This window comes from Mus musculus, chromosome 8 (genome assembly GCF_000001635.26).
Source record: "Mus musculus strain C57BL/6J chromosome 8, GRCm38.p6 C57BL/6J".
Taxonomy (NCBI): Eukaryota; Metazoa; Chordata; class Mammalia; order Rodentia; family Muridae; genus Mus; species Mus musculus.
Window position 1 is genome coordinate 66836601 of NC_000074.6, and position 144179 is coordinate 66980779.

General features: G+C 39.8%; 1 protein-coding gene, 1 long non-coding RNA gene, 1 other non-coding gene and 1 pseudogene across 5 annotated transcripts; 3 read left to right on the forward strand and 1 right to left on the reverse strand.

The window, feature by feature from the left end:
* Positions 9228-10910, forward strand: LOC665443 (RNA binding motif protein 7 pseudogene; annotated as a pseudogene).
* Positions 23343-53964, forward strand: Naf1 (nuclear assembly factor 1 ribonucleoprotein). 2 transcript variants are annotated; one of them, XR_003947254.1, is made up of 9 exons: positions 23343-24446; positions 27938-28100; positions 35555-35658; positions 41067-41160; positions 42999-43081; positions 46843-47003; positions 49165-49216; positions 51173-51275; positions 52461-53961. XR_003947254.1 is itself a non-coding variant. In NM_001163564.1 (8 exons), exons 1-8 carry the CDS (start codon positions 23767-23769, stop codon positions 52916-52918), a joined length of 1794 nt encoding a protein of 597 aa, NP_001157036.1. In that variant the 5' UTR covers positions 23617-23766; the 3' UTR covers positions 52919-53964. The 2 variants fall into 2 exon arrangements, 1 of the variants encoding a protein (NP_001157036.1); NM_001163564.1 differs by lacking the exon at positions 35555-35658 and having other exon boundaries at positions 23617-24446; positions 52461-53964.
* Positions 53965-69545: 15581 nt separating this feature from the next.
* On the forward strand, positions 69546-102208 carry Gm39185. 2 transcript variants are annotated; one of them, XR_870476.2, is made up of 4 exons: positions 69546-69755; positions 98101-98194; positions 101136-101219; positions 102109-102208. It is a non-coding gene; the product is annotated as a predicted gene, 39185 (long non-coding RNA). The 2 variants fall into 2 exon arrangements; XR_870475.2 differs by having other exon boundaries at positions 101140-101219.
* Gm25275 lies at positions 82050-82178 on the reverse strand. Its single transcript, XR_003947703.1, has one exon. It is a non-coding gene; the product is annotated as a small nucleolar RNA SNORA17 (small nucleolar RNA).
* Positions 102209-144179: the final 41971 nt, after the last annotated feature.

Sequence of the window (144179 nt, forward strand, 5' to 3'; positions counted from 1 at the left end):
ACTGAGCCATCTCTCCAGCCCCTGGATTTAGCCTTCAGAGAGCAGACAATGGCTTCTTACCTTCTACAGGTAGATTTCATTCTATTCTGTGACTGCTGGGCTAGAACTCACTACGTGGCCTAGGCCGACCTTAATTTTGTAGAAATCTTCCTGTCTCAGCCTCCAACTGCTGAGATTCCAGGCAGGGTTAGCTTGACTAAATGTTTGTTTGTTTGTTTGTTTGTTTTAAAGACAAAGAAACGATGCGGTCAATAAGAGTAAAACAGCTTCTGTGCCATTAATTTAAGTTTTTACATTTAATTTTTGAATTGTTTTAATAGCATACTATGTATCAGCCAGAGCTGCATCTAAATTTTCGGTTTGATTTATTCTTTTTTGTTTTAAATTTTAACTCAACATAATAGTAATGTAGTATATTTTTATAATTAAGCAATTGAGCCTATCACAGGAGTATATGTTTCCAGTGTGCTTTCTGATGAGGTACATGTGTATTTAAACAAACGACAACAACACACACACACAGAGACCAATGCTCTAGGAGTTATCAAGCTTCCGTCAAGACCAAGGCTCTTTAACACTCTCTCAGCTCCCACTGAATCAGACTCTAAAACTGCATGCCATCTTACCCTAGGAAGGATGTCAGTCAGTGTCATTCATTAAACAAGCAAATAAACAAACAAAAAACCATGGTGAGGGTGCGGACCACAATATTTACTCACTACTGATGGGAATGCAATCTAGACTCACCTGGATGGATTTCAGTATGGAAGCTTCCAAGAAAACTAAAAATGAAACTACCTTATAACTCAACAACCACAATAATGGTCAGGGAACTCACCTGCAGGGCTCCACATCAGCCTGTCTCAGAGATCCCTGCACATCAATGTTTATTACAGCAATATTCTCAACAGCTAAGTTATAGAACCAAGCTAGGTATCCAACAACAGAGGAGTATAGAAAGAAAACATGGAAAATATACACAGAGAATGCTTTTCAACTTTAAACAATAAAGCCATATTGTTTGTAGAAAAAAAAATGGATGTGACTTGAGAAAACAAATCAAGCAATTTTAAGGCAGTCTCACAAGGACAAATACACGTTTTCTCAGATTTGGGACTCTTAGATTTCACACTATCTCATAGAAAGCATGCATCTATATTTCGAAGGAGCCAAAAGTAAAACTGTCTAGGGGACAAACAATAAGGTGGAGACATCCACTTATGAAATATCCCTGCATAAAAAGGAATAACAGTCTAGTGAGTTTTGCTTTGCTTGCTTTTGGCTTTGACAGGGTCTTGCTATTACTTGGAACTGGCCTTGAACTTATGGTCCTTCTTCTTCAGCCTCTTAAGTCGCTGAAATTGTAAGCATGTGCCACCAAGCTCAGGTCTTAAAAAGGTTTCAAGCCGACCACTTTATGAGAAAGTTGAGTATATAGTTGGAATGGAGTGCATGCAATTAGCAAAGGAGTATTTCTTAACTTGGAACTTCACCGGTAAACAGTAGAAGTGGTTATTGGTGGGAGAGATTCTGACTTTGTATGAAGGCAAGATTCAGGAAAACGGCTCCGTGGGAGGGAAGCCTCACGAGGATCTGGTTTGATGTTTGGAGCCCACGTTGGGGGATGGGAGAACTCTTCTGACTTCCACACAGGATCCATGGCATGGGCACATGACAAGCACGCACAGGCACACACCAGGCAGGCACACAATAAATTCAAGTAAAAGAATTTTAAAAGTCCTAAGAAGTGGGTTAGTCACAGGATTTCAGAAGGAAAAAAAGCCTGTAGCAATGTCATTGTCTGATTTCATCAGAACACAAGATTGCATGTGGCAATAAAACTTCACGGTTAATTAGGCCAAAGTATCTCTTTTCTGTGTCATTCAAGTTTTATATTTCCTGAGATACCTGCATTAACTAATCTACCGATTGGCATTATAATTTAATTCTGAGAATAAGGGATAAATGCCATTGTCACATTTGATTTTTGAAACAAGAGAAAAATACAATATTTCCTGTAAGCACCTTCACTCCCCCATGAGCAATCTCAATGAAGCAGGGTGAAAACAATTTTCTCCCATCCAGCACACAAACTACAAAATATCTGTTTTGATGGCATCTTTTCCAGATTGAAAATGGTGACAGCTGCTACATTTGCTATTTTGTGAAACCATTCAACTATTGATTGACCTCTGTTTAACTTTCATGTGGCTTTATATTGTGCTTGGAAAAGAAAAATCAATTTTAGTAGCTCCAAGACTGAATTACAGGTAACACACAGAAACACTTGGACTACTTGAAAACTGCTATTTAGGAAAAGGGGATTAACCCCAGATGTCTGAATATGAACAAAAGTCAAACACAGCAGAGTTTCTGCATGAATTATCATGTGTCCACCTTGTGAGGGCTAAGTCCAGATGAACTCTGCCTCCTACTACTGCCATGTTTAGTTCTCAGGTGGGTGGTAGCCAGGCTCACAGCAGCAAGTCCAGCTAAAGGATGCTATAGTGTCTGTAAACCAGAATTTATGAAGCAGGATTAGCCAAGATAGCGACAGGGGACAGGAGCAAGGCAGCCCAGCTTTGTAGGTAGTTGAGGGTTACAGAGCCAAAGACAACAAGACATCTATAAAACTCCCAAGGGACCCGTATTCTGCTCAGGTTTTACGATGAATTCATAAATGTGGTCTGAGGTTAAAAAAGAAACAAACAAACAAAAAACTACAATCCAATTCTTTTTACTACCTCATTCTTCTTGCCCCCTTGGAGAATTTCAATGGGCTCTCCCTCCTTTGCTTACATGATTTCTAATCTGTGGGTCCCATGGAATAATCTAAATCCCTGCCAAAAGCATTCAATTTTACTGACCACATTCACCTCAGTTGAGTGTATAATGTACACTTTTATATTCTGTTCCAGAATATAAAAGAATATTTGTATTAGATTTCCATGCTACCTTTCTTTATATATATATTTTTTTTTAATTAGGTATTTTCCTCATTTACATTTCCAATGCTATCCCAAAAGTCCCCCATACACCCCCCCCACTCTCCTACCCACCCACTTCCACTTTTTGTCCCTAGCGTTCCCCTGTACTGGGGCATATAAAGTTTGCAAGTCCAATGGGCCTCTCTTTCCAGTGATGGCCGACTAGGCCATCTTTTGATACATATGCAGCTAAAGACAAGAGCTCCCGGTACTGGTTAATTCATATTGTTGTTCCACCTATAGGGTTGCAGATCCCTTTAGCTCCTTGGGTACTTTCTCTAGCTTCTCCATTGGGGGCCTTGTGATATATCCAATAGCTGACTGTGAGCTTCCACTTCTGTGTTTGCTAGGCCCCGGCATAGTCTCACAAAAGACAGCTCTAGCTGGGTCTTTTCAGCAAAATCTTTCTAGTGTATGCAATGGTGTCAGCGTTTGGAAGCTGATTATGGGATGGATCACCGGATATGGCAGTCTCTAGATGGTCCATCCTTTTGACACAGCTCTAAACTTTGTCTCTGTAACTCCTTCCATGGGTATTTTGTTCCCAATTCTAAGAAGGGCCAAAGTGTCCACACTTTGGTCTTCGTTCTTCTTGAGTTTCATGCGTTTAGCAAATTGTATCTTATATCTTGGGTATCCTAAGTTTCTGGGCTAATATCCAGTTATCAGTGAGTACATATTGTGTGAGTTCTTTTGTGATTGGGTTACCTCACTCAGGATGATGCCCTCCAGGTCCATCCATTTGCCTAGGAATTTCATAAATTCATTCTTTTTAATAGCTGAGTAGTACTCCATTGTGTAAATGTACCACATTTTCTGTATCCATTCGTCTGTTGAGGGGCATCTGGGTTCTTTCCAGCTTCTGGCTATTATAAATAAGACTGCTAAGAACATAGTGGAGTATGTGTCCTTCTTACCGGTTGGGACATCTTCTGGATATATGCCCAGGAGAGGTATTGCTGGATCCTCCGGTAGTACTATGTCCAATTTTCTGAGGAACCGCCAGACTGATTTCCATAGTGGTTGTACAAGCTTGCAATCCCACCAACAATGGAGGAGTGTTCCTCTTTCTCCACATCCTCGCCAGCATCTGCTGTCACCTGAATTTTTGATCTTAGCCATTCTGACTGGTGTGACGTGGAATCTCAGGGTTGTTTTGATTTGCATTTCCCAGATGACTAAGGATGTTGAACATTTTTTCAGGTGCTTCTCTGCCATTCAGTATTCCTCAGGTTAGAATTCTTTGTTCAGCTCTGAGCCCCATTTTTAATGGGGTTATTTGATTTTCTGGAGTCCCCCTTCTTGAGTTCTTTATATATATTGGATATTAGTCCCCTACCTGATTTAGGATAGGTAAAGATCCTTTCCCAATCTGTTGGTGGTCTTTTTGTCTTATTGACGGTGTCTTTTCCCTTGCAGAAGCTTTGCAATTTTATGAGGTCCCATTTGTCGATTCTCGATCTTACAGCATAAGCCATTGCTGTTCTATTCAGGAATTTTTCCCCTGTACCCATATCTTGGAGGCTTTTTCCTACTTTCTCCTCTATAAGTTTCAGTGTCTTTATTTTTACGTGTAGTTCCTTAATCCACTTAGATTTGACCTTAGTACAAGGAGATAGGAATGGATCAATTCGCACCATTTGTTGAAAATGCTGTTCCACTGGATGGTTTTAGCTCCCTTGTCAAAAATCAAGTGACCATAGGTGTGTGGGTTCATCTCTGGGTCTTCAATTCTATTCCATTGGTCTACTTGTCTGGTCGCTATACCAGTACCATGCAGTTTTTATTACAATTGTTCTGTAGTACAGCTTTAGGTCAGGCATGGTGATTCCACCAGAGGTTCTTTTATCCTTGAGAAGAGTTTTTGCTATCCTAGGTTTTTTGTTATTCCAGATGAATCTGCAGATTGCCCTTTCTAATTTGTTGAAGAATTGAGATGGAATTTTGATGGGGATTGCATTGAATCTGTAGATTGCTTTTGGCAAGATAGCCATTTTTACTATATTGATCCTGCCAATCCATGAGCATGGGAGATCTTTCCATCTTCTGAGATCTTCTTTAATTTCTTTCTTCAGACACTTGAAGTTCTTATCATACAGATCTTTCTCTTCCTTAGAGTCACGCCAAGGTATTTTATATTATTTGTGACTATTGAGAAGGGTGCCATGCTACCTTTCAAATGGCCCTTAATTTCAGCCATCTCTACACATACTCCCTCCCTTGTTCATCCCCCTCCCCCATCCCCATCTGATCTGCCTGTTCCAGTCCCTGCCATATCCCTCTATAACTATCTATTCTAATGCCCTTTCCTAACAAGATCTGTACTCTATAACCCAACCTCTGTGGGTCTACGGATGGAATCATGGTTGTTCTTGACTACACAGCTAAAATCTGTATGCAAGTGATTATGTACCATACTTGTCTTTCTGGGTCAGGGATACCTCACTCAGAACAATTTTTGTCTAGGTACATACATTTACCCCCCGAATTTCATTATTTTTATGCTGAGTTATTAATATTGCATTGTGTAAATGCAGCATATTTTCTTTATCCATTCATGTGTTGAGGGATATCAAGGTTGTTTCCAGTTTCTAGCTATTAGGAATAGAGCTGCAAGAAACATGGGTGAGCAAGTGTCTCTGGGGTGGGAGGAGGCATAGCTTCCCTTGCGTATATGCCCAAGAGTGGTATAGCTGGGTTTTGAGGTAGATGGATTCCCATCTTCCTGAGAAACTGACATATTGATTTCCATAGTTGATATACAAGTTTGCACTCCCACAAGCAATGGAGGAGTGTTCCCCTTATGCCACATTCTCATCAGTATGAGCTGTCACTTGTGTTATGAATCTCAGCCATTCTAACAGGTGTAAGATGAAAACTCAAAATTTATTTTGAGTCGCATTTCCCTGATGGCTAAGGATGTTGAACATTTTTAAAGTGTCTTTCAGCCATTTGAGGTCTTCTGAGAATTCTGTTTAGATCTGTACATAATTTTTTAACCTGGGTTCTTTGTTTTGTTAATATCTAGTTTAGTGAAATCTTTATATATTTTGTATATTAGCTCTCTATCCAATGTGCAGCTTGTAAAAATCTTTTTCTGCTTTCTAATATATATCCAAATGAAATTGCCAAATGAAGGGGGAGGCAGGGTCCCAACTGGTCATCTCTTGTCACCAATAAAGCTATCAGTACAGAGACTGGGGTACATTGGGGTACATAAATGAGTTGTTAGCCTGGAAAACAGCAACAACAACACCCAAACAATCCAGACTGTTGCCAAAACTATAGATTAATCTCCATAAACTGAGATCAAGGTCCTATTGTTCAAGAGAACACCTATACAACCCATTGAACATGGAAAAGTTGAGCTGATGCCTACATAGAGATTTAACCTCTATGTGCTTGTGGTTTTGGTACACGAAATTATTTTTCAGGATACCAAAAACCAACAACAACAACAATAAAAAAAAAAAAAAAACATAAACACCAAGCCAGGAAAGAAACCCTGACGTAGAATGGTGTCCTGATATGCTACAAGATATGCTAGGTCAGTGCCGGCACAAAGCTTTTGGGAGTAACCAACCAGTATCTGATTTGACTTAAGACTCACTCCATTAGATAGAACCCATTCCCAACACCGCTTGGATGACGAAAGACTAGATAGCCTGGGAAACTTGAGTAAAACCAAATGCTACTGGTGAAAGAAAAAAGAAAGGCAAAAAATGAGTCCTGATAACATCCTGCTATACTCATAGATCAGTGCCTTGCTCAGCCATCTTCAGAGAAGCTTCCTCCTGCAGCAGATGGGAACAAATGCAGAGACCCACAGCCAGATGTTACACAAAAAGTGAAAGACCTCGGAACACTCAGCCCTAAATGAGATGTCTCTATCAAATCACTCCCCTGAGGGCTCAGGGAACCTTGTAGAGGAGGTAGGGTGGTGGAGTAGCTAGATGGGCTGGAAGATACCATGAAAACAAGGTCCTGTAAATCAAAGTTCCTTTGAACTCATAGAGTCTGATGCAGCATGCACAGGGCCCACAAGAGTCTGCATTAGGTCCTTTGTGTATTTATTATGACTTCCAGTTTAGTGTTTTTATGAGATTCTTGAGTGAACAAGTGGGTCTGTGATTCTTGTGATTTCTTCTGGATTCTTTTCCTTCTTTTTGTTTGTTTTTTCCAATTTGGAAGGGTTCCTTTTTGTTTTATATTCTATTTTATTATATATATTATTATATTATTTATTTATATTATATATCTTATATAGAATATAATATTATTTAATTATATTATTATTTCATTATTCATTTATGTTATTATATTATTATATACTTACATTATATTATTATGTTGCATATTATATTACATCATATTATTTGAAAATTGAAAGTAAAAATGACATCTAATCTTAATCATATTTTGCAGTTCACTTTTGGATCCTTCCTGGAAGTAGCTAGCTGTTTGTTTGTTTCTCAATATACTCTGCAGAATTTTGCTCTTCTGTCCTCCCAGTGATGAGATTACTAGTTCTGGGAAGGAAACTCTCAATAATAATTCTGAGATCTATAGATGATAAAGGAGCAACTTTGATATAGTGTCTTGTCTGGATAATTAGATGTCAACTTGACACAAGCTGGACTCACTATGAGGAGGGACCCACAACTGAGAAAATGCCTTAATAATACTGGGCTGTAGGCAGGCCTGTAGAGCATTTTATTTAATTGTTTCTTTTTCATTTTTCAATAGTGGGTTTCTCTGTGTAGCCCTGGTTGTCCTGGAACTCACTTTATAGACCAGTCTGGCCTTGAACTCACAGAGATTGGCTTGCCTCTGGTTCCCGAGGACTGGGATTAAAGGTGTGCACCACCACTAACCAGCAGGGCATTTTCTTAATTAGTGATTGATGTGGGAGAGCCCTGCCCATTGTGTGTGTGTGTGGGGGGGGGGGGGTTACCGTGAGGCAAGTGATCCTGGGTTCTGTATTTGTTATAAAAATAAAAATAGTTGGCCGAATAAGTTGTGGGAAGCAAACCAGAAAGCAGCACTCCTCAATGGCCTCTGTATCAGTTCCTGCCTCCAGGTTCCCACCAAGTTTAAGTTCCTACCCTGACTTCCTTCAGTGATAGTCCTGAATGTGGTACTGTAAGCCAAATGAATACTTTTCTCTCGAACTTGCTTTTGGTCATGGTGTTTCATCACAGCTATAGGAACCCTAACTAAGACAGTGTTCAAAGGACAAACAGACTCAAAACACGAATTCAAGTATAAGATGACAGTGAGGGAAATTTTACAAAGGGGTTCCAAGAAGAATAAAAAGTGAAAAAATATAATCGCGATACTTGGTAAATGGAGCCAAGAGGATCAAGAGTTTAAGGTCAGCCTGGCCTGCAGAGAAAGTCTATAGAGGCTACAAAGCAGTATTTGGGTCCAACATGTCACAGAACCCTTTAACTTGGAACCCTACTGATTTGCCAGGAAGAGCTTGATCATCCTTCCCTCCCTCCTGTGTTCCCTACATAGTAGCAAGTCTAGGATAGATTTTAGGCAGTGTGTTGGTTTGATTAAGAATGGCCTCCATATCTTATATCTTATATGGACACTATGCCCCTCCTTAGAAGTGGGAACAAAACACCCTTGGAAGGAGTTACAGAGACAAAGTTTGGAGCTGAGATGAAAGGATGGACCATGTAGAGACTGCCATATCCAGGGATCCACCCCATAATCAGCATCCAAACACTGACACCATTGCATACACTAGCAAGATTTTATCGAAAGGACCAAGATGTAGCTGTCTCTTGTGAGACTATGCCGGGGCCTAGCAAACACAGAAGTGGATGCTCACAGTCAGCTAATGGATGGATCACAGGGCTCCCAATGGAGGAGCTAGAGAAAGTACCCAAGGAGCTAAAGGGATCTGCAACCCTATAGATAGAACAACATTATGAACTAACCAGTACCCCGGAGCTCTTGACTCTAGCTGCATATGTATCAAAAGATGGCCTAGTCGGCCATCACTGGGAAGAGAGGCCCATTGGACTTACAAACTTTATATGCCCCAGTACAGGGGAACGCCAGGGCCAAAAAGGGGGAGTGGGTGGGTAGGAGAGTGGGGGTGGGTGGGTATGGGGGACTTTTGGTATAGCATTGGAAATGTAAATGAGCTAAATACCTAATAAAAAATTGAAAAGGAAAAAAAAAAAAAAAAGAATGGCCTCCATAGCAGAGATGAGGGCAGTGGTTGCACTCTGTTCGTGAGTAACCTGGAGACAAAGGTGACAGAGGAGCTCCTCTTTGAGCTGTTCCACCAGGCTGGGCCAGTAATAAAGGTGAAAATCCCAAAAGATAAAAATAGCATACTGAAACAGTTTGCATTCATGAATTTCAAACACAAAGTGTCTGTTCCCTACGCCATGAATCTTCTCAATGGAATCAAACTTTTCGGGAGGCCTATCACAATTCCGTTTAGATCAGGAAGTAGTCATGCCTCTCAGGATGCCAGTATGTTATATCCCCAGCATCATGTTAGAAGTTTAAGCCCTACCTCCACATCTCCTAACAGCTATGAAAGGACAGTGAGTGACGTGACTCCGACAGCACAGATGGTCCAGAGGTCCTTTTCTTCTCCAGAAGCTCATCAGCGGCAAGCAGTGGTAGATGAACAACGTTTTCAGACAGATGTCATAGGCTGGGAAATTTGGTTCTCTACATGCAGATCAGTTGGGATTTTCACCATCAGCTCAACCACATGGCCATACCTTTAACCAGTCTTCCAGCTCTCAGTGGTGCCAAGATGCACTGTCATCACAGCGTAAAAGACAGAATTCTCACCCCTACCTAGCAGATAGACACTATAGCCGTGAGCAGCGCTACTCTGACCATGGGTCTGATTATCATTACAGAGGAGGCCGGGAGGATTTCTACTATGACGACAGGAATCATGATGGCTGGAGCCATGACTACGATAACAGAAGGGACAGTAGTAGAGGTGGGAAGTGGCCCTCATCAAGCATTCCAAGGACACTGTTCTCAGGGCCATTTTAGGTCCTTTTAATTAAGTTGTTGCAGAAATATTTCTAAATCTGTACAGAGTAATCCCACAATTTTCCACTTGTCTTTGAAAAAAATTAAACCTAGTAACAATTTGACAGAGAACTGAGAACTGTGGCTCTTTGTGTGCTACTGTAATTAGCTAACCTCAGGGGTTCTGATAGAGGAAGGTTCATACAAAAGAATATGTCAACATTCTGGTCATTTCAGACAGAAAGATGAACTGTATAGATTGGTTGTATTTTAAAGCAAATATTTTAATTATCTCATAATTGGTGTAGCAAGAAATTTCTTGGTAATAAATCAATTTGGTGTATATAAAAGGAAACATCTAAGTTGGTAGTCTGAAATGTCTGTCTGCATTTTGTTAATAAATGAGAAAGACAGAACTTCTCTGTTTATTAATAGTTTATTTAAAACAGTGTATTGGCTTTATTTGGAGATAAATCATATTTTCTAACTCAGAATTTAAGAATAAATTCTGTGGTATGCTCTTGAATTTTATCACAATTGAACATACATTATAAATCTTTACTAGTTCGTTCTAAGCACTTTAAAATTCTTTCATTATATTTGATGTATGAGTAGTCATTCAGGAAGTTAAATATCTACAATGTATATTTTTACATAAAATGACAGTGTTGGTGAAAATTCTTTTTAGAATGATGTTAATACATAGAGAAAATGGCAAAGTGTTTCACTGCAAGAATTGTAATTTTGAAATTTTGTTTAACAAAACTTCCATGTTTCAAGATCCTGTTGCTCTTTCACTGCAAAATCGTTTCCAAGAATTCATTCCATGAAAAATGTGGATCCTCTTTATATCACAGCACTTATACTATTTTCTTTTTAATATATTAAATACACAAAAAGAGAGAGAGAGAAAGAAAAAAGAATGTTCCCCATAGGTTTATATATTTGTTTTTTTGGGTTTTTTTGTTTTGTTTTGTTTTTTGTTTTTCGAGACAGGGTTTCTCTGTATAGCCCTGAATGCTTAGTCACCAAGAAACAGCACTCTTTAAAAGGATTAGAAGGATTAGGAGGTGTGGCCTTGTTGGAGGAAGTATGTCATTAGGGGTGGGCTTTGAGGTTTCAACAGTCCATGCCATGTTCAGTTTCCCTTTGTGTCTGTGGTTCAGAATGTCCCTAACAGCTACTTGTCTAGCACCATGCCTGGTATTCTTGTTGCCATGTTCCCCACCATGATGATAATTGGCTAAACCTCTAAAGCTTTAAGCAAAGCTCCAAACATGTGCTTTCTTTTTTAGAAGTTGGCTTTGTTATGGTATCTCTTCATGCAATAGGATGGTGACCAGGCAGCAAGTAGACTCCTGGTGGGCTCATTAGGATCATACCCTAGTGAGACATTGGAGTTGGGCATTAGGACTGGCTTTGGGTAAAATATATTTTGCCATGTACTAAACAGACCAAAAATAAACTAATGAACACTAGACACTGGTGTGGGTCACTTTGCAACCATTTGTGCCTTTGCTTGAATTGCCTTCCGCACCCCGGAAAGCGTGCTGCTGGTGAGCCTTGTGGATTCTCAGCTGTGGCTATAAGAGTATACCATGGCAGGAAGTTTCCTTGATTAGTAGCTGATAGGTCTGAGGACTATGCCTATGTACTAATGCCTGGTATTTGGAATGTGGAGGGCTGATGTCATATAAAAAGCAGATTTCTATAAATATATGAACACAACCTGTGAGATATCTGCATATAACAATAATAAGCAAAGGAAAAGAGACTATCTACTAGAGAAGAGGGGCGTAGGAGGGGTTGGAGGGAAGGTTGCTGGGATGCAGGAAGAAAAGGGAAGAGGTAGAAAGTGATGAAATTTTCTTTTAATTAAAATATATTTTTTAAATGCAATACTGAATTAAAAAATGGAAAAATCAGCTTTACAATTTTTTTCTTGCACCATCCTATTAAACGTACCTAGTGGGGAGTAATGCCTCCCTCTTCCTTTGTGAGTGCATATGCACATGCATGTGCATATGTATATGCATGTGCATATGTATAGCTGATCATATTTGCAAGTGTGTATGGAGGCTGGTTCAATGTTGAGTGTTTTCCTCAACAGTTCTCCCCTTTATTTTTTGAACCAGAGTCTCTCTCTATATCTGGAGCTTACAGATCTAGCCAAGCTGGCTAGCCTTGGAGGTCCACAGATCTGTCTGCCTCTGATTTTCCAGGGCTGTAGTTACAGGTACGTGCCTTTGCACCTGGCTTTCACATAGGTGCTGGGTTCTTGTGCTTGCATGGCATGAACTTTACTGATGCGATCTCATTTCCAGTCTCTCTTACTTTCACAGTCTCTTTTTTGTTGTTCTTAGTAGGCAAAACATATTTAATGGATTTTGAGAAAATAAAAGGAATGATAAGTAAAATTTAAAGGAAGAAAATTAAGTTGGTGACTTGACTATTGGATTTCCAACGAGATAACATTTTGAAAACTGCCTTGCTTCCATGAAACATCAGTTCCAAACAAAATAAATGTGAAGTGTCCTCAGCATGGGCTACTTTTGGGAATCAGAGATAGCTAGGGTCACAATGGAATGACAAGTGTGGTAACGGTTGACCATGGGAGTGTCTACTGGTACGGGAAGTATTTCCATAATAAATGAAACCCTAGAAACCATACAAGTGTCCACTGGGAACTAAAGCACTTCCACCATAAGAGAAACACTAGAAGCCAGGTGTGGTGGCGCACGCCTTTAATCCCAGCACTTGGGAGGCAGAGGCAGGCGGATTTCTGAGTTCGAGGCCAGCCTGGTCTACAAAGTGAGCTCCAAGACAGCCAGGGCTATACAGAGAAACCCTGTCTCAAAAAACAAAAACAAAAACAAAAAAACAAAAAAAAAACCAAAAAAAAAAAAAAAAAAAGAGAAACACTAGAAAGTGTCTGAGCAGGATTATAAACATTTGAAATGCCATTATCCAACATGGCCTCAGCAATATATGACTTTGGGTGTAGATAGGTATATCCCTTGAATTTAGTCTCACTGGTCTCTTCATACCCTACCTGGAGGAACATGTGAAATGAAACTAAGTAATAGTAAATAGAAGTACATATTTTTGGTTTCAGCCACCTATCTACATTTCAAGTTCTCAGTAATTAAGTGTGGCTGCTGGGTTCTGCCTTCATCAGTAACAGGTATATGTCTTTCCCATAAGCGAAGAGATTTTAACAGGAAATGCTAGCTTGAAATACCCTCCTTGGAGAATGTTACATTCTATTTGTTTCCTAGCATTTGTTCCTAAAGGGAAGAGGTGTTCTTATTTAGCCCTGAAAAATTCATTTTGTAGGGAGTTTTCGCTTCATGACCTCTGGTCACGACCTCTGGTCATCAGAGCTTCTGGAGTTTCCAATAAACTCCGTGTATTTATTTTCCACCAGAGTATAGAGCAACCTAGAAATGGAACTCAGGAGTGCTTGGTGGGAAATTATCTGAATTATTGATAAAATTACTTAGAACTAGAACACATTCTCATAATTCAGGATGCTGAAGCAGGAAGATGTCAAGTTTGATGCCAACCTGAGCAATTTACTGGGACCCTGTTTTAAATAACAAGGTAGACAGTGCCTAAAGTTGTCCTCTTGCCTCCTAATGCATTCATTCTGAACACACAGATACAAGAAGACATGTATAAGAAAAGGAGGAGGAGGTGGAAGAGAAGGAGGAGGACGAGGAAGAAGACAATCACAATGATTTGATTGGGAAACCTGATTTTGGACCTGAAGCAAAAATAGCCTTTTTGAGATCAGACAGATCTCTATCTAGGCACTTTACCAGTAAGAATTTTCAATGTTTCTTTGTAGTAATAGTCAGAATCTTTCCTAGCTATATAATCTTGTGGTGCTAATTAAATCTCCTTAAGTTTTGGTTTCCTTATTCATAAAATAGAGATAATAATTCGATCTATCTAATATTTATGGAGAAAGATCAATTTAATATAATGCTTAGAACAGTACCTGATACATAGAACAGCACTAGCACGTATGTGCACTTGTTCATATTATATTACAATATGGAGGGTAATTCAAAATGCAGTCTCTGTAAGGACACAGAACTTCCAGAGTTTCCAGATGTACGCAGCCAACGTGTGCAGTTGTTACTCCAAGCTCACCAGTCAGCTGAGCCATTTGCTTCTCTATCAGTGTTAGAGGAGAGTAGGTAGTTAGTGAGGTACCATTTTTTGCAAAGTTCAGTTTGTGTGTGTGTGTGTGTAGTCTCTCTCTCTCTCTCTCTCTCTCTCTCTCTCTCTCTCTCTCTCTCTCTCTCTCTCTCTCTCCCTCTCTCTCTCTCTCTCTCTCCCTCTGTGTGTGTGTGTGTGTGTGTGTGTGTGTGTGTGTGTCTGTGTGTGTATGTGTATACTTGCTTGGAGGTGCTCTTGGAGGCCAGAAGAGGGCATCAGATCCCCTGAAGCTGGAGTCACAGGTAGTTAACTGTGAGCTGCCTGGTGTTGTTGCTAGAAACTGAGCTCTGGTCCTCTGAAAAGTCAGCAAGGGTCCTTAATCGATGAGTCTTTACTTAGTTATTGTTCAGTTTTACAGAATGGCAACCTTTCTGTGAAAATATGACATGAAGACTACTGGAGCTTGTTGAGAGCCAGCAGGGCTTTCCAGAGGCCCAGATCACAAAAGGAAGCTAGTTCTGTGTTCTTGTCCAGGGCAGACTTGGTAAGGCCAGTCTGGGGCTGGGGCCTATAACTGAAAGGAGTTAAGGTTTCAGTTCCTGGGAACTTGACATTTCCCTCTGAGGACACAGGAGTTATCAGTTCCAAGACTGCTTGCTATGTGTCCAGGTCATAATGCTCTTGGGAGCCCTGTGTTCCCTTTGTGCATATTGCTCAATTAGCCTCCTGTTGACTCTGTCCAATGACTCTGTCCCATCTTTCCCCTGAAAATTGTGTACTTAATAAACTTGCTTGCTTCCACAGGTTATGTGAGAAAAACCTCCTGATCCCAAACTTGCCTATCTTCTTATCTCCTGACCATCCTAGGACCTTGTGGTTAATGAGTCTTCCCTCAGTAAAAGTAGTCGAGATTATGCCTCACAGACTTGCCCAGAGGCCCATTTCCTAGGTCATTCTAACTTCCGTTGAGTTGAGAATTAGCACTAACAATCATATCCAGTAAAATGATTGGGGGAAACATCAAGACTTGTGCCCCACTTTCCCTATTTTATTCTTCAACTATTAGAAAACCTCTCATTGTCATTAAAGATAGTATAGGTTTCAATCTGAACTGTACACATGTCTACTCATGTTCTTATACACACTGAAATGAACTTGAAACAATCATTGTCATGGCCAAATGTTTCTGACTTCAAAAAAGTTAGAAATTAAAGCCACATGACATGAAAATTTTAGACAATCAGATATCGACTCTTTAGTGCTCTTGTACTTCTTTGATTAAATGCTTACTTCAGCTGAACTCTTCCGAGAATCCCATGATATACAGGTATTCTAAGATGCCAGCTTCAGCCTTTTTCTGATCTTCTCCTTGAGGGCTGCCTAAAAAGTTCCAATACATGCGTTCATCCTTGCCCTTGTGGCTGTATGTTGAAAGCCCAAGGGTGTAAGGGCACAGACATAAATACTGGGTATGAATCAGCACAAAATGGCTGACAGCGGATGTCTAAGGACACCAAAGGTAATTAGTGATGGAATCTGTCGTAGAACTGTTTTGTGCAGAGTAACATTTTTGTGTGTTTCTGTATAATTTGTCTGTGGCAGTTTGCATGAAAATGGCCCCATAGGTTCATAGAGATGAGCACTGTTGGCAGGTGTGGCCTTGTTGAAGTAGGTGTTGCCTTATTGGAGGAGTTGTGTCACTAGGGGTTGACTTTGGGTTCTCAAGATGCTCAAGCCAGGCCCCTTTTCTTTTAGTTATCTCTTCCTGCTGCCTTCCAAACCAGATGTAGAACTCTAATCTCCTTGTCTAGCACCATGTTTGCCTAAACATTACTATGCTTCCTGCCATGAAGATAATGAACTATACCTCTGAACTGTAAGCCAGCCCTAATTAAATGTTTTCCTTTATAAGAGTTGTCATGGTCATGATATCTCTCCACAGCAATAAAACCCTGACAGTGACAATGATCTTGATGTCAGAAACCTTTACTTTTGCCAGGCTGCCTGTGTACGATTTTTTCTGAAGGTCTAGGTGTCTACTTCTTTGAAGTTTGTGAGCCAGTCTATGTGTGGCTGTGCCTGCCTGTGTGAGGCCTGTGTGTTAACACGTGCCTGGGTTCCTTCAAGAGGCTGTCTGTTGGTGAATAAAATGTTTTATTTGTCCAAGGCTCCTGTCTTAGTTAGAGTTTTATTGCTGTGAAGAGATGCCATGACCAAATTGGGGCTGGCTTACAGTTACAGAGGTTCAGTCCATTCTCATCATGGTGAGAAACATAGCAGTGTTCAGAAGTTTCAGAGGTTCAGTCCATTCTCATCATGGTGAGAAACATGGCAGTGTTTAGGTAGTTATGGTGATAGAAAAAAACAAAAAAACCTGAGAGTTCTAAATCTTGATCCAAAGGCATCAGCAAGATACTGACGTCTGCAGGCATTTAGGAGGCTCTCTTCCCTACTTGTCTAGGTCTGAGCACAGGAGTCCTCTAAGCTCATCTACAAAGCCTCGACACTTCCTCCAACAAGGCCACACCTTCTCAAATAAGGCCAAACCTCCTAATGGTACCACTTCCTGGGGGTGGGCTGGTTAAGCATATTCAATCCACCATAGCTTGTCTCAATTTCTTCAACCTCCCAGCCTCCCGAGACTCTAGTGCTTTCCTGGCATCTATAGATGGGTCTTACATCTCTCCTGTAAAACAGAAAATGTAAATTAAGAGTTCCATAAGCTCATGAGCTTTTTAATTTACTTTATCACTTTCTTCACAATAGCTAGAGTTATACTTAACACAAACTTATTGGTTTGCTGACTGAATGAATAAATAGCAGACAGAGAAAACTAAGTGATTCAGACCAAAATTGCTCAGCATTTTTGCAAGGCTGGGACTTTGTACATAGTGAGTGACTAGCAGACAGTCGAACTGTTATCAGAATGGAGACCAAAGGAGAAGTATGAGGAAGAGATGCTGAGCATTTGGGAGTTTGAGGAACTTGTCGCTAACCTAAGTACATGGGTTGGCCTACAATAAGTATACTGGCTGGTTTTGTGTGTCAACTGGACACAAGCTGGAGTTATCACAGAGTAAGTAGCCTCCCTTGGGGAAATGCCTCCATGAGATCCAAATGTAAGGTACTTTCTCAATTAGTGACCAAGGGTGGGAGGGCTCACTGTGGGTGGTGCCATCCCTGGGCTGGTAGTCCTGGGTTCTATAAGAAAGAAAGCTGAGCAAGCCAAGGGAAGCAAGGCAGTAAGCAGCTCCTGTCTATGGCCTCTGCATCAGTGCCTGCTTCCAGGTTCCTGTCCTGTGTGAGTTCCTGTCCTGACTTCCTTTGGTGATGAACAGCAATGTGGAAGTGTAAGCTGAATAAACCCTTTCCTTCCCAACTTGCTTTTTGGTGATGATGTTTTGTACAGGAATACAAACCCTGACTAAGACAATAAGATATTCAATTCAATACCTGGATTGTACTCACTGCCTGCACATCCACCATAATTTTTGAGACAAGTATTTTCAAGAGCCTAGAACTTACTATGTAGAATAAGGCTTACTGGCAAGTGAGCCTCCAAGATCTGCCCTTAGCCTTATTTTTCCTCCTCAGAGAAAGCATTGCTATACATGACACTAAATGTGGTGATTTGAATAGGTATGGCCCTCATAGATTCATGTGTTTGAATGCCCGGCCACAAGGAATGGTAGTATTTGGAGGAGTAGCCTTATTGGATGAGGTGTGGCATTGTTGGAGGAACAACTGTTAGGGTGGACTTTGATGTTATATATGCTTGGGGACACTTGGTGAGATGATAGTCCCCATCTGCTGCCCGTGGATCATGATGTAGAACTCTCAGCTCCTTCTCTTGTACCATGTCTGCTTGCACATTGCCATGGATCCCATGATGATGATAATGAGACTGTAAGCCAACCCCAATTACATGCTTTCTGTAGCTGCTTGTATTCTAATGCTAATTGGGTCCACCAACACTATTTGCACAAGGGGGTCTGCAGATAGCTTCTGAGAACCTGCCATCAGTTAATTCTGATTGGTAAATAAAGATGCCAGCAGCCAATAGCTGGGGAAGAAAGGCATAGGTGGGTTTTAGGTTTCCAGGGCTTGGACCTTGAAGAAGTAGGAGGAAAGAGATGCCATGCTTTAGGCCTGTGATGGAGAGAGATTGTAGAGAAGCACGGAATGCACCCTGGGCTCTGGGCAAAGAAAATGTGGCCTAGAGGGCTGACTAACTGGACTTAAGAACAGCTAAGATGGAACATAGAAATGTGTACGTAGTAACTTGGAGTTATTGGTGGGAGGTGGGGGTCTAACACCATGCAAGGTAGGCAGTTGCCCAGCCACTGTGCTGCTTAAGGAATATTAAAATATAAAGGCTATGTGTGTCCTTCATTTGGGAACATAAACCATAGAGGCGGGTAGTAACCCCACGACCGGATTTATTATAATATTTATACTACAGTTTTGCTTTATAAGAGTTACCATGGTCATGGTGTCTCTTGACAGCAATAAAACCTGAGCTAAGAGAGCCCCAATATTATGTGTCTGTCTGACATTTCTTTTTTTCTTTCTCTTTTTTCTTCCTTCCTTCCTTCCTTCCTTCCTTCCTTCCTTCCTTCCTTCCTCCCTCCCTCCCTCCCTCCCTCCCTCCCTCCCTCCCTTCCTTCCTTCCTCCCTTCCTTCCTTCCTTCTGTTCTTTATTTTACATATAGGTTTATTTGTTTTCTTTTTTCAGTAGGTTCCAGGGATGGCACTCAGCCCTTCACGACTGTATAAGCAAGCACAGCAGTGACGGAACTATTTCTCTAGCCCTGGTTTTTGTTTTTGAAATAGGGTCTCACTAAGGCTACAAGCCTTAAATAACGTTAAACTCCCTAAGGTGCTCCTGCTTCAGTCCCCCAAGTGAATGCTGGGATTATAGACAGGAGCCCCCACTCTCAATTAAAATGTGGATTGTGATGCAGATGGTCTGGGGCAGGGCCAGAGATTCTACCCTGTGCCCTGTGACAAGTGTCAACCTTCTTCACATTTGAACAGGAGACAGGCAGTACAGAGCAGCAGCCTGATGAACTGGTTAGGATTAGTTTTCCTTTGTCTTCTTTGTAATATAATTTTTTCAGTCTTAACAGTGTACAGAATATTGTAATTTGTTAAATTGTTTTCCTAAATTTTATTTTCACATATGAAATAATGTATCATTCTGAAGATTTGGCCTTTAATTGGGAATTAATTCAACACGAGGCAAATTCTCCTCTCGAAATTTTACTGGTGATTCTGTCAGGTATTCAGATGACAAAAAGTTAGAGTTAGCCTTGGGCTAAACACTTCAGGCTAAGTTTAGCAGCTATTAGAAGTAATGCAGTAGGAAGGAAAGTTCTGGAAGTACTGGAGGTAAATTCAGGACATTTTGAAACATTCAAGCACTTAGAAAAAGAACCAATTGTGAAAGAGTGACCTATTTCAAAGTCAGGCACAGGTACAGCTATTATTATCCTAAAACTCAGGCTGTCCCCATCTCAGAAAGAAGAGATTTTTACCAGCAACAGCGGCTTCCTTAGATATCACTGAAGTAATATACAGAGAATGAACAACTACAGTGTCATCTTCAGTGCTATCTAAAATATAAAAAATAAAATATACGTTCTATATTTTTTTGTTTTCCTTTCATTCTTCTATTCAAATATCTCTTCAGGGGCTGATAAATGGCACAGTGGGGCAACACCCTTGCTGTTAAGCCCAATGAACTGAGGTCAATCCCTAGAATCCACATGGAGGAAGACAACGAGAACTGGCTCTTTTAAGTTTTCCTATGGCCCCCATATGTACCTGCCCATACACATGCACACACACAAAATAGATGTTTCAAAAAGTCTTCATAATATTTGTTATAGGGGCATGGTGGCACACGCCTTTAATCCCAGCATTTGGGAGGCAGAGGCAGGCGGATTTCTGAGTTCAAGGCCAGCCTGGTCTACAAAGTGAGTTCCAGGACAGGCAGGGCTATACAGAGAAACCCTGTCTTGAAAAACAAAACAAAACAAAACAAAACAAAACAAAACAAAACAAAACAAAACAAAACAATATTTGTTATAATCTGGACAAGAAAGAAATATCTATAATAGTTAGACAAAGTTCTTAGGTCCATAAGACTTCATTTTTCAGGAGAAAAAGAAACAATAAGGGATAATAAATATAGTAGCTAGTACCTAATTTCATAGGTATAACTTGAAGATATTGGTCAGAGAAAAATAAGCATTAATTTAGGCAGTGACTACTGCTTAAGTACCAAGGTTGAGTGCGGAGGGTCTCTTCTGGAGTGTTACAGTTACCTGGGAACAATGAGCAAATAGTCCCTGCTCTTATACCAGCAAAGGGAAAAGGTCAGATATGGAGAATAAGTCTGCTAGGCTGAAGGACTTCTCAACCAGAATCCATGGGTCACAAGAGAGGGGGAGAGAGCAGAAGACAAAAATAAGAGAGTAAATTGCATCCAGTTCAAGATCAAATGGAGCTTGAAACCTAAGCTGGGCATTAAGGTTGGTTATTTTTGTTTGCTTGTTATTCAGTTCTTCCTTGTGCACTTTTCCTGTTTTCTCAGATTAACATATTCATGGATCTCTTTAAAGGCCTAGCTCATCACCCTAATGTAAAAGCCTGCTATAGTGCTGGGCGGGTATGGGGTGGTATGGGGTGGTCCTGGGGCTCCCTATCTATCTTGGGGGCCACTTTGTTTCCATTTCTGTTAAAGATGATCTTAGACATGGCTGGAATGCACCTGTTTTCTTCTGGTCTGACAAGATATAAACCAGACAGTGTAAGGCTAGGGTGTGGCTCAGTGGTAGAGTTCATCAATAACCTATTAGGTCCTACCTTCACTCTCCAAAGTGGCAAGGAAAGACATGGGTGACCCAGCCCATGGGACAGATATAGTCAGATATGGTAGCTTGATAATCCTTTTCCCTCTTATTGTTGTGGGGCAGTTACAAAATATCAGCTTCACTGAGAAAAGTCTGAGCTTTCCTTAGAAGGATTAGCTTTGTTTTAAGGTTCAAAAAAGTTGCATCTGTGTGGGAGAAGTCTTGTTTTCTGGAAATCTCTGAGGCCAGCAGCCTCACACTGCTAAATGGTCTGTAGCGAGGACCTTTGAAATATGCTTGAGCCAGGTTTATGGCTACTGAGAGTATTATAGTTACGTTACTTCCCAGACTGCACACTGCAGTTTCTTACCTTCTTCTACTTCACAAATATCTCTTGTTTTCCAACTTATCTTTTTTACTGAACTATGAATTCCTTCTGAGGAGGATTGTGATTCATTAGTCTTCTTATACAAGCAAGCTATACAGCAGTGCATAGCTCAAAACAATGCTAAGTAAACAATTTTGGAATGAGCAGATGAGTTCTGGAATTCTCCTTGAGCTCTGCTTCTGATCCTAACTCTTTATTGATTGCTTGTCTTGTATCTTTAAATTTCCTTTAGCATTTTCAATTGACTACGATGTTTTTTTCTGAGTCAATTTTAAACAGTCATTAGCATTTTTTCAACTTCTCCAGTTTTACAGGTGTCTTAATCAGGGTTTCTATTCCTGCACAAACATCATGACCAGGAAGCAAGTTGGGGAGGAAAGAATGTACTCAGCTTACACTTCCATACTGCTGTTCATCACTAAAGGAAGTCAGGACTGGAACTCAAGCAGGTCAGGAAGCAGGAGCTGATGCAGAGGCCATGGAGGGATGTTAGTTACTGGCTTGCTTCCCCTGGCTTGCTCAGCTTGCTTTCTTATAGAACCTAAGATTACTACCAGCCCAGGCATGGCACCACCTACGAGGTGTCCTCCCCCCTGTATCACTAATTGAGAAAATGCCTTAAAACTGGATCCCATGAAGGCATTTCCTCCTTTCTCTGAGATAACTCCAGCTTGTGTCAAGTTGACACAAAACCAGCAAGTACAATAGATAACATCAACTTCTTTGTTCTTTCCTAGGTCACAAATTTTCTAGTACCTTGTTAAGGTCTTAAGATTTTGAATTGTCATTTATTCTACCTCATTGACTTAACCCCTAGTTTAGACTGCAATCATCTAATTTCTGAAAAAAATATAACATTTTGCTGCCCACAGAAATATTCTAAATAACATGTTGTCTCTTCTAAAATTCAGCTGTGTATCTCTACATATCAGTCATTATCAATGATACATATTATTCATAAATCCATGCTTTGGTTCACTTTGCAGGGGTATCTGTACAATGAATGCATGCTAGACAAGTCTTGCTTCTCTATACCATCTTATTTAATGTTCTATAAACTAAATGAGATAGTATTTTTGTCTGTATTCTACAGGTAAGTAAGATTTAGTTACACCCGGTTGCATATTTCAAGAAAAATGATAGAATTGGGGTTTTAGGATATGAGTATTTACTTGGGAAATATTGCCTTAGTACCTACCGTCTTGGATTTCTATTTCATCTGGAAGGGTTTCCAGGACACAGCCCACCAATTTTAACTTTCCATTGTTGTGCCTTTGAACAGTCTATTCTATACTTCAATTCTCTGCCAAGGATTCACCTTTGCTTTTAAAACTCACATTGGATTGTAAGCATTGTAATGTGCAGGAATGCCTGGATTGCTTCTTCTTTTACTTTAACTGAGAGTCTTCTATGGAGCTCCTACAATCAATTGTCAGTAAATAACATATAAAATTTTACATAGTCCTTCATGAATATGTATGCCTACTAAGTTGTTGCAATATTATTAGGTGAGACATTGATGCATCAAATTGAAGACCCAGAAAACCAGAAAAGTTTGATCTTTTCCTAAATCTTCTTTTGTAGTCTTGGCCTGTCCTGGAACTAGCTCAGTAGACCAGGCTGGCATCAAAATCACAGAGATCCACCTACCTCTGCCTCCTGAGTGCTGGGAATAAAAGCATGCACCAACACCTGGCGATAACTCCCCAAGTCTTAAGAACTTGGTGCTTGAGTGCCTTACAATCTGACGAAAAGATCTCCAGATTAAAATGCTACATTTTAGAGTCACCCCACACTTCCTATGAAGCAGCATCAACTATGATATAGCCCTGCCATAACATTATCAGTAAAATCCTTTACAACTCTTGTCTTTTCAATATACTGGAGAAAGAAAAGTATTGTTTTTTCTCTCACGGTGAGAATGTAAATGTGGTTTTATTTTCATTTAACTTTCAAGATAAATTACTAAAAGCGTCTTTTGAAGACGTTCTGACTCAAGATTCTCAAGTACAGAAACTAGTACTATAATCCTCATTCATTCCCACCACGCCTGGAAGCCCTCGCTTTAGTGAGCAGCACAGTTCACCAGAAGCAGTGAACTTGGCGGACTTAGGACCGCGCGGAAGCCAAGTTTCCTCCATAGTTGGAATCCTTCAGCCCCTGGGAACCGGCGTCTCGTTCATGACGTCACCGGCCCTCCCGGAAGTCCCGTGAATGATGCCGGGGGCGTGTCCTCAGGTCGGTCCGCGTGCGGTTACCTGAGAAACGCGCGGGCTTCAGCGTGGCCGAGTTGGCTAGCTTGGCTTCTGAGGAGACCCTCGCGCTGCTCTGCGGCCCGGGCGGCGCCATGGAGGTGGTGGAGGCCGCCGCGCAGCTGCAGACGCTCAAGTTCGGCGGCTCCGGCCAGGGGTCGGCAGCACCGCAGCCACCTGAGGATCGCCGGGAGGCCCCGCCGCCGGGGGTGCAGCCGCCGCCGCCAGCCCCGAGCTCGGATCCCGGCGGAAGACCACCGCCGCTGCCAGCCCCGAGCTCGGATCCCGGCGGAAGACCACCGCCGCTGCCAGCCCCGAACTCGGATCCCGGCGGAAGACCACCGCCGCTGCCAGCCCCGAGCTCGGATCCCGGCGGAAGACCACCGCCGCTGCCAGCCCCGAACTCGGATCCCGGCGGAAGACCACCGCCGCTGCCAGCCCCGAGCTCGGATCCCGGCGGAAGACCACCGCCGCTGCCAGCCCCGAACTCGGATCCCGGCGGAAGACCACCGCCGCCGCCAGCCCCGAGCTCGGATCCCGGCGGAAGACCACCGCCGCCGCCAGCCCCGAACTGGGATGCGGGCGGAAGACCACCACCGCCGCCAGCCCCGAACTCGGATCCCGGCGGAAGACCGACTCCGCCGCTGCCAGCCCTGAACTGGGATGCGGGCGGAAGACCACCGCCGCCGGGCGGGGCCTGGGTCACCGGCCGGAACGCCGCGGAGCCGCCGCCAGTGCTGCAGGCCTCGGACTCCTCGGACTCGGATTCGGACAGGTCGAGTGCACGAGAGGCCGGAGGGGGGCCGGGGACACGGGGCCTGGGGAGCGGGGCGCGCGGGCGTGCTCTGCGGGGCGGCGCAGCCGAGCTCCGTGCCACGTGCTCTCTGGGAGCTGGGACCCCGGGCTCGCCGGAGTGCTTCCCATGGTCCCAGCTACTTCTAGGAGTTCCCGCTTCCTTTCCAAACGTGATAGTCCCCAAAGTTACACGTGAAGTTAGTCACATGTTTGCAGTGTAGAAGCCTCGACGTTGGTAGATTATTTGTAAAATTACTCTGCTATGTTATTACCATAGGAACTCAGTTTAACATGTGCATTGGGGTTAGAAATTCTGACTCTTGTTTCAGTTCAGAATTGCTACGTTTTTCGTCGAGACTACTTTTTTGAGACCTCAGGAGTTAAGGGTCAGGAACAGGATTACCTTATGTTTCAAACTTCATTGCCCCCCTTTCCAGCGAGGATCTGGTGTAGCCCAGACTGGTCTGTAGCCTGGGAGGCTGACGTTGAACTCCTTGGTCCTCCTGTCTCCACCCTCCCAAGTGCAGGGTTGTACAACCATCCACTACTGTTCTCTACAAGTTGCTTCTTGACAGTTAATGGTATTCTGTAGACTCTTCATAGGGAGCTGGGTTCTATGAAATTTGCAAACCAGTTTCTTGGTATTTGGGGCTCTGTGCTTTACACAGACATTTCCTCTGTGTGTTGTTCATTTGTGGAAGAAGGCCCAGAACATAGAAGGCTATCAAACTACAAATGTTTGAGTAAGCATGGGGTGAGGGGGTTTCGGGAGATGGAACACTTTTAGGAAACCACTGAGAGAGGCAAGGGAGAATGGTTTCTACAAAAAGGAGAAGGTGTGAAGAGATTGGTGGAGGGAGCTAAGCCAATTATGAACAGCTTGGTTTTTTGGCAGTTCTAAGATGGTAGTCATCTTGTAAGCAGAGCCTGCACTATTGGGGAACAGATACAGGGGGTCGATCAGGAGCCAGAGTTGGAAAGGAAGCATGGGATACAGTCAGTAGTATTGGGAATTGACTTGTGACCCGTGTGGCAGAGGATACTACCTGTGTGCTAGGTAGATAATGTTTTGTTAATAGAACCATTCATTTCAAGTGTTTGATAATCGCTGTGTGACTTTTTCTGGGGAGATGTGAACAGACATCTCTTCATTCCAGTTTGTGCACCCAAGCCTAGCTCCATGAGCAATGCACATATTGTGCTTCTATTCAAGAGCATGGGTGACTCAAAGGTAGCTGTATCATGGGCAAGCCCACGTAGCTTGGGTGACAGAAAAGTAGTATCAGTGGAGCTCCTTGCTGTGGTGGCAGCTCTACCAGCAGTCTGCCCAGCAGTTTACTGCTTTTAGAACTTCAGGTTAGGGCCTTGTGAGTTTCACTAGTTTCCTGATTCTTCTAGGCCCTTCTCCTCCCTCTAGGAGCCAGGGCTTCAGTTGGGAGGAAATAGTTACACAGCGGTAGCCCAAACTAGTTTTTAAGAAGTTGTGGGCAGCCTCCAGTAGCAATTTGAAAAGTGCACTGGAGAATCAGGAAGGAGAGTGATTTGTAGGCAGGGGTGACATGGCATACATATCTTCTAGGCTGAAGTACTTCAGGCAAATGACAGTATAATTGCACAATAGTGAACATACCAGGAGTTTAGAAAGTTCCGTGCACTCGGAGGCTAGAATTAGGCTTCATGTATGTAGTGGGAGGAGCAAGGTTCTCAAACGTGCCAGAAACCTGATTTTGAGGCAGTCTAAGGCTGACATACAAAGGAGCATGTGTCTTTTTTATCTTGTCCACAGTATAGCTATTTTGGAGGAGAATTAACATTTTTCTCTGAATATTTTCTTAGTTTTAAGTATAAACCCATATAGCTAGTGTCTCAGTATTTTCCTAGTTGAATGTTATTGGAACATTTAAAGCTTGTATCTGTTATAATTGAAAAATTTTTTTGTCATATAGCATATTCTGATCATGATTCAACTCCCTTGTCTCCTCCCATATCTTCCTTGCCTATCCAAGTTCACACCTTCTTTCTCCATCTCTTTAGAAAGCAAATAGGCAAATAGAGAGCATTCTCTCTCCAGGGTCTCAGTTGGCTAAGGGTGGCTGGCTTCAGACTTGGTATGTAGCCAGGGATGACCTTGAGTTTCTGATTCCCCTCTTCTGGGACAGCCAAGGTTTCAGCCATGTACCACCAGAGTCAGCTCAAAGTGAACATTCTTTTATTTGAACACAGCGCTACTACCACAATCATAAGTACTGTCTTATAAGATTATTCTTATCTCTTGTCATATTTATGTCTATTTACATCAGTTGTAAGTTTTTCCTTTAAAACACGATGGGGAGCTCTCTTGGATGAATGGTCACAAGAATGCTAAAGTGACTGTAGTGGGTGGAGAGAAGTTAGGAGAGAGGCTGTGCTTGGTATTGGTACAGCTATTACAGAAAAGGTGGGAATGATGAGGAAGCGGAATAGGGTAGGAGACTGGACTTTCTGATAGACCAAGTAAGAAGAAGCTTTTAAAATGATCCCAGGGTCTCACCTACCATGACTGGAGGAAGACTGAGTAGTGAAATAAAAAGATGTTCCAGGAAAGAAACCCATTCAATAAGAAGAATAACTTTTCCCTCCTTGCTCTTAGCTTGATGGAAATATGAGGTATGTACAGTTCATACAGCCCTGATTGGTATATGCCTAGGTCTTAAAACTCTAGATTAGTAATGTCAGGACTGAAAACGGAGGCATTTATTTGTACATGGATGAAGATTGAGATTACCGGCATGAATGTGACTATGGGTAAAACACGTAAAAATAGCACATAAAATGGACTGAAGTAAGGAGGCTAGTTGAGTCAAGCCAAAAAAGTTTTCAGGGTTGAGTGGTCACCATGGCAACTTTGAAGCATTCCAAGGTGAGAAGAAACTCATTAACTAGTCTCCTTCATAAGTGAATCAGACAGGTACTTGGCCTAGAGTTACCATTAGTTACTGATTGTCACATGCTTGATTATTATTTGTAGAGATTTATAACAAGGTACTGTTAGGCCAGAAAGGGCTTAGGTTTTGTATAACTTTAGTAGTTATATAGCCAATGTCAAAAATGGCCTCTCCCCACAATTATCCTTCATCCCAGTGTTACCCTGACTTTCTCATGGCCTTTCATCCAAATGAGTTCTGTTCTTGTTTTAAGTCAAGGATTTAAAAATAAACAAAATAATCTGGGTGCTGTGGTGTACATCTTTAATTCTAGCACTTAGGAGGCAGAGGCAGGCAGATATCTGTGAGTTGGAGGCCAGCCTGGTGTACAGAGGGACTTCCAGGACAGCTAGGGTCCAAGGAGAAACATTGTCTTGAAAAACCAGAACAAACAACAAACTAATATCCCACCAACAAAGTCAGTTTGAAATGTTAGTTTCCTACTTGGAACAAGGTTTTATTTTAATCATAATAGTACTTGACCAAGTTTTCAACTTTTCCTCTATAGTGAAACAGATTCAGATAGCTCCAGCTCCTCCTCTTCGTCGTCCTCTTCATCTTCATCCTGTGTATCATTTCCTCCTGTGTTGTCAGATGGAGATGAGGATTTTCAACTTGAGAAAGAAAATAAGAATTTTCCTCTTAAAACAAAAGATGAATTGCTTCTTAATGTAAGTACTTACATTGATTGTTCCGAAAATGTACCTCCTCTTGGCTTTTTGCATGTACCTCTGATGGGCTGCTTCTAACCCTGACACTTGATACTTAACTGTTGAAGCATTGGCTTCACTTTGGTGGCTTACTTGTTTTCAAATCTTTAGAATACTTTCTAGGCTGGATGTAGGACCACTAGCATGCATGAGAAACCTAAAGCTCTGTGTTCATTCTCTAGCACTACCAAAACAATGTGGAAAATACTGTACTGGCTTTTGTGTCATATTGTTTTGTGTCCTTTTCTGTCAACTTGACACAAGCTAGAATCATCAGAGAGGAAGGAGTCTTAGTTGAGGAAACTCCTCCATGAGACCCAGCTATAAGCATTTTTTTCAATTAATAGTCAGTTGGGGAGGACCCAGTCCATTGTGGGTGGTGCAATCCTTGGGTGTGTGATTCTGGGTTCTATAAGAAAATAGGCAGAGCCAGTCAAGGAAAGCAAGCTAGTAAGCAGCACCCCATCCATGGCTTCTGCTTCAGCTCCTTCCTCCAGGTTCCTGCCCTGTGTGAGTTCCTGTCCCGAAATGGTGTTAGGAAGTGTAAGCCCTTTCTCTCTGACTTGCTTTTGTCATGGTGATGGATGGAAGCAGTGGAAACCCTGACTAAGACAGTTCCTTTTGGAGTTCATGGCATTCCTTTTTTTTTTTTTTTTTGTTGCTGCTCTTGGCCCACAAGTCAGAAAGTTTCTTCCAAAGTAATTGAAACCTTTGAAATTCATTCCATTTAGAGAATTAGAATGCAAAATTCACTATGTTTATTAATTGTGTTGTAAGCTTTTTAGGTTACCTAGTCACTTGAAACCTTATATTCATTATTTTAAAACTCACAGTTGGGAAACAAGTAATATTGGCACCTCATTGAGATGGCTGGCATAACATTCTGTGGGATTATTTTATCTTACAGTGTGTAAATCTGTAGTTCCAGAGGATAGTCTCAGGTATTAGAGTCAGGCTAAATTGCTTGGATTTGGTCTAGTCTGTACATGAGTTATTATCAATACTTCTTAAAAGTTTGGTAATCATTACCTGTAATGAGTGTAAAAGACTAAATTGGTGACTAGTTTAAGATGAAACCTTAAGGCTGTGTATTTCTTGGCTGGATTCTACCAATATTACTTATTGTTCATAGTAAAGTATTTTGTTTTATGTAGGCTCAACATTGTAGGCTTTTGGATTAGTGTGCCATGGTTTATTTGTTATTAGTTCATGATGGGTTCTGGCAAACAAAGGCTCAGAATCAAGTATTTTCTAAAAAGTACAAGGAAACCTGGTGTTTGTTTTACCTGTATTCTGATGACCTTTCAGAAGTTCGCAGATTATAAAACCGGCAAGTAGGGAGATTTATCATATGGTTTGATTTGCCTTATTGAGTGAATTTTTAACATTGGGGGAGTCCTTTGAATTTAACACAAAGTCTTACTCTGTGTGTGTGTGGTGGAGGTTTCTAAATAGAATACTGTAGACATTGATGAGAAATGAGACCAGGTCTTTGGCCACACAGGCTTTGTTATTTGAGGACTGAGTTTATAACTGATTTTTGCATCTCCCTGGTACCATGAAGTAGTTGACCCTGATGACCCTAATGGTAGGTTCACCGGCAATGGTAGTAATGATTACAGGATGAATGTGAATAGGTGCCTTTTCTTTATTGGTTCTTTTAAGAAATTGTAACATACCTGTAACATTTGCCAGGTTCTTGATTGAAACAAAACCAACGAGTCCCTACTTTTTATCTAATGGAAAGATACTAAATAGAGCAAAGACAAATTTAATTGCTAGGAGTTCTGTGAATTTTTTTCCCTTATGAGTACATTGCTGTCCTTTAAAACTTAGAACAGTGACCAGTGTGTTCCTTTTTGTGACATTTCTAAGAGATTTTTTTTGAAAAAGATGTAAGAGGCACTGTGGTGGTTTGATTAGGAATGGCCCCATAGAGTCATGCGTTTGAATACTTGGCCCATAGGGAGTGCACTATTAGGTGTATGGACTTGTTGGAGGAAGTGTGTCACTTTGGAGGGTGTCTTTGAGGTCTCCTATATAAGCTCAAACAGCACCCAATGCAGAAAACAGGCTCCTCCTGTCTGCCTTTGGATCAAGATGTAGAATTCTCAGCTCACACTGTCATGCTGTGTGTCAGGATCGCAATCAAGTAAACCTCTGCGCCTGTGTAAGCCAGCCTAAATTAATGTTTTCTTTTATAAGAGTTGTCTTGGTCGTGTTGCCCTGCCTCAGCAATGAAACCCTAAGAGAGGCACTTACAGTTTTTAGTTAGTTTGGTGTTTTTAGTACATAATTTACGTATGTTTTATGTTCATTGGTGTTTGCCTACATGTATGTCTGTTTGGGGGAATCAGAAGCCCTGGAACTGGAGTTGCAGACAGGTGTGAGCTGCCATGTCCGTGCTGGGAATTGAATCCAGGTCCTCTGGAAGAGCACCCAGTGCTCTTAACCATCTCTTCAGCCCTTATTTACTGCCCCTATTTATTTAGGTTTTTGAGACAGGGTTTCTCTACATACCCTTGGACTGTCCTGGAATTTATTATGTAGACCAGGCTGGCCTCAAACTCATAGAGATCTGCCTGTCTCTGCTTACTGAGTTCTCAGATTAAAAGTACACTCACATCATATCCAGCAAGTTTTTAATTTTAAAATGAATGGATTTTTTATTGGATATTAACATATATTTACATGAATAGCATTAAGAAGGAAAAAATACTGCTTGCTGCTTTGTTGCTAGAGGTAGTGGAGAGAGACATTATAATTTTCTGGTTTGCCCTAAATCTCTAACTCTGTAAGGATCTATTAATGACTCTGAAAGGATTAAAAAGTTCAAGACAGGAGAGTATCTTGAGGGGGAAAAAAATTAGAGAAAATGAGTAGCTGAATTCCAAGGATGATAAGACCTCAGCATCTTTCCTGCTCTGCCTGCCTCTGTATTCTTCTGTAAGGGTGGCAGTTTGTCCACCAATATGCATTTTTTTAATGAGGGATTAAAACAGCTATGTACACCTGGTTACACAGTCTTGAACGAATAATGGAGTCAATGGAATGCATATTGAGTTTGCTTGGACATGAGTCTCATGGTCATCCCTGTTTGTGTGGGTAAGTCTGTAGGAGGTGAGAATGTAGGAAAGTGAAAACTTGAGAGGTGTGTGGGCTCCTAGTGGTCGTGGGAGTGCCTGTGAGCCGCTTGGCAGGAGGGGAGTGTGAATGTGTGTAGTGACAGTTTTGGAGTTTTGGTTTCTTTAAAAAAAAAACAACACAGAAATATTATAATAATGTGTTTTCATTCTAATCCCAGGTGTGGGATATGGTGCTGTTAAAGATTCTCCACAGCAGTTGACTGGGATTTGCCTTGTGCTCTGGCTGGGAGTTGAGGCATGATTTTGCCAGGTACAGAGGGTATATAAATGCTAGAGCCACTAGAGGTGGACTGGGTTATTCATTGTCGTGTGTTAAGAAGAAACCAGATATCCTGACAGTGAAGATCAAACTTGCCCCAAGGAACTCGAGGCCCCTAATTACCAGGAAATAGCCTAAATATAACATTGCCTCCTTTCTGACCCTTGATTTCATTCAGGGATCTTTTACCTTTTTTTTTTCCTCTCTTTTTCCATCTTTTCTAGTATTAGGGGATTGAAAGGGTGGAAGAAAAGCAATGAAGGGTAGAAGAAAAAAGAACCCACAAAGTAGCAACAGGCAGTTACACGTGTGTATTTGGAGGAGAGTGGGTATTGGGTTATTGGGATAGTTTTCTGACAAGTAAGGGATACTGAGCTCTTGGAGTGTCAGTGTTAACTGGTAGATGCAAGTACTTGGAAGTGATTGTGATGCTAAACTAAGGATGGAATTAGTGTTGTTAGACTTGACTTACCAAAGAGAACTGAAAGATTTATTGTAAACTTGAGTTGGAAAGCCACGGGAATAGCCTAAGGCAGCTATTAATTAGGCCATTATTTCTGTGCCTCTTGGATATTCTTTTATCTTCAACGGAAGGTGTGTGATTTTGTCTTTCCATATTGCCTTCCTGTGCTCACCTTTGGATTGAACGTTCATCATAGCTTTATGGATGCCTCTATCCCTGGCTCTAAATGTGGCATTTTCTTGTTAATTGGCTAATGTTTTGTTTCTTTAATTTTGGGCCAAAACATTATGTTTTTGCTTTTGTTTAATAAGTAGCAATCTATTGTTCTGGGAAGTGTTCCCTCTTTGCTCTAACTATATGCTGTAGACTGTGAACTCTTCCGCAGTGTTAGCATGTCTCAGTGTGGAGAGCTTGATATAAGCAGTTGATTAATTTCATATCTAATGAAATTGAGAAAAAAATTAGTTGTGTTTGCTAAATGCTCTAAACAGTTAATGAATGGCAGCTTTCAGTTTTGGGTGTTAGGAATGTCTGGATCATGGGCATGCCCAGTTTAGTGCAATTTTATGTCCTATTTGCTTTTAAAGTGTTCATCTTTGAGGAGTGATCTCTTCACATTTGCAGAACATCCTCTTCCCTTCAGGCTGCTTTCAAGCAAGAATGCTGTCTCTGCCTCCTTAAGTCTTTTTCCTATTGTTTGAAAACTAGAGCTCAGTTATCTGGCTATAGGTTGAGCACCCTTAATGTTAACCATAGAGGAACTGAAAAGGGAACCCTAATTGGCCCTGTTGATGATGTCATAATTACAGGCTCTGATGTGTGATTTGACTCATTGCATTTCTTCAGCATATACCTTAGAATATGGAGAGGTTGCTGCAGAACCTGCACAAATGTAAACCAGCATATGCATTGTAGCCTTATGTAGCTGCCAGCAGCTGTGGGGTGGGTTCCTGGGTTCCTGAAAGGAAAGATGGGGTTTGGATGGGAAAGGTGGCAAGAGAAATAACAAGACCAAGACAAGTTTCTGATCAAGGCCTAATGTTTACTTATGAGTCTGAGCTTATAAAGGGAGGTTACCCATCCCCCACCACACCATCTCTTTGCTTTGTCAGGATTTCTGCTTTGTCAGGACAGTGTCAGGAGAACCGGTTCAGCCTCTCACCAGGTAGTGGCCCCTTGGAAACTGCAGTTGTGGCAGGACAATAGACTTTATCTAGGTGGAAAGAGTCCACCCTAGGTGGGCTAGCAACTGTGGCAAGCCAGGTCTGAGCCAGCCTGCTGAAGGCTGGGGGGAGGAGACAGCTTTAGAGTCAGGTTAAGCCCCACAGCATTGATTGTGTGTCACTGAAATAGAAAATTAAGATTCTTTTTGAAAATTTTTTCCAGAAACTTCTACTCTTAAGTCTTCATTCAAATCAATCAAATGTAATTGAAAATGTAAATTAATAAAAACAATAGGGATGCCAATGTTTCAAGCTATGAACTAGAAATAAATTTTATACCTGGTTGCTTATTTTCTTATCTGGAAATTGTGAATTTAATGCTTATGTGCAGTATTCAGTAGGGATAATCATGTATGTTCATGCATATGGTGCAGCATGACCAGAAAATGTTAAATGTTGGTCAGCAGTTGATGAGAAATTTAACTTTCTCACCAAGATTGCCTTCATTTATTTATTTATTTATTTATTTATTTCTTCATTCATCCATTTATTTATTTAGAGATGTACTTTGTATTTAGGTTGAGGACACATATTCACCCAATTTTGCTAGATCATCATGCAGCCATGTCTAAAACATCTTCACATGAAGGAAAGAAATACCTGGGCTACTTCAGGTGGTTAGAACTATTTCACACCGGCCTGATGTCTCAACTCCTGTGAAATTGTACTGTGGTCTACACTAATCATTCTTAAGTTAATATGTGTTTTCCAGAGTCCGACTTAATTATCATTTTCTCCTAAATATAGGGAAAAGCTTCTTTAAGTTTACGATTCTGGGTAGATTTGGAATTTACTACAATCTAGCCTGGATACTAATGAAACTTGTCACAGTGCCTGATATTTAGCAGTGTCTTATAGACTCAGAGGAAGATGATATTTCATTAGTATTTGATGTTATGCAGTAGTCAGAATTTTTTAAAGGAAGAATATGTCTTTCACTGTACAGGTGGTTCCATATAGCCCATATGCAGCATGCTGGAGATGTACTGTGATAAAGCACCTGCTTCAGCACCCACAGGGTCCTGGGCTCTAGTACCACACGTAGTTATTCAAGGCAGTAAAATGAATGATTTGCTAAGCGTCCAATGAAGGTTTTTATGTACTATAGCATCCTTTCATTTCCAGTGTATGTACATGCTTATGAATATAATTATATGGAACCATTCCATGTTCTTACTTTACCTGACATGTTTGTCTAGCTAAAGTGTGAGGATACATTTAAGTTGAAAGAGTAATAGAATTAGTGACAGTTTCAGAGGGGTGCTGTGTGGTAAGCAGTAGGCCTATATAGAAAGAGAAGGCAACTTGCCTTGCTGTGTCAGGTGTCAGGGCTGAACACACTACCCAAGACAGGGTGATTCTACCCATTGCAGTTGTAGTCTCAGTCACTGGGAACTCACAAATGACCATTTGTTCCTTTCTCATCCGCACAGCTGATGTTGGTAGTTCTAAACTGAGTTGTTTTTTTAAAGACACCTTTAAACATTTTAGATACGTGATGTGAGGCAGTCATTGTACCTTTTCTCTTAGTTTTATGTAAGATCTTAAATGATATGTACAGTCTCAGGTAACCAGAGATAATGCTTAGAGTTTGTTTTAAGATTTTTTTCCATAGGTACCATCTTCCCAGCATTCACTTGGCTCACTTCCCACCTTTACATGTTACGTCATTTTCCATATAAATAAGGCGAACACCCCTTCCTCAGTCTTTCTCCCCCTCTTCTCTCTCTGCCACTACTTTGTTTGTCTCTCCTTCCAATAAAACCTCTTCCACGTGGGGAAAAAAAAGATTTTTTTTCATACTGAAATATAATTTTAATTAAGTTTTATAGTTGAGTTTTGAGTCTTTCTTTCGCAGAGTTTTTGTGTTTTTGTTTTTTGTTTTTGTTTGTTTGCTGTCTGTTTCTGAGGCAGCGGCTCATTATGTAGCTCTGACTGGCCTCTGGCCTTGAACTCTCAGATCTGCTTCTCCCTGAGATTAAAGGTGCCCACTCTTGAACTTTGATTTTGTTGACAGTCATTTTAGAGAAAAATAGAATGAAAACATAATCATTGGAAAAGGAAAAAAATACATTTCAAAGAATCATTGCCATTTTTAGGTGTAACTATTTAATGGCTGGCCTGAGACTGTTCGATATCATATAACAGTAATTAGTAAGGGTGCTAATTATGCAATCAGTACACAGATGGCTGAGTTCTACAGAAATCGGTGAAGCTTCTCCTGGAGAAGTTGAAAAATTATTAATGAAATATTAAATATGGTCATAGATGCCACAAATTATACAGACCTAATCCATTCTTTTTTTTTCAATATGTTTTACCAGATAATAGGAAAAATAAAAATTGAGTCATGGCTCTCAGTACTCCAGAGATTGGATCCTACTTTCCAAGCATATCTGATCAGTGAAGGCTCACCTAATAGTTTAAGGTAATTGGCATGCATTCTCCAGTAATAAGAGAAAAGTGGCCAGATAATTTATTCCACTTTCCCCACTTCTCTCAGTTCTGCCCAAACTAGTACCAGAAGGGAGTTCTACTTCTTTTTTCTCAGAACACTCCACTACTCTTACTCCAATTTTGTGAGTAAAAACACATGTAAGATTCTTTACATAATTTTACCTTAGATATCAAATTGACTTGTTTTTCTTTTTGTTTTTCTGTAGTAAACCTTCACAAAAGAGCTAGAGAAATCCAAGCCATTGTAGTGGATGAACATCATTTCCTAAGGGGCCTACTTGTGGTACAGTGTCTCCTTACATTTTTGTTCTGCAAGTTTTGTCTTTAGTAGGATGCATTTTGAAAGTTGTGTGTTACTCATTTGAGTATTTTGTTGGACAGAAAACCTTGTATACCTCCCAGATGTTTAAAGAGTCAGAATACAACATTCACACAACAAATGTTTCATGACTTTTTCAGAAGTATTGCTAGGGTCTTTTTGTTTGTTTGGATTGCTTTGCTATGGGCAGTTTCACTGTTTAGCTCTGGCCAGCCTGTATCTCTCAACGTAGATTGTGCTGGGCTAGGACTCATAAGAGAGCCACTTGTCTCTGCCTCCTGAGTGCTAATATTAAGGGGAGGCACCATCACTTCATTATTCCTGGGTCTTGTGATTTTATGACTTGCTTAGAAGTAATTTATCAAAAATTCACAGTAACTTCGTTTTTAATCTGTGTGTCGCTTCCATACTCATTACACTGCCTTTCTGATGGTGATTCCTCAGCATGTTGTAAATTGTGTTGTTAGACATTTGTGCTAAGAGATTGTGCTCAGCTTTCTGCATTACTAATGGAAAGAAAGAGTTTCCTGAGAACTTGTTAAGTGGGAAAGAACAAATTCAGAACTGATAAGATTAGTAGCAAAGTGCCTAGGCACATTAGAATCTGGGCTAAGTTTATTATTATTATTTAGGTTTTGAATAATAAATTATTCTTAAGGTTTTGTTTTTGTTTTTTGTTTCTTGGTTTTTTTGTTTGTTTGTTTGTTTTGTCACATTTGCCTCAGGAAGACCTTTGACTTAGCTGTGGAGTGTGTAGAAAACCAATGACTTGAATTTATTTAGTATATTGAATTTTAGTCATTCCTTTACCAGAGGTGTCTCGTGTATTTTATGTTCAGTTAGCCTTTTGGACTGCCGATTTCAATCATTACATACTGTTATCAAATATAGAAATATGGACAATCTAGGAATATTTTTTATTCTTAGATTTTAAGGTAGAGGGCATTTTATGATACTTTTTTTTAGGTAAATGACAACATAAGTATTTGTGTTTAGTTGTAGGTAATGTACATTTAAAACAAGTTTTAAATTTTATTTTAATTTTTGGAACCAAAGTATAGATTAGTTACAGATCTTCATTTTCCAAGTAGACTATTTAGGTTAGCATTAAGGTGTTTCAGTAATATGGTTATGTAATTTTAAAATTTTTACTCTGTCCCAGGCCGGAAGTAGATGAGTATTAGTGCCTGTGTATATGTCTGTGGTGGTCTCTTTTTTTGGAGACTGTACAGTGAGGTTATGCAGAGGGTTTATGTGCAGTGATGAGAATGTTTAAGGATGGTCTGACTTGAGACAGGCTCTTTAACTAAATTTAATTTAATGAGTTGCATTTAAATTTAATCAGTGTAGTTAGTCTCTTTCTATATGGATTTGTAAAAGTGAAAGGGGTTGTTTACAGTTTGATGTAGGGCTGTCCCGGCTCATTTACATTTCTAACCTACAGAGAAGTACCTTGTTTTCTCAGCGTCCTGGATTTTGTTCATTACTTAATGGTTAGGGTCTTTCCCATTTCTCTCTCATTATCTTTTCATTAGATAATTTAGAGATTTCTTCCATTCTGTAAATCGGAATCAAAATGCCCATCAGTATGTATTACAGCTCTTTTTCCCCTATTGCTGTTTGTGTGTTCCTATTTCTTGTCACATGTATACCCCTTTACCACCTACAAAAAAGTAAAACGATTGACTTCTGTTTCCTTTAATAGCCGATAATATGCCTCTGAGGAGATTTACGTATTGTCTGACCAGGGCATTTGTTGTGCTACCAGGGAAGCCAGTGTTAACCTAATTGTGGTAATGCTTGCAGCTGTGGCTAGATGTGTCTATGCATCATTCTTGGCAGTAAGTTTTCTTAGGAAGCTTTTATTTTATTTTGAGGTGGTTGGGTTCAGGTGTCTTTCCTTTCTTGAGGGTTGTATATTAAATTATATTTTCATTTTCTGATTTTTCCTCTGACTAAAGTGAACATTGACTTCTGAGATCTTTGATTAGTTTGGAGTGGTAACATGGATCAGTTTATTTAATAAGTATATAATGAATGTGCTAGTCATCGTTCTGAGTGCTCTGGTGACTAGGTCCTAGTTACTGGGTTTATCTTCTCATTAGGGATGTGGAAAAAATGAATAGAATGTTAGTGTGATTTGAAGGAGGAGAAGTGTAGAATCATCAGGTAAGAATCTGAAAACATAAAACACTAATGCCGCAGAGAGTGTGCCAGTTACATTCCTGTAAAGAATCAAAGTTGGGCAGAGTGGCACACACACACTTGGGAAGCAGAGGTAGGCAGAGTTCTGAGTTTGAGGCCAGCCTGGTCTGCATAGTGAGTTCCCACACAATCAGATCTATGTAGTGAGACCCTGCCTTAAAAGAGCATGGAGGAAGGGGAGAGAACTGAGTTTGTGGGAGTGGGGTTAAGAAGGGGTGTGGGGGCCAAATACTAGGAATTTATGTTAGCGAGTAATTAGTAAAGTAGCTTATAACAAGCCCAAGTGCTAATGTAGGTATCAAAATTACTATACTGTGATCTCAGTCAATACTAACATTACTAATAAGACAATTCTGAAGTTTATCTGGTAAAATAAACATGTAAGAACAAATAGAAAAAAATGCCACTGAGAAAAATATTGATGAAGTCTGTAGGGAGTTAGCTCTTCCTGAGTAGATGAGCACCATAGTTGTTAATATACTGACAGTGTCACAGGTCAGTGGAACCAAACTGAGATTTTGGTAGAAATGTGCAAGGATAAGTATATTTAATATGTTAAAGTCTGCTGTTCAAGTCCATCTGGAAGATTATAATCTGTGGGGATTGCCTACTAGTATTTTAGGTAAAGATAAAGCCAATTTCTGCTCTACTTTTATACAAGAATAGCATAATGAATGAACCAAATAAACAGTTTTAGCAATCCTACAACTAGAGATGTGACAACAATGCTGGTGGGTTTTTGAGCAACTCAGAAGTGTCAGATGTGTACCAGACAACACAAGGGTCAAGGGGAGCAGATTTGCTGCATATACGAAACAAGGAAAATAGCCTTGAAAGTCCATAGTTCTTAGAAAAGTCAGTAAAAGATAAATCCTCCAGAAGAAAACTGAATACATTACATGTAGTCCTGCTTATCAGTCAAGTTTAAAGCAAAGATATTTAAAAACAAGGTATACTATCTTATTCTATATCAACTGGTAGAGATTTTAGGTTTACTTCTCAGGGGCATGATGTAGGAAATGTGAATTGATATAATGTAGGATAATATAGGAGGTCTGCTTACAACAAGAGCCACACAGTCATGTAAAAACATGTACGTCAAAGATTTTTAGCGAGTAGATAAATATATTTCATGATTACTATGTTAGATTATGGCACAGCTCTATAAGACCATATAGTAGGTATAAAGTATGATTGGGTTAATATTTATGTTTTGGTCTAGTAAAATATGCAGCTGTAAAGGAGATACGTAGCGTGCAGCAAGGATATAGAGTGGAAAGTGTCATGTAGGTAAAGCTTGTATTTGCGTAGTGAATGTATTTGAAGGGAACCCAGGCTAGTGACTAACTGGTGTGGGAAGGGTGAGGTCAGAGAATTTGTTCTTTACTTTGTATCCTATACTACTAGAGGGTATTTTTGTTCTTTTAACATGAACATATATTTTATAATTAGGACTTAATTTGAAAGTCTTTTTGATGTCTGATAACCATACTAACACTTTCAAAGCAGGAGGATCTTCTGTCTTTGTTGTGTTAATGTGTAAGTGGGGGCTGGACAGATTGCTCAGCCCTTAAGAGGATCAGTTCCCATCACGCACTTGATGAACACATCTGTAACTCAAGGTCCAGGGATTCCATGCCCTCTTCGGGGCTTCTTGGGGACCAAGCATACACTTGGTGCCCCCACATACTTGTAATAAAAACATACACATAAAATAATACATTTCAAAAGTGGCAGGTGGTTGTTCTCTTCCTAAATATGGTCAGTAGAAATTTGACAGTTCAAACAAAAGTATTTCCTTTAACACTAGGCATGTTTTTAACTCTGCTGAGGCAAATTGCTGCACTGTTGGCTGAAACCCTTGTAAGTAATCTTTGATTAAAAAAAAAAGTATATCCCAGAAGGAAGTATATTTGAGACATGAATAAATAATTATTTTAAAAATGTATGTTCCCACAGGGAAAAATGACTACCCAAGATCATTTGCATTATACTTTGTATTATTTAGATTTTTCTCATCTTTCTCAACATTTCTCCACACATTATCCTACCAATAACCACTAAGGGTATTGACAGAGGCTTTGCACTTTCAGGTCTCCTTCAGAAAGGGACCCATTTAGTCAAGGGTCAAAAGTAGAAAGCTCTGTTTACTTAATATGAAAGCTAACGTCAGTTTTATTCTTAGATTTTGCTTTAATTTCATCTATTTCAGTATTTAGTTTCTATAGCAACTGAGGTATGGTTTACAGTTGGGTCAAAAAAGAAATCTGTAGGTGTTAAGAAACTTATTTTTTAACCTGGAAAGAGAAGGTAGGAGGTAACATCTTTTCAGCTTTTACAGGCTACGTCTGTTTCCAAGAAGTCTGTATTTGATTGATAGCTGTCAATGTCAGACTTTCATGCTTCACACAGTACCAGGAGAGTTTGCTGATGTTTATTCTACTATAATTAAAGTCACATTAATTAGCTAGATTAACAAAACAGCTCAAAGAAGAGAACCTCCTGCTGTGGAGGAATGGTAGGTAGTTCTTAGTAGAACTCTTCAGATGAAATCTCTCTGGATTCCTTAATACAGCTTTTCTTTACAGAGGTCAGCTCTTGTCAAATGTGATTCGTAGTGTTTAAGTCTATATTCTTTGGCTAGTGTACAAAGAGTCACCGAGCCACTTAAATGTCAGCTGCAACCAGCAGTCCAACTAGCTGCTTACTGCAAAGGAGACACTAAGGGACCGCTTTAATCCTACTGTCCATCTTCAACAGTTTGCATTGCACTTTAAATGGAAAATAGATCTCCTTTTTTAAAAAAAAATATTTTTGAAGCTGCTAGAAGATTAATGTTTTCCACTATATTATAGGAACTACCTTCTGTTGAAGAACTCACTGTAATTCTGCCTGAAGACATTGCACTAAAGCCTCTTGGGAAGGTTTCAAGCATTATTGAACAATTAGGTATGTAAGTAACTTATAGTAATAAAATTGATGTTCAGGAATGCACTTAATGTCAAGGTCAAGGACTTGATGTATTAAATTTTTTTGAAACATGTACACTTTATCTTAGTCATTAAACTTGAAAGTATATTAGTAAATATTTAGTTAAATATTTTTTCTTATTTTTGTTTTTTTGAGAATTTTTTTAATTGTGTTTACTTTATTGGCTGTAACAAGTTCAGACGAATTTTGTGACTTAAAAACAGTATAAATTTTCTATCTAATAGCTTTGTGGAGTAGTCTAATATAGGTCTGGTTCTAGAAGGCTAAGCTCAGAAGTAAGTCTAAGAATGCTACAGCCTTTCTTAGGCTCATGGGGACTCCTCTCTTTGGTTTTTGTTTGTTTGTTTGTTTGTTTGTTTCTAGGCACAGCCCACAAGTTCCTTGTCTCTTATTTCTCTTCTTCATTCTTTTGTTTGTTTACTTGCTTGCTTTTTGCTTTTTTTTTGAAACAGGGTCTCTCTGTATAGCCCTGGCTGGCCTGGAACTCTGTAGACCAGGCTAGCCTTGAACTCAGAGATCCACCTGCCTCATGCTTAAAGGTAGAATTAACCCTCTTTGACCCTTCTGCACCCATCATTGCATCTGCTGGGAACTCTGCTACATGATCAGCCAGTAGAATTAGTAGTAAGTAGTACCTTGTGTAGATGAAGGAGCCCCTTCCATCACATCTCTTCTCTTTTTTGATTACGAAAAAACCACGAGGCTCCTCCCTAAACATGTATTATGTGTAGAGAATACAGTTGCTTTCAGGAATATGAACTGCATCCTCTCTCAGTAATCCTAGATTTGGTCAGGACAGCAGTTTGCTTATTTTCTTAGAAAAAGAAACAACCAAAGGATAAAGTGATTGACTCTACAAGGCCCTGGGTGAAGAGGTTTTCCCTCTACACCCCATTAAATGTAGTTTAGAATTTCTGTCCTGCAACCAGTGTGTGGAGTCTTTGGCAGCTGGATATTACCATCTAATTATAGTAGTCAACCAAGAATAACTACTAAGTCTTACAGTGAGAGCCTACAGTTAGCTGAGACAACCATTGGATTTTTGAGAAAGCAACTCAATTATGAGTCTGCTTAATTTATAGAGCATGCAGAGCACAGAATTCAAGTCTTACTCTTCTGATCAGCTACATAAATAGCTGAGATAGAATTTTATCTTTTGACCCACTCTTAAACAATAGCTTATTTTTAATGATTAGTACTTAAAATAATTTTGTATTTTTGATTTAAATTTGGGTTAAAGTAAATATTTTTATTTTTATAAAAATAATTCTAAAACTTATTCGTTACTACATTTACTGCATTTGTATATACTCCTTGATTCATAATTCTTCATATTTTATTACTAAGTGTATATGTGTGTGGGAGCCTCCTGAATTCCCTATCATGTATTTATATTTAGAACTCAAAATTTAATTGTAGAAATAAATTGAAATACAAAAGAAAATTTTGGGTTACTTTTAATTATGAGGTTCATTTCCAGTAAACATGGTATTATCTATGTAGTATAATGCTGTTCTATGTGATTGTAACTTTTCTACAACTTGCACAGCTTGAATTTGTTCAGGACTAATGATCAGTTAATATTTTTTGTTATTCTATTTTTTCCTCTGGTAATTGTAGTTTTTTATATCAAAATAACTACAGCCAATCTCCCTTCTCTATTTGGTAATAAAGATTTTGTTTACTAAAGAGGAATAATTACTGAGTTATGTTATGCCACCTTAAATCTTAGATAATATTTAACATTCTAGTTTATCTTCTTTTTAAACCATAATTGTCTTTTGTGTATTTTTCAGTAATAATTGAGTCTGTGACTAACATACCTCCAGTTAATGAGGATACTGTCATTTTCAAAAGTGATCGACAAGCAGCAGGGAAGGTTTGTTAAAACTCATACAATTCTTGTTACTTTGTTTTCTAGTTTCTGGTGTTTGTCTGAAGAGTTTATTAAGTAGACAAGCCATCAAGTTATGATTCATCCTCATTTCTTTGTGTGTGTTATAAATTGGCTTAATATGCCTTAGAATTCTTTGGCTGCATGGACCAGTAAAGTCACATGTTCATTTTACTTTACTCAGTGTTTTGTCAGATATTCAGAGGCAGGAGTTGTAAATACTGACATTGCTTCTCTTTCCACAGGTACTCAGAGCTGACTAGCATTTCCATAGTGTAATAATAGCTACCAGTTTTCTTTTTTAAGCGAGTGGTTTTGAAACTCTTCAGATGGAAGTACAGATGGGAGTTCATTTATTTATTTTTTTATGGGAAAAGATTTCAGCAACAAATTCAATATTGTTCTACATGTATACAAGCTAGAGGGTTATCAGTATGGATATAGTAGCCATGTCCACGGGACCCTTTTTACCCTCTTAGTGGATAACTATGCTTGTCTATGCTTAATGTGAAAACCACACACTTTGCCCAGTAAGTAAAGTAATTCTGAACCTCTTAAATTCAAGAGCTTAAGTACTACGTAAGTGTTCATTTTTGATTTAAACACGCTGAGTAATGTGTTTAAATCAAAAATGTATTTAAGATATAAAGATGCTTGTAGGGGGCTCAAAGTAAATGTCTCAGTTCTTATTCTAAACTTTGCTTTTTATGCTATTCTGACACTGTAAATTTTCTTTTGTTTTAATTTCACATTAGGTGGTGTGCAATTAGAATGTTAGGTTAGGGGTACAAAGAACTCCTAGGAAACTCTGAGAAGGCAGGTGTAACTGCCCAGAGCCCAACTGTAAAGTTGTTCTGCAGTTTCACCTTCTGGTGTTACTCAACATCACATCTATATTCTGAGCATCAAGGGTTTTTTTTCATTGATTTTGTTTTGAAAGGCTACTATATCCTTTTAAATAATCTTGATTGAGTAAATTATATATTTCAGTTAACCAAGTTTTCCTGTGACTGAGGTACAGCCATGGGGTGCAGGCTAAGTCTATAATAATCTTCCCATTACTTGCTATGTGATACTTTTTAAAAGTAATTTCTTTATTCACTTTATATCCCCAGATCGCCTCTCTTCTCAAGTCCCCTCTTGAAGCTCCTCCACCATCTCCCCCTTCTGCTTCTCTGAGAAGGGGGATCCCTCCTTGAATATCTCCCCCCACACTATAGGGCTAGGCACATCCTCTCTCACTGAAGCCAGACAGGGCTGTTAGGGGAATGGGATCCTTAGGCAGGCAACAGATCCAGGGACAGCCCCTGGTTCAGTTGTTGGGAGACCCACATGAAGACTAAGCTGCACATATACATGTGTGTGGGACCTAGGTCTAGAAAGAGTATACTCTTTGATTGGTGGTTCAGTTTCTGTGAGAGACCCCAAGGGTCCAGGTTATTTGACTCTGTTGGTCTTTCTGTGAAGTCCCTATCCTGTTTGGGTCCCTCAATTCTTCCCCTGACTCGTCCACAGACTTCCCAAGCTCCATCTAATTTTGGTTGCAGGTCTTTGTATCTGTTTAGGTTAGCTGTTGGGTGGACAACAGCTCTTAGGGGACTGAGTTAAGTTATGCTAGGATTCTGTCTGCAGGCATAACAGAACACCATTAATAGTGTCCAGTTGGTTTGTCCCTATGGGATGGGTCTCAATTTAAGCCAGTCATTGTGGCCATTCCCCCCATCTCTGTGTTATCTTTGTTCCTGCACACTTTTTTTTTTTTTCCCCCGAGACAGGGTTTCTCTGTATAGCCCTGGCTGTCCTGGAACTCACTTTGTAGACCAGGCTGACCTCAAACTCAGAAATCCGCCTGCCTCTGCCTCCTGAGTGCTGGGATTAAAGGCGTGTGCCACCACGCCCAGCGTCCCTTCACATCTTATAGGCAGGCCACATTTTACATTGAAGGTTTTGTGGGTGGGTTGCTCTCCTTACTCTTTTCACTGGAAGCACTGCCTGGCTACACTTTTCACTGGAAGCACTGCCTGGCTACAGGAAGTGGCCACTTTGGGATCTGTATTCCCTAGTACTAGGAGTTTCAGCTAGACTCATCCTCATAAGCCACCCTGGGACCTTACCCTCCAGCCCCTGTGTCTCCATCTCCCGTTCCCCACCCATCTCACCCCTCATCCGTCCATTTTCATTCTCTCTCTCCTGCTATCCCTACAGCTGATCCCCACCCCATGCCTATGCCTCTCTTCTCTCCCAACCAGTTCCCCCCTCCTTCCACCTATATGGTACATTATTTTTTTTTTTTTTTACTTAAACCTTCATGATGATTTACTTGTAGCTGTGAAGCAGAAGCACTTTAGATCCTAAAGGAAGGGTTATTTCACATGTGTCCAAGAGTTTTCAGTGTCACAGATTTAATATAAACCAAGATCTACATAAGCCTGAAGTTGTCATTGGGGTCCTCAGGTAAAACCATAGCTATTCAGGAAACGAGACCCTAGGGATGAGCCTTATGTACAGGGTTGCAGTGATTAGCATGGGTTGTTGGAGTCACAGAATGTTTTTTAATGATGTAGATTATTACAATCTTATCATGTTTGTCCAGGAAGTTAAGCTTTTTGCATTACTAACGGTAAGATAGTGAGTTACTAAAGGTGTGTGTAGTATAGGATAGTCAAAATGATGGGGCTGACAGTCTTCCGTCCTGTGCAGGTTGCCTTGGAAGAAGGCTACTAGTTCCCTAAACCTTTTCGAAGCTTTTATCTTGCTATATTGTTAAATTATTGTCTTAGTTTTTAAATTAAAAGAAACAATATTGATATTCATAGTTTTATTTCAGAATGTCTTCATTTTTTTTTATTATTTTAATTGTGACATTTTATTTTTAGAGTATTCCTAAACTTGAGAATACTCTTATCTTGCTAGGTTAGCAGTTTTGTTCTTAAGAACAAAATGAAAAATGAAGATGGATAAAATATTAAATCACAAAAGGAGAGCTCTTAGAAAATTAGGTACCCAGGGGATTGTGAAACAGGCACATTCATTGCCATTAGTAAGTTGGTAAAAATCCTGTAATCATCATGCCTTCAGCCTTGACAGTCACACTTCTTCCAAATCAAGGACTCCATGTGGTTTAATCATCACATGTGACATTGAGCAAATTTGCAGTTGCCTTAAACAGTACAAGTTAGTGAAGAGTGCTAGATCACAAAGCGGGACTTTCTCTTCCTCTCATTGTAGCTGTGGAGAACAGGACTTGTGTCTCCAGCTCCTGCCTCCCTTGGCTGGGATTGCACTCTTAACAGCATTGTGGCAGCTGCTCTGCTCCTTTCTAATCCAGGAGAAGCCATGGAAGCCACGGATAGCTTCACTTTCCAAAATGCCAGCATTTTATGACAACAATGTAATTGCTTTTATGTTTTCTGCCATAAGAATCCAATTTTGGAATGTGTTCTATAGTTTTGTGTAGCATATAACTCATGAACATTGATAGAAAAGTTTACTATTTTCATCTAGAATGTACCACCAAAATAGTTAAAATTGTCCAAAAACAAACTTGCTATTCCTTTATTTGCAAGAAAGAAATTTATAATAAGCTATTGTGTTTGTAATCAAAATATGAAAACTTTAGGTGTAAAAAAATAATTTATCACTAACAAAATTGCCTTGTTTTTAGCACTTATCAGTATTTTAAAAAATCTTTCCACCTTTTCAAATTACTATTGAAGGATACATATCCCATGTCTTCTGTTTTCTAGATATTTGAGATATTTGGACCTGTTGCCCATCCATTTTATGTGTTACGGTTTAATTCATCAGATCACATTGAGAGTAAAGGTATCAAAATAAATGACACGATGTATTTTGCTCCATCAATGAAAGACTTCACTCAATATATATTCACAGAAAAGCTCAAACAGTAAGTGCTTCGTTGCTGTGTGGTCTTTGTGTGTCAGTCATTTGTATTTTAGGAGTGATTCTCCTTAGATGATCATTTCTTATACTTAAATAGTAGCTGTTTTCCAGAGAACTCATTTTTCTTCTATGAACATCTTTTGAGAACTATAACTTGTCATCAGCATTAACAGGTAGAAAATATGTAATTTTATGCTTTCCCCAAATAGCATGATCAGCCACTAGGCTGACAGCATTTGCAGAACATAGAATTATGAATTTTAGTTCATTGGTTTTTTTTCCCCCATTATATATTTTGTTATATAAACTACTTCAATATTTGTATTACTACATAAGGAAAATTATTTTCAATAAAGTTATGTTTAAAGAATTGTGGGGTTTTTTTTTGTTTTTTGCTTGTTTAAGGTAGTGTGTCATATATCTCTAGCTGGACTCATTCCTGGTCTTCCTACATCTGTCTCCCACATGCTGAGTTTTCAAGTTTGTATCACAGTTCCTAGCCTTATAAAAAGATACTATTTTCTCAGATACCACATAAGAAATTCTCTATGCTATTTTAAGTTAAATTAGGTTTCTAAATTTCGTGTACTACTTCAAAAGTGAATATTCTGGTCTTCATAATGGACATGCCATCTATAACAATCTAAAGGAGAACCATTTGGCTTCATTTATTTTTCCAGTTGTATGTGGTTAAATTTTTTATGTGAAATGCTGACAGGATAAATGAGTTAAATAGATAGAGTCATAAAGACATTAAATTTTAAATAATACTTAGGCAGTGACTTTCTTTCTTCCATAAATATTAAGATGTTACCCAGGGTATGTGCCACATATGTAATCTTTAACAGATACCAAAAAAAAAAAAAAAACAGTTTCTAAAAATGCTTATGAAATAGCTAAGTAAAAGCAGATCTTTTCGTTGATTTTCAATTCTGAGAAATATGAATAAACCAGAGAAGGGAGTGGCGAGGCTGTGCTGCAGAAACCCTACCCATTTATTCATTTTGGTGTCTCCTTGTACCTGTGTGCAGACCTTAGCTTTTGCAGTAGAGTGGTTCAGCCCGTTTGCAGTTTTACACCTAGCAGGACTACTTAAGCTAGCTTTCTGGCACTTGCTGTCTTGTTGGTTGATCTTTCCTCCGTGCATTTGAGTTTCTGTGGTAGACACACTAACTAAGGAACTTTACTATTATCTCTATAAACTCCAAAGGAAGGATGCTAGACATCATTTCTAGTACTGATTGTATGCAAAAGGAACACTGGTTTCACGTGAGGTGACAGGTTAATGACAGCTGACTCACTTAAAAAGTGACTATTGATAGCACCAAATAATGTCAAAGATCTCAGTGAAAATGTTAAATTTACAAATGGTAAAGCTACATTGTGTCATTGGCACATTGATTTTAGTGGCACTGATTCTGGAGAGTCTAATTTATCTTTAAATTCTAATTTAAAGTTGTCAGGATATCTGGTCACAATAATTTGTATTACTATAGTTGAGTAAGAAAGATGCCTGAAACCATGAAATAATTAAGATGACACATTTTAAGTGAGGTTTTAGAAATTATAATTATACTCTGATACTTACACTTTTTCATGTTTACTAATTTTGTCTGTAATGACTCATTTCATATAATCATCTAATACACTAGTGTCCTTCAGCATATTCAGTGTTTTCCCCAGACTCACCAGTCTTTCTTTTACCCTTCTGTTTTGAGAATCACTCACAAAACTGCAGATATTTCTTAAGTGAGTTAAGGAAAAGAACTTGTGCCTTTGTCTCTGCCTGTTCCTGTGACGTTCTAGAAAGAGACTTGTTCTATTGTTGTTCATGCCTGCAGCAGCAGGAGCATCTTCTCATGTGTGGGTGTGGAGCCAAGTTTTATACAAAGGCCAGGTATCTTCAAAGTGAAAATCAAGTGCGGAACCACTTACTGTGCACACACAACCTTCTCATTTCAGATCCCAGTGTTAACACACGTGCCAGGTGTCCCTGTGCGTGTGTATGTTTCCTATAGGATGCCTGCATTATTTGAGATTGATAAAGGACACCAAAAATAGTTTCAGTTTCTTTGTATTTTCATACAAAAGGAAAGACTGGGCTCATCTAATTTCTCATAGTGTTAGGTTCTATAAGCACTTAACAGAATATGATTTTTTTCTAGGGACAGAGGATCGGACGCTTCTTGGAAGAATGATCAGGAACCCCCTCCAGAAGTTAGTATGAGCCTTTTCATCTAATGTTTCACAAGGCAGCGTATACCTTAATCATATACATTGTTAATGATTCTATCTTACTTAGTTTAATTCTCATTTTTGTAAACTTTGTTGATAGACAAAATGTTATTACTTTAAATCAAGTTTACTCTTAAGTTTAGTGACTGCCAGTGTGGAACTGATAGCCTTCGGCTGTGATGCAAAAGTAAGCCTCCTATTGGGGATGTGGGTAGTGCCAGGAGCAGATGCCAACTCTACTCCCTCATGTTTGTATAACACAGTTAGTCTTCTAAAACGTCATCTCTTGATTTTATATTTTGTGTCTATGTCCATAGGACCTTAGTTTCGTTTCCTAAGGTGGGTTAGTAATTTATTCTAGACCTGCTGTGTGTCTTATTTGGGAATCACATATGAATGAGTCGTGGTTAGTTTCTTCCACTCCAGGAGATGGAGAATTGGGTATTCTAAAGATTTTGTTTTATAGCTTTGGTTTAATTGAAGATTTAATTTCTGAATACTTTAAATATCTCAAACAGTGCAGAAGATCATGGTCTTTGTAAGTTTCTAACTTTTTTTGAGGTATGAGTTGAGGTTATGGCCCCTTCAGGAGACCTTCCAGGCATGAATCACTTAGGGAGTCTCCTGTTTTGGTACCTACACAAATGTTACCTAGTGATGCTAAGAATGTATACTCCCTCACACTTTCTGTTACACCTACCACATCCTAGTAATGAAATTGCAGGTTTCAAAGTGTTGATCCTTTTAAATCCTCCTTTTAGGTCTCAGGATTACAGTTAGCAATTTTGACAATGTCAAGTTCTTGTGAAATTGGTTTGCTTAGATTTTCTTACTTATAAAAGCAAATCCCACATGCTGTATGATTGTGGTATTTTGGGGGTACAGTGGCAGACTAGCTCTTGAAAACTGTTGGGATTTAATTTTATATACTTATTAATGACATCTTACAGTCTAGAAGAATTCTCTAATTTTAGACCATGGTAAAATACTAGACATTCATAGAAGACATAAAGATTTCTTAGAAATAAATCTTACTCATCTTTATCTATAATTCTAATGTACATATGCAAACTTTATAATGGTTTTAAATATTATATTCTATGAATGCAACATTGAATTTGTATAAGAAAGATGATTTTAGGGGATGAAAGTAAAATTTACTCAAATCAGTCACTAAAACTTCTCCCAATTAAAAATGTTTCTCCCTCTCACTCCTGAGAAAACAATTAACCTGATACTACAGTGTTCTGATTCTCTTCTATTAGAGAAAAGCTTTGCTTTGCCTTACAGAGCGAATTTATTTTATGGACTCTCATTTGACTGTGCGCTCAGTAAGTCGTCTTTGCTGTTTTCTCCTTACCCACCTGACACTCTTCTACTGTCACAGTTTGCTGTATTGTGTATTGTAAGGAGTAAAATTGGAGCTGACATGAGGCTTGTGTCTGATCTTGAGTGAGAAAGTCATAGAATGATGTCTCTGATCTCTTTTGGATCTGATGATGTGTAAAAGTAGCTTAGTCTTCATTACTGCTTTCTTTGGCTTTCTTTGTCATTCTCTAGCAGCTGGCATGACAATGAATCTAAGCAGGAAGTTGGACTTCTGGCCAGGGAATGGAATATATATTCCATATCTGAATATTGCTAATTTTAGGATTTTTAAAGTTACCTATCTGAAGATTTCTAGGAATTAAATAGACCAAAACCAACCAATCGAAGAACCAGAGTATCCAGCTTAATAAATACAGTTATTAGGGCTTAAAAACAAACAAGTAACCAAATGTTTTGTTATTATTTTAGATGCTAACTCACATATTGATAGGTAGTATTAAGTTGAAATGAGCACCTTTCCTCTGGTCAGTGGGAAGCAGCAGTTTGAGCAAGTAACTACTGTCTCATTGGCAAACCGATGATCAGTGCATCTCTACTTTTATCTGCAAGGTCTTGGACTTCAGTGACGATGAGAAAGAAAAAGAAGCCAAACAGAGAAAAAAATCTCAGATTCAAGGCCGCAAAAAACTCAAATCTGAATTGAATGAGTCAGGTGAGTATATTGTTGTTTTATAGTTATTTTTGGTCTTTATTTACAAATCGGTAAGTACAGATTAAGGAGAAGCATCGGCTTTCTCCATTTATCTCCTGGTGCCCGGCATGCTGGAGGCATTCCACAGGATGGGCTGTGCTGAGAGCCCTGAGATGAGCTCGTCTCACGTTGTCTTCTAGGGTAAGAAATTGAGTCTGTTAGAGGCGGCTGTGCCTGCCAGCATGGTTTTCTCAAGAAGTCTTTGTGCCCAGGATTAGACTTCAGTAGTGTGGCACCCAATTCCCACTATTTATTTTGACTTTCCCTTTTATAGTATTTTCATTTTAAAAATTAAGCTTTTTGAGATAATTGTAGATTTAGATAGTTGTATTAAACAAGAGAGATTTATTATATGTCCTTCATCCCATTTCTTTTACTTGCAACATCTTATAAAATTGCTGTCACACAGTAGGATTATTATTGAGGTAATATTTTCAAGGCTCAATATTTCTAACACCAGAACAGAATGCCCCTTAGTCCTTTATTTGCTAGTGTTGCTAGGTATGTCTTTCTCACCTCAGTTCATGGTGATCATGTCTGTGTGTCTGTCTGCTTGTGCTTCTCTACTCCTTCCTCCTCTTTCTATCTTGTATGTGCAGTTGCTGGGTTTGGGTTGCTTTGTCTGTTTTGCTGCTCTCTCTCTATATAATACCTGGTTATTTTAGGAACGTCAGTGAAATCCTGTAGTGTGTCACGCAAGGCTTAGAGTTACACATTGCTTTTGGTGCTGATCATACGCTCCTGAATATTCATCCAACTTTCTGGAGTCCTGTCCTGGAGGGAATTGTATCATACATCGTTTAACTACCTATCCATTTAGGACATCTGGCTTGTTTGCTTTTTTTTTTTTTTTTTTTGGTCAGGAATAAATCTTCTATAATAACCAGGAGTGTAGCCTTCCTGCTCAACGTTGGGTGTGGATGGGATAATGCTGTGGGGTTTCTTTGGGGTTTGAATTCAGTTATTAGTAAATTTCTTCTGTTTTGCTGGTCTTCCCTAATCCTTAAGCATAAGTTGTGCCTTTTCAATTCATTTAAAATTGAATTTTCTGTCATGTCAGTAACTTAAGGATAGAAGTCAATTTTTGGCACTGATCTTGATATATTAAACTAAATTTTAATTTTTCTTTTGTTTCTGCCTTCAAAGGTGAAGATTTTGGTGAAGTGCATGAGAATTGGAATGCTTATAGCTCTTCAGAACATTCAAAAGGATATCACCACAGGGAATTCTCAAGAGGCTTTGCGAGGGGTAGATACTCTCGAAGAAGCCATGGCAGGCCTCCACCTCAGCAGTACTATAACTCAGACCATATGGCATCTCAAGAGAGTTTGGGATTTACACCTCAGAGACAAGATAATCCTGTCATGCCCCACTATCCTTTTCCCCCGCCCATGTTTGATATGCATAACTTTCCACTTCCGCCCCCACCCCCACCCCCGCCTCCGCCCCCACCAAGCATGGGGTGGGCTGCACCTAGCATGGCCTCTCATCCTGTGCTTAACTTACCATACTCCATGCCCCCACCACCTCTTCCTCCACCACCTCCACCTCCCCCTCCCTCTCCTGGGGAAAATAATTCTTCTCATTTTGGGCCTTATTTTTAGTTGTATGCTTGTATTTCAGAGAAATATGATAAAAAAGAAAATTTAACATATATTGTAGAACTAGATTATTTTTTATAAAAACATTGTAAAATACTAAATCAAATGACTCAGTTGTACATTCATATATATTTTTAATAACTCAGTTGTAAGCTCATATATATTTGTAACCTTTATGAAATGATATTGCTAGGGAAAGTTCATCTCATTCTTAGGAAACTCCAGTTCATGTAATAATTAAATACAATGTTGTCTCATGTCCTCTGCTACCCACAGCAGGTAAACAGCGTGCATAGTGATGGTTATGACACAGGGTTCATCATGGCCGCTGATACACTGAACACCGATGGAAAACTTGACACTTGGTTTATAAGTGCAAGAATTCTTTTTTTATTTACACATTGAAGACTTTATTGAAAATATTTCTAATAATAACCACTATTTTGTGTGGTTTAGCTCACTTTACCAAATAAAATAGAGCAAATAGAGCACATCTTGAGAAGTCTAATTATATATTACTTCATAACTTAATCATTAATCAGGTATAGGCATTTATTTAATATACATTAGAACTATGATTCAATTTTTAATTTTATTGACCTACTAAAGGCAAAAGAATAAGTTGTCTGCTCCCTTCCTGTAATAACAGGGTCTAAAATCACTTGGAGTCCTAAAAACAAGCAAACTCACATGTTTGAGTTCTTCTGCTCCTGAATTTGTTATTTTTTTGATACTTGCTTCTATTACCTTTTATATATATATGGTTATCCTAGTGCAAAAATTCATTAGACTTGATTCCCTTAAGCAAGTTAGAAGTGTGAAGGAGGAAGACATTGGCTGAAGCTCTCATAATACTAGTGGGTTAGTAGTCACTGTGCATTGACAGACTTGTGTTGTCTATGTAGCTGTCAGTTAGTTAGAAAGCTTTACTGTTCCACTGTGTACATTAAGGCATGTGTTGGTATATATGTGTATTCTGTGTCTAGTCACAGGCTCTCCAGTACCTGACATGTGTAACGTGTAATAAAGGCATATTAAATGACTGAGTGAATTTAGAGTTTTTAATTAAATGAGTGGGTTTTTTTTTTTTTTCTTTCTGGCATTCGTGTAAATGTTAAACGTGGTTAAGGAATATTGGAGCATGAGTAGTAGACCTGCAGAGTACTCTCCATTTATTGACTGAGGAGTCTTGAGTGCTCAGAAGAGGCTATCATCTAACCAAGGCCACTGAGCTATTACAATGGCAAAGAGTTGAATCCAGATTTCTCTTCTTTCTCAGCACCGTCCTCAGTTGGTGCTTCTAACCTTTCATTCCTTGACATTCTTATAATACTTTGTATGGCACACTTATTCCAAGCCTGTCAGCTCTGTTTGCATTAAGGTGTCGCATTGCTCCCTACAGAAAGAGGCAATTACAGTATTTGTAGTAGAGAGCTGCAGATATCTGTCTTGGTACCAGGAGCTTTACTTAGTCTGTGTGCTACATGTGTCAACTTTATTATGTTGGGGATACTTCTTACCCTCTGAAGATTGCTCTTTATAGTTTACAGTATGTATTTATGGCTTGTAGAATGTTTCTGGTTTTGATAGAGTTAAGAGTAAGATTGTGGACTGGAGAGATGGCTTAGCAGTTAAAAGCACTGACTGTTCTTCCCTAGGTCCTGAGTTCAAATCCCAGTAACCACATGATGGTTCACAACCATCTGTAATGGGATTCGATGCCATCTTCTGGTGTGCCTGAAGATAACTACAGTGTACTCACATACATAAAATAACTAAATAAACAATTCTTTAAAAAAAACAGAAAAGTAAGATTATATTTGGAATGGAGAGATGGCTCAGCAGTTAAGAATGAATACTGCTATTGCACAGGATTTAATCTTAGTCTGCCGATGTTTCAGGGCAAACACATTACTACAGCTTTCTTGACAACTCACTTAAACTTGGGTGAGCTAGGTTTGGGTAGCAGTGGTTGTACTACAAGTGAGGAAAACTATAAGTTCTATATCCTCAGCATTTGAGGATGAATTGTCTTCTCAGGATGTGTCTTGTAGTCAGCTCTTCATCTTTGGGCTGGAGCCCAATTGCTAATAGTTTTATTCTTTTCCATCTAATATGAGTGAGTGGTTAGACACAGTCTGCTGTAGGTGGTATTAGGAGGTGTGGGGTCTTTGGAATGAGATCAGTGGCTGGAGGAGACTGCAGTAGCTCTCGTCTAACCCTCTGGTGGACGATCTTGAGAGAAGGTGCTGACTTTGGAGCAGAAATGGGCCAACACCAAAGAATCTGCTGTGTTTTCCAGCCTGCAGAACTAAGACTATTAACCTGTATTGTGGATTTTGGAGCAGTACACAGACTAACAGACCTTTTGAGAGAGATGTTGCAAGATTGTCACCCTCACTTTAATTGTAGAGTACATTTTAAATCACCATGGCCCTACAGCTAAACTCCAGCCTGAAAAGTCGTTAAATGAATTTACTGAGGGCCATGCCTTATTAGGCAGTGCAGTTCTGTAGCAGTGCACCACAGACTGGTTAATTCATATCAAACAAAATGACCTCAGTTTTGGAGTCCTGGATGCCCAGTGTCAATGTGCCAACATTTGGCAAAGGGCCTACTTGCTGCTTTATCTAATGGTTAAAAGCAGTTGGGGAAACTGGGGTATTTTGATTATCATAACCACTTTATGAGAGGACATTCCATTGTCTAAGCCTGTTTTTAAAGATCCCACTTACTAGTACTCCTCCAATAACAACCACGAGTTTGGGAGGGGGCAGTTGCACCATAGCAGAACATTTTGGAATAGTGAATTAAATACCTCATGGCACTGAAATGAGATGGTTTATAACAGTCCTTATCAATGCTCAGTAGAGGAGGGACAGACAGCTAGAAGCAGCGTTTCCTCTCTTCACCACTTTGCACTACTCCTTTATCGATTTTTTTTTTTTTGGTAACCTTTATGTGTTAACTGTTTATGCTAATAAAACACCATTTGATGCGAATCTGTTGTCATTTTAACTGCTAGTGTGAAGGAGTGGCTACTTCATGTATATCTACAGTGGTTGTCTGAAGAACTTCTGATTTCAGGAGACATGGCTCAAGCACAGTGTATTATTCATGGTTCCTTTCAACGGTAATGGCTATGTTTTTAAATGGATTTATACATTTTAATATTTTAAGTCGCCTTGATATTTCTGTTTGGTCTTTCACAAAATTACGATTGTTGAGTTCCTATTATTAAACAGCTTTCTGCTACACTATAGCCTGCCTCACCTCCAAATGACTTAGACAGGAAATAAAAACTCAGTGATGTAACAGTCTTTGTTCTTTCCCCATCTTAGCTAAATGTCCTAAGATTAGACCATATTTTTTATATGGAGTCCTGTCATCACATGCTCAAGGTGCTTAGAACGTCTTTAAAACAGTCATGCCATGAACTGCTATGATTATGTGCTAGGGACACTAGCTCAGTGGCTTCTTAAAAGCCCTTAAAATTCAAAACTTGACATTTGCAGAATGGACTAATCTACATGTTCGCACAATGAACCTTGCTAAAATACATGTTCAGACTGCTTGTTTGTCATTAAAGAAAACCTATGAGATGTGCATGCATGCACACACACAGTCAAAGAACTTTCAGTGAGGTTTGGGCTGAAAATATAAAAAAAATATCAAAAATCTTATTTACAAAAACCCATATGGTATTGTTAAAGCTGAACTATGACTTAATACAGCTAGGATTCTAAAGGAAAGCATGTATCAGAATCTTTTAGAGCCATTGTAATGCCGAGTGCGCCACTTCTCATTTTTATGACTTTGCTCATCCTTATGTATGTGAATATAAATTAGCATATGATAACAGACAATATTCTGCGAAGCTGTGTCCTGAGATATTAAGGACACACTGTACTATACTTGAATCCAAGGTTGGAGATTATTTCTAAGATTTCCTAGCCTATACTTGTTTTAAACTTCTAGCAATAATAACATAACATATATATCTACACTAGATCGAAATTCCTGTAGTGAATTAGATATGTACAACTACTTAGTGTATTGGGGAAAAAAGGAACAAATGTGTATATTAGTTGGTAAATGAATAATGAAAACACAAAATGAAAAATAACATTCTTTAGTGCAAATAAAGTTTCACTGTGTGCTCTATAGTCTATGCTGCTGTCCATGTTTATTGTTTGAAACCTAGCATGGAAACCTTACCATGACGTATCAGTTGTTCATTGCCTCTTCTCTTTTGTAAGGTTGATGAAAGGTAAGTGTGTTTTACACTTGTAGTTCATCTCATTACTTTATCCCCTAAACAGAACGAATTGACCTTGTTTGTGTGGTAAAAGCTTTCATTTATATTGAGGATAGAGAAGCCAAATGCTTTTTTCTAACAAGAGATGTGACCTCCAAAGATAACATAGCACAGATACAAAGGGTTAGGTCTGTTAACAGGTACTGCCCATTGAAATGTGGTAAATAGATGATGGCGGTCTCAATGTGGTGATGGTAGAGATGGTCTAAAATGTTCTCGGCACTAATTGCCAGTCATTGGGCAGAGCCTGTTAGCATACCTCTCTAAAGCTTTTATGGTGTGCTCCGCTGACACGGGAATGCTGGGGAACATTTGTTTTTTTCCCCCTCCAACAGCACTTGAAGTATCTGATGATGTATCATGCAGTGTTTTGTTTCAGGCAGGATTTGGCACCATCAGACTCAATTATGGAAGCTGTTTCAGTGTATGATTCATTTGATATAGGTAATTTTTATGCCTTGGATTTTGACTGTATAATTATTGATATATTTGTTGGTAACAATACAGGTTCAGATTAATTCAGTTTACAAGATATAGGCAGAAATGGCTCTAAGAGAAGAAAATAGCTGAAGGCATTAATTTTGTTAATATATTCCAATACTGTTAAGTTGAGCCATTCAGAACTGGCTACATGGTTGGATAGGGTTTGAGTGAGAATGGCCCTCATAGGCTCATGTTTGAATGAATTGCTTGGGTTCCAGTTAGTGGAACTATTTGAGAAGGATTAGGAGCCATGTCCATGTTGGAGTAAGTATAACCTTGTTGGATCTCTTTCTCCTCACCCCTTCCCCACCCCCACCCCATCTTCAGAGATAATAAGCAAACTCATGGTTAAATGCTTCCATCTATAAAAGTTGCCTTGGTCATGGCTTCCCTTTCACAGCACTAGAGCAGTGACTAAGACAGATGTCTGTCTCAGAGATGGTGCATCCTGCTAGGAAGATAATTAGACCAAAAGCAACCACTGTTCTTTAGTGTAGTCTGTAGGTTCAAGTGCTTGGCTTTTGTTACCAATCTTTTAGAAACTCCTTTAAATCCACGTAGATTTTTCTAGAAGACAAAGTCTCACCTTGTTTTCAGAATTGAGAGGACAAGAAACAATCCACAAAATGTTTAGAACTGGAGTTAACATACCAAAAATGTTTCTAAGTCTTACAGTGTTCAGATATTCAAAATTTTTATCGCAGTTGTGCTTGTTAGCTGTACATACTGACTTTTATTTACATTTGATGCTTTGTATTTTCCCAATTCTGTCTTAACCTTCCCTCCTTCCTTGTGTTTTCTTCCCTTTTTCATGCCTATTTTTTTTTTTTTTTTTTTTTTTTTTTTTTGCTCCCTAGCTTGACATTGGTGGGCGAGCATCTTTTTTTGTTGTTGTTGATTTTTGAGACAGGGTTTCTCTGTGTACCCCTGACTGTCCTGGAACTCACTCTGTAGACCAGGCTGGCCTCGAACTCAGAAATCCACCTGCCTCTGCCTCCCAAATGCTGGGATTAAACACGTGTGCCACCACCGCCCAGCTACAAGCATCTATCTTTAGCTAAACATGGTCACCCCTGCTTCATTCCATTTTCCTGAAAAGGACCTGATTGGGGGTATGTGTGTGCTGAATACTCTGCCATGTACCTTACTATTTTCTGTATCCTTTTACAATTGATAGCCACATAGGCTGACTTTCCAGTGTGGCTCTTGGGAATAGTGCTTCAGTAAGCATGCATGTACAGATGTCCCCAGTACTCTGACTTTGTTCCATTTGAATCTTCCTGTAAGTGGCATTGCTAGATCACATGGTGCTTATATTCTTATTGTATTAGGGAGTTATATTGTTTTCCATATTAGCTGTTAATCTTTACTCTCTCCTCCCCTCACCCCCAACCATCCCACAAATTCACAAGAATTTCTTTCACCTGCTCACATTCTTGCTAGCATTTTTCACTTGTTTTGTTTTGGGTTTATTTAGTATGCTGCTTTTTTTAAAATTTAGAAGCACCTTAACACATTGGAACGTCTCCTTGGCCCATCATTTTGCTTTCTGATGAAGCCATTTTGACTGGACTGAGATGGAACCTCAGCTAGCTTTGATTTGTTTTCATTTGGTGATTTTTCCCTAGTTGCTAAAGATGTTTGGCATGTTCGTGTATTTGTAGGTGCTTTGTAATGTTTTTGAGAATCTATTCATAGGTTCTTTTCTCTCTTTTTATCCTCCTCCCCCCCTTCCCCCGTGTCAATGAGCCTCCATTCCCTCCGTCCCTCATCTGTGCTGAGGGTAGCAAATTCCAACTCAAGACCCTCTGAGTCCCAAGGAAACTCTCCACCACAGAGCCCCACACTCAGCTTGAGTTCTTTAGAAGTTCTGCACGTTAGTGCTCTGTGGGATGAGTTGATGACCAAGATTCTCTTCCTTTCTGTAAGTGGCCTCTCCTTTCTTTTGCTGCATAAAAAGCTTCTAAATTCAATACAACCCCAATGTCAATTCTTTTATCTTGTGAACTATGTTTACAAGTGCTGCTTAGCAAAGCACAGTCTACGCAGTATCTTGAAGCTTTTCCTTTGGTCTTATACCAGTTTAAAGTTTTGCATGAAGGCCTGGGCTCTGTGCTGAGGTAATTTTCATACAGCATAAAAGGGACCTAATTTTGCTCTTCTATCTGTGCATGCTCTAGTTTTGTAACACCCTTATTAAAGAACCTATCTTTTCTCTTAAATTTTTGCCATATTTGTTCAAGAATAATTTAAAAATATTTCTTATGGACACCGGATTATCTGTGAGACAGTTTGGGAAACAATCAAGTTTTAAAACTTTCTTCTTCTTTCTTCTTCTTCTTCTTCTTCTTCTTCTTCTTCTTCTTCTTCTTCTTCTTCTTCTTCTTCTTCTTCTTCTTCTTCTTCTTCTTCTTCTTCTTTTTGGTTTTTCAAGTTTTAAAACTTTTAAAAAATTTTTTTTCTTAAAGAATTTTATGCAGTGTGTTTTAACTGTACACACTCTCTACTTCTTCCCTGCAGCTCTGCCCAGCTCACCCACCCCCCAATTTTTAAAGGAACTAAAATTCTATGAGGAAGGGAGGGAGGGAGGGAGAGAGAGAGGAAAAGAGAGGGGGGGTGTGAGAGTTGACAGAAAGAGAAAGGGCAAACAAGACTGGGTTTCAGGTGGGCTTGAAGAAGAGGAAGAGGTGGATGGAGTTTTAAGCAACTGCAGCCGGAACAGAAGAAATATTTGACATCTATGTATCTAAGAATACCCACAATGCAAGTTTCTTCCTGAAGGGAACTTAATTCTAGATTGCAAGTGAGAAATCATTTTTACATTACAAGAAAGGGATACCATCTTCAGCTTGATGCATGTGCTTGCCAGTCTCTACTGTACGTAACTTATCACAGGCAGAATGTGGTAAAGGTTGAAAATGGTGCAAGTTCTCAAAGTATGTGGATATTTACAGATGAAGGAAGGAGGAAGGGCAACGGAAACACAGAAAAGGTTGTAGAAGAGAAGAAATGGAGGTGAGGGCAGTGAGACAACTCTGGAGCCTATGCAGCCAAGATGCTGTGACCTCTGGGCAGAGGATGTGCCAAGTGTCACCACTTTAAAAAAATAATAATTAGCCCTTGATATTTATTCAAGATTGAGCCTGGTTGTTCAGAACAGTTCTGATATGTCCTCAGATCTGAACAAAAGCATCCTATCTATTAAACAGCAGGAAAATATACTGTATGGGAAAGCAATGAGGGGTTTTTGTCTTAATGAGTCTTTTACAGGAATCTGACAAGGGATGGAATTATTCTCATCCTATTGACCCAGAACTGCACACAAATCCATAAGCAGGTATCATCAACCTATGCCCACAGGTTTTTTTTTTTTGTTGTTGTTGGTTTTGTTTTGTTTTGTTTTAACATTGATGGGGGTGGGGCATTGCCATTTGTGCTGTGAGTGAATGGTCAACATGTCTTATGCAAGGATATATTCTGAGTCAGGCATGAATGGTTCACAAAGTGACAAGCTATATGTTTCCAGCTTAGCTTGTAGGAGTTAATAACATTGGGAGTTCAAAGTATAATAGGATTGATTACATTGGTTTTTGTAAAGGTCACTTCATTCTAAGAAGGCTGAGTCCACAGTATGCAAGACAGAATACATAGCTGTAAAGGATCTCAAGACATAGTGTTAACTGCGTTCTACAAACGACAAGAAGCATCTCTGTGAACAGCCATCCCCACAGGCCTACAGGATTATATGCAATATGTGCAATTTCATAACGTATACTAAGGGAAAGCAACACAGACATTTTCGTTACCAAAGGTGTATTCAATTATGGTAGTTGACACAACTTCTGGGTAAAGATCTTTTTGTCTGAAGCTCTTTGAATTTAATACGACAATCATGGCTATCGAAGTGAGCATAACTGCAAGGCCTATTACGTAACTATCATTTCTGTCTGTAAATGTTATGTCACACGGAAAGAACAACTGTTCTGACCTTGCTGTGGTCCTCATCTGAGAATTGGGGCTTAGTACTGATCTTCCTTTCTGGAGTATTATTTTCCAGGGCCTGCCCTGTAAGTGATCTAACCAGAAAGGGTATTTAAGAGATAGCCACTGTATCCTTATTTCTGGGCATCACTAGCTGACTGTCTCCCCTGGGAGTCTTCTTTGTGTTTCTGAGTCTAGAACTTCACATGTGCTGATTGCAGATCATTACCAGAAGCCTATTTAATGGCTGGAAGGTATTTCTAAATACTTTCATCATAAACTTATTTTAGCATAGAATTCAGGTCAGTTGTTTCTCACAACTTGCTTAGACCAATGAAAAGTGCTTTCACCTCCTCCTCCTCCTCTTCCTCCTCCTCCTCCTCCTCTTCCCTTTCTCCCTCCCTTTCTTGTTTTTGAATGTTTAAATTTATAAAAGTTGTACTTATTTATAGGGCATGTGATGCTATATCAATGCATTTATACTTTGTATAATGGTTGAATTCGGTTTTTATCTCCTTTCAGATTCGTTACTTCTTTATGATGAAAACATTTGGGATACTTTCTGCTACCATTTTCACAGTATACAATGATAATAGTTATCTATAAGTACTCCAGAACTTATTGCTACTGTCTATAATCCAGTTCAAGGTGAACAACATGTCGTTCCATCCCACCCCTTACACTTCTTCGCTGCTGGCACCCAATATTCTACCCTCAGATCCTTAGTGGTCAATAGTGTAATTTCTCACACCATGCCTGGGTTGGTTTGTTTGTTTTTGTCTAATGCAATGGACTAGGACTGGTTTTGAGAGGACTTCATCAACTATGACATAGATATCACCACATCTTAGAAAAAGAATGTTTTTGTTTGTTTGTTTGTTTGTTTTTAACCATTCTCATCATAGTGAAAAGTTCAGATAATGTCTTAGTAACTGTTCCATTCCTATGACAAAACATCACGACCAAGGTAGCTTGTAAAAGAAAGCATTTAATTTAGTACTTGATGACAGTTTTAGAGGGTGAGTTTATGAGCATCATGGTAGCCTGCAGGCACTGGAGGCGTAGTTGACAGTTGTAAGCGTTCTGATCTAAAAGTTAGGCAGAAACAGAGTCAGAGACAGTGTGCTAACGGTTGAAACTGCAAAGCCCATTCCCCACTGTCACACCTACTCCAGAAAAGCCACACCCCCTCACCCTTCCCAAACAGTCTGCCAATGTGGGGCCATTCTCATCCATACCACCACAGACGATCTATAAAAAACCAAAGCTTCCACACTCTTTATTTGAGGAAGATAAAAGTTCAGAAGGTTTTAGTTCACCTCAGTGTTGATACTCCAGTAAGACTACCCAAACTGCTGTATTTGTAAGGACACATCTGGGACAGCTGAACTATCACGATACCATCAAAAGCACTGTCCTTTACAGTTGGCTAAGAATTATGGATGCTGTATGTATATATCAGGTTTCTAAGGGAGATTAAAGAATTAGACAATGCATTCCAAGAGATTTGTTTTGCCCTCCAGGTTTGATCTACTTTACAATAGCTTCAGGATGAGGAAGACTCTGGAGCCAATACACTAGATTTACTTGTAAAAATATTAAAAAGAAATATTAAAGGAAAAAATCTGTAAATCCCATGGAGCAAGCACTAGGGGAGCATTGTATAATTTGTTGTTAATATTTCTTTTAAAGAGTCCCCATAATAAACGTGGTCTAGAGAGCCTTTGAACTGTCATCTCATTGATTTAAAGAGTATTCGTTTTGTGATCGTTGTCTGATATAGGGTATAACTAAATGGTAGTAATTACATACAAAAGGATGCCAGGTATTGTGTAAGCTACAGTGGGAACTATAAGAGAGTGAACCGTTCTACATTGGGCAGGGATGGGAAGGTCTGACTATGATGAATTCAGTACCCACCTGGTGTACTAAGTTAAACTCTGTCTCAATAAATAAGTAAATAAATAAACAAGTAAGTAAATAAAAGGAAACAAAAAAGCTCATTAAGTTTCTAAACAAAATTTGCTTTACAAGACAGTCTGGTGTCATAATGACGACATCAATTCATGAGATAGTTTGCAAGAATGGAATCATTTGACTTTCAGAATGGTTCATTAAGCAGTTAGTAGGGAACAGTTATGAAATTCTGTAGCATTTATGCATATTGAAAACATTAAAATGATACCATTTGTACTATTTAAATACTAAAGAATACTGCAACCTACTAGCAACACCTAGCAAGGCTCTGTGTGCAATCCCTGTTATAGATAGGTAAAAACAAAATAAAACAAAAAACTGAGTAACTAAAAACTGCAACCCATGGGATGCTCATGAAAACTATTTGTTTGGTAAAAATTTGCCAGAAGTGTTCAGCTTGCCAGATACTTTTGGGGAAAAAAAAACCTAATCAAAATATTCTCTAAGCATGTTCAATGGTCAACAGATGATAAATGACAATGGTGCTGAGTTTGACAGGAGCCACAGAAATGCTTATTCTCTTGCTCTAATAGTTTTAAACTTTATAGAGAGTAGCAGTGACATATGTACTCATTCATGCAGTTCATTTCAATAATTCTTTTTGAAGTTGTTGATGATGCTATGAGAAATATATTCGACAGGTATTTACTATAACCATAATTATTTTATTTTAAAGAATGTTTATTTTTAATTAGATATTTTCTTTATTTACATTTCAAATGTTATTCCCTTCCCTCATTTCCCCTCCAAAAACTCACCTGCCCCACCCCCTCCCCCCCCCACTCACTAACCTACCCACCCCCACTTCCCTGTCCTGTCATTCCCCTGCACTGGGGCATCGATCCTTCACAGGACCAAGGGCCTCTCCTCTCATTAATGTCCCACAAGGCCATCCTCTGCTACAAATGTGTCTGGAGTCACATTTGTACTCTTTGGTTTATGGTTTAGTCCCTGGGAGCTCTGGGGGTTCTGGTTAGTTCATATTGTTGTTCCTCCTATGAGGCTACAAACCCCTTCAGCTCCTTGGGAACTTTCTCTAGCTCCTTCCTTGGGGAACCTGTGCTCAGTCCAATGGATGGCTGTGAGCATCCACTTCCGTATTTGTCAGTAACTGGCAGAACCTCTCAGGAGACAACTATAACAGGTTTCTGTCAGCAAGCACTTGTTGTCATCCATAATAGTATCTGGGTTTGGTGATTGTATATGGGATGGATCCCCAAGTAGGGCAGTCTTTGGACGGTCATTCCTTCAGTTTCTGTTCCACACTTTGTCTCTTTAACTCCTTCCATGGGTATTTTGTTTCCCCTTCTAAGAAGGATCAAAGTATCCACAGTTTGATCTTCTTTCTTCTTGAGTTTTCATGTGGTCTGTGAATTGTATCTTGGGTATTCCAAACTTCTGGGCTAATATCCACTTATCAGTGAGTGCACGCCATGGGTGTTCTTTTGTTTCTGGGTCACCTCACTCAGGATGATATTTTCTGGTTTCATCCATTAGCCTAAGAATTTCATAAATTCATTGCTTTTAATAGCTGAGTACTATTCCATTGTGTAAATGTATCACATTTTCTGTATCCATTCCTCTGTTGAGGGACATCTGGGTTGTTTCCAGCTTCTGGCTATTATAAATAAGGCTGTTGTGAACATAGTGGAGCATGTGCCCTTATTACATGTTGGAACATCTTCTGGGTATATGCCCAGGAGTGGTATAGCTGGATCCTCAGGTAGTACTATGTCCACTTTTCTCAGGAATGGCCAGACTGATTTCCAGAGTGGTTGTATTAGCTTGCAATTCCACCAACAATGGAGGAGTGTTCCTCTTTTTCCACATCCTCACCAGCATCTGTTGTCACCTGAGTTTTTGATCTTAGCCATTCTGACTGGTGTGAGGTGGAATCTCAGGGTTGTTTTGATTTGCATTTCCCTCCTGATTGTGGATGTTGAACATTTCTTTAGGTGCTCCTCACCCATTCAGTATTCCTCAGTTGAGAATTCTTTGTTTAGCTCTGCACCCCATTTTTAATAGGGTTATTTGGTTCTCTGGAGTCCAACTTCTTGAGTTCTTTATATGTATTGGATATTAGCCGCCTATGAGATTTAGGGTTAGTAAAGATCTTTTCCCAATCTGTTGGCTGCTATTTTGTCCTCTTGACAGTGTCATTTGCCTTACAGAAGCTTTGCAATTTCATGAGGTTCCATTTGTCAATTCTTGAACTTAGAGCATAAACTATCGGTTTTCTGTTAAAATAGCCACGATTATATGTGGATATGAGCAAGTACTAGCCCACAAAACCCTTCATGCTAAGAATTCTTTCCCACCAGCTTTGCCACTGAGAATCCTCGCGGCCACATAGCTTCACATATAAATGGTAAGCATTTCACAAACAAATATTCAATTTCAGGTAAAATCGATGAGAACATCTCAGAAGAAAATATCATTTATGAGACCAATGAAACTGATACTAAAATCTGATGGTATAAAAAAGGAAAATTATAGGCTTGTTTCTCTTAGGAATGTAGACTTGAACATTCCATCAAGTATAGTGAATTAATAAGAACCCAGCTTATTTTTCAAGAGATGAAACACCATTACCTAGGGCTCACATTGTAGGTCCAGGCTGCTTCAACATGTCAATCTTTGTAGTAAGTCTCCCTTCTCTTCCCAAACATCATCCTGTTTCCTGTATTGGAAAATGGCCTCTTGTATTTTATTTTCTAAGTCTTACTTTTGACCCTCTTTGCCAGCTACTGTCCCCATCTGCTTCAGCCCTCTGAGTTCAGCCTTCAGTCGCTGCTACCACTTTCTCTATGGTTTACTCTAACGAGGCCTTTGCTTCCAAAGAGAAGCAACTTTATCAAGTCCACGAAAGACATTTACAAAGGCTGGCGATCTGAACTCATTTAACAAGTCTATAGGAGTGATGGGAGTGTTTAAGTGTCTCAAAGTTTTACACTCTCTTCCAGAGTTATCATGATGCTGTGTCCAGCTGGCTTTTCCCTGGGTCCCAGGACCCAGGTCATCAGGTTTGCACAGTGAGGGCCTTACTCACTGAGGCGTCTCCCCAGTCCCCATTTCTGTCTTCTCTGTATGTATCTCTCTTCCATACATCTCTCAAATCCAGATGTCTTTATTTAGCTTTGTAACAGAGACCTTACCATGCCCAAAATAGAACTGGAGACTTCCATTTCAAGTTTGCTTTAGTAGACGTTTCTGCTCTTATGGTTGGGAACTCTATCTTTTCAGTTGCTTGAGCCTCAGGCACCAGGTTCAAAACAAGGCAAAATGAAAATAAATAAATAAGACTTCTTTTTTCTTTTAAATTATATGTTCAGATTAGAAGTGAATAGCAGTGGCTAAAGTAGAAAACTGATCTGTTTTCCAGCATCTTAGGAATGAACCGATTTCATTGAAATGTTCCCACCCACCAAAGCAAGCCACTCACAATCTGTGTTGCCTAATATTGGGTATTAAGTTAACACAGCCCAGAAGCAGGCATTCTGTTGAATGAGTTAGGCCTTCATTAGACAGGCCTGCAGGCATGTCTTTGTGGGCATTTTTGTGATTGCTAGATGTTTTGAGTTAGGATCTTTTTGCATTTTCCATTTTCTTTCATTGTTGTGCCGATGTTCTCTATGGAATCTTCTGCACCTGAGATTCTCTCTCCCATCTCTTGTATTCTGTTGCTGATGCTGGCATCTATGGTTCCAGATTTCTTTCCTAGGGTTTCTATCTCCAGCGTTGCCTCACTTTGGGTTTTCTTCATTGTGTCTACTTCCCTTTTTAGGTCTAGTATGGTTTTGTTCATTTCCATCACCTGTTTGGATGTGTTTTCCTGTTTTTCTATAAGGACTTCTACCTGTTTGGTTGTGTTTTCCTGTTTTTCTTTAAGGACTTGTAACTCTTTAGCAGTGTTCTCCTGTATTTCTTTAAGTGAGTTATTAAATTCCTTCTTTATGTCTTCTACCATCATCATGAGATATGTTTTTAAATCCAGGTCTACCTTTTCAGGTGTGTTAGGGTGTCCTGGACTGGGCGAAGTGGGCGTTCTGGGTTCTGATGATGGTGAGTGGTCCTGGTTTCTGTTAGTAGGATTCTTACGTTTACCTTTTGCCATCTGGCAATCTCTGGAGTTAGTTGTTATAGTTGTCTTTGTTTAGAGATTGTTCCTCTGTTGATTTTGTTACCCTCTATCAGCAGACGTGTTCAATGTACTGTCCTTAGCACCATTCCTAGGCAGAGGGACCTGGGGCTGGATGAGAAAGCTAGCAATTGCAGTGAGCAGTGGAAGTGAATATGAGCGGGCAGGATTCCGCCATGGTCTCTACTTGAAAACCTGCCCTGGCTTCCCTCAATGGACTCTAGCCAGTAGTAGGAAATAAACAGTTTCCTCCCCAAGTGGCTTTGTAGTTGTTCATCAAGGCAGCAGAAAACCAAACTAGAACACTAGCTTCTTCTCCCTTGATACCCACCCCTTTACACTTCACTAGTACTCATCTCTTTGTTTATCATCACATCAGTGTTAACATGTGGAAGAAAGTATTTGTCACTTGTCCCCCTGGAGAAGCAGCCAGCAGCAGTCAGCCGTGCTGTCTGTGTTGTCTAGACTTGTTGTCCAAATAAGTTTACATAAGGGAGTTTTCTGGGGAGCATTCAGAAAATAATTTCTGGGGTTTACTTTAATCCTTCCCCCACACCCATGGATAACTAAAAAGAAATACAAATACTACTTATTGTACAGGGAGAAGCAGACTCAGACAGCTCCACGAATTTTTAATGTAAGGCTTTAATCTGTTTTTCTGAATATGACTTAATCTCTATAGGTTATAGTACTGTAGAAAAAAAATGATTCAATATACTCCTATGGAGACCAAAGGATAACCCAGTGGGGTTGGCATGCTCTTTCCTTCCCCCTTTAAGTGGGACTCTTGGATGGAGGCCAAGTTGTCAGGCCTGTGCAGCAGCTGCTCTCTGAGCTGACCTGCTGAGCCGACCCTGTCCAGAGATCATGGTGGTCAATTTCTAAGACTACAAATGTAAATATCTGGGTTAGAGGTAGCTAGAGCTCATCAATGGTGGGCTCCAAAAATCTATACTAGAGTCTATGTGATGAGAACAAAACCAGGAAAGTCCTGAAGCAAAACTGAAAGGCAGCGTCCAATCTACCTCTTCATTCCAGAAAAGACACTGAAGCACAAACACTCCACGTTGGTTTCATCTTGAAATTCCAGATGAATATAACAGACCCTACTCCTTAACCCTTCAAGATGCTGCATTTAGTGGCTGGTGATAGGAATGGCCAGCCTAGCAATCAACTGCAGCATTTTTTATAATCATCGTTATGCCCACATAGAAAGCAGGTAGGATGCTGTGCAGATTACATTTTCGGAAGTAAAAGCAAAAGTATTGCAAGTATTGCACCCAGGAATTTAAAAGGCATGGTGTTTAGTCATTCTTATTGCATGTGGGAACAGAAGACCAAATGTGTTCCTGTCCATTCAGTCCTCAGCCTATTTTAGATTCTGCTCAGACTTGTCAAGGACAAAAATAATCTCTAAATATATGCAGTGTGTGAGGTGATTCTGAAAACTACCTTTCTGTTCAAATGAAAGCTGCCCTAGAGTTTACAGAAACATGCTCCGCGTTGTCTTCTAGGTTCTGCAAGACAGCTGCATCATTATCTGACCATTATCTGTTGGGATAAACTTTCTTTTTTTAAAAAAAACTTGGTATGAATGTGTGTCTCTTCATTTTCAATTGTTAATTCCCTACTGGCAGAGAGCTAAATGCTGACAGGTTTTGATATTCTCATTTCTATGGCCCCTCACTGGGCATTTCTACGTTGTAAATATTCATTTTTCCTCACCTGCCTAAAAGCAATCTGGAATTGTATCAGATGGTGTCTCATTGCTGATTTGTTATAATAAAGACCTGATGGCCAATAGCCAAAGCAGGAAGTAGGAGGTGGAACTGCCGTACAGAGTGAGTGAAGCAAGGGAATGACGCAGATGCAAGCTATTCGGGAGTGGACACGGGGAACAGACCGACCACCGCAGAGGAGAGTGGTATAGAGCTAGCCGTGTGGTGAGTCACAGGCAAAATAGGCAGGTTAAGTTAGATGAGCTAGCTGGGAGATTGTCCTAGCAAAAGGCGTATGCTTTAAACTATAAAGCAGACTCTATGTCATTATTTATACCACTGGCAGGTCTGAGAAAGCCTTGCTGTCATTATTTCTTCTTGTTACTACCTGTGTATCTTCTGCATATCACCTTATCCAGTAACTCCGAAACAATCATTATCTCTACAGTCAGATTACTTTCCTCTTCCTAGATGAATTGAAATGGTTTGTTTCTTCTCTCCAAATAAATTGTAGCAGTTGTGAGTCATCATTTCAGTGTAGTCAAGCTGAATTATATTTGTGTTTTAAAGCCTAAAGTTAAGTAGTTCGTCTTGAGTTAGTTTGTAGCATGAATTTCTTATGGAGTCTATGTTGTCATGAATAATGCAAAAGTAAAAAGGTATTTATTTTTTATTAATCACTTTATTTGTTTATGTTTCAAATGATATCCCCTTTCCCGATTACCCCTCTACAATCCCCCATCCCATCTCCCCTCTTCCCCCTCCTCTTTTCCTCTATGAGGGTGCTCTTCCACCCACTCACTCACTCCTACCTCACCATTCTAGCATCCCCTACACTGGGACATCAAGCCCCCCTTCCCACCCATTGATGTCAGATAAAGCCATTCTCCGCTACATATGGATCTGGAGTTCCTCTTTGGTTGGTGGTTTAGTCCCTGGGAACTCTGGGTGGTTCAGTTAGTTGATATTGTTCTTATGGGGGTTCTTCCATTAGGGTCCCAGGCTCAGTCGGATGGTTGATTGTGAGCATCTGCATCTGTATTAGTCAGATGCTGGTAAAACCTCTCAGGAAACAGCCATATCAGGCTCCTGTCGGCAAGCGCTTCTTGGCATCAGCAATAATGTGGGGGGTTGGTATCTACAGTTGGGATGGATCCCTGGGTGGGGTGGTCTCTGGATGGCCTTTCGTTCAATCTCTGTTCCAGTTTTTTCCCTGTCTTTCCTTTGGACAGGAACATTTCTGGGTTAAAAATTTTTAGATGCATGGGTGGCCCCATCTCTCAACTGGGGGCTGTGCCTACCCACTGGAGGTGGTCTCTACAAGTTGCATCTCCCCTCTATTGGGTATTTTGGGACCCGGGAGGCTTTTGAGTCCCTGGAGCCTGGGACTTTCTAGTGGTTACCTCAGCTCCCCATCCTCCACTGTTGCATATTTCTATTCAATTTTCTAACCTTGTGTACTTTTCTCCTGTCCCTTCCAACACCTGATACTGCCCCCCGTTTTTTCCCTCCCCTTCTTCTCTCCCTCCTAGATTCCTCCCTTTTTCTACCTCCTATGATTATTTTGTTACCTGTTCTATGTAGGATTGAAGCATCTACACTTTGCTCTTACTTATTCTTAAGCTACATATAGTTTTGGGGTTGTATCGTGGGTATTATGAACTTCTGGGCTAATATCCACTTATCAGTGAGTACATTCCATGTGTGTTCTTTTGTTTCTGGGTTACCTCACTCAGGATGATGTTTTCTAGTTCCATCCATTTGCCTGCAAATTTCATGAAGTCATTGTTTTTAAAAGCTGAGTAGTACTCCATTGTGTAAATATACCACAATTTCTGTATCTGTTCTTCTGTTGAGGGACATCTGGATTCTTTCTAGCTTCTGGCTATTATAAAGGATGCTGCTATAAACATAGTGGGGCATGTGTTTTTATTATGTGTTGGAGCATCTTTTGTGTATATGCCCAGTAGTGATATAGCTGGGACTTCAGGTAGAACTATTTCCAGTTTTCTGAGGAACTGCCAGATTGATTTCCAAAGTAGTCTTAACCAGCTTTCAGTCCCACCTACAGTGAAGCAGTGTTCCTCTTATATGTGAATATAGTCTAGTCTGAGTGTATTCTCTCATGCCTGGCAAGACTGTTTTTACTAAGGTGGCGTTCACAAAAAGGAGGAAAGAGAGAACTAACCTTTCTTTATTTCTTTATGTAGTTGTACTTGGCTTAATGAAAGCAGAAATGCCTCCAAATTAAAAAAGTACAGATAGTTTTAAAGTAATTTATTTTCAATCCATAGGTAAGACGTGGGGAAAGAAAGTAGAGAATAGGAAACTATCCTGGATCTAATTGTTGTAAGGGGCTCTAACAGGGCTGGTGGGAGGGGGGGTCACTAACTGTTCTCTGATAATGACCTAATGGAATAAGAAGGAACTAAAGGCTCACACTGAATAACTGTTGAATGAATTATAGAATTATTAATCAAGAATTTAAGCAGTTTAGTGTTGTCTGTGTTGCCTTGGTTGAATAAACCATAAAACTAACTCACATAGTACTTTATGATCTTCATAGTTATTTTTATTAGTTTATTTTCTCAGCCACATAAAGCATAATGAACCAAAACATCAATGAAACAGGCACCTGTGTTGCTTTGGTTTTAAAGATTTTTTGGTTGATCAATGACTATAAGGGAGAAAAACTTAGGACTAACTGAAGAGTGTAGGTTTATATAAATCTTTAGCTTTTATTATTTTCTTTTAAATATTTTTAAAGATTTGTTTTAGTCGTGTGTGTGTGTGTGTGTGTGTATGTGTGTGTGTGTGTGTGCGCGCACACACACGCGCACATGAACACTGCAGAGGCCAGAAGATGTACGTCTCCTGGAACTGGGCACTAGTGACTGAGCTCTGGTCCCCTGCAAGAGCAACAAGAGTTCTGCACACTGGAACCACCTTTTCAGCCCCAGAAATGATTGTTTTAACACTCAGAGGATTCTCTCATGTTGAATTTAGTGATTTGACATCTAGATAGAACTTTGTTTTCTGGACTTGGTGGGAAATTTTAATCACTGAGACTGGGAAAATTAAGACTATTTTTGAGAGCCAACTTTCACAGTAGGATGTTTCAGAAGAAACATGGGTCCGTGATGGGCTAACACTTTAGAGAAGAATGGCTCCTGGAAAATTTAGAATGTGTCACGAATGGTAGTCTTCCTTTTCTTTCCCCTCTCCTCCAATGACCTCCATGATCCTGTCTTTCTTATAAGCACTGCAAGTGAAAATTGTAGAGCAGAATGGCATGAACCTGTCCGAGACAAGTGATTTCAGACACCCATGACTCATGAAGCCCAAAGAGCCTGTCTCCTAAATGAAGAATTGATTTATGGGAATTATGCAGAGAACATATTTTCCTCATGCTTTTCCTTGTTCAAACAAGTGTGGTGTTGTGATGTGTGTAACAGTGCAGTGTGACTCAAGCAAAGGCTCCTGACTGTGCTGCCTGGCTCTAGTACTTCAATTCCTACAGATCAAGCATTAATTATCAAAGGGCAGAATGGCTCCCACAGATGTAAATCTTGGTTCTTAGAATGGACAATGTCCTTCATCTTTTTATGACTAAAATATATGTACATGCAATGATCATATAAATACCATATTTGGTATTTGAATCTTTAGGGTAAGAGATTAGGAAAAAATGTCTGAAAAGGCTCTTTGGAGGCACAATAATAGTGATGATGATGATGATAAAACTCCAAAACTCTATTATACTTTGTGCTTTTAGTTTTTATTAAAGATTTTATCCTCCCATGCCCTGGCTAATGGAACAAATTGTAGAGAACTAATAGCTATATGGGGACCAATTTTTTTAAGTGGCTGAGCCAATGCAGGGCTCTCCAGTAAAAGCTTGTTTACAGCATGTGCCGAGTCTTAGACGAAAGTGAGGCTGCTCCTGTTTGAACTGAAGTCTGGTCATTTCTGAAGGACTAGGTGAGCCCCAGGCAGAAGAAAGAAAGTTGTGTCTTGGATGGAAGATTGCAGTCTGAGAGTGTTCCTGGACTCTGGGACTGAAGGGTCAGAGCCAGCTCTGGACACAGCCTGACCAGAGCAAGAGGACACACAGTGTTCCACTTTGGGGCTCAGCCATACCTACCTCTCCACAAAGAAGAACATTCTATTTTATGTTGCTCTGAGGAAGCATTCAATAGTATTTCATTTCACGGAAGCGAATTTTTGCTTATAATAAAAAAATTGCCTGCCAGTATATTTTTCATCTTACTAAACTATCTGTAAAAAAAAAAAAAAAAAAGATAAGAAAAATAAGTAGTTTTGACAGAAGTTTGTAGCACTAAAAAAGTCTGCCTTCTGCAGTCCAGCAATAACATGAGAGAGAATATTCAGAGTATATGTTTAAAACTAAGTATTGAGCATATATTTTTGTTCAGAATAACAGAGAACAGGTCCAAAACCTATAAGCTTCATTTTTGTAAGTATTCTTCTTGTTTTTCTCCATTTTCTACTCAGTAGTTTAATTATTGGTAACGTTTAGTAAGCATTCAAGACTATACATTGGGTACTCTTCTAACTGGAATTTAATAGAGAGTTTCTCAATACTTATTAGAGTGCTATTATCTGAGAGCTATTCTTAGCTGCAGCTCATAGTGAATAATTTTCCAGTGCTCACGCTGCTAGCAAATTGCAGAGTTGAGGACTACTCAGCCTTTATCTCAGTGCTGATCCCATGGCTCAGATCTTAACCTCAGGAGCAACTATCCGAGGAGGAGCTGCTCATTATGCCACAGTACATGCCAGGAATAGCCCCGGGGACTCTGCAGACCAGTGATTAAAAGGGAGGGGTCCCGATGTCTCTGGGGGATCTCCCTATAGCCGTGTAAGAACGCAGCTTTTAATAATATCAGAAGAAGGAAAGATCTGTCTTGAGCCTAATGAAAATCCCAGCTGCTGCCTTTTGTGTTCTTTGGTTCTCTGAGATGTGGAATTTGCCAACATATGAAAAAAAAATGCTGAACAATTTGTTGAGCTGAGAATACAATTAAAGTGGATTTATTTTATACACAAATAGTTCTCTGGGTAATTTATACTAAACCACCAGGATTCTCACAAGTCCCCCCATTCTGGCAGGAGCACTCACTCTGACATTATCCCAAAAGGGAAACCAATCTCTATTGTATTCGAAATTGTTTCTTAGTGGCATTTTGCTATGACTCTGGCTTATAAATCAATAAGCTTGGGAAGTAGGATGAATAAATCTTCTTAAATAAAAATGTTCATGCTTGCCACTGTAATACAGGAGAGTAATTGTAGGAATAAAAATATTGATATCTTCTATGTCTGTCTTTTTCAGTAACAAAATGAAATAACATATATAAAATATAACAGAGCATGCTGAACAAATAGCTATTACCAATGTCTTTTACATTGGTTCTTTTGTATATTTTTGTGGTGTATGGACATAGTCGTGTGTGTTCATGTGTGTATGTAGGTGCATTTACAAGTGTGTGAGCATATATGGGGAGAAAGGAGATAGACATCGGTGTTTTCCTAAACAGTTCTCCACCTTACTTTACAACAAACAAACAACAAAACCCCAAAGCACAGGGTCTCTCTCTCTCTCACTGAACTTGTTCATTAGACTGGCTGGCCTCCTCCATCTGCCTGCCAAGCTCTGGGCTGACAGGTATGTGCCACCACACCTAGTTTTTTAAACATGGGGACTGAGTATCTGAACTCACGTCCTCACACCTGCCTGGCAGGCACTCCGCCAAAGAGCCAGCTCTCAAGCCCTGCCAACAATATCAACTTCATTAAAGATATTCTTCTGCAAAATACAAAGTATACCAAAGATGACAGCAAGAAACTACCATCTAAATCACATATTTATATGTCAAAGGAGCTTATTAAATTATCTGTCCCGAAGAAATCACTTGACAACATGCATGATCATCAAGTTACAATCTCTTTGTAAAAAATAGCTCAGAGGAACACTCCTCCATTGTTGGTGGGATTGCAAGCTTGTACAGCCACTCTGGAAATCAGTCTGGTGGATCCTCAGAAAATTGGACATAGTACTACGGGAGGATCCCGCAATACCTCTTCTGGGCATATATCCAGAAGATGTCCCAACCGGTAAGAAGGATACATGCTCCACTATGTTCATAGCAGCCTTATTTATAATAGCCAGAAGCTGGAAAGAACCCAGATGCCCCTCAACAGAGGAATGGATACAAAAAATGTGGTACATTTACACAATGGAGTACTACTCAGCTATTAAAAGGAATGAATTTATGAAATTCCTAGGCAAATGGTTGGACCTGGAGGGCATCATCCTGAGTGAGGTAACACAATCACAAAAGAACTCAAATGATATGTACTTACTGATAAGTGGATATTAGCCCAGAAACTTAGTATACCCGAGATATTTGCAAAACACATGAAACTGAAGAAGAACGAAGACCAAAGTGTGGACACTTTGCCCCTTCTTAGACTTGGAAACAATCACCCATGGAAGGAGTTACAGAGACAAAGTTTGGAGCTGAGACAAAAGGATGGGCCATCTAGAGACTGCCATATCCGGTGATCCATCCCATAATTAGCCTCCAAACAATGACACCATTGCATACACTAGCAAGCTTTTACTGAAAGGACCCTGATATAGCTGTCTCTTGTGAGGCTAGGCTAGGGCCTAGCAAAAACAGAAATGGATGCTCACAGTCAGCTATTGGATGGATCACAGGGGCCCCAATGGAGGAGCTAGAGAAAGTATCCAAGGAGCTAAAGAGATCTGCAACCCTGCAGGTGCAACAACATTATGAACTAACCAGTACCCCGGAGCTCTTGACTCTAGCTGCATATGTATCAAAAGATGGCCTAGTCGGCCACCACTGGAAAGAGAGGCCCATTGGTCATGTAAACTTTATATGCCCCAGTACAGGGGAATGCCAGGGCCAAAAAGTGGGAAAGGGTGGGTAGGGGAGTGGGGGGGGATGGGGGACTTTTGGGCTAGCATTGGAAATGTAATTGAGGAAAATATGTAATAAAAAAATAAAATAAAAAAGAAAGAAAATAACAAACTAAACAATTCTCCTCCTCCCCCCCTTTTTCCTTCACAGTTTTCTTAAGTAATAAATATGTTATTTTATTTAAAAAAAAAAAAAGAGAACCAGACAGAGATGTAGAGACCCACTCACACACTAGGGAATCCCATAAAAACACAAAAACAGATATGTTTGTAGAACATGATTTTAATATTTTCAACTCTTGATATTCAACAAATAAAATAGTTATTTTAAGAAAAAAAATAACTCAGAAATGATTAGAGAAAAACCCCAAGTAAATTTACAAAAGATACAAACGTCACAAAGTCTGTTGTTCAGTCAAAGAGGAGCAGATGTTGTTTTGTTGACAGAATAGTTGGCAGACTTAAGTGAGCTAGAATTTTGACAAAGACTAATTTCCCTGAAAAAGAAATATACAGTTGTGAATTATTGAGTCACTTTAAAGTTTAGATTATTGTAGGTTTGGCTTACAATGGTTGGATCTTTCAGTTTGGGTGAAGTCAGTTTTGTTTTTAATTTAACCCTGTTCTTGTTCATTAGTATCATGTGACAGTGCATGATGTGTGAGGGCACATCCTGTGGTGCGCATGGGGAGGTCAGAGACAAGGCTTGGGCAGTCACGGTTCTCTTCCCAACTTCCGGAAGTGTCTGGGGATGGAAATGAGGTTCCAGGTTTTTGGCAAGAGCCCTTACCCTGTGAGCCATCTCACTGACTCAATTACATAACTTTTAGTTTTCATTCATTTTACTTGTCTTTTTGCCTCGTACACTGACAGCAAGACTGGATGGGGGGGGGGGGGAGAGGATCTTTTTCTTTCCGAGGTCACCCTTTTATAGATGAAAAAGGGAAGAAACTCAGTTTCAAGTTGCAACCTGCCACAGAAGTAAAGTCCCGAAGCATGGACTCTGGAAAGAGTCCTCACTCTACGAGCTCCTGCAAAGTCAAGCAGGTCAGAACTGAAACATCTGAAGGAAACTGTTTCTCAGAATCTGGAAATAAATGTGGCAAACAATGAGAAACACAAACAAAAGCTAGGTGAGGACACCCTTCCTATTGGTTTTCAATTTTAAGGGTTTCTTTCGTTTTAATTATGTACCTATGCACGACCATGCAGCGCCCTCTGGGGGCAGAGGTGGGCATTGTATCCCTTGGCGCTAGAGTCATCTGACCAGGGTGCTGCGAACCCAGCTGAGGTTCCCTAAAGGAGCAGTACTTGTTCGCAACCACTGAGCCATCTCTGTAGCCCATAAAGGTGGATTTTGAGGTTTCTTTGTTTTCCCTGGAAGCTGACTGTTGTGTGTTTAAACCGGCTAGCTTCAGTGAAAGCCCCCCCCCCCCCCCCGGAAACTTAAGTGAGAACAGAAACATGATGACAAAAGGGAGGAAGTCTCCAGCTCCAGCAGCCGCAGACTGGGGCACCTGTAAAACTGTCAGACCCCCGCGTGCCTGAGATGTGGACTAGAAGGGTAAGCAGAGGCACGAGGCTGCTCACCCTCTCCGGGTCTGGCACAACCTCAGGTAAAGAGGATTTCCTTGGATTCAGAGTTTTAATGTTAATGAGGAAATTTGAAAATGAGCAAAATTAAAAGAGAAACACAGCTTCTTGTCCATCCTCCCCCCTTTTCCTCCATCTCCGTCTCTGATTTTGTGAGACAGGCTTTTATTATGCAGTCCAGACTTTTTTGGAACGGTTTAGCTCAGGCTGTCTTCAAACCTGGAACTCTCAAACCTCAGCCTCTGGAGTGCTGGTGTCGAGAAGTGAACCCCATACTCAGCTCACAAAAGCAGCGATAAGGGAAAAATTAATGTCAATAACAAGTTGCATCCAAAAGAGAAAAGATAATAGGTAACGCTCTAATGTTATACATTAAAGAACCATAAAAGGGGGGGGGGGAGAAATCAATAAACTCAGTTTGAAGTTAGAAGAAATATTAAACTCAGTTTGAAGTTAGAAGAAAAGAAATATTAGTGATTAGACATTACATAGAGACTAAAAAGGTATGTGACAAGATCAACCTAATGAAAACTTGATCTTTTGAGAAAAAAATTAGACTTTGAGCTTGAACAAAAAAGAGAGGGGGGGGGAGGGAATCAATTACATGAAGAGGAGACATGACTGATAGTTGTTTTATGAGGTGCTGAAAAGTGTTGTATTTTATAAAAATAGAGAGAAGAAGGAATCTGTTTGGTGGAGGTGTGGTATGGTGTTAGGGAGGGGGCTGCCTTGGTGGTGAGACCATGCTCAGGCATCCCTCCCTCCCTTGCTCTTCCCCCCACCCCCCGCCCCCAGAGACCAGCCACAGGAAGGTATAGTATAGACTAGAGTTTATTCAGGACATGGGGAGAGGAGTTGATAGGGTGAGACAGACAGACAGACAGAGGGAGAGAGAGAGACAGAGAGAGTAGAGGTCAGGCCGCGAGCTTGTGGTGAGGGGGAGGAGGGGAATGGAGCTGGAGAGAGAGGGTAGGAGCAGAAGTAAGAGTGAGAGAACAAGAGAGCGAGGAGAGGGTGAGTAGACCCTTCTGTGGTGAGTCAGGCACACCTGGCTGTTGCCAGGTAACTGTGGGGCAGAGCCTAGATGAAATGCCAACGGGAAGAAAATATATTCTTCTGTATTTGTGTGAAATGTTCAGCAAATGTCCATTTGGCTTGTAATGCCAGTGAGCTCCAGCATTTCTGTTTCGCTTCTGTCTGAATGACCTTTCGATTGGGGAGTGCAGTGAATTGAAGTCTCCCACTGTTAGTGTGAGGGTCAGTATGTGATTTAAGCTGCAGTAATGTTTGTTTCATGAACTTGGGTGCCCATGTGTTTAGTGCATCGATGTTAAGAGTTGTAATTGCCTCTTCGTGTTCCTTTGATGAGTATCTAGTGTCCTTCCTCTTCTGATTAGATTTTATTTTGAAGTCTATTTTGTCAGAAATTAAAATGGCTGCACCAGCTTGCTTCTTAGGTCTATTTTTTGTCGGGAGCCATTTTACCTGTTTCTGTGAAAGCCTGCCTGTCAGGCAGTGTCAATTCACGCCAGGGTCTGCTGGCAGACTTCCTGGCCTGCTGACGCATGGAACAATAAGAGGGGATGCACTTGAAGCTCAAGGCAAGGAGCTGAATGTTCTGTTAATGTTGAAGGAAGGAACGGGGAGGCCTCTGGATGGGTACAGATATCCGATGTACATTTGCCATTGTCTCTGTTGACTTGTGAGTTTGCTTCCCACGATGCTGAAAGTCTATGAGAATTAAACTCGAGGCTGTCACAGGATTCACTGGACAGCCCTGCTGAATTCTAACCTTTGTCTCTGAGTCTTCTTTTTCACCTTTCCTATAATCATCCCCTCTCCCCCTGAGAGGACCATTTGCACATTTGCTAGAAGAATCCTTGTTTACCACTTTATCCTCAGATCTGATTTTGAAGTTAAGATCTGTTTTTGGATGCAGCAGGGAAGTTCCCATCTTTGCATTTGTTCTGTTAGACTGTTTTTTGTTTGTTTGTTTGTTTTGTTTTTTTGTTTTTTGTTTTTTTTAATTGGGAAACTGAGACGACAGTTGTTGAGAGATATCAATTAATAGTGTTGTTTGATTCCTGTTATTTTGTTGTTGTTGTTGTTGATGGTGGTGGTGTTGGTGGTGGTGATGATGGTAGTTGTGTGTGTGTGTGTGCGCACACACACGCGCACATATGTGTTTCCTCTTTTAATTTCCGGCTCTGGGATTTTTCCTAGATGTAGTAAACATCTTTAGAAGTTTTTCTCCTAGTGATGTCTTATTTTTTCCATCTATTATGATTAAAATTTCTGCTTCATTAAGTAGTCTTGGCTGATATCTGGGTCTTGGAAAGTCTGTAGAATATCTGTCCAGTCCCTTCTGGCTTTTAAAGTCTCCATTTGAAAAGTCAGGTATTGATTGTTCCAATAGGTCTGCCTTTATATGTTATTTGTTCTTTTTCCCTTGCAGTTTTTTTTTTAAACTTTTATTTGCTCTTTGGGAATTTCACATCATGTACTCTCATCTCCCTCTCCCCTCGTACCACCCCTCCACCCTTGCAACCTCTCTCCTCAACAGAGAAAAAAAACCTCCTCCCGGAAGCTGTAGTTTGTCACAGTTTGTCCTACAGTATACCCTTTTGTTTGTGCTTCTTTGCTTGCAAGTGTTCATTTCAGTGACCCAGTCTGGTAAGAGGCCTTCGGCTTCTGCTATTCTGTCAGTACTGGAATCTCACTGGGACTCCTCTGGGATATCATGTTGTTGCCCTGTGTTATGGAGATTCTGTGTTTTGGATCTGTAGGGTTGGCCCCCATATACTCCATCAGTTGATTACTGGATTAGATGTTGGGGTGGACCCATTCAAAGCCCTGGATCTGGGCCTGAGAGGTAATTGAGCTGGTCAGCCTGATAGCTTGTCAGCTCTCCCACTTTCACACCCTTGGGGCCAGCTTACCAGCAACCCTGTAAACAGGGCCAATTTCTACAATGCTGTCTAGGCGAGGTGCCGGATTCATTCTCCTGAGTGTTGCAGCTGGTGAGGGACATGGCCCATTTTCCCCTCTCGTGGCCTTGAGGTGAAGGGCCCACTCTGCCATAGCAGGTGAGGTTCAGGGTTAGCTCTCCCGCCTGCTCTAGGTGGCAAGGACAAAAGGGAGGGAAAGAATCTCTCCCTTACAGATGCCATCGCCCAATAGAAAAGAGGCAGAACAGGCTTTTCCACACTCGTACCCTCAGTACTGGCTCACCCACAACCCCCACACTCAGGGCCATCTCTACTGTGCTGCCCAGACGAGGTGCAGGGCTTGCTCTCCTGCCTGCTGTAGGGGCCCAGGGCTGAGGAGGGCTCATCTCTCCCTTGCCCATGTCACCACACATAGCAGACAAGTGTCAGGGCATCTCTCCCACACTCACATTCTTGGGGCTGGCTCTCCTGGGTGCCCACCACCAGGGCCAGCTCTACTGTGATGACTAGGTGAGGTGCAGGACCCGGTATCCTGAGTACTGCAGCTGGCTAAGGGCAGGGTCATTTCAGCTGCTCTCATGACTCCAGGGTCAGATCTCTCATGATGCCCAGGTGAGGGGTGGGGCCAGTCCTGAACACCCCTTAGACATGAACATGTCCCCAAGCAGCAGCCCAGGCAAGGAGCAGACATCTGCTTGGCCTTTGGAAGTGATCAATCCCTGCTGCTCCAGGGCCACAGATCCAGTAGCAGCACAGGTCAGGACCCCACCATGGCCCCAGGTGACATCAGCAGCTGCTCACATCAGACTGTTCCACACTGCACCCTTCTGTTTCTCTTCCTCTTCTATTTCTCCACCATTTACTTGTTCCTCTTAGTGGCACCCAGTGTCTCTGAGTGTCTGGGGTCATTTCAGGAATGCTCTGCCCTGCTCATCCAGGACATGGTATGCCTGCCCCAGGCCTGCACAGCACTGGACTGGTGATCGTCTCGGTTGAGGTTGTTCAGAGACTGCTAGGGTGCCAATCATTCAGATGTCAGCTGAGATCACTGAGCTGAGACACAGCCTCTCTCCGCTCTGCCACCTCCTGACACACGTGTGACACAGCAGTCACACCTGCAATGCCTCTAGGGGCAGGGCCCTAGCAGGTTTTAATATTCTTCTTTGCTGTGCATGTTTAGTATTCTCTTAATTATGTGGTGAGGAGGCTTCTTCTCTGTTATAATTGATTTAGTGTTCTGTATGTTTCTTGTATCTTGATAGGCATCACTTTCTTTAGGTTAATTATTTTTTATGATTTTGTTGAAAATATTTTCTGTGCTTTTTACCCAAGTTTCTTCTCCTTGCTCTATTCCTATTATTCTTTGATTTTTGTCTTTTCATAGGTTTCAGATTTTCTGTTTTTTTTTTTTGGGGGGGGGAAGGGGGCAGGATTTTTAGATTTAATTTTTTTTTTTGTTTTGTTTTTTTTGGTCAATGTGTTTCTTCTGTTGTGTTTTTTAATGCCTTCGGTTCTATCTTCTATCTCTTTTATTTTGTTGGTGAGGCTTACCTCTAAGGTTTCAGTTTGATTTTCTATTTTTTCTTTTTATTTCTAGATTTCTTTCAGTTTGTGTTTTCTTTATTGATTCTATTTCCACTTTCAGGTCTTGAGCTCTTATCCATTTCCCTTCACTATGTTTTCATAGATTTCTTTAAGGGGTTTATTCATTTCCTCTTTTAGGATATCGATTATATTTTTAAAATCTATTTTAAGGTTTTTTTTTGTGTTTGTTTGTTTTTATGATGTGATATGCAGGGCCTGCTTTTGTAGGATGACTAGGCTCTAATGGAGACATATTTTCCTGGCGGTTATTCATTGTGTTTTTATGCTGGCATCCAGGCATCTGGGTTTAGGAAAATTGTAATTCTAGGTGCTGATATCTGGCCTTGTCTTTGGTGGGTTTTTGTTCATTGGTTTGTGCACATCTCTGGTTCTTAGAAAGATGTGTTGGCTGTGTGTTCCCTGGTAGAAAATTCTCCTGGGATCCTGACAGGTGTGAGCTCTGTGTGTTTCTAGGTGTTGTGGAGTAACATGTGGTCATGGGAAGAGGCTTTAGGAAGGAAGAAGGCTTCCCACAAGAATCTGCTCATTTCTTCGAGAATGGGCTGGCTACAGATTCAGGGGAGGCCATAGCAGAGGGTCTTCTGCAGAGCTGGGGATGCCTAGAGAGTGGCCTGCGGATTCCCAGGGAATGCCTAACATAGTTGGGCTGGTAGAACGCTGCCTCTGACTGGCCTCAGTCAGTACCCCTCAATCCGCAGGAGAAATCAGGGTCCTGGTACAGGTGGCAAAAAGTAACAAACAGACACGGACACAGAGAGAGTGCTGTATCTGAATGTAATTTCTCAAAATGAGCATCAGATTATTAATACAGAAGAGAATAGGGAAGTTAGGTAACACATCAGCAAGGTACAATGAGGTTACCAGATGCTTAATGGCTCTTACACAGAACAGAGGAATGCAAACATAAAGAATGGCAGGAACTGGGCAATAAAACAACTGAGACAAAGTCAGCTCTATTTAAGGTCAGCTATAGTCTTAGAAGACAGGTGTGAGGTCTTTACACTCCTGGGGCAAGGGCTTTCACACCCAAGCCATAGTTCTAATTAGGGAGTTCTGCTCTAGCTAACCTTCTCATGAATAATGCAGTACTCTAGTTCCTCCTTAAACCACAGCCCAATCTACTTCCTAAACCATTGTAAATTCCTGTATATGGGAGTGACTCAGCTTTTATTCTAAGCAATTGTGTGGGGGGCTTTTTACTAATAAGTAATGTAGTCTGCCATACATAACTATAATAAGAATTCTAAACTTACTTTGCTAAGCTTGCCCTGAGATTTCTAACTCTATGTAGTAGATACTAATGCCTGATTTCTTTCACTATCTCTCTTACAATACTAGAGGCAATTCTGAATGCTCCTGAATAGGTAATATTCTTACTGAATTCCAAGCCAAGGACTATCTAGGGCATTGGTGAAGGCCAGGAAGCAAAGTTTAATTTTGCTTAGGTATTTGGCAAGCCATTGCTTGGAGGCTCCTATAATAAAACAATACTGAAGAAAGCACACAGATCCATTCACTAACACAAGGATAAGTTTGGAGCATTTGTTTTACAGGATGCCACTGTTCCAGTAGACTAAGTTTCTGTGAACTTTTTGCCTCAGGACTGTGCCCAAGTTTTTAGGCCTGTCACTGGAGTCACTACTGGAGTGGGTGTGACAGAGCTACTGATTTCTAATAATCACCCCTCTTCCAGTCCTTTACAGACCGACTGCATTCCTTACCCACCTGACTCAGTGTCTTCTTTTATCCATATTGAGTGGATCTCTCTGTATTGTGGAGCTCGTCATCTAGTATACTTGCTCTGCCCTTGGAAAACCAGTTTCCCCAGCACATCTTGACTTATCCTTATGTGCTCTAAGGGGCACCATTACTAATATACATGGCTTACATTTTTCCTTTGTGGACTGAATTTTGGATCTGCACTCTACTTCAGTCACAGATGCCTAGTAAATGCTTTTATATTTTTAAGTAGGGAAAAATAAAATTAGCATCACTTCAGTTTCTCCATATGTAACATCATTTCTTTTCATATAATGAAAGGGTGAAGGGACATAAATTGTGGTAAAAATTAGTACAGAGATCATTATTTACCTCAAAGTCCAAGTTAAAAAACAAACAAACAAACAAACAGCTATGGCTTCTTGTTCTGAGTTAATTTCCGAACTCTTTTCTGCTTCTCACATGTAGGGCAGAGCTCACAGCTCTCAACAGTGCAGGTTACCACATTACCTGTTGTTCATCATTGTAGAAAGTGAGAGAAAAATAAAGAGATGGGAGTGGTTTAGGTTCTATCATGAATAAAGAAGGTATACTCCAAGTGATGATCGGCAGAATCATGTCTTATGAGTTTGAAGGATATATTCACACATAAGCCCTTGGATTATTAATTATAATTAAGCACTTATTTAATGCTAAAATTGCCTTCAGGATTTGCAGTAATGAGGACTAGGGAAAGGTCTTTTTGTAACTTAACTGCTTTACAGAATTAAAAGTACCAGTCTATTTTGTGCCTTCTAATTTGCAGGAGTCACTAAAGACAAGTATGCCTGGATTGTGCTTGAAATATCAAAACAGCATTACGGTTGGAGCTTGTTATCTTTTCCCCATGGGTAGTGCTTTCCTTCTGGCATACAGAGTTGCTAGAAAGCAAGAATAGAAATGTATTGGTTTGTTTGCAGAAGGCAATGCACATTAGAAAAGCTCTCAGGAAGGAGTTCTGTTAAGAGATTTCTGTTGTCCTCACTGGGAAGCTAACTACATGGAACTTCTCTCTTCTTTTGCAAGCCCAAATTTTATGGACTGGAGTGTGGCAATTACCCAGACTTTATCTGTTATAGGAAAAAACACAGACTAGGATGTTTTATTATGACAATAATGCATTTCTACGTAATATGCTTGGGCTATTTTGCCTAAACGAACTTGCTAATTTTCTTATCACTCACTTTTGAACTGACATAATTGGTAGAATTATCAATGGAAATACAAAAGACTAGACTCTAGTTCTCCTATGGCTCTCATGAGCTCCCCTAAGAGAGATACCATGTTCTTTCATATCATCAGATTCGGTCCAGTAGATGACTAGGCTTTGGATCTATTATAGTAAGTCCCAGGCCAATTCACTAGAGTGCTAACTGAATGATTGACATGCATAGAGGCTTGTAGGGAATGTTCCTGGGATCAAAATATCCCTAGATCAATAAAAACAGGACTGGGTAGTGGGATCTCTAGGTTTATGATAACTTTTCAGTTACTCAGAACTTGAGCTGGTGGCTTGGATCGTTCTATTCCTTCTTCTGTACCTACCTGTCACGGATTGAGAGAAAGCAGTGTAACCTTGTGTCAGGCCGTTGCTTTATGATGAAGGCTACGATTTGACAGTAGAAGCTGGAGGGACAGAGCTTCAACTTTGCTTCAGTGTGATGAGGGCAAGAGGTTACGGCAGAATCTGTGACGCTGGAATGTTGTGACATTAAGTTTGTAGACGTAGCACCACAGACATTGGGATTTTTTTTCTCTACCAAAGAATTTAATACAAAATTAATATGCTCTTGTGTTTGTTCCTGTTTATACGTATAGATGTCTTGTTATGCAGACTCTCATCCAATTCATCCCTCTGCACATTCACTTGCTCACTTATTTGATAAGCTATTCCATGACGATTTTTGAGGACAGGTTCTAGAGCACTCTTACCTATAGAGCTTTGATAGTTGAGACTTGGAGGGGGCATTTAAAAGATAGTCTTAATATACAATCACAGGCAGTACACAGCAATAAAAGCTCATAGAAATATTTACTAAAAGAGTGAAGAGACTCTTCAGTGTTTGTGGACTGAAAGTAGATTTCTTTGTATTACTGAGCATGGGTAAGAAGTCACTTGTCTTCACACATCAAAGCATGTCTCCCTTTCAGGGACTGTTTCTCTAGGAGAAAGAGGGATTAAAGCATGTGAGAAGTCCTTCAGCAGGAAGCCAAATGGTAAGAGTGCTAACAATCCTACTCCAACCTCCATGCATGAGAAATAATGAACAAAGGCAAACAGATTATAATATCAGATTTTTTGAAGCACTGAAAAAAATGTACATACACACACACACACACACACACAAACTCACAGAGACAGAACACACACACACATATACACATGTACAAACACAGATTTTGATCATGAGTTGCAATTTGTTATCTCTTTAATCAACACTAATCTAATCTATATAAAAGATAAGACTCAATTGAATGGATTCCCATTAGAAGCCCGTGATAGTCTTCCCTGAATTCTTTTCTTGGAATGTTTTTCAAGTCTGAACACTTTACTGTGTGACTGGCAGAAAAGGAATGACTGTTTGGGAATAGTACACTATTCTTGCCCTTTATTGTAAAATGAATTTATAATTCTAGCTAGCCTGTATAATGTACACATAATCTAGGTATTTTATTTACAAGCCTTAAGCCTAGATTGGGAGGCTTAGAGCTATTTTAACTTATTTTCCAGCTACAAATTCCCTTATTACTTGCTCTTTTTCCTGGACATGTGGCCATGGTCCATCTCCTGTCATGTCAGCCTCTTCCCCTCTCCATGTCCTTTCTTCTTTTTCTCCTTCTACCTGCAACCCACTCACTTGATCCTCAAGCTCCACCTTTCTTCCTTCACTACCCAATCACAGACTCTAGCCTTTCATTGACCAATTAAATTGGGGAGAAAGGTTTGCATCCCATCACATGAGGATCTGTTGGTTGGGTGCGACCAGATCTTGAGAGTCACTAGTTAGCATTAGAATACAAGCAGCATAAGACCATCACACTACACTTCATACTTTTTTTTTCTCTCTTCAGCTTCCTGATTGTGCAGTGTCTTCCAGGTCTGTGTGGGCAATTCACCCAACCATATTGAATACGTGAGTGCTAGGTGTAGTTTTAGGGATCTATTTTTAGGATACCTTTGTTTCTGCTCTTATTGCACCGCCTGTCTCTTGTGAGAAATGAGACAACGTGGTTCCATGGAGTAGTTTACTTTCATTTTGATGTCATAATTCTACTCATCCAAACCATTGCCAAGAGCTCAGTTAGTCTGCCTTGGCTCATAGTCCCCCAGGAGGATTGTTTTCAAGCCACAGGTGAGTCCAGAGGTACATTCAGCCATACATACCTTTGCTAGTTTCATCTCTCCCTGGGAACTAGACTCCTGGGAGCATGGTCCCTCCTCCAGTTCTCTCACAGCTCGCCAGTTAAGCTCCCTTTAGAGCAATGATTCTCAACTGTTGGTCACTACTCCCCTGGTGCCCCATTTCCAATATTCTGAATATCAGATGTACATTATGATTAATTACTGTAGGACAATTGCAGTTATGAAGTAGCAAGGAAATGATTCTATGGTTAGAGGGTCACTGCAAAATGAGGAACTATGTTAAAGGTTTGCAGCGCTAGGATGGTTGTGAACCACTGCATTAGAGAAACCTTAAGCTTTTTTTTTTTTTTTAACTAGTAGACTATCATAATCCACCGGTGTCTAGAGTGTTCTATCAGAAAAAAAAAAACCAATATGGTGTTTAATTATATTTCTACCAGAAGACACCTCCAATCACTTGTGATAATTCTGCCTATATCAGGGTGGGGTGTAAACTTACCCTGGTGCCACCATTAAAAGTCCTATCTTGCCCTTTCTGTTGGACATTAGAGTCTCAATTAATAAGGATTTTTATGGGCAGGAGGAGCTTTTCAGATGAGTACTGTAGGGGAGAGATTCGATTCTATCCAATTATGTGAAGAAGTAGTTTGCTGTATTTCATGGGGGAAAGAGTGTTTTCATTAGACACCGCAAAACATATGGTTTTGCTATTTAAGCTAATTATTTGTAAATATTTTAGCTTTAAAAAAAATCCCTTCATTTATATCACCATGCCTGTTAGTGAAAAGTATCAAGAATAACAGGAACAGAAAAACTCTAGATAAAAGCACAGCCCCAAGCTCTGGTATACATTATATTACTCAGTGGCTTGAGACTCCACTTGGTTTGGGTTGTGCACTGGCAGCCTGAGACCTTTACCTGAATATACTGTATACACACACACACACACACACACACACACACACACACACACACACACACACCACTATGAACATGTCTCTGAAAAACTTGTTAGCAACCCAAGACTACCATCTGCACTGAATGGCATGCACATCTCTCTAAACGATGGACATGCTTTCTCCTCATTCAAACAACCATCAAACTGAGAAAGAGTTCAGTCAAACCCTAGTTATGCTGGTAGAGAGGCTAACTCAGGCAAACTAGTTTTTGAAGCATGCTCAATAAGGCAAATTGTGTCCTCAAAGGGAACTTTAGGGAGAATCTTCTATTTTCTAGCTTATCATTATGCATAATTGGAAGTGTATATGATTAAAACTAGATTCAGTGTTAGAAGGGGCATATAACATAAAAAAAAAACTAGTTAAATAACTTAATCTATAAGTCAGGATAAAGAACTACTCACACTATACCTCTTAGCAACCAAACTCTACCATTGGATACCCATAAAATGAACCTTCAAACAGTAATTGGAGCCTTTGAGTACCCTTATTAGTATAGCTTGCTGTCAATCCTGATCATGCATCTGACCGATCCTATCACTTTGCTTTGGACAAGGATTTTTGCTACTTTTGCAAGTCTATATGTGCTTTATTAACACTTCAAACAAGATGCCAAGAACCAGGAACACCTGACTCAGACTCTGACCTGTCAGGTAACAGTTGTATACTGTACCTTTTAGAAGCCATTATTTGAATATATAATTTTGTGGCTTTTAATATTAATTTTGTATTAATGTATACCAAATGCCTATAAACTTGGTAGCTTGAAAGTGCCATACCCAACACACTTGTTTATAGCTCCCTAGGGCAAATCATCTCACCAAGCTGACATCCAGCAGAAGATGGTCTGGTCTTGTCTATGTGCTCTCAGGAGCAGTCTCCTTTCAGCTCGTGCAAGTGCTGAAGAATTTACAAGGAACTGAGTTCCTATTCCCTTGCCAGTGTTGGGCTGAGGACTACCCTCAGGTCCTAAAGGCAGATTTCTGCTTGTGTCTAGATTCTTGGCGCCTCCTCCTCCTCTTCCTCCTTTCCTTTTTTTCCTTTTATTTTTATTAGATATTTTTAAATTTACATTTCAAATGTTATCTCCTTTCCTGGTTTCCCCTCCAAAACCTCCTATACCATCCCCCTTCCTCCTGCTCACCAGTCCACCCACTTTCATTTCCCTGTCCTGGCATTCCCCTACACTGGGGCATCGAGCCTTCTCAGAACCAAGGGTCTCTTCTCCCATTGATGCCCAACAAGGCCATCCTCTGCTACATATGCAGCTGGAGCCATGGGTCCCTCCATGTGTACTCTTTGGTCAGTGGTTTAGGCTCCATCTTCAAAAAAGTCAGCTTAAGAGTCCTTGTCACATTTAGAACTTCTATGACCACAACCTAGAAAACTCTAATTTTAGAGGTCACTGAACTAGGTAAAGTCATCTGAATAGTCTTTCCTTTTTCCTTTTTGAAAAAAAAAATTTATTGGTTATTTTATTTATTTATATTTAATCCCTCTTCCTGGTCTCTCCTCCACAAATCACCCATACCCATCCCCCCTCCTTCCTGCTTCTAAGAGGGTGCTCCCCTACCCACCCACCCACTCTGGCCTCACCACCCTAGCATTCCCCTATGCTGGGGCATGGAGCCTCCACAGGACCAAGGGCCTCCCATCCCATTTATGCCAGATAAGGACATCCTCTGCTGCATATGCAGCTGGAGCTCATGGCTCCCTCCATGTGTATTCTTTGGTTGGTGGTTTAGTCCCTGGGAGCTTGGGGTTGTGGGGTTCTGGTTGGTTGATATTATTGTTCTTCCTATGGTGTTGCAAACCCCTTCAGTTCCTTCAGTTTTCCCCCTAACTCCTCCATTGGGGTCTCCATGCTCAGTCCAATGGTTGGCTTCAAGCACCTGCATCTGTATTGGTCAGGCTCTGGCAGAGCCTCTCAGGGGACAGCTATACCAGGCTCCTGTCAGAAAGCATTTCTTGGCATCAGCAATAGTGTCTGGGTTTGGTTTCAGCAGATAGGATGGATGCCTAGGTGGGGCAACCTCTGGATGACCTTTCCTTCAGTCTCTGCTCTACTCTTTGTTCCTGTGTTTCCTTTTGACAGAAGGAATTCTGAAATGATTCATAAAATCCATAGGACCACCCACACTAAAAATGGAGAGGGACTGGGCTGGGCATGGTAGTAAATACCTGTAATCTTTCACAACACAGTGAGTTTTTGTGTGCCTCAGTATATGAGACTGTATTCTCTCTCTCTCTCTCTCTCTCTCTCTCTCTCTTTCTTTTTCTCTCTCTCTCTCTCATAGACACACACACACACACACACACATGCACACACAAACACACACACACACTCCTCTGCAGATATGTGTGCACATAAAAGAAAGGGCACTGTGCAAGGGAACAGTATTTTACACCACATTAAAATTCTGCCTACAATGTGTACATATTCAACTGCTATTTACTGGTATTTCCACAAATTCTTCTTTTTAAGCTAATTCTTTAAACCCTTCAATTTGTAAATGTTTACCACAAACTCTTTCTGATAAATTTTCCAGAGTCCGGTAAAAATACCTCCGTATACATTATTACCTGTTTCACCATTAAAAATTTTAAAGTATTGTTAAACCCACCTAGACTTAGAAGAAACTTGGGTGTCAAAAGATAGTTTCTGATAGACCCAGAAATGTAACTAAGTGGGTGCCATACAGATGGTTCTTGAGTGTTGCATCCCAATAAGCTAATCATAGATTGAAATTGTAAGTTAGAAAAGAATCTAATATAGATAACTACTAAACCCATAGCTAGCCCTCCCTACATTCAATGTACGCTGTATATATTCCTTACAACTGAGTGGTATCATCCACCAAAAGCCAGTTTTGGAATAGTGTTGGCTTTCTTGGAGATTGTATATGGTGAATATTGCTACTAAAGCCTGTGATCATGTGGCAGATAGAGTCACTTGTGTCTTGATATAATTGTGTAAAATTCTAGTAGTTTTGCTAATGTGAAAAAAAGTCAAAATTCAAAGTGGAAAGAAAAATTTCTAGGGAACATTCATCGCTGTCACATTGTAATGAAGTTAAAATACTGACCCATCATAAATTCAGAACTAAGTAATCCTAACACAGGCTGTACGTGTCTGTCTTCTCTGCTTCTAGATATAACAAGGTGCTTCTAGAAATAATAAGAAAGTTGTCCAACTCTTCCTTCCACATAATAACTAGTTGACTTAAACGTTACCTTACAATGTTCTTTTTTGTCCTCCATGGAGGACTCCTGCCCTGCTATGCACTTTATCTCCTCTCTGCTGGTGCATGGGTCTATGTGCAAGACAAGATACTTATCTGCATCTACAGAAGTGCAACCTTTTCTGAGCTGGTGTTACCAACACTGAGGAAATGTTGAGGAAGCAAGTCCATCCCACCATAGTAGTTTATACTTAACTGGAGTGCAATAGCTACACTGCCCATACATACTTTCATGATAGTTCATCAGGTTCCATTTCATTTTTACAGCTACATCAATTTTCTTTAGTAACCTGAGAGACTAATACGATATTGTCTTTTGTAGCTTTGGATCCAATACAATTTCCAGCTGTAATTTGGTTTTATGTCACTCAATACTTCAAAAATTATAATTTTCTTCAAAAGGATTTCACATTTTAAGATTTGTTATAATCTTTCATGGGCTGTATAGAGAAGATTTGATACAAAGATTTTACATTTTGAAATATTTTTTAGTAACTTTTATATTGTAGTGGCAGATTCTTAGAATTTAATGTGTATATAAGCAAAATTACCAAATGATAAAAACTGTATTTTCTCACTTCCTATTTCCTGATTCATTTCCTATCTGTCTGTCCATTTATTATCAATCTGTCTATATACTACTATTTACCAATTATATATCAATTATACATATATCATTAAATCAATTTGTCAATATATGCAATCAATGTGTAGATGCTTCTTTCAAGCATCTATACATTACCTATCACCTATTTTCATTGATTATGTGCCATCTATTAATTATTATCCTTCTGAATATAATCTATTATCTATCTGTATATCATCTATTTATTATCTATTTATACATCCATTAATCTCTATATTTTCTATTATCATCTATGTGCACCATCACTTATCTTATTATTCTCTATTAACTATCTGTGTACCTATGCATCTATCTATCTATCTATCTATCTATCTATCTATCTATCTATCTATCTATCGCCTATCTTTCTTTCTATCTATTTATCTATCTACCTATCTATCATCTATCACCTATCTATCAATCATCTATCTATCATCTATCAACTATCTATCTATCTATCTATCTATCTATCTATCTATCTATCTATCATCTGTGACCTATCATCTATCAATTATCTATCAATATACTTATCATATATTTACCCAACTACTATCTATCAATCTAGATATCTATCATTTATCTATCTTTGGGTCATCTATTATCTACTTATTTATTTATTATTAAAACTATTAGTAAAATCAAAAATGAAATCTAGAATAACTGAACAGCAAAATGCTGTCATGTGATTGTTAGAACAGCAAAATGTTAATTGGCATAAGTAGTAACTTGAGTTGTAAAACTACTTATTGCCCCCATAAATATTTCATCTATGTGTATGTGTCCATGATAAGAAACTACGTATTCACATTTGTGTATGTGCATGTGTGTGCATATGAAAGCCTTAGATTGATGTCTAGTGTCTTCCTCTGTCACTTTCTTCTTGCTCCCTGAGGCAGGGTCTTTCACCTAAACCCAGAGCTCAAAAATACTGACATTCTGGCTGGCCAACTTACTTTACCAACCCTGTCTCTGTTTCCCAAAGTGCTGGAACTACAGGCAAACCATCATGCTCAACTAACTGTTTTGTGGATTCTAGAGATCTCACAGTTGTGGGGCGCCAGAACCACTAAATCATCTCTACAGCCATCACTGGCCTTTTATATACAGAATCTTTCCATGTAGCCCTTGCTGATCTGGAACTCACTTAGAGCAAGATGACCTTGAACTTTCAGTAATCCTTATGTCTCTACCTCCTGAGTGCAGGAATTATAAACATGCATCACCAGACACAGCAGAAATTTATAACAATTTATCTTGAGCTGTTCCTTAGGGTGGTGATTAATCGCATAGTAGAGCCAGACTAATGGCAACCTTATTTTATGATAATGAATAGGACTTATTCAGCTTTCTATTTTTTACAGAAGAATGAAAATATGATATTTATCCAACTTATACAAAATGATATAAAAATATAAAATTAAAGAGAATGAGATAGAAATCCAGCCATAGTTTATTGCTCTGAAACTCAAGACAGATGTTGGCAAGCTCCCAGCTTCTCCACTGTGTCTATTAATCTGTGAAAAGCAAGAAACCCTCTCAGGACTCCAAATCCAGAGTCATGGTTAATGATAGGGGAAATAAACAGTGTGGTTGGGGCGAAGAATTAAAGAGTCACTGGTATAGGTCATGAACACACAAGGTCTACCCTTCCTGCCTTTTCCTTTACTATCAAGTCTGAAAGAGCAGCAAATGTCACTCCCAACATGCCTGAATATAGTCTGAAGGTTGACTCATGTTCCTCTTGGGGTTATAATTATAATATCTATTGAGACACAATATGACAGAAAAGGAGGCAGATTAAATCAGACTTGCAAATTTTTCTCTCAACCTTTTGCTTATCCATGTAAGCTGACTATAAAAAATGTGTTGCCATTTGTAATTACATGGTACTGGACTATTGATGCAAGTTCCTTCCTATCCCAACTCTCCTATTTCTCCTCCATTTCACCGAAATGTACATGTAACATAGAAACTGCTATCACTCTCACTATGGAAATAGATGTAGATTCATATCTATGAGTCTGAACTAAGAAATAATCTTCAAGGAAAAACGAATAGTGTAATGCCCTTCTCCTAAGTCCAGGACTTGGAAGTAGAGTGATGAGCAACTGTCTGCCAGCACCTCCAGAAGACTGCAGACTCTTGGGATGATAAAGCACATATCTATTTCTCGTCTAGCCTGGAAAGGAAAGACATTCATTGATTTAGTTACCATCAAGTCGAGATAAATCTAGTAAAATATCTAATACTAGCAAGAGTCAACAGTTTAGAGATTATTTAGAGAAAGACTAGCCTATGAATAATTGCAAAAGTTATAAAGAAATAGCTGCGTAACAAATGGCCTTTCTGTATCAGTATGCATTAGGTGTGCAAATTGAAAGATGTTTAAACTCACTGGTGGAGTGCTTTCAAAAGTAAAGGTACTATCACTTATTGTTTACTTTCTGGTGTTTTCACTAGATAACCTTACACATTATAATTATAGATTGAAGATTACAGATTATACATGCCACAAGCATATATAATGAGGGATCTGAGAGATTATTCAGACTTTTTCAAATATCAAATGCCTGAACCTAGCCTTGGATAAGTGTTAGATGGTGGCCAATTTGTGGAGTCAATTATCAAAGAAGAGTAAGTTAGCAGAAGATAGGTGTGAGGGAACCAGTTTCTGTTTGTCTCCCTGTATCCCTTATGAAGATACTAGTTTATTTGGAGCAATTTAATCATTAAAATCAGTCCCAAGTTTTAGACAATGAAACAGTAGTTATGGGCCTTCATTTCCTAGTTGTTCTATTCACCATGTGACTTGAGGCTTACTCTGTAAGTGAGAGTAATGACTCTTCATGGTAAGATTCATAGAATCTGCCCCATGGTGAGAACAACAGGAATGTAACTGATAACTGATTCTATCATCAGCCTTTTGCATTAATTATTATGGTTTCCGTATGGTATATTTACTATAATTCTCTAATCAAATACCTTACCTTAAAATATTCAAAAAAATGTTCAGATTTTCTCATTAACAGATGAGCAAGATACCCAGAAGATGCTCCAACATGTAATAAGGGCATATGTTCCACTATGTTCATAGCAGCTTTATTTGTAATAGCCAGAAGCTGGAAAGAACCCAGATGTCCCTCAACAGAAGAATGGATACAAAAAATGTGGTATTATTTATACATAACTACTCAGCTATTAAAAACAATGAATTTATGAAATTCCTAGGCAAATGGATGGAACTAGAAAAATCACCCTGAGTGAGGAAACCCAATCACATGGTATGCACTCACTGACAAGTGAATATTAGCCCAGGAGCTTGGATTACCCAAGGTACAATTTGAAAAACACATGAAACTCAAGAAGAAGGAAGACCAAAGTGTGGATACTTCCATCCTTCTAAGAAGGGGGAACAAAATATCCATGAAATGAATTACAGAGTCAAAGTGTGGAGCAGAGACTGAAGGAATGACCATCCAGAGACTGCCCCACCTGGGAATCCATCCCATAAACAACCACCTAAACCAGACACTATTTTGGATGACAACAAGAGCTTACTGATAGGAGCCTGATATAGCTGTCGCCTGAGAGGCTCTGCCAGTGCCTGACCAATACAGAAGTGGATGCTCACAGCCATTCATTGGACTGAGCACAGGGTCCCCAATGAAGGAGCTAGAGAAAATACCCAAGGAGCTGAAGGGGTTTGCAGCCCCATAGAAGGAACAGCAATATGAACTAACCAGTACCTCCAGAGCTCCCTGGTACTAAACCACCAACCAAAAAAACACATGGTGGGACTCATGGCTCCAGCTGCATATGTAGCAGAGGGTGGCCTAGTCAGTCATCAACAGGAGGAGAGACCCTTGGCCCTGTGAAGGTTCTACGCATGATTATAGGGAAATGCCAGGGCCAGGAAGCAGGAGTATGTGGGTTGGTGAGCAAGGGGAGGGGGAAGAAGGAAGGGGTTGGGAATTTTCAGAGGGGAAACCAGGAAAGAGGATAACATTTGAAATGTAAATAAAGAAAATATCTAATAAAAAACAGTATATAAAAAAAAGAAGAGCAAGGAAGACAAACTATATTTTCTTTTTAATTTTTAATATTTGATGCATATGACAGTGTTAATAAATACATGTTGACTTTTAAATGAGAATACATTGGAAATAACATTATTTGAGATCATCAAGGTAATTTACCCAGTGGATTAACTTGTCTATTGGTTAAAAACAACAGTCCATTTTCAGGAAAAGTAAGAGCCCAAGCTAGTTTGTGTGACCACCTGAAAGCCACAGTAAAATAGAGCTTCAGGAAGAACATTCATGAAGAATTCCAAGATATTTAATATTCTTTTAGTATTTCGAGCCATTCTATCAGGATCATATGTCAATGAGAACATACTAGTACTTGGTCACACTCTGTGTCCAAGCTCAGGTGCTGGTCTGCTAAGGTCGCTCACTTGCTATTAAGTTGTTATTAAAATACAGGCATTAATCAAACTATGCAATCTGAGCAGAAACTGTTTAAATCTCTCACTTAGCTGTTTATTCTCTTTATCTAGTTGTTTGCCCTTTTGTTATATTGCATATATTGCTTCCTAACTTCTATCACCTTCATACCATGCATCCACAGAGGACCCTATGAGTAACTAAACTTAAATCACACCCAGTCAGCAAGAAAGAAGAGCACACTCAGGAAGGCTGGTGCGATGACTCAGCAATCAACACTCACTCAGGAAGGCTGGTGCGATGACTCAGCAATCAAGCTTGAGCACTGTTGTTGCCGAGGGCTGTGGTTCTACTCTCATCCCCAACAACCAGTGGTTCACTGCCTGAAACTGCAGCTCCAGGGGAATATGATGCCCTCTTCTGGTCTATATGTGCACCTGCATACATGTGCACACATACACACAGACACACACACGTACACACATACAGATACACCCACACTAAAAATAATAAAAATAAATATTACAAAAGAGTATTGCAGAACCTAAGAGAAATGCATCCTATTTTTAAATGTAATCATTTGTTTGAATTACAGTTTAATTTCATCAGTTCCCTCTCCAATCATTCTGACATACCGCCACTCCCTCTTAAATTGATGGCCTCATTTTCTTTGACTATTATTATTTCACATATTTGCATAAATATATAAATACAGCATATCGATTCTAGTTTTGTTAAATGATTATTATTCAGCCATTATTATTATTATTATTTATTATTTTTGTTAGGTTAAAAAATATAAGAACTCATTTACTTTTTTATTATGTTGAACAATTACTAATATATAAGCAAAGTACAATGTTTTCCCAACATCAGATGTTTTCTTAACTTAGACTGTTTTAATTTTAATTTTCTATATGTTGAGTCTCATGATATGAAGTTTTGATTATGTCTCTTTTTCTTTCCCTCTTTAAAGTCTTTCAGATAAAACATTGAGGAAATTTGCAGTCAATGACACACATAATGGAAACAAATGACTCCACTTATCCTTTTTTGTGCAGCTCTCAGGAGAAGTCTCTCTTCCTATTGGGAGAACAACACATAACTCCTTTTATTGAAAACCACCATGAATAACTGTTAGGCTGGTGACTAATGGTGAGTTCTCTGAGAGTTGTCATTTCATCAGAGAGCATGCAGGCAGGTGCTCCTTCTGCATGTGTGTACTTCAAACACACTGAAAGCGTAGAGTCACACTAAGAGCTCTTATCGCTGAATGAAAGGTACAAGTAGAGATGAAAAGGCTGTAAACACAGCAAGTATTAGAGTGCAGCTGGTTCTCATACAAACCATTTGGATGGGTGCATTTAAAGAATCCAAGTAGGAACAAAAACACTGTTCAAAACATACCCCGCTCCTAGAAAGTGTGGAACTTCAAAATATGGTATGTACTTTCCACTGTGGTAACAAATACTACTTTACAATGAATATACTGTTAGCATAAACAAAACAAAGCAAAAACAAACAACAACACACACAAAGGAAGCTCCACTGTGGCTTCTGTTCCACATTAGTTCATGGCATGGTTTGTCTTGTCCACAGCAAAGTGTTTCTTGCAAATATTTCAGGTGACACTTTATCCCACTGCTTCATAAATCAGTTTTGCCTTCATTTATGAAAAGATAATTTTTAGTCAAAGCCGAAGGAGGCACTTTCTTTTTCTTTAGTATTGAGGCTAAAATACCAAACGCAAACAAAATAAACAAAGCTTAGGCTGGCATGTCGGTTCAGTCAGTCAAATCTCTCAGCACAAGTGCTAGGACCTGAGTTCAGCTTCTAGCACCTACATACTGAGCCAGTCACAGTGTAGTGTGGTGCAGTGTGGTGCGGTGCGGTGCAGTGCGGTGTGTTCTGTCTGTAACCCTTGCATTGTAGAAACAGAGATTCTTGAGGCTTGGTGGCAGCCAGTCTAGCCAAATTTACTCAGTGAAAGACCCTATCTCACTGGGAAAAAAAGGTGATGAATTTGAAAGAGAGTCTGGAGGGATATATGGGAAGGCTACAAGAGAAGAAAGAGAAGCAAGAAATTCTGCAATTATAATTTCAAAACCAAAATAAAGTGAAGGGAGAACCAGGAAGATACCAGTTGACTTCAGGTCTCTACACACATATGTACACACGCCCACACGTACATATTCACACACATATGGACACCCCAAACCCCATACATTTTGTTCTACATTAGGTTGTCTACATCTTAGCACTGTTGGCAGTTGGGTTGGTTAATTCTCTACTGTGGGACCTGTCCTGTGCTCTTTAAGACATTTAGCAATATTTCAGTCTCTAACCCCTTAGATGCCAAAAACACCTTCCCACAGGTGTGGTGACCAAAATGCAGATATTACCAGAATGTCCCTGAGGACCAAAGTGCCCACTGTTGAGAATCAGAGCTTTTGATTCTGGCCCCATCACTAACGTCAAGTTCAGAGGAAAGACAGTGAAACCCTAAAGGAATCCGTAGCACTAAATGAAGGCTATTATGCAGTGAAATACAGATTTCTGCCGAATTAAATGTTCTCGCCTTTGAGAAATCTAAAAGGAAACAATACCTTTAAAAATATTAAAGTTCACAACTCCACTGGCAACAAAATGCTTCTGTATGAATTAGTTAAGCTAGAGGCATCTGGCACTCAATAGAATAATAGCTATAATTCACACTGTGTATATATATTTTAACACATCCTATTGTATGTGATAAATAGATGCAATTTTACCTGTCGGTTTAAAAATCCATTAGCATGCTGCCTTCGAAGCTGGGCCATCATCTTTTATTCATGGGATAATTACTTAGTCGATGTGTTTTACCTGGTGCTTCCAAGTGGTAATGCACTGTAAAAGGCTTTCACTTGCTATTAAATGCATAATGTACATCTTTTTAGTTTCTTTTTACACAAAGAACACTAGCATGGATCCCAAGATGTAAGACTGGAGTTCATTTCTCACACAGTGAATGTGCCAGTACCACCTGTTGGTGTAGTATACTCAGCTTGGATGGGACATCGCCTGGTATCGTGTCAAGGGCTACAATTTTTGGGACAGGACAAAGAATGGTTTCTCTTCCTTAGAGAAACTGCCACAGGTATTTTTCCCACACCCATTGATTCAGGATCTATTCTCATTAAACTCTGTAGTGTAGTCAGCATCAACAGACTACCTATCCTCAAATTATTTGCATTCTATCAGACAAGAGAGAGGATTAACTTCCCAAGAGGCCTGACAACAATGCATAACAAAGGCAAGGGAGCTGTGGAGAACTTATCTGCAAAGAACCCTCTTACAAAATATTAATTTTATGTATATGGGCATCTTGCCTACATGGATATCTGTGCACCACATGTGTGTGTGTGTGGTATCCACAGAGAACAGAGAGACTATGAAACACCCTGAAACTGGAGTTACAGGTGTTTGTGAGCACCATGTGACTGCTAGGAATCCAAGTCCTCTGGAGAAGACCAAATGTTCTTAACCACTGAACATTTACTGTAGCCGTGCAAAGAACCCTTAAAAGTGGGCTTCATGCAGCACATGGTAAAATCCACGGGAGAGAGGCCATTGCAGGATCTTAGATTACCCTGTGACTTTTGACCTAGATAATCTTCAAAGATGAATAAGAGGAAGATCTTTTCTCATGGATAACCTGGCCTAACCAAGCACAAGGGTCCATTGGAATGACAGCTGAGACTATTTGGTTTTAAATAGGAGCTTGGTATATGGAGTAGAGGGGTTAATTTAGTTTGGAGAATGTAAAAGTTAAATTTTATTTAGCCTTTAAAACATACATCACTGTAATAGTATATATGAGTATGTGTGTATGTATATATATACATATGTATATATATATATATATATATATATATATATATATATATATATATAGAGAGAGAGAGAGAGAGAGAGAGAGAGAGAGAGAGAGAAGAGATAGGAGGCCAAACATGTGTATGAGTATATATGGAGGCACATGCCCCTGTGTGTGTGGAGGTCAGAGGGGGTGTCTTGTGTCCTGTTATATTTATATCACTCTTTGCCTTATTTCTTTGAGACAGAGTCTCTTGCTGGAGCTAGACTGGAGGCCAACAAGCTCTAACAGTTTTGCTGTGTCTTCCCCTCACAACTGAAGTCATAGGTGAGCACAGCCATACCTGCCCTTTTTACATGAGTGCTTGGGCTTTGAATTCAGATTTTTATGCAGTCAATGCTCTTACCTGCTGAACCATTTGCCCAGCCCCAAATTTTAATTTATGCTTTAAGTTAGTTAGATATTGGTGTGCTTCTAGAGATGAAGAATAAGTGAAATACAGCAGTGCTTGAGTAAGATGAATCAGGTAGGAGTACATAGTATAAACAAGGAAATGTTAAAGCCAGGACAAAGACAGGAGAAGAAGGAAGGCATGGGATATTCAGGAGAGAGATGCAAGTATTATGTTTAATTGTCATACATTCCCCCATATCATCTTAAGTGAGAAGAAGATATGGCAGGTCCAGGCTCTAGCATTACTTCTCCTGTGTTCTTTCCTTTGCTGCTGCCTGGAGCAGATGCAGTAAAATACTGCCCAAATTCACTTTTCCTAAGCACAACAGTAGAGAGCCAGCCCCAGCTTCCCTCAGCTTCCCTTTTCTCTCTGGGAGTTTTACTCTGCTGAAGAAAGCTACTGTGAAGAAAGCAGCCCAGACTTTGGAGTGAAAGTAGACATGCAGTACCCTATACTCGGTCATCTCAATCTGGAATGGTTCTCAAGAGTTTTCTTAGCTCCAGCACCCCTTGATAAGAAGACTAAAGTCTAGCTGTGCTCTTCATCTTTCCACATTGCCACTAGACCAAGTAACCATGGGCAGTTGTTTGAATGATGAATGATCCCCATAATCACAAGGGTTTGAATATACTCAGTCCTCAGTTGGAGGTGCTGGTTTGGGTAGGTTTGGGAGATGTGGCTTTTGTTGGAGAAGTCTGTTTTTTGGGATGGGCTTTGATAGTTTAAAGACTTGTGACATTTCTTTCTGCTTTGTCCTTGCAGTTCAAGATGTGAGCTGCTACTTCAGCCACTATGTCTTCACCCCATTATTGTAGACGCTAACTCTAAGAACTATAAGTCCAAATAAATTCTGTCTTCTATACATTGCCTTTGCCACAGTGTTTTGTTACAGCAATAGAAAAGTGACTAATACACAGTGGTTGAATCATAATGCCAATGATAAGAGGTGCAGACAAGATACTTCGGAACAGCCGCAAGCCTTATTTATTTGATATAGGAAACAAAAGAGCAAGTTTGGGAGAAGGTTCTAGAGTCCTCAGTTATAATTAGTAGAATAAAACATTTCATGAAAAAAGGTTTATCAAGATAGGGAAATAATTATAGGTTATATCATCCACCAGCTAGGCAAGAGATGATATTAACAGGGTTGTATAATTGGTCTCATAAACTTAAAGAAGGCCATACAAGTTAACTAAAAATACGAGAATGATTTTTTAATGCAATAGATATAAGCAAAACTTAGACAGGTGCATATATTATAGTATATTATGTAAGATTACAGCCCTCTTGGGGATTTCAAAGATATTTCTTCAAGACACATACAACTTTCATTCTGAAAGTGGTGGGCTGAAGAAGGAACATAAGAAACACTGAAAAGTTCTTGGGTTAGTATTATCCATAGGGTTAGTGGTAAGGAACACTGTCATTGAACTAGTTTCCTTACAGCCCAATCAGTGAGAGTCTTTGATGGATATCATGATTGATAATGATATAGGAATGCCTAGCCTACCCGTGAGTGATATCATTCCTTAGGTAAGTAGTCCTGGTCTCTATAAAGAAACTAGCTGAACATGAACCTAAGCAAGCCAGAGAGAAAGCCAGGAAGAGACTTTCCTTCACTGGACACTTTTCTGCTAGATGTGTCTTGACTTCTCTCTGTGATGGGCTATAACTGGGAAGTAAGAGCCAAAGAAACCCTTTTCTTCTCTAAGTTGCTTCTGGTCTGAGTGTTTCATAACAGCAACAGAAAGAAAACTAGAACATCTAGTGTGGTCACTCATATCTGTCTCCCAGTACTTGGGAGCCTGTGGCAGGAGCATTACCTTGAGTTTGAAACTAGTCTAGACTGTAGAGTGAGTTCAAGACTAGTTTGGGCTACTATAGGTGACATCCTGTTTCAAGAAGAAAAGAAGGATACTGAGAGAACAGAATCTTAATAGAAAATGGTGCTCTCTCGCATAATTTCTGCATTCGAATGAGTTTTCACACCCGAAACTTGTAAACATCCTTTTAGGAACCCAGATGTAAGAACATACACCATGGCAGCAAGCTCAAACCATAATTATTCTCATCTTCTCTATTTACTCTCGAAGTAATATATACTATAAAAGAGGGCACAGTAAGCCTCATTGCTTACAGGTCATGACTTGGGGTCTGAATCACTGTTTTTGGCTCCTTTTTATAAGGGACAATATGAGACAAAACTTATAGTTGAGAGACCAGATCTTTTGGCTTTAGACTGCATCTTAGAGAGTCTGACCTATGGTTGAACTTGAATTAACTATAAGACTGGTACCTAGCACCAGTTTCCAGGCTTCTCCCAACAAGACACCTGTATCTAATACCAGTTTCCAGGTTATTCTCCAGGAAATCTGCACCTTCAGGTTATAAGTTTGTCCCTGACACTTCACTTCCTAACAACTACCAATCAGAAAGCAGAAATTAAGTTTATGGCTTGGCTCCCAGCACCGGACAATTATGTTAATGGACAAATAAAATTCTGTAATGCCCCTCTAATCAGATAACCAGATGTGTGTCAGGCTACCCACTTCTTGCCTCTATCAATGACCACTTAAAATTAGACTCATAGCTTCACCCTCCCATTCTACTGTGCCAGAGATGGTGATGTGGCCCAAGCTCAAGTTTGTAAAGACCGTAGTGAGATTGTATCAGAGCCTGCACCTTGGTGGTCTTTTGGGCTTGAGAAGAGACACAACACAGTGCACTCATTGCCACAAGGGGATTGTATCTGTGCAAGGGCCATTTATTCAATCTCAAATATCATGATTAGAATAGGTGGGTTTTGTAATCATTAGAATGTCCTTACTCTTGATTGATTCTGTGATTGGACTTATGATAGCTTTAGTGCTAAAATACTACATTGAAGTCTAAAATGACCACTTATACTCTCCATTTAATACCCTACTAACTCATTTTTATCAAGTACACCACCATATTTAAAAGACAATGTTAGAAATTAGTAGCTCTCCTGGGCATATATCCAGAAGATGCCCCAACTGGTAAGAAGGACACATGCTCCACTATGTTCATAGCAGCCTTATTTATAATAGCCAGAAGCTGGAAGGAACCCAGATGCCCCTCAACAGAGGAATGGATACAGAAAATGTGGTACATCTACACAATGGAGTACTACTCAGCTATTAAAAAGAATGAATTTATGAAATTCCTAGCCAAATGGATGGACCTGGAGGGCATCATCCTGAGTGAGGTAACACATTCACAAAGGAACTCACACAATATGTACTCACTGATAAGTGGATATTAGCCCAAAACCTAAGATACCCAAGATATAAGATACAATTTCCTAAACACATGAAACTCAAGAAAAATGAAGACTGAAGTGTGAACACTATGCCCCTCCTTAGAAGTGGGAACAAAACACCCTTGGAAGGAGTTACAGAGACAAAGTTTGGAGCTGAGATAAAAGGATGGACCATGTAGACACTACCATATCCAGGGATCCATCCCATAATCAGCTTCCAAATGCTGACACCATTGCATACACTAGCAAGATTATGCTGAAAGGACCCTGATATAGCTGTCTCTTGTCAGAGTATGCCTGGGCCTAGCAAACATAGAAGTGGATGCTCACAGTCGGCTATTGGATGGGTCACATGGCCCCCAATGAAGGAGCTAGAGAAAGTACCAAAGAAGCTAAAGGGATCTGCAACCCTATAGGTGGAACAACATTATGAGCTAACCAGTACCCCGGAGCTCTTGACTCTAGCTGCATATGCATCAAAAGATGGCCTAGTCGGCCATCACTGGAAAGAGAGGCCCATTGGACACGCAAACTTTATATGCCCCAGTACAGGGGAACGCCAGGGCCATAAAAGGGGAGTGGGTGGGTAGGGGAGAGGGGGTGGGTGGCTATGGGGGACTTTTGGTATAGCATTGCAAATGTAAATGAGCGAAATACCTAATAAAAAATGGAAAAAAAAAAGAAATTAGTGCCTTGAACACAAAGGTGTAACACAGGGTGATAACTCAACTTCCATGATATATTCAATAAGTTCACCCTTCTAACTTTAGAGAAAGGATATAAATCCATAAAATAACACTGAACTATTGAGAAAAAGCTAGCTAGTTTCAGATGCTGTATCTAATGTGGGAATTCTTTTGGGGAATATTAATATAGCTTAATATGTACTGCATGTAGCCACTGATGCAGTGGATTGGCTGTCATTGATGTATCATCTTCCAATGTAGAGAACATATCACTGTGTTTTGTACTTCCCATCACAAGGAAGTACATATTCTAGCAGAACTCTCTGGGCTATGGAAGTAGCCTACTTTACATATGGGACTCTTTCTCTGAGTCATATATAAGGAGGGTTGCTAATTTTGAGTAAATTCTATAGGAAGACATTTTTCTGTACTAACTGGGTTTTAATAACAACTAACCTGTAATTGCTGGTTTTGTGTGTCAACTTAACACAAGCTAGTGTCATCAAAGAGGATGGAACCTCTGTTGAGGAAATACCTCCATGATATCCACCTGTAAGACATGTTCTGTTAGTGATCAATGTGGGAAAGCCCCCATCCCATTGTAGATGGTGTCATCCCTGGGCTGGTGGTCCTGGGTTCTGGAAGGAAGGAGGCTGAGCAACCCATGGGAACCAAGCTAGTAAGCTGCACACTCCATGGCCTCTGCATCAGCTCCTGCCTCCAGGGTCCATCCCTGCTTGAGTTCCTGTCCTGACTGTGAGTGAGGGACTATGATCTGGAAGTGTAAACAGAATAAATCCTTTCCTCCTCAACCTGGTTTTTGGTCATGGTATTTTTGTCACAGCAATAGAAATGCTAATTAAGACATAACCTAAAGTTTAGATTTCAACATAATTGGAGCAATGGTATTATATCTACAGAGTCATAGATTGGAAGTGGTGATCTTTATTGACCAAATTATAAATGAAACTTTGGCTGTATGGAGAGAAACAGTATCTTCTGTAGCAGTGTTATACAATTTAAACAAACAAAAAAAAAATCTCCTGGCCATATGGTGGTCCTGGAAGAGATGGAGAGTTCAATATTTGAGCCATAACATGATCATGAGGCCAGAAATTCTGAGCATAAGCCAAGTTCCTTCTGACCCAAACTCCTCATGCCACATGGATTTAACAACAGCCAGCAGTGGTAAATCTGGGAATAAATATAAATGCAGTTAAAATGAACACAAAGTCTGAGCAGGTAGTTAAGATTTTGGTGTTATTTTCTATGTTCCCTTTGTGTGTGTGTCTTAGTTCATACATACAACTACAGAGAAAAGGAATAAGTTCACTGATGGACAACTGATTTTAAAAAGCCTAAATTTAGTCTGTAGCTATGTTGGCTTCCTTTGTGGGTGTAAATTAAAAAATAGTATGACACTTACACCTCAGACATACTTGAGTCATCTCTAAAGGACAATAGTGAGGGAAAGTCCTGCAAACCGAGACTATTGCTATTCTGACTATACAGGAACTCATTGACAAATGGCATAAACTGATGGTTGCCTGCATAGTTGAATTTTTATGGAGAAGGAAATGCTGCACAAGTTCCACAACACCTATGTGGAAATCAGAGAACAGCTTCATAGTTAGCTCTCTTCTTCCACCATGCGGGTTTTTTGGATCAAGCTCAGGTTGTTTGACCTGGTGTCAAGCTCTTCTTACGCACTGGTCAGCCCATCTCTCTTACTCCAACAGTTGTTTAGCAGAGTGGAAATGGGAAAGGGAAGGGCAGAGTTATAGGAGTCCAGAATATATCAGCAGACTGACAGTAGTCAGCACAATGGTAAAGACACTTGCGTTGTATGCCAACACCTATTAGACTACAGAGTGTCCATGACTGACGAAACAGTAAGAGCAACGTAGACGGAATAGCTCATCCATTTGGCCTTCAGTGACATTGGTTATTGGCTATAGTAGCAATGAGTCTAAGAACTGAGTAACAATAGTAGCTCAAAAGAGAAGGGAAGAGGAAGGAGGAAGGGGGGTGATGCATGCAGCTAGAGGTGCTGTCACTAATTATATGTGTCTAGCCACTCTCAGTGCCAAAAGTCCAACTTGACCTACAATAGCAACCAAATGAAGAAATACTTTACTTTCAGAAGAGTCCCAAGTCACATAATTGAACATATGTTGTCTTAATAAGCACTAACTTGTTTTTGATGGACATCTGCCATGTATTTGAGCTTTCATCGGAATGATTGCCTTTCTTTTATTTTTTTTTATTACAGATTTTCCTCAATTACATTTCCAATGCTATTCCAAAAGTCCCCCCCCCTGCCCCCCCCCCGCACTCCCCTACCCACCTATTCCCATTTTTTGGCCCTGGCGTTCCCCTGTACTGGGGCATATAAAGTTTGCCTGTCCAATGGGCCTCTCTTTCCAGTGATGGCAGACTAGGCCATCTTTTGATACATATGCAGCTAGAGTCAAGAGCTCCGGGGTACTGGTTAGTTCATAATGCTGCACCTACAGGGTTGCAGATCTCTTTAGCTCCTTGGATACTTTCTCTAGCTCCTCCATTGGGGGCCCTGTGATCCATCCAATAGTTGACTGTGAGCATCCACTTCTGTGTTTGCTAGGCCCCAGCCTAGTCTCACAAGAGACAGCTATATCACAGTCCTTGCAACCAACACTTGCTAGTGTATGCAATGGTGTCATCGTTTGGAGGCTAATTATGGGATGGATCCCTGGATATGGCAGTCTCTAGATGGTCCATCCTTTTGTCTCAGCTCCAAACTTTGTCTCTGTAACTCCTTCCATGGGTGATCGTTTCCAATTAGGAAAGAAGCCTTTCTTACTCTCAGGGCTTCAGTAATACTGACAAAGAGTTTGATCGAGTGGTGACATTCCATATAACAATATTTCCAGGAGCTTATTTTGCAATAAAGTAGGAGCAGTCACAAACACAGAACTAAAAGGTCAGATATGCACACATACAATATTACTTAGCCAGACAAAGGAGTAGAAGAGGGAACAGGGAAAGACTATTCATTAGGTTGGTGCTACCATGACCAATAACCCTGTTTTCTCATTCTTCTTTGATCATTAATGCTCTATGATGTGAGATGTATTGACATGGGCAACAAGCTAAGAAAACATTACTCAGTAAAAGGATAAAATACTTTCCTATTGGAGCCAGGATATGTGCCAATCAAAAATACCTATCTGGAGGTGTATTTTAAGTAGTTCAGAATACTTGGGTCTGGGAACTAAAGAGTATAATTAAGCACTGGCCTGCCAATCATCTCTCTAAAACATTATTCTTCCCATATAGTGATACTGATTCTCAGAAATGGAGAAAATCAGTGATGTTTATCTGAAATGTTGGGTGGAACTCAAAGGAAGAAAGATTCCCTTAAACAAAATTCTTACCCTTTTACCTTGTTTTATTTTTTGGGGGTGGGGTGGGGTGGGGTGGGGAAAGTACTCTCCTTGCCAAAACACCAGTATACATAAGGAATATTCAGTGTCATAGCAAAGACCATTAATCTAGATTAGGAGGAGAAAGTTAGGGGAGCAATGGAGCAAGGGACCATTTATTTGGTTCCTGGATATGTACCTTTCTTTATACTCCCTTAACTGATGATTCTTATAGACAGCTATAAAGTGAGAAAAGATTCATAGCCAGAGGCTGAGAGGCCCTGGGAGGAGGACACAGATCACCAAATAAGACACTGCATTTATCAGTGGCTCCAACTGAAGGTAAACAGAACGTGGGGTGGGCAGCAGGGTGGGACGTGACGAATATCACTCTTGAGACTAGTCGTGTGTCAACTATCACTCAGCACACAGATCTTCCCCTTCGACAGTTTTCCCTAAGACACAGAGATTACCAGAACTACAGAGGCAGCAGGGCTGCACTCGATCGTCAGTGTCCATATATAACTAAGCACCTGGTTTTTCCAACAGTAGTAAAGATATTTGCCTGGGGTCCCCACATTCACATATGGGCTATGAACTCAGGCAGCAGATATATAACAGTAGGAATTCTGCTTTTAGAAACTAGGCAACTGCTTAGATGAAACTTTTCATCTAAGTCCTGTCCCAGAGCTTCATTAGTGTCTGGTGAAATGCTGGCCTTCGCTTGCTCTTTTTTTCTATTTATTTTTGCAATGTGGCTCTCCCTCGACCCTTCCATTTGCTGATCCAGCAACACATTCTACCCCACAACATAAAACTGTCCCCCAACTTATGCAAGTGTACTTTCTATTTTATGTATGTGTTTTTCTTTTGAATTTCAAGAGAGCTATATTTGAAAAATATACAGGATAATAAAAAGAACTATTGCCTTCAGTACAGGTTATGTGAACTCACTGTAAATGATGGAATAGGCGGAGAAAGCAAGAGGATTGCTTATTATTCTCATTAAAATTCATAAAACTAGAAAAGTGAATTTTTATCACTTTTGTGCTCTACTCTAATGTCAGAAGTTTATGTTTTTTCTAGTATTAGAATGTTAAGTAAATTTATTTTCTTTACTGGTCTAGTTTAAAGGCCTGTTTCAGGATCAGAAGCAAAGGTCTATTATTTTCAAAGCACATAGATATATGACTTTGTTCTCTCCTGAAACCTTGTCCGAAGGCATCACTTGGAAGCCAGTCTGGTGTTCTTTTAAGCATCCTCAAAGCAAACTGATGCTAATATTTTCACCTCACTGCTAATACCATATTGGGATAAGGGGAAGGGAACTGGGCCATGTGTTAAGTTAAAACACGACCTCATTTAGCACATTAAGATGCTAAAATATAAGCACATAAATGGAGGTGCAGAGGGCAAACTCGGAGCGTTGGTGATGACTGTTAAAAAAGTTAAACAAAAATAGGAAAAAGTGTATGTGGGGAACAGAATGGGGAGAGAGAGAAGTGTGGAAGATGGCTATTTATGCTGTTGGGTATTTTTAAATGTTTGTGTTTGGTTTCAAAACTGAATTCATGGGCCATTGTGAAGGTACAGTAGCTAAGACTATGTGTTACTCAGGCAGGGGACCCAGATTCAGTTCCCAGCACCCACATTTGGCTTCTCATGGTGTCTATAACTCTAGTTCTAGGGGGATCTGATTCCTTGGCCTCCATGAACACCTGTACACATGTGGTGCACATGTATACACTCAGGCAGACGCACACATATAAAATAAAATCCAAATGTAAACAGAAATTGATTTGATAGCATGTGTTCAAAGCTCATAAAATAGCTTGCTATCTATAGATCAGAAAGTTTTCAGAATAATTTTTAAACTGAATAAAAAGCATAAATAATTTATGTATTTGTGGTTTTTGCATTTCTTCTGCTGGTAGCAATTTTTATTGTTTGTATTATACATTTCTGATCTCTGTAACTAAGGTTCAGAGACTTTTCTCCCTAGCATCTCACTTTTTGATTCCAGTTCAATTTCTGTGAATATCAGAACCTTTCTGATTCTCCATGGTTTATTTTGTCTTGTATTAAAGACAGTCATATGGAAAATGAGGTCTTAGAATTTACAACTCAGAAATAAAATCTGTCTTTAAATTGCAGAATTCACACCCAGAAAGACTAATTTATTCCTCTGAGATGTTGGCGCTAGATCAATATACTTGCTCTAGACATTTGTGGGGGCGAAGAGGGAGTTGAGAAGTTTAATCAGAACCTGGATGTATGAAAAAGTCATATAGAGTCTTACTATTTTGTAAGCAAACTAAAAAAGTATAATTAGAAAAAAAGTGAGAGATTAAGGGCTAGAAATAAGAGTACATAGTGCTCTTGTAGAGGACCCAAGTTCAGTTCTCTGTATCAGTCTTGGACCACTCACAATTGTCTATAAACTCCAGCTCAGGGAATCTGATAACCTATTCTGGTCTCCATGGGTATTTCACTCCACATGGCATGCATTCATACAAGCACACACATACCTATAAGTAGAAACAATCTTTCAAAATACAAAAGAGTGTGGAGGAAGGTACCTAGAGTAGGCAGATAAGGTCCTTACAAAGATTGGCGGTTATTAACAGAAATCTCAGTGCCTGATGTGAGATACTTCCTTATGTAGTTCGGTCAGGGAGCATCCAGAGACCCCTAGAAACAATACAGATCTATGCAGCCCTCATGCTTTCCCATCAGACTCAATGGCAAGACTCTTTTGCTAAAGACATCACACATTTTGGTTGAAGGACTTACATAAATCAAGCTGGGATGAACCAAAGTTTCCTCTCAGCTGGTTAGCTTTTATAGTCCCTGAATGTGCTATTCAGGGGGGCTGATGAAGAAAGCCATCAGCAGTCTTACCGAACAAAACCAGCCTGCCAGGCAAAATGTGCCCAAGGGTGTAAGAGTGGCGTAGCAGCCACGGGCACAGCTTTCTGGCTGTATTTCAGTCCACTATAGCTCAAGATTCCATGATTTGTTTATACAAATCACTTACGGAATTTTAAGGAATTTCTTAAAATTCCTCTTGTTTGTGTTTAGCAACACATTATTGCTGAAGTGTAACCATCTGCATTTCTTGACACTTCTGTCCTTCTCTGTTCCCATTTAAGTAATCACGAGTCTTAATTTGCTATGAACTCAATTTTCATATTTTACAACACTCAGTAAAGTCTCATTTTATAGCAGCCAAAATCTCACCACAATATAAATAGCATGCTTTTAAATCTTATGATATATTTTTAAAAATATTCCTAGTCAAGAAAATGTAACTATTTGCTATATAAAGGCCTTAAGGGTTTTATATTAATAATCTGTCAGTTATTAGAAAATTGTTGGCAGAGCAGGTGAAAAATTCTCATTATTGTAATGCTTCTTTATGCTTAATATCCAATAAGTATGTAAATCTAAATTAAATGATCATTAAATTTTTTGTTTATAGCATCACAATTAGCTGGACAAAATATTTAAATATAATGTAAATAATTTAGTTTACTGGAGTATGAGGCATGCTTTGTAGTTTTAGTTTTTTATGGTAGTGCTGATGATTGAACCCAGGGCCTCAAATATGCAAAGTAAGATCTCTAATTTCCCTGACAATGAACTACTGTTGCAGGATTTTCCCTGTACAATTACATTAGGGCAACAGGAGATCTATGACTGGACAGGGAAAAGGGAGGCGGAGTATGAGTTGAGAGACAGAGAGCCTCTCAGAGAGAGAAGGGAGAAGGCAAAATGAACCAATGTGTCTTTAGCCAGCCACAGGTAGTTATGATATCATAAGGTTAGAATAATTGGGATAAAGTTTTTATCATTATCAATTGGTTCAGAACTTATTGTATTGACTTCTTGTAATTTGTGACTTTGTTGATACATAAATCTGCCCTCCAATTCTCTAGTGGGGTGGTAGCTCAGCCAAAACAACACCCATTTACCCAATAATATCAAAACTCTTAATGCTTATAGTTAACCAACTAGACTTTGCCTTCTCCCTTCTCTCTCCTGAGATGCTTTTCCTGCGACACTTAGCTCTGCCTCCCTCTTCCCTGTCCAACAGGCCTCCTGCTGCCCTATTGTAATTGGACAGGAAAAATCCTGCAACAAATTACAGTCCCAGTTCCAACAGTATGAGCATGAAACAAACAAATAAACAAAACAAAACAAAACAAAACAAAACAAAACAAAACACCCAACTTACTAAAGGTGGAGATTAGGAACCTGGAGGTCCAACATTTTATTATGTTTCAGTGTTTGATTCAAGGCACTCTGTACCTTTCTCTATTACACAAGGCAATTGGTTTACCTGCTCTACACTGCCTTATTTAAGTCAAAAGCCAGTTACAGTTGGACATTACAAGGTTGTGAGTAACAGAGCCATGCATGTAACACTACAATTCTGTCTTGGTTTTCTGTATTAATGAGCTCCTCCTCTCTGTATTGACAAAGCAATTTTCATTTGGAATAACAAAAAACCTAGGATAGCAAAAACTCTTCTCAAGGATAAAAGAATCTCTGGTGGAATCACCATGCCCGACCTAAAGCTGTACTACAGAGCTATTGTGATAAAAACTGCATGGTACTGGTATAGTGACATACAAGTAGACAAGTAGAATTGAAGTCCCAGAGATGAACCCACACACCTATGGTCACTTGATCTTTGACAAGGGAGCTAAAACCATCCAGTGGAAAAAAGACAGCATTTTCAACAAATGGTGCTGGCACAACTGGCTGTTATCATGTAGAAGAATGAGAATTGATCCATTTCTATCTCCTTGTACTAAGGTCAAATCTAAGTGGATTAAAGAACTCCACATAAAACCAGAGACACTGAAACTTATAGAGGAGAAAGTAGGGAAAAGCCTAGAAGATATGGGTACTGGGGAAAAATTCCTGAATAGAACATCAATGGCTTGTGCTGTAAGATCGAGAATCGATAAATGGGACCTCATAAAATTGCAAAGCTTCTGCAAGGCAAAAAGACACCGTCAATAAGACAAAAAGACCACCAACAGATTGGGAAAGGATCTTTACCTATCCCAAATCGGATAGGGGACTAATATCCAATATATATAAAGAACTCAAGAAGGTGGACTCCAGAAAATCAAATAACCCCGTTAAAAAATGAGGCTCAGAACTGAACAAAGAATTCTCACCTGAGGAATACCGAATGGCAGAGAAGCACCTGAAAAAATGTTCAACATCCTTAATCATCAGGGAAATGCAAATCCAAACAACCCTGAGATTCCATCTCACACCAGCCAGAATGGCTAAGATCAAAAATTCAGGTGACAGCAGATGCTGGCGAGGATGTGGAGAAAGAGGAACACTCCTCCATTGTTGGTGGGATTGCATGCTTGTACAACCACTCTGGAAATCAGTCTGGCGGTTCCTCAGAAAATTGGACATAGTACTACCGGAGGATCCAGCAACACCTCTCCTGGGCATATATCCAGAAGATGTCCCAACCAGTAAGAAGAACACATGCTCCACTATGTTCACGGCAGCCTTATTTATAATAGCCAGAAGCTGGAAAGAACCCAGATGCCCCTCAACAGAGGAATGGATACAGAAAATGTGGTACATTTACACAATGAAGTACTACTCAGCTATTAAAAAGAATGAATTTATGAAATTCCTAGGCAATTGGATGGACCTGGAGGGCATCATCCTGAGTGAGGTAACACAATCACAAAGGAATTCACACAATATGTACTCACTGATAAGTGGATATTAGCCCAGAAACTTAGGATACCCAGGATATAAGATACAATTTGCTAAACACATGAAACTCAAGAACGAAGACCAAAGTGTGGACACTTTGCCCCTTAGAATTGGGAACAAAACACCCATGGAAGGAGTTACAGAGACAAAATTTGGAGCTGTGATGAAAGGATGGACCATCTAGTGATTGGCATATCCAGGGTTCCATCCCATAATCAGCTTCCAAACGCTGACACCATTGCATATACTAGCAAGATTTTGCTGAAAGGACCCAGATATAGCTGTCTCTTGTGAGACTATGCCGGGGCCTAGCAAACACAGAAGTGGGTGCTCACAGTCAGCTATTGAATGGATCACAGGGCCCCCAATGGAAGAGCTAGAGAAAGCACCCAAGGAACTAAAGGGAACTGCAACCCTATAGGTGGAACAACAATATGAACTAAGCAGTATCCCGGAGCTCTTAACTCTAGCTGCATATGTATCAAAAGATGGCCTAGTCGGCCATCACTGGAAAGAGAGGCCCATTGGACTTGCAAACTTTACATGCCCCAGTACAGGGGAATGCCAGGGCCAAAAAGGGGGAGTGAGTGGATAGGGGAGTGGGGGGTGGGTATGGGGGACTTTTGGGATAGCATTGGAAATGTAAATGAGGAAAATACCTAATTAAAAAAAAAAGAAAATGATCGCTTGAGAGTTGGATACAGCAACATGGCTATGCGTGACACACTCCTTATCTTCTGCACCCATTCCCCTGTGATGAGATATTTGCTGTCAGCATTTAGGCAAAACTGCTTCTCTTACCCTCTTCACACTGACAACCAAATCGTGCTGATGATTTTATTTATTCGATTCTTTTTAGAAAGCAGTGAAATCTAGTGATTGATTTCCAGGAAGTTATGTAAGCTACTTCCCTCTCAAAATTCATCAGGCCCAAATGTGCGTGTCAATCACTGTGTCCCCTTCCCTCCTTGCTTTTCTTTACCCCTGAATCTTAATTCTCTATGGGCTCATGTTTTCATGTTAAAACTGCATGATATAGTTATTTAAAAAATTTCTAATGACACTTTTAGGAAGCAATCCCTCTGGTCAGTTCTTAAGCTGTATAGAATCCACTTCCATGATAATCTTAGTTAACTGAAGTGGCCTTTGAAAGCTTATTCAGTAACACGGTGCAGACTCCATTTGCATGCAACAAAATGGCAAGTATAGAGAGCAATGCTTTAATTTGAAGAAAAAAAATTCAGAACGCTTTTGCTTATTCTAAATTGTGGAAAGTCCCCAGTGTGTTACTATTCATGGTTAAATGGCCAAATGAGTGTGTGAGATTTTATTCCAAATAAATTGTTTCTTAGAAACAAACTAATCCTTCCTGTAGAAGTAGAGAAAGAAAGAAACATATAGAGCATGATGGATGACAGCTTGAAGAACAAAACTCAAATGGGGAAGAATATAGTGAATTATTTAGGAATAATATAGATAATTATGTAGGGATCTGCAAATATTTTAAAACAGCTTGGAGAGCAGAACCCAACCGCCCCACACTGCTTTGCATCAGGTACAGCAAAAATGAAAGGAATGGTCTCCCCGGTGCTTGACTGTGGCAAGACAGGAACAGAACAGAAATCGTCTGTGAATATGGAATGACATCATCAGAAATCCTTCAGACACAGAAATGTCTGTATTATCAATTACCATATATTGTGATACCTTCACCTCTCTGAGAGAGGGTCTCACACTATAGCCCTGGCTAACCTGGAACGCATAGACAGCTGCCTGTTGGTACCTCCCAAGTGCTGGGATTAAAGGATCGAGCCATCGTGTATAGTCCTCTCTTAATTCTCTTTAAGATATCTTGAGACACACAGAAAAGTGAAGGAAGAATGCTTGTGTCATAGTTTGCTCTTTCTTCACTAGTTCCTGCTATGTTGCTCAGTTATTATTTATGTGATTTGTTTCCTCTACTTCATTTTTATGACTTATGCTTGGCTTAAGTGAGCAGCAAATGAATGAATGAGTTAATAAATGAATGATTAAGTAAAATAGTCTACACTATAGACAAGTTTAATCTTTTTTAAATCCTCAATGAACTCTAAATAAGTCTGGTTTTCTTGCTTCCCACAAAACCCTATGAGAGTTTTACTTAGTAATGGGACTTGGAAAACTAGGCTATTGCCTTCAGGGCATTTGATCACTAAATAACTTTCTGTCAGAACATCCTAAACACAAATCATAAAATGCCCTGTAGTTTCTACATGCTGTTTTCAGATGCCTTGGAGAAGTGTATCTATCTTGTCTGATCTCCTTCCGTGAAATGAAAAGTAAAGAAAGAAAGCCAACATCCCAGAACCCTTTGTAATATGTGATGCTGGAAGGCATGTTTAGAAGTAGAATCCTAGCCCTTCCGCTCGACTCGAGACTCGAGCCCCGGGCTACCTTGCCAGCAGAGTCTTGCCCAACACCCGCAAGGGTCCACACGGGACTCCCCACGGGACCCTAAGACCTCTGGTGAGTGGATCACAGTGCCTGCCCCAATCCAATCGCGCGGAACTTGAGACTGCGGTACATAGGGAAGCAGGCTACCCGGGCCTGATCTGGGGCACAAGTCCCTTCCGCTCGACTCGAGACTCGAGCCCCGGGCTACCTTGCCAGCAGAGTCTTGCCCAACACCCGCAAGGGTCCACACGGGACTCCCCACGGGACCCTAAGACCTCTGGTGAGTGGATCACAGTGCCTGCCCCAATCCAATCGCGCGGAACTTGAGACTGCGGTACATAGGGAAGCAGGCTACCCGGGCCTGATCTGGGGCACAAGTCCCTTCCGCTCGACTCGAGACTCGAGCCCCGGGCTACCTTGCCAGCAGAGTCTTGCCCAACACCCGCAAGGGTCCACACGGGACTCCCCACGGGACCCTAAGACCTCTGGTGAGTGGACCACAGTGCCTGCCCCAATCCAATCGCGCGGAACTTGAGACTGCGGTACATAGGGAAGCAGGCTACCCGGGCCTGATCTGGGGCACAAGTCCCTTCCGCTCGACTCGAGACTCGAGCCCCGGGCTACCTTGCCAGCAGAGTCTTGCCCAACACCCGCAAGGGTCCACACGGGACTCCCCACGGGACCCTAAGACCTCTGGTGAGTGGACCACAGTGCCTGCCCCAATCCAATCGCGTGGAACTTGAGACTGCGGTACATAGGGAAGCAGGCTACCTGGGCTTGATCTGGGGCACAAACCCCTTCCACTCCACTCGAGCCCCGGCTACCTTGCCAGCTGAGTCGCCTGACACCCGCAAGGGCCCACACAGGATTCCACACGTGATCCTAAGACCTCTAGTGAGTGGAACACAACTTCTGCCAGGAGTCTGGTTCGAACACCAGATATCTGGGTACCTGCCTTGCAAGAAGAGAGCTTGCCTGCAGAGAATACTCTGCCCACTGAAACTAAGGAGAGTGCTACCCTCCAGGTCTGCTCATAGAGGCTAACAGAGTCACCTGAAGAACAAGCTCTTAACAGTGACAACTAAAACAGCTAGCTTCAGAGATTACCAGATGGCGAAAGGCAAACGTAAGAATCCTACTAACAGAAATCAAGACCACTCACCATCATCAGAACGCAGCACTCCCACCCCACCTAGTCCTGGGCACCCCAACACAACCGAAAATCTAGACCCAGATTTAAAAACATTTCTCATGATGATGATAGAGGACATCAAGAAGGACTTTCATAAGTCACTTAAAGATTTACAGGAGAGCACTGCTAAAGAGTTACAGGCTCTTAAAGAAAAGCAGGAAAACACAGCCAAACAGGTGATGGAAATGAACAAAACCATACTAGAACTAAAAGGGGAAGTAGACACAATAAAGAAAACCCAAAGCGAGGCAACGCTGGAGATAGAAACCCTAGGAAAGAGATCTGGAACCATAGATGCGAGCATCAGCAACAGAATACAAGAAATGGAAGAGAGAATCTCAGGTGCAGAAGATTCCATAGAGAACATCGACACAACAGTCAAAGAAAATACAAAATGCAAAAGGATCCTAACTCAAAACATCCAGGTAATCCAGGACACAATGAGAAGACCAAACCTACGGATAATAGGAATTGATGAGAATGAAGATTTTCAACTTAAAGGGCCAGCTAATATCTTCAACAAAATAATAGAAGAAAACTTCCCAAACATAAAAAAAGAGATGCCCATGATCATACAAGAAGCATACAGAACTCCAAATAGACTGGACCAGAAAAGAAATTCCTCCCGACACATAATAATCAGAACAACAAATGCACTAAATAAAGATAGAATATTAAAAGCAGTAAGGGAGAAAGGTCAAGTAACATATAAAGGAAGGCCTATCAGAATTACACCAGACTTTTCACCAGAGACTATGAAAGCCAGAAGAGCCTGGACAGATGTTATACAGACACTAAGAGAACACAAATGCCAGCCCAGGCTACTATACCCGGCCAAACTCTCAATTACCATAGATGGAGAAACCAAAGTATTCCACGACAAAACCAAGTTCACACAATATCTTTGCACGAATCCAGCCCTTCAAAGGATAATAACAGAAAAGAAGCAATACAAGGACGGAAATCACGCCCTAGAACAACCAAGAAAGTAATCATTCAACAAACCAAAAAGAAGACAGCCACAAGAACAGAATGCCAACTCTAACAACAAAAATAAAAGGGAGCAACAATTACTTTTCCTTAATATCTCTTAATATCAATGGACTCAATTCCCCAATAAAAAGACATAGACTAACAGACTGGCTACACAAACAGGACCCAACATTCTGCTGCTTACAGGAAACCCATCTCAGGGAAAAAGACAGACACTACCTCAGAGTGAAAGGCTGGAAAACAATTTTCCAAGCAAATGGACTGAAGAAACAAGCTGGAGTAGCCATTTTAATATCGGATAAAATCGACTTCCAACCCAAAGTTATCAAAAAAGACAAGGAGGGACACTTCATACTCATCAAAGGTAAAATCCTCCAAGAGGAACTCTCAATTCTGAATATCTACGCACCAAATGCAAGGGCAGCCACATTCATTAGAGACACTTTAGTAAAGCTCAAAGCATACATTGCACCTCACACAATAATAGTGGGAGACTTCAACACACCACTTTCTTCAAAGGACAGATCGTGGAAACAGAAACTAAACAGGGACACAGTGAAACTAACAGAAGTTATGAAACAAATGGACCTGACAGATATCTACAGAACATTTTATCCTAAAACAAAAGGATATACCTTCTTCTCAGCACCTCACGGGACCTTCTCCAAAATTGACCATATAATTGGTCACAAAACAGGCCTCAATAGATACAAAAATATTGAAATTGTCCCATGTATCCTATCAGACCACCATGGCCTAAGACTGATCTTCAATAACAACATAAATAATGGAAAGCCAACATTCACGTGGAAACTGAATAACACTCTTCTCAATGATAGCTTGGTCAAGGAAGGAATAAAGAAAGAAATTAAAGACTTTTTAGAGTTTAATGAAAATGAAGCCACAACGTACCCAAACCTATGGGACACAATGAAAGCATTTCTAAGAGGGAAACTCATAGCGCTGAGTGCCTCCAAGAAGAAATGGGAGACAGCACATACTAGCAGCTTGACAACACATCTAAAAGCCCTAGAAAAAAAGGAAGCAAATTCACCCAAGAGGAGTAGACGGCAGGAAATAATCAAACTCAGGGGTGAAATCAACCAAGTGGAAACAAGAAGAACTATTCAAAGAATTAACCAAACGAGGAGTTGGTTCTTTGAGAAAATCAACAAGATAGATAAACCCTTAGCTAGACTCACTAAAGGGCACAGGGACAAAATCCTAATTAACAAAATCAGAAATGAAAAGGGAGACATAACAACAGATCCTGAAGAAATCCAAAACACCATCAGATCCTTCTACAAAAGGCTATACTCAACAAAACTGGAAAACCTGGACGAAATGGACAAATTTCTGGACAGATACCAGGTACCAAAGTTGAATCAGGATCAAGTTGACCATCTAAACAGTCCCATATCACCTAAAGAAATAGAAGCAGTTATTAATAGTCTCCCAACCAAAAAAAGCCCAGGACCAGATGGGTTTAGTGCAGAGTTCTATCAGACCTTCAAAGAAGATCTAATTCCAATTCTGCACAAACTATTTCACAAAATAGAAGTAGAAGGTACTCTACCCAACTCATTTTATGAAGCCACTATTACTCTGATACCTAAACCACAGAAAGATCCAACAAAGATAGAGAACTTCAGACCAATTTCTCTTATGAATATCGATGCAAAAATCCTCAATAAAATTCTCGCTAACCGAATCCAAGAACACATTAAAGCAATCATCCATCCTGACCAAGTAGGTTTTATTCCAGGGATGCAGGGATGGTTTAATATACGAAAATCCATCAATGTAGTCCATTATATAAACAAACTCAAAGACAAAAACCACATGATCATCTCGTTAGATGCAGAAAAAGCATTTGACAAGATCCAACACCCATTCATGATAAAAGTTTTGGAAAGATCAGGAATTCAAGGCCCATACCTAAACATGATAAAAGCAATCTACAGCAAACCAGTAGCCAACATCAAAGTAAATGGAGAGAAGCTGGAAGCAATCCCACTAAAATCAGGGACTAGACAAGGCTGCCCACTTTCTCCCTACCTTTTCAACATAGTACTTGAAGTATTAGCCAGAGCAATTCGACAACAAAAGGAGATCAAGGGGATACAAATTGGAAAAGAGGAAGTCAAAATATCACTTTTTACAGATGATATGATAGTATATATAAGTGACCCTAAAAATTCTACCAGAGAACTCCTAAACCTGATAAACAGCTTCGGTGAAGTAGCTGGATATAAAATAAACTCAAACAAGTCAATGGCCTTTCTCTATACAAAGAATAAACAGGCTGAGAAAGAAATTAGGGAAACAACACCCTTCTCAATAGTCACAAATAATATAAAATATCTTGGTGTGACTCTAACTAAGGAGGTGAAAGATCTGTATGATAAAAACTTCAAATCTCTGAAGAAAGAAATTAAAGAAGATCTCAGAAGATGGAAAGATCTCCCATGCTCATGGATTGGCAGGATCAACATTGTAAAAATGGCTATCTTGCCAAAAGCAATCTACAGATTCAATGCAATCCCCATCAAAATTCCAACTCAATTCTTCAACGAATTGGAAGGAGCAATTTGCAAATTTGTCTGGAATAACAAAAAACCTAGGATAGCAAAAAGTCTTCTCAAGGATAAAAGAACTTCTGGCGGAATCACCATGCCAGACCTAAAGCTTTACTACAGAGCAATTGTAATAAAAACTGCATGGTACTGGTATAGAGACAGACAAGTAGACCAATGGAATAGAATTGAAGATCCAGAAATGAACCCACACACCTATGGTCACTTGATCTTCGACAAGGGAGCTAAAACCATCCAGTGGAAGAAAGACAGCATTTTCAACAATTGGTGCTGGCACAACTGGTTGTTATCGTGTAGAAGAATGCGAATCGATCCATACTTATCTCCTTGTACTAAGGTCAAATCTAAGTGGATCAAGGAACTTCACATAAAACCAGAGACACTGAAACTTATAGAGGAGAAAGTGGGGAAAAGCCTTGAAGATATGGGCACAGGGGAAAAATTCCTGAACAGAACAGCAATGGCTTGTGCTGTAAGATCGAGAATCGACAAATGGGACCTAATGAAACTCCAAAGTTTCTGCAAGGCAAAAGACACCGTCAATAAGACAAAAAGACCACCAACAGATTGGGAAAGGATCTTTACCTATCCTAAATCAGATAGGGGACTAATATCCAACATATATAAAGAACTCAAGAAGGTGGACTTCAGAAAATCAAATAACCCCATTAAAAAATGGGGCTCAGAACTGAACAAAGAATTCTCACCTGAGGAATACCGAATGGCAGAGAAGCACTTGAAAAAATGTTCAACATCCTTAATCATCAGGGAAATGCAAATCAAAACAACCCTGAGATTCCACCTCACACCAGTCAGAATGGCTAAGATCAAAAATTCAGGTGACAGCAGATGCTGGCGTGGATGTGGAGAAAGAGGAACACTCCTCCATTGTTGGTGGGAGTGCAGGCTTGTACAACCACTCTGGAAATCAGTCTGGCGGTTCCTCAGAAAACTGGACATAGTACTACCGGAGGATCCAGCAATACCTCTCCTGGGCATATATCCAGAAGATGCCCCAACAGGTAAGAAGGACACATGCTCCACTATGTTCATAGCAGCCTTATTTATAATAGCCAGAAGCTGGAAAGAACCTAGATGCCCCTCAACAGAGGAATGGATACAGAAAATGTGGTACATCTACACAATGGAGTACTACTCAGCTATTAAAAAGAATGAATTTATGAAATTCCTAGCCAAATGGATGGACCTGGAGGGCATCATCCTGAGTGAGGTAACACATTCACAAAGAAACTCACACAATATGTATTCACTGATAAGTGGATATTAGCCCCAAACCTAGGATACCCAAGATATAAGATATAATTTGCTAAACACATGAAACTCAAGGAGAATGAAGACTGAAGTGTGGACACTATGCCCCTCCTTAGATTTGGGAACAAAACACCCATGGAAGGAGTTACAGAGACGGAGTTTGGAGCTGAGATGAAAGGATGGACCATGTAGAGACTGCCATAGCCAGGGATCCACCCCATAATCAGCATCCAAACGCTGACACCATTGCATACACTAGCAAGATTTTATTGAAAGGACGCAGATGTAGCTGTCTCTTGTGAGACTATGCCGGGGCCCAGCAAACACAGAAGTGGATGCTCACAGTCAGCTAATGGATGGATCATAGGGCTCCCAATGGAGGAGCTAGAGAAAGTAGCCAAGGAGCTAAAGGGATCTGCAACCCTATAGGTGGAACAACATTATGAGCTAACCAGTACCCCGGAGCTCTTGACTCTAGCTGCATATATATCAAAAGATGGCCTAGTCGGCCATCACTGGAAAGAGAGGCCCATTGGACTTGCAAACTTTATATGCCCCAGTACAGGGGAATACCAGGGCCAAAAAGGGGGAGTGGGTGGGCAGGGGAGTGGGGGTGGGTGGATATGGGGGACTTTTGGTATAGCATTGGAAATGTAAATGAGTTAAATACCTAATAAAAAATGGAAAAAAAAAAAAAAAAAGAAGTAGAATCCTATAGATGGCTAGGTTTGAAACAAGCCTAGCATCCCCTAAGCACTCGTAATCTGAATGAGGCCATGGAGTTCTGTTTTGTTTTCAGCAGGATTTGCTAAGCCTCAGGGTATGGGAATCAGAAGCAAAAGTGACTACAGAGTCAGAGAAAGAAAGAAAATATAGGGACAGTCCCAGAAAAGATCTCATGAGGGAAAGCATCTGCACTGTCTTTGCCTTCTGGAATTTTCCTGGGAGGAACCAGCTATTGGAGTGGGTCTTCTGGTCTTAGTTTCAATTTGGATTGGAAAAATTAAAATGGTAAGAAGCGGATGTTTCAGCTTCATCTCAGACCCCTACATCAAAGGATCCTAGGAATAGATAGCAGTGTGTATGTGAGTATGAGTGTGTTTGTATGTGTGTGTGTGTGTGCCTGCTCCTGTGCATATGCGTGTTTCCCAACCCCTGCATTTAAGACCGATTCTACTCCGCTTTATTCAAGAAGTGATCTCAGAGACTGAAGTCTTTGCCCATCATATTCTAGAACTATTCCTTTGATTTCACACTTCAAAGCTAAGCATGATAGGAATCAACACTTTACTATTGAGCAAATTAGCATAAACATTTTCAGAAGGTCAATAGCCCTGGATCTCGTTAACATATAAAACAAAACAGATCAGTAGGTTTGACCTTCACTGGGCAAACACCGATGCAGAAGAAGAAGGGAATGTTCTATATGTCTCAGGGCTGAATTTGTCTTTTGTTTTCCCATTCTACCCAATAGTGGCTTCCAGAGAAAAAGTATTGTTTTAGATTTAAAGATGTCCAATTCACAGTGTGTCCCTAAAGTTTTTTTTTTTTTTTTTTTGAAGACTCTGAACAAGGGGATTAAGTGTTGTCAGTCCTGGGTACAGAGACTGGCCCTTGTCATTGACTGTCTATTCTCTTGAGAGGGACAATATCTTCAGTAGAGCCATACTCCACACTGTCAACTGTGAAGACCTTCTTATCCTCTGCTGTATTGGCTGTGTGCCTCACACTATTGTCACTGCCGAAGCTTGCCGAAGCTGTTTGTTATACTCTCGAGAGACTGTATTGCTCCTTTTTCTACATAAGTTTTTACTGTCTGGATGTTCTTCAAAAAGTCAGAAAGATTCATGTTTCGCCTAGGTCTGGCATCTCATCCTATTATTCCAAATGAAAGAGTGGTTATATCTCATCTGATTTAGGAAAGCCATGAACCAAAGGGCAGCATCCATTTTTCCTTTGAAACTTAACAATTCAAGATTGAGTGGAAAGCCATAGAATATATCATGGGATCCTTCTTAGCATTCCACTTTCTCTCCGGATCTTCTCTTCTTTGCCTACACCTCAAGAGTTTACACACACACCCATACACACACACACTCAATATTCAGGAAAACCTGTGATTTATCATTTTCCCCAAATACTTCTTAAGAAAATATATTCTTTTGTGTGTGGTTTGTTTTTGTCAAGGTAAAAACCCACTTTTGTAGAGAACTGCAGTTAGCCTCAAATGTAGTCCTCTGCCTCAGCTTCTCCAGTACTGGGGTTATAAGTATGTATCATCTTCCATAACCAGGTCTAAACTCTTTGTACTAACAGTTCTAGTCTTTGTAAAAATGCACAAATACTGTATCTTATAATATTATGTTTTATCATTTAATATTAATCTTTACTAAGACCTGATTTTCTTGATATGGAATAATGTTTACCTCAAATAAAGTCCATCTACAATAAAATAAAAATCAACATTTTATGAAAATTATAAACTAAATAAAAGGTAAAAATAAAATGGAACTCTAACATTAAGTAATATCCTCAATTGAAGTATTCAAAGTATAAACAACAGTCTTCAATAGTCCATTTGTAATTATCTTGTAGGGTGAATGCATGCAGTAAATTTCACATTCTATTGTCTAGCAGAAAACACCTTCAGGTGGACTCAGACCTCCCCACAGAGCTAAAAAACCAAAAATTTGCTTTATAGCAAGACATTTTTATGTGGCTCCTTATATATCAGCAATGATGAGACAGTATAAATTTGTTAAATCATTCATAATTATTCATCTGAATTTGACTCTTACAAGAACTGGATAGAATTAATGCTATTGCAAATGAGGAGCATGTATGGGGAAGGAAGTAGTAAGCTCTTCAGAACACCCTAGGGTGGTAAAACCAAATGGAATGGTTAAGAAGTTCAGAAAACTTTAATATGTGTATTGAAGATTAACAAAATAATTTCTATTGTTTTCTTCTTTGCCTTTTATACACATTTCCAGCTCAGCTCACATTGTTTTAAGGGAGTGATTCCTACAACTTTTTTAAAGGTATATTTTTCTTTTGTGCATATGTATGTATAAATGTGGAGTACATGTTAACATTTGTGTGTGAGTACACATACTGAAGCCAGTAGATGTTATACATCTTGCTCATCACTCTCTGCCTACTCCTTTGAGATAGGGTGTATTACTCAATCTGGTATTGGGTTGGTTGCCAGGAAGTCCCAATGTTCTTTCTTGTGCTATCACAGCATTTATGTCACAGGCACAAATGCAGCCACTCTTGCCTTCTTATGTGGATGCTGGAGCCCAGACTTAGATTTTCATGGTCACAGAGAAAGAACTCTTATTACTGAGCTACTTCTTCAGGCATATATGTGTGTGTGTGTGTGTGTGTGTACATATAGATATATACATATACATCTATATATATATACACACATATATGTATATACACAAGTCGGGGATCACATATACATATATGTGCGTGTATATATACATATATATACGTACATATATATACATATATATATACATATATATGTGTGTGTGTGTATGTGTGTGTGTATATATACACACACACACACATAATTATAATAATTATAGTAAAACAATTCAACTACAAGAAACAAACCTCAAGGTGATCCCCGACTTGGGTCAGCAACACACTTACATAGTCTACTCACCTTTGGCATGGGTTGGACCTTCAAGACCTACTTCTAACTGAAAAAGAAATATAGCAAAAGTGGTTTGCTATTGTGCAGAAGAATTGGAGCTACAAGATGAAGAGGGAGAGAAAGCGAGCAAGATGTAGGTGGAGGGCTAAACAGTCGGGAAGAGACTGTTAATCCTCACTAAGTACCTGATACAAAGGTCAGATCTCATTTACCTACTACCTTTTCTTCTATATTTCTAGCACTATTCTTTTTTTGAAAGGAAGCAAATTCTGCCAGTAACCTGAATAGACTCTACAGTTGAGCTCCGGATGAGAACAAAGCCAGTGAGACTCCCAATTGCAGCTTCATGGCAATGTTTATACCCTAAGCTGTGTCTATATCTTTGACCCCTAGAATCTGAGAAAGTGAGTGGGTGTTGAATTAAGCCACCAGGTTTGTTTTGTGGAAGTTTTTATAGATGATATAGGTAGCAAACATGCAAATACTAAGATTTTTTAGCACAGACTTTGTCTTGGTCTGGCTGTGTTGCTTAGCAACAATGTCATAATCTAAGTACCTTGCAAATAAGACAAAAATGTTTCTCATAGAGTCAGAAGCAGGGACATTTAAGATTGGACTGCCTATACATTTTGTATCCAATAAAGGTTCTGTTATTCAGAGATGGTAGCTTCTTGCATGCTTATGTAGTTAGTGGAAGGGAGAAGGCAACTCCCTGGGACCTCATTAGGTCATATTCCTGAGAATACTGCTTCTAGTAGAATTCTCCTAGGAGTTGGGAGGTAGTTACATTTTTGTTATAACTTGCAGTCATCTTCTGAAGCTTCCCTTCTTAATGCTATCCTATTGAGGAGTTGGGAGATGTTTAGGTATTTTTTGTGAGTTATAAATGTTTTACATATTCATTTAATTAATCCATATCTACTATATTGGACAGATGCGTCACAGTTAAGAACACTTGCATCTCTTCCAGAGGAACTAGGTTTGGTTCCTAGTACCCACATCTGGCAGTTTACATTAGCCTGTAACTGTAGTTAAAGAGATTTGTTGCCCTCTTCTGACCTACCTAGGTGTCTTACTTAGGGTTTATATCTTTATTAAATCCCCCACATTCCATTCAGTGGCCCACACAGGCTTGTAGCTATATCATAATGCGGAAATCCATTTAGTTCAACACCAAAAGTCCCCTTAGTTTATAACAGTCTCATTCCTGTTTAAAAGTCTAAAGTCTCTTCTGAGACTCATGCAGTATCTTGACTGTAAACTCATGGAAACCCAAAGGGAAAAGGAGGCCACAAACTTCCAGTATACAATGGCACAGGATACTCATTGCATTCCAGAAGAGTAGAAAGGGAACCCAGTGAGGAAATCCTGGACCAGAGCAAGACTGAAAACCAGCGGGCACACTCCAAACTCTGCATCTCCATGCCTGATGGCAAAGTGCTCTTCAGAGCTCTAACTCTTTTTAGCTTTGTTGACTGCAACACACTGCTTTCTCCTGAGCTGGTTTCACTACCTGTAAACAGCTTTCCTCAGCAGGCATCTCACAGCTCTGGCATCTATATCATTTTGAGGTTTCAAAGGCAATCCAAGCTTCACCTTCATAGTGTCACACAATGGCGTCTCTGGGCCTCCATGCAGTGACATTCCTGCAACATGCCTGGCCCCAACAGCTTTCCTTAGTCACAGGGGAGATTCTATAACCCCTTTCTCCTATCCTTGACTCTAAAGTCAAAACCATGTTATGCTTGCTGAGGTTGGAACATGCCCTATTCACTCCTCTTCAATTACATCATCACGAGCTTTCTGTTTTCACCGATTCCCTTCACTGCCTAAGCTTGACTGTTCTGAAATTGGATCCTACAGACCTGGTTGGCTTTAAAGTCAGAGATTTGCCTGCCTCTGCCTCTGGAGTGCTCATATTAAATGCATGCTCCATTGCATTGGGACCTAAATGCTTCTTTAATTCTTTTTCACAAGTTGTAAGCTTGGGTGGCTGGGATCTTTCCCTGAGGTCACCACTCCATTTATGCCATTAAGCATCAGGCTTTTCTTTAATCTGCTTGTCTCTTTGAACACAGGAGTTAGCTCTATTCCACTTCCTGGTGCCCCTTTTCTCCTCAAATTGTACATTTTGTATTTTTCTTTGCTCGGCTTGTTCCTTTTCATTATAAGTCTGTATAAGAGTAGCCAATAATAGCCACACAATTCAGTCAATACTACATTGTTTGGAAATGTCTCCTGCCAAAACATAATTTATAACTCTTCAATTTAGCCTCAGACCTATTTGAACAGGGCAGAAAACAGCCACATTCTTTACCAAAATATCAAGTTTGGTCTCTAATATCCCATACTAATATTCTTCTCCTCTGAAAGCTTTTAGCCACAGTTCAAGTCACTCTCAGCACCAATGTCTTCCATGCTCCTGTTGGTATTTTCCTTTAAGTCTCACTTAAAAGATTCAGCTGCTTTTCTAATTTAAGGTCTCAAATCAGAAGCCTGACATTATTATGTGCAACTATGTGATAGAAAGACAGTCGAGAAAGAAAAGCAGAATGGTTTGGCCACTTTGAAGCTGGGCAGAACTGGATATTTGAGGATGGTAAGGAACATCCTGATGTGAGTAGCTTTTGATGCTACTTGAGGCCATGGTAAAGACCCAGCCAATGCTGCTGCTGAGTGTCATGTCTAAGTCTGTGGTCCTGTAAGAGCAGGGGTCTGTGTCATGATATCCCTAGCTCATGTAACCACCAAAGGCCACCTGGACATCCCTAGCCTGGGCTGTAGCCATGCCCCTTACTGGCAGTGGCATACAGGGAGTAGGCCCTACACCTTACCAGGGAAGCACAGTAGAGCTGTCCCTGGTAGCAGTGGAGTGGGTGTAGAGCTAGATCTGTTTCCTGCTGGCAGCAGGGTTGGGTTAGCTACCTGGGACTGTGCTAGAGAGCTGGACATGGGTGGTATCAATGTGACCAACTCAGCTACCACCCAGGCCCAGATCTAGAGCTTTGCATTGGCCATCCCAACATCTATCTCCTCTGTGAACTTCTGGAGCATGTGAAGGAGCCAGTTCTGCAGATCCAAAGTTGCAGGATCTCCAGGACACAGGACAATAGGACATCCTAAAGGAGTCCCCGTGAGTACCTGTTGTTGATAGTGTAGTAGAAGCCAGAGGCTCACACCAGATCAAAGACTCATTGCAATGAACATTTGCAAGTAAAGATGTGTGAACAAATAGGTACACTGTGGGACACACCATAACACACTACAGTTTTGTTTATTTGCTTTTCATATTTTTTGTGGGGTTGGGGGAGGTTGCAAGGCCAAGAGGGAGGGCAGATACAAAGAGATGGGGTTGGGTGAGATGGGTGGGATTGGTGTACATGATGTGAAACTGACAAAGAATAAATAAAAAAAATTTAAAAAGTCCCAAAGTCTGCATTCCCCAAACAAAGTCATGGTCTGGTCTATTACAGCAATATTCCAGACCCAGGTACCAAGTTCTGCCTTAGTTAAGGTTTCTGTTGCTGTGAAGAGACACCATGACCATGGCAACTCTTATAAAGGAAAACATCGAATGGGAATGGCTTACAGTTTCAGAGGGTTAGTCCATTATTGTTATGGTGGGAAGTATGGCGACAAGCAGGCCAATGTGGTGCTGGAGAGGTAGTGAGAGTTTTACATCTGGATCTGCAGGCAGCAGGAGAGCAAGTCATAGTTCCTCCAACAAGGCTACACCTCCAAATATGCCACTCTCTATGTGCCTGTGGAGGCCATTTTTATTCAAACCACCATACGAATCCTACACATATGAGTTACACATACATGCTCAGATATCAAATAAAAGAAAGCTTTAAAAAAATCCCCCCCCAAAATACCTCCAAATTTAAGTTAGACCTGATAGAAAAACACTTTAAAGTATTTTTATAAATGAAACACTTTTGTAGTAAAAGTGTTAATACTTTTTAATAAATACAGAATCTAATTTTTGTGAACTTATTTTTGTTTTGTTTCTCATTTATAATGTGAACACTGTCAAAGAAACATCTTTCCCACTTGATTTAGCAATGTTTTTGAGATACATTTTCAGCTAGGAAAGCCACTCAAACCAAACATATAAACTAAACTTAAAATGCTTCAAAAGCCTACATTATACCATATTAAATAAATATTAAGCAAAAAAAAAAAAGAAGGAAGGATATTCAACAACACTGCTATCATTGAACATACTAACAACTGAATGAATATTCATGAAACTATTGCTAATCATTAAAGTTTTTAAATACTAATCACTCCTTTTTGTTGAAGATGTCTATATTATACATTTTATCTGAGGCTCATATTGTACACCAAATTTGGATCTTATAAAGTATCATTCATCTATAAATAAATGCTATGATTATATGCCATGGTTTTATTTAAGTCGGGAAGTACAAATTACAGCTATCAATGTAAGAAAAGGCAAAATAGGAGCAATAAGAAGAGTATGTTTTTCTTTAGCTTTTTACATGCATAAGCAAAATCTTTTGGATCCTGGTTAATCTTATGGCTGACTTAGGAACCCTGGATATTCAGCTGGGCTGTGATTTGTGGCTTCTTTGGACTCTATCAGATTAAGTTCTGTGTTGTTCCAAAGCCAGGTGCTCCTGCTGTCACTTCTGAGTCCCGAGCTCACTTTGTGCTGCGTACCTGCTTGGCAGAGGTCTGCATTCCAAGGCTTGCTTAGTGCATGTGTAGGCACAGAACACTGCCACCAATCATCTTTACTATGTATGGCAAGAAAGATAGTCATAAATGTATCTAAATAACATAACACTCTGTTGTGGATATTTGTGTTACAGAGAATGGACAAAAATTCTAAGAATTCCTGTTGACTTTTGGTATCTGCCTTTAAAATTTACTCAGCTATACATTCTAGTTCAGCAAATAATACAAATAATCTGATAAATCATTCTATAGATTGCTTAAGTGACAAATATATATGTATATGTATGAATGTATATATGTATATATGTATATATGTATATATATGTGTGTATATTATATATGTATATATATATATATATATATATAATTTTAGAAGTCAAATAGTGGTGTGGAACTGTTTTGTAAGTGAGATCTAGTTTTCTATCCCTATGGATTCCTATGACTCCTTTCATTTGCCTTGATCCCCTTTTACATTCTCAAGGTTTTCCTTGATGTCACTCACACCCCTCATGAATAAGAAGCAAGGTGAAGTAGTGGGACCACATATCCCTGCTGCCTCTAGTATCTGGGAGCTACGTGTAATGAGAATTTTGATTTCTTTTAAAACCCAGTTATGCTATGTAAGTATATTTTTGTTTTCATCCCAGGTGTGGAATATGGGGCTGCTTCAGGTTGTCCACAGCCACTATCTGTGATTTGTCTCGTGCTCTACGAGAGGCATGATTTTTCCAGCTACAGATAGTTTATGTTGGGAATTCTGGGGACTGTTGAGAGGGTATAAAGTTGAGAACCTCAGAGGGCCTGTGGTGGCTGATGCTCCCTGCTGCTATAGATTCCTGCTGTTGCTTTTGGTACTGCTGGATAGCATTGCTGCATTGGTGGATTTGTGGATGGCTGGATTGTTTACTGGACTGCTGGACTGCTGAGCTACTGTACTGCTGGACTGCTGGGGTGATGGTTGCTGGTTGAAGATATTCTAAAGATGAAGACAGGACTTGCCCCCAAGGAACTCAATGCCTCTAATCAGTAGGAAGTAGTCTAAAAAGGTCTATGCCCCCTATCCCTTCTAACCCTCTTTCTTGAATACCTAGTACTGGGGGTTTAGAAGGAATTGGAGTGGAGAAAAGTGGTAGATATAGGAACTCAATAAAGCATCACCAAAAATACACATACCGTTATGTGCTAAGATTTCAATTTCACTTTCCTTGATTTCTTTTGCTCTCATGTCATAGGTGGTCCACTAAACAGCATTCTTAACTATGGGATGGGAGATGCGAAAGGGAAAGCTGGCCCACTCCAATTTGTTGAGTTAGCAATACATTTATGCCAAAAGTATGGCATCTAACAGTTTTGATTTTGTAGAAAAAAAGGTTTAGAGTCTGGTGAGATGAGTTATTGGGTAAAAGTGTTTCTCTAAAAGAGTGGGCTATGTATTCAAATCTCTGAATCAGGACCCTCACAAAAAGCCAGGCATAGCTATGTGTGCCCATAACTCAAGCACTGGATATAGATACAGGCTAATTCCAAGAACTCACTGGCCAGCTAACCCAGCAAAAAGGCAAAGTACCACTTAGCTAGAGATCCTATCTCAAGGTAATCAAGGAAGAAGATAATAGAGGAAGACACCTGTAATCTACCACTGGCCTCTGCATGTGTGTGTACTCTTACAGACATCATGTTTTAAAACTATAAAGTGTGTGTGTGTGTGTGTGTGTGTGTGTGTGTACTTGAGCATGCATGGAGGCAGTTCAACACTGATCTTAAATCTATTGTCATGATTAAAAACAGATACTCTAATGTCATATTTATTGTAGGTTCTTGAGAGTAAATTTTGCTTTGCTGTCTATTTTACAAATCAAAATTTCTATTTGAACAATCTCAGCCAAACCACAAATCATTTAAATATTTTACAAAATAAAACATTGTTAGCAAAATACAATATTCATGGATGTTTTGGTTTAGAACTTGGGACACTTACTGAAGTTTGTTTCTACAGCCAAAGGTCCTCCACATTTACTTGTTTCTCCAAACACCTGATGCAAGATTGCTTCCTTATTCTTCTGCAGTCTCCACTCACAGTATTCCCACCCTTCGACTTGCACTCAGAGCAGTCACTGTGTATACGGAAATTTCCAGGGCTCTGTTCATCTTTGAAAAGCTCACTTAGAATTCCATTCTTTGATTTCTGTACCCATTGCTTTACAGAGGCTTCACAGAAAACGGTGGCCTTTTATTTTGTTCCTGTTTCCCTCATTGTCTTTATACAGGCTAACTGAAGCAGAAGGATTTCTTTCATATGTGGAAAAGCAATTTTATCACAAGAGTGTTGTGTGTTTACTTTTAGTCTATTTCCTGTTGATGGGAAGGAAATAGCAAATCAGATTTGATTTAAAAACTAAGGTATCTCTATAGGACCCAGAGCTCATCAATGCAGGGGACCAGCTTGCTCCAGGTATCCCTTGGTGTCCCCATGAGAGCAGTAGTCACAGCTGGTCCCCTACTCTCCAAGTATTTAGGATGGAGTCTGGGGATCCTGACTCTAGTCCTCCTGCTGTGGTACCAAGTACTTTATTCAGTAGCTAGCCCCCCCCCCCAAAACCAGGTAAATCTTCTGTTTTTGATGCAGATGCTTCGTGGATGTGATCTGTCCAATTTTTCTTTGAAGTTTCTTTAAGAACATTTATTGTCTCTTGGTTATAATGTAACCATACAACATTAATCAATTCTTATAATCAAACTTTTGGTTCACATTCTGAGAAAAACTCTTGGGTTTGCTGGCCTGACATGGTAAGTGAACCTAGCTACCATCCCAATAATGTAAAATGAAACCAAATCAGAAGCAATGTGGCAGGTAGTCTCAAACTCTCACTCTAGGCTTTAGTCTAAACCCTAGTTAACCCCAGCTCTTTGTCAGGTATCTCACTCAGTCTATTTAATTTGTTTAAACAAAACAATCTGGTGATTTATACAAAATATAGATTTTCCTTTCTGGTGATTCCAAGGCTGGTAAATTTAAGCCCAAAGTGCTGGCAAATTCTGAGTCTGTTTTCCTTTTGTATTCATTGGGCACAAGTGAAAAATTTTGGTATTGTAAGGCACTTATGAGGGTGTCAACCATTTGCCAAAGGCTCCACTCTCATAACCTAATCATTTCTACAACTATACAACATTAATTGTACCCTAATCTACTTCTTAATACCATCACATTAGAGTTAGGTTTCAACATAGGAAGTTTTGAAAGGTCACAGCATTCTGTGTGTAGTAACGATTTTCACTGATGAAATGAAGAACATTCAATTTATAGTAAATGCCTCAAGTTATTTACCACTACTTCCATACACTAGGAATAAGAATCTGGAGAGTTGGGCTATTGAGACGGCTCCGTGGATTAAGGCACTTGTCACCAAGCCTGACAACCTGAATTTATTTCCTAGGAGCCATGTGATAGAAGAAGAGAACCAACTCTTATAAGTTGTCCTTTGACCTCTATGAGTGCGCACACACACATACACACACACACACACACACAGAGTCATGAACATGCACACACAAATACTATAATAAAATAAAATAAAATAATAAAATAAAATAAAAAGTAAAACAGAATTCAGGAAATTGAGCACCCTGCACTTTTCAGATCCTGGTAAAATTATTGATTACCTCTCGTCTTAAGGTGGTTTCTATCACTTGGCTCCACCTAGAAGGCTAGCTGAGTTTTATTACAAAAAGTATTATTGTAAACTGTCTGCTTATATTTATTACTGCTGGGATGGTCAATACTAATCTCAAGTACTAATGCAGAAGAATGTTTGTACCCCATCCTATTTTGTAGGTAGATGGATATAGTAATGAGTGAGAAGCTGTAAGTGGCTTGAGTATTATGGTTGTCATGGCAAAAATTGTATAGGACAAATGGCCTAAAGGGAAAAGTGGGTATTTCTAAAAGATACCAAAGCAGCAATGAACAGCCGCATAGAGAAGCCACAGAGGAAGTGAGCTGTAAGGATGATTAACCATTCCACGAGTGTACAGCAGTGAGGGCTGGCTATGGTACCAACACAACAAAGAGAGTTCAGCATGTTCTTTTCTCAGAACCAGAAGTAATGCGGTGTGACCAGGGGAGGGTTTGTGCGTTTAAAATTCTCCATCCATCTTGCTGAGAACACCGGTTCTATTTTCAATTGTAATGTTATGAGAAGTTTTGAAGCAGAATAACTTGATCAAATTTATGCTTTAGAAAACCTGTGCTGAGCACAGTGGCCATTCCTGCTGTTAAAGTGTTCAGCTAGAAGGTTGAGGCAGACACTGTTAGTTATTTACATTCCAATTTTCCCTTCCTTGTGAGCACACATTAGATTGTATCCTCACTTCTGAAGGGGAGGGTAAGACCATAGGATTGAGTTTTAGTGGGAGGCAAGTGAACAATTGTTGTGTGCTGCTTCCAGGCATGGGACACGAAGACTGTCAAAATCCCAATTCCTCATCATCCTTGGGGAATAATAAAATAGAACATTGCAGAAGAGCCTGGGACTGTTGATTAGTATTTGAAGATGACCCACCCATGAAATTAAAGTATCTATTTGGTCATTTTGCGAGGGAAAATAATTCATTCTGTCAATCCCTGAGATATGGTGATCAATTGGTTATTTTTTAGTATACCTGCAATTTATTGCCATACATGAATACTGTATTACCTTTTCTTGTCTCATCCTGAGGTTTAAAGTAAAAGCTTCCCCTGCCCCAGCCGGTGTGGTGCTATCTATGGGTTGTGCTATCCATGGGTTGTTAACAGCATCATCCCCAGTCAGGATGGTGTTAGCTGTAGGCTGTCATATGTGATCTCTATTGTGTTGAGGTACATTCCTTCTTTGCTTCATTTGCTACAAGGCTTATTTTATTATTTCTTTGTCATGAGCAGATATCAAATCTTATCAAAGGAACAAACTCCCTATACCTGATGAAATGATCATATACTATTTTTGGACCTGATTCTGCCAAAGGGGTATATCACATTTGCTGATTTGCATATGTTGAACCATTCTTTAATCTGAGAAGAAGCTTATATGATGCCCACTGATCTTTTAAATTTTTCACTGAATTCAGCTTGCTGATATTTTGCAGAACATATTTTACATATGTATTCATGGGGGATATTAGCATTTCATTTCCTCTTTGGGCTACATCTTTGTCTAGGTTTTAGTATTAAAGTAATTCTGCCGTTATTGAATGAGCTTGGAAAAATTCCATTATCTCAATGAAAAAAAAGATATGGAAAGAATTAGTGTCATATGTTCATTAAATATTTGGTAGAATTCAACAGAAAGTCACAGGGCACTGTGTTGTTGGATGGGAGATGTCTTATGACTACTTTAACCTCACTGCTCTTTGTTGCCCTCTTTAGACTTCCTACTTTTTTAATCATATTGATGACCAGTATGTGTCCAGGAATGTATTTACTGAACCTGACGTTTTGAAGCAGAATAACATTATCAAATTTATGTTTTAGAAAAACTGTGCTGATCACGGTAGCCACTCCTGCTGTCCAGAGTTCAGCTAGAAGATACATTCCTTCTGAATTTTACATGGAAGATTATTAAATTTGTTTATATTTTTGGTTGTTTTTTCTGCCATTTGACATACCTTAATGTGGCTAAAGTGCACATACTTGTCTTATTTATTTTCTGGTCAGAAATGTGATTTTTCTTGACTAACGAAAAGACAGCAATATCAACTAAATGGAACACCCAGAGCTCCCAGGGACTAAACCACCAACCAAAGAGTACACATGGAGGGACCCATGGCTCCAGCTACATATGTAGCAGCGGATTGCCTCATCTGGCATCAATGGGAAGGGAGGACCTTGGTCCTGTTGTCATGCCCCGATTCTGCGGGAACCCCAGGAGAGCTCCAGAACTGCAGGGCGGCCAGATGCAATCGCGCATCAGAGTCTTTATTATCATTTTGAGTCAGACTCAGATCATAAACCTTCCCACTGTGCAGGACAGGAGTGCGACCCCTCAGCCTAGAGGGCTTAGCACTTATATACAGCACAGTTTAAATGATGGAGAGTGACAAAAGAAGTGTTTTTTCAAACAGGATATTGTTTGTTTAGGTGGTACGCAGAATCCTGTGACTGGGGTTGGGGGGAACTTTTCCTGACCTAGGAGGTAAGGTTATGGTGCTAGCAGGAATTAGTGTGTTTTACAGCCAGTCATTCCTGCCTGTGACCCTTGATTATCTTCTCAAGAATGTTTTCTTTCACTTTTTTTCCCCCCAAGGACAGGGCCCATTGCACCTGGGAAATGCTTAGCCATTTATCAGTGAGAGTGCCAGCCTAGGTGATGCAGAGGCAAGGGAGACTACCATTTGTCTATTCTAAAGCACACATTTGTGGCTCCTGGGGGTGGGGGTGGGGATTCATTAAGGAGTGTCTTTATGGAAGTGAGGACAGTGATAATCTGACACCAGACTGGGTCCTCTCACAGTGGTCAGGAGGGGAAGGAAGAAACTGAAGTGGAACTTCTGTTAGAAAACACAGAGGCAAGGTGCCTGTACACCCCACCATGCTTGCTGAGGGAGAGAGCATGGGTTGGGGGAAGGGAAACTTCTCCCAGAAAGCGCAGAGGCAAGGTGCCTGTGAACTTCATTGTGGAGGCTTCATACCCCAGTGTAGGGGGATGCTAGTGCAGTGAGATGAGAGAGCATGGGTGGGCAGGGGAGCACCCTTATAGAGGCAGCAGGAATGAGGGGATGGAGGATGGGGGATGGGATGGGGGATGGGATGGGGGATGGGATGGGGGTTTGCAGAAGGGAAACTGGAAAGGGAGACAACATTTGAGATATATATATATATATATATATATATATATATATATATATATGAATGACAGCAGAATTGGTATATGAGTCCTACACAGAGACCTTAAGGAAACTCACTCTCCATGATGTATGCATCTTAAACTAGGAAGCAGTGAGAAACAGAAATGAATTCTTTAACTGTAGAAAACATTGAAGAAATGTCAAGCTGGGCATTTTGCATATACAAGTGTAGCAATGCAAGATTCTCATTAAAAAGTTGAATATATGGACTGCATTCAGCCCACTGAGATGTGATTACAATGTCTTCTAATTTCTGCATTCTTCCAGCCTTCCCATATGATAATCCTCATGATCTGCTCCAACCCTTGCCCTATTCAGTGCTCTGGTTACAGGATCACAGATGCATGGACGTATACCTGGTGATGCAGGGACATATACCTGGAGATGCAGGGACATATACCTAAGGGTGCAGGGACATATGCCTGGAGATCTTTTTCACAGATCTTTGAATAAATATTTTTATCTTTTATTGAAAATTGATTTTTTCATATATTATATTTTGATTACATTTCCCCTCTCCATACTCTTCCTTGTAACCTCCCCCCCCCCCCAGCTCAGGTTTCAATGTTAGCAAGAAGGGAGCATCGGGGTGGAGCCTGCCGTCCTATCGTTCTGCCACTCCCACTGCTGGAGCCTGCTGCCTAGCTGTTCCGAAGCCAAGCACGTGGTCACCTGAAACTGGACTCCAGGATGATTTGGTGGGAATGGGCCCCTTCCCCCTCCTTCATAACTCGGTGCACCGAATAGTAAAATTGAGCTTTGATCAGAACCTGGTTGTCTTAGCTCCATTCGTTCTCTTGTCCATCTAGTTCCTTTTCTTTAGAGTCTGCCACTTCAGCCATACCCGTTCCTCGAGAGCCGCTGGACAGCACACAACACTTCCTTCTAACTTTCTCTCCTGTCTGTAACCACACCCTTTCTGTCTCGCTGTAGGGCAAAAATAGGCATTTAAGCAAAAATAATGAAATAAACCAAACAAATGAGAATATGACAAAGCAACGAAGCAAGAAAAAGAACCAAAGAAAAATCACAAGAAACATATATAGAGGTAGAGATACACATATTCACACACAGGAATCCCATGAAAAACCAAGCAAACAAAAAGAAGCCATTATATGTCTGCAAGGGGTGTGTAAGAAAAAAAATGCTGACAACATTTTGAGGCAAAAAAACCTCCAAAGTTGCTGTTGAGTTTGTATTGTGTTGGTCATCTAGTGCTAGGCTTCAGGCTTACCATTTAGAATGGTTTGTTTCCACAGTGGGATTCCTTGGGAGACAACTAATTTTTACTTTGCATGTGGCTATCACTGGGAGCTAGCTTCTGGATTAGGACATGAATTCAGTTTTCCTTTCAGGTTTATGATCCCTCTGGTGCAGACTCATGCAAACCTTTTGCATGTCATCATAGTCTCTAAGTTCATAGGTCTGATAGCCCTGTTGTGTCTAGAAGGCCTTGGTTGCTTGGTTTCTTTCATTCCCTCTGGCTTTTACATTCTTTCTGCTTCCTCTTCCATGAATCTCCCTGAGCCCTGAAAAGAAGAATTTGATGGTTCTTCTGTTTATGGTTGAGTGTTCCAAGGCCTTTCATTCTCTGAATAATGCCTGGCTGTGGGTCTCTGTATTTGTTCCCATCTGCGGAGGAGGTAGTTCCTCTGATGATGGCTGAGCAAAACACTAATGTCATTAGGAATCACTTTATTGCTATGTATTTTTAAAATTATTTTTTAGAACAATAGTATTCAGGTTTACTCTCGGTATTTGGGCAGTGTTGGGTATGGGTTCCATCTCATGGAGTGTGTCTTCAGTCAAATCAGGTTGATTTGATTGATTGATTGATTGATTGATTGATTACTCCCACAAGCTTTGTGCCAAAATCACATCAGCATAACTTACTGGCAGGATGGCAATGGAGATCAGAGCGTGTGTGGCTGGGTTAGTGTTTATATTTGTCTTTTGGTAGCCTGCAGCATTTTCTCCTGTAACAAAGATGCTAGTATGAAGCATTAGGTGAAGCATAAGGTGAAGTCTCTATGCCAGTTTGGGTTGTTTGGGGATTTCCATGTGACCTTTTTGCCCAAAACTTAATTAGATATAACTCAGTCTAGAACTGCAAGCTTCATCTAGTGACAAGAGATGGTCAGGACTCTGTCTCCTCCATTATATGGCAACTTAATTTAGATTTCTGCATTATATTTTTACTAGTGGTCCTTAATTTTAATTCTCTCTCCTTGTATTCCCTCCCTTGTTCCCATCGCCCTTCCTCTTCTCCACTTAATATTGCCATTCCAGTGCCCTACACACATCCAACCATAATTATCTGCTCTATTTCCCTTTCCTATGGAATCTATCCACCCTTCCCCACTCTCTCTCCATGCTATTCTGTTGGTTTACAGATTGTAGCTTGGTTATTAATGAATTAACAGTTAAGACATATATATAAGTGAATACATACCATATTTGTCTTTCTGGGTCAGGGATACCTTGAAACAGGTCTCCAGACCTTAGCATGACTCCATGATGGAAGTACCATTAAGACCATAAAAAAATCAGCATGTAGAAAGTACCATCTGCCAAAAAAGAAAAAAAATTAAAAAAAAAAAGCAGCAATAACCTCAAAGTCCATAATTATGGGAAAGTCTCTAAATGTACTAACCTTGCTTTTTGGCATCTGTAGTTCTGCTTCTGGCTAACTGTTCTTGTTAATTTAGGTGTATTAACCAGGATACAGTTTTTGTGCTTAAAAGCTCACCTTGAGAATAACTTAGGGATGCCTAATACTGGGTATTGTCAATAGCTGTTTAATAAAGATTTTCTGAGGCTTAACCCCATGTCTGAGTTGTCTTTTCCAGTGGACAACGCACAACACAACTCACTAAGGATGACTTGTTGTTGTTGTTGTTGGTAGTTCTATCCATCTACCTGCAAAGTTCATGATTTTTTTTTTATTTTCTGAGTAATAATCCATTGTGTAAATATGCCGTACTGGTTTTATTTATTCTAATGTTGAAAAAAATAAGCAGTTTCCAAATTCCGGCTATTATGAATAGAGCAGCAGTGAGCATGGTTGAGCAAGTGTCTCTGTAGTAGGTTGAAGTGTATATAGGGTAGATGCCCATAAGTGGTATAACTGAAACTTAAGGTATGTCAATTCTCATCTTCCTGAGGGACTGTGACATTCATTTCCACAGTAGCTGTACACGTTTCTGCTTCCACCATGAATGTTCCTCATGCTTCATGTCCTTACCTTCTTGAGCTGTCATTTGTTTTACTGATATTAGACATTCTGACTCATATAAGATGAAATCTCAAGGTAGTTTTATTTGTTTTTCTATGATGACTAAGGATGTTGAACATTTCTTTAGGCGTTTTGCAACTAGTTGAGTTTATTCTTTTGAAAATTCTCTGTTTATATCAGTACTCCATCTTACACGCGTTTGCGACCGGCCAGGAAAGACGCAACAAACCGGAATCTTCTGCGGCAAAGCTTTATTGCTTACATCTTCAGGAGCCAGAGAGCAAGAGCGGAAGGGAGCAAGAGTGCAAGAGTGCAAGAGTGCAAGAGTGCAAGCGAGCAAGAGAGAGAATGGCGAAACCCCGTCCCTTTTAAGGAGAATTATCCTCCGCCTAGGACGTGTCACTCCCTGATTGGCTGCAGCCCATTGGCCGAGTTGTCATCACGGGGAAGGCAGAGCACATGGAGTGGAGAACTACCCTTGGCACATGCGCAGATTATTTGTTTACCACTTAGAACACAGGATGTCAGCGCCATCTTGCAACGGCGAATGTGAGGGCGGCTTCCCACAACTCCAATTTTTAATTGGGTTATTTGTTTTCTTGTTATCTAGGTTTTTAAAGTTCATAATACAATTTTTGGACATTAGTACAATTTTGGATATTTTTGGATTCTGTACACTGCTGCATTGTTTGAAGGATGGTGCTCTTGTCTCTGCAGAAGCTTTGAAGTTTCATGAAGTCCCATTTATTGATTGTTGATCCTGGTGCCTGAGATAATGGTGTTCTGTTCAGAAAGTCTCCTGTTCAGGGCTATTCCTCACTTTCTTTTATATCAAGTGCAACATATCTGGTTTTACATTAAGATTTGATTGAGTTTGATAAGCACCATTTGTTGGAAGATTCTGTCTTTAAAAAAAAATCATGTGTCCATAGTTGTGTAGCAGTGTGGATTTATGTTTTGGTCTTCAATTTGACTTCATTAATCACTGTGCTTGTTTTTGTGCCAGTACCATTACACACACACACACACACACACACACACACACACACACACACTCTATAGCTTTGTGGTACAATTTAAGTTCAGGGATTGTTATACTTCCAGTAGTTCTTTTATTATTCATAATTATTTTAGCCCTCCTGGTTATTTTTTTTGTCTATATCTCCATATAAAACTGAATTTTTCTCTTTCAGCTTCTGTGAAGAAATGTGTTGGAATTTTATTAGGGATTGTATTGAATCTTTAGATTGCTTTTGGTAGGATGGCAATATCATCTCTAAATAAAGATTCATAGACTTCTTTCTTCCAATTTGTATCTCCTTGATCTCCTTCAGTTGTCTTATTGATCTAGACTTCGAGGATTATATTGAATAGGTATCAAGAGAGTAGACAACCTTGTCTTGTTCCTGATAGTATAAGACAGAATCTCAGGGTAGTTTTGATTTGCATTTCCCTTATGGCTGAAATGGTTGTACATTTCTTTTTTAACAATATTTTTATTAGCTATTTTCTTCATTTACAATTCAAATGCTATCCCAAAAGTCTCTTTCTTTAAGTGCTTCTCAGCCATTTGAGTTTCCTCTTTTGAGGATTCTCTTGAATAAATATTTTAAGACGATTCAATATCATAATATATCTTTTTGACAGAATTATAAATTAAATTTATGTGCTTTTCTAATTCACTAGATATTAAATTAAATATACAAAGAGCTCTTCCAGAGCAAAAAAGAGGTCTGAAATACTGTGCATGCGGTGTTCTTGATTTTCGCATTTTAGGAAATACAGGTTCACCACATTTTATGCAACATATCTGGTTTTACATTAAGATTTGATCGAGTTTGATAAGCAACATTTGTTGAAAGATTATATCTTAAAAAAATAAAAAATCATGTGTCCATAGTTGTGTAGTGGTGTGGATTTATGTTTTGGTCTTCAATTTGACTTCATTAATCATTGTGCTTGTTTTTGTGCCAGTACCATTACACACACACACACACACACACACACACACACACACACACACACACACACATTATAACTTTGTAGTACAATTTAAGTTCAGGGACTGTTATACTTCCAGTATTTTTAAGTATTTACTGGATGGGATACTTTGCCTAACAATTTATCTACCTCTTGCAATGTAGAATTCTTGTCATGTTGAGAAGCTTTCAGAAAGCAAGGCAGAAAAATTATTGGTATTTGATTTGGTGAACTGGAAAATGCAAGAAAGGCTTTAACAGTCCAGAAAGATAGTGTGAACATATCAATATAAATATTTCATATTTATATTCTTACTATGATACTGCTCAAACACTTCATACATCCCTAAATATAGGCACAACTACATCATCTCTAATGGAATCAGTGTGAATACAGTAATTATGAAGTGAGCAGTATTTAAACATAGGAGGTACCCTAAGAAGTTTTGCTATCATAGTTCTTATATGATATTCTAGGCTGAAGGTTTCTGCCTAAATAATGAGCTGTTTCCCTTTTAGGGATGACATCTTTTTTTTTTTTTTAAAGCTACGACTATAACTCATTTATTCCAGGATGGCGGAAGTAGTTCTGGGTGGATTTTGACTGAAGGCAGCAGTTTCCTTAGTGAAGCAATTGCTTTGTGATGTCTTTCATTGGACACAAGTTGAAACCTTCAGTCAGACTAATTGTTGTTTCCTTTCCCCTTGGCACAATAGTGACTTGTAGCCCCATGATACTGATTTCA

Coding starts and splice junctions, on each gene's coding strand:
- Naf1 (NM_001163564.1), top strand. CDS start 23,767: ATGGAGGTGGTGGAGGCCGCCGCGCAGCTGCAGACGCTCAAGTTCGGC. Junction 41,161..42,998: donor AAGCATTATTGAACAATTAG/GTATGTAAGTAA, acceptor TGTATTTTTCAG/TAATAATTGAGTCTGTGACT. Junction 47,004..49,164: donor TTCACAGAAAAGCTCAAACA/GTAAGTGCTTCG, acceptor ATTTTTTTCTAG/GGACAGAGGATCGGACGCTT.